At 39.4% G+C, this 121,896-nt stretch overlaps 1 protein-coding gene and 2 long non-coding RNA genes across 8 annotated transcripts; 2 read left to right on the top strand and 1 right to left on the bottom strand.

Annotated features, from left to right (window-relative positions):
- Positions 1–12,745: 12,745 nt before the first annotated feature.
- Positions 12,746–40,275, top strand: LOC138746141 (uncharacterized). The gene is made up of 2 exons (XR_011346722.1): positions 12,746–12,939; positions 40,126–40,275. It is a non-coding gene; the product is annotated as an uncharacterized lncRNA (long non-coding RNA).
- LOC138746140 (uncharacterized) lies at positions 13,651–61,848 on the bottom strand. Its single transcript, XR_011346721.1, has 4 exons — positions 61,761–61,848; positions 35,104–35,164; positions 15,858–15,958; positions 13,651–15,666 (listed from the first exon to the last, which is right to left on the bottom strand). It is a non-coding gene; the product is annotated as an uncharacterized lncRNA (long non-coding RNA).
- slc6a15 (solute carrier family 6 member 15) lies at positions 59,937–102,940 on the top strand. Of its 6 annotated transcripts, none has more exons than XM_069904037.1 (13): positions 59,937–60,011; positions 60,469–60,607; positions 67,601–68,050; positions 69,405–69,562; positions 75,063–75,189; positions 78,910–79,091; positions 91,111–91,221; positions 93,653–93,894; positions 93,992–94,184; positions 94,958–95,150; positions 96,787–96,946; positions 99,129–99,291; positions 100,496–102,940. In XM_069904037.1, the coding sequence occupies exons 3-13, from the start codon at positions 67,759–67,761 to the stop codon at positions 100,862–100,864; spliced, it is 2,190 nt and encodes a 729-aa protein (XP_069760138.1). In that variant the 5' UTR covers positions 59,937–60,011; positions 60,469–60,607; positions 67,601–67,758; the 3' UTR covers positions 100,865–102,940. The 6 variants fall into 6 exon arrangements, with proteins under 6 accessions (XP_069760138.1, XP_069760137.1, XP_069760141.1 ...); XM_069904038.1 differs by lacking the exons at positions 59,937–60,011; positions 60,469–60,607 and adding exons at positions 60,670–61,025; positions 62,330–62,487; XM_069904036.1 differs by lacking the exon at positions 59,937–60,011 and having other exon boundaries at positions 60,402–60,607.
- Positions 102,941–121,896: the final 18,956 nt, after the last annotated feature.

Below are 121,896 nucleotides of genomic sequence, written 5' to 3'. Positions count from 1 at the left end.
TGGGTGACTTATTCATGATCCAATTTCCTTCTGCTCGTTGGCTTTTTTTTAGCTGCCTCATAATCCACAAAACCACAATGGAAACAAATAACCTATTAGCTTGAGCCACTGTCTAAGAAAAGACCCTCCCCCCATTACACCCACCCATCCACCCACCCACCCACCCACCCGCACGCACGCACGCACGCGCACACACACACACACACACACACACACACACACACACACACACACACACACACACACACACACACACACACACACACACACACACACACACACACACACACACACACACACACACACACACTATTAAAATCCCAACTTTTTCTGGAGTTTGAAATATTTCTTCATTTTAGGCAGTGCAAGATCCAACCAAAACACACAGGGAATGTGCAGTTATGTAACAATACTGGAATAAAAGGCAGAGATCTTTCAAGCATAAAATAATGATCAAAATATTGTTTCCCCATTTCATTAAAGTAGGTTCATCATTCTCAATTTTAGTTGTGTTCGTTTCCTAATCTTGCAAAGTTGAAAATTGCCAGACTTGGTTATAGATCAATGCCTTGCTCATTTTCCTGGTAAATGGTCAGCCTATTTTTGGACATCAAATAAGAACTGTTGATATGCATGTCAGGCTATTAACCAGTCAGATTGAAATTGTAGGACCGTATGTATATAAGTCATGCTCCAATCCAAAAGCACCAGTCCAAATTAGAATTCAAAAGCTTCATCAGCACACCGAAGATGCCTTCAGGAGGTTATGATCTGAGTTTTAGCAAATCAGTTCTGACCACAAAATTAGGCCATGCTTTATGCATCCTTTGCTATATTTGATGTCAAATTTTGACCACATTGTGCATAGAGGTTAGATAAAATGATGAATACACAAAATAGTCTTGCAATTTTTAGTCAAATGCTGCACAGGTAAATCACAAACTTTTTGACTGATTTTCTTTTTTGCAAATGTCCTTTCTTAATAACGAATGAGAGAGATGTTTTCATATGGTCAGATCTGCTAAACCACAAGTGCTGAGCTCTTCTGAGGCAGATGGTCAAAGACCATGAGACTGGTAAACTAAGTTACCTTTTCATCTGGAGATGTTTCACATTGCTCCTTATGGTAGGCATTCTTATTGAATGACTAATGGGCATTGAATACATTCACACATTACCTAAATTGGATCTAAAAAAATAAATATCAATACAGACCACAAAGGAATACTATTGTCTTGCATTTTAATTGGTTGGCTCCATTCCACGAGCTGCAACATTCATTGTCTCCACTGCCAGTGCACCACAGCTGCAAAATGTAATATTTACATATGCAGTGACCCAAACTCCTCTAGCAGCATCTCCTATCCCTTTGTTGACCACTTCAAAAGCCCTGCAAGCTCCCTTTGTGATCTCACACATCTTTATTTTTTTTATTTTTCACACTATGAACCATACTAATCAAAATACACACAAATATTTCTCTCTTCAATATACACAGTGTAATTTTCTCCCCTTTTTCCCCCCTCCCTTCCCTCCTTCCTTCGCCCCCCCCTCCCCACCCACTCAACATTCAACCTATATGATACATTAAACCCATTAAACAATGTCATCACACAACGAAAATAAACAAGAAATTTGTGTCTTCTACTTTTACATACTGGGTCAGTTCATTTTCTCTTCTTCTCCTTTTGTCATTTTAGGCAGTGGAGATCCGCGATAGGACTTCTCTGTTGTGTTCCATGTACGGTTCCCAAGTTTGTTCGAATACTGTGATGGTATTTCTTAAATTATATGTTACTTTTTCCAATGGAATAGATTTATTCATTTCTATGTACCATTGCTGTATTCTCAGGCTATCTTGTAATTTCCAGGTTGACATAATACATATTTTTGCTATAGCTAAGGCTATCATTATAAATCTTTTTTGTGCTCCATCCAAATCGAGTCCAAGTTCTTTACTTCTTATATTACTTAGAAGAAAGATCTCTGGATTTTTTTGGTATGTTGCTTTTTGTGATTTTATTTAATACCTGGTTTAGATCTTCCCAAAACCTTTCCACTTTCTCACATGCCCAAATTGCATGTACTGTTGTTCCCGTTTCCCTCTTACAACGAAAACATCTGTCTGATACTGTTGATGAGGAAGATATCACATTTTAGGTCTAAATGAAGAAACTTTTCCAGCAACACAGGGAGTATCTACATTGGAAGGACTGTAGTGGTTTAATTGGTAGCCCACCTTCTCAAGGACAGTTAAATATGTTTTTTTAGAATGCAGACGTGTAATAGCACAATCAAGGAATTTTGCCGCTACATAGGCAGTCTAAAAAGGAATGTGCAGGAATTTTGAGTGAATACCTGAACCACGATTTGTCCTGCTGCAGGACCCTTACAACTTTTTTTTGAGGATACCTGTAGTGTAAATCATATCAGAAAAATTCATTGACGGTCATCCACTCTATTGCACTCAGGTACTTGCAGTTAAAAAGGTGCCCAGTGTGAACACAGGCAGTTATTATGTTATTTTTTTCCCGCAATTTTCCCAACATTGCAGTCTAAAAACTATGAAGGAGTGACCAGTAAATGCTGGTATTGCCAGCAAAGCATATTTGAAAAAAATGCCCTTGAATGATTACAAAGTTATCAGTATGATTACTAAAAAGGAATTAATGACCATTGTTTATCTTTAAGGGGAAGTTCCTTGAATAAAGATGCCATATATAATTATGTAATCAAGTTGATTTTATTGTTATTAAGGAATTATTCAATATTGCGTCATGTTAAATCAACATTCAGAAAAATATTGCCAGATGTGTCTGATGTAGTGATAACTGGGGGATCAGAGGTGGAGAGAATGAGCATTAAGTTCTTTGGAGTCACTACCTCAGAGGATCTTCCCTAGACCTAACACACTAATTGCATCATGAAGAAAGCATGTAGCACCTCCTCTTCTTCAGGAGATTGTGGAGGTTTGATGTGACATCAGAAACCCTGGCAAATTTCTACAGATGTGTGGTAGAAAGTGTGCTGACCAGCTGCATCATGGTCTGGTATGGGGACACCAATACCTCCAAGTGTAAAGCCCTGCAAAAGGTAGTGGACACAGCCCAGAACATCAAAACCCTCCCTACCATTGAGAACATCTAAGGGGAACGATGCTGTTGGATAGCAGCAGCAATCATCAAGGATCAAAAGTGCCCAGGACACACTCTGTTCAGGAAAAAAATACATCATGAAAGTGGTATAGATGTCACAAGACTCGTACCACCAGGTTGAAGAACAGCTGCTACCCCTCCACTATCTGACTCCTCAACAATAAATTCAATCAAGAATTTATTTAAGGACTCTTACTTTTGCACCCTTTTTTGCTGCTCTGTATTGCGCAGACAGTTTCCTTATTTGTTTACATGTGTACATTGTGTACATTTTTTTGTGCGACCAATAAGTGGCAATTTTGCCTTGTCCACAGGAAAAGGAATCTCGGGGTTGTATCTGAAATCTAATCAAATCAAACACATGGTAATGTCTCTTTAACTTGATATGCTTTCTATTTTTAAGGCACAGGGATCAATGTTTTTTTTTAAACTTTGTTCTTTTTAATACTGCCAATTAGCTTGAAATGGAATATAATTTAACAAAAAATTAATAATCAGTGAGTAAAAATTGAGTACAGAGCAAATTAACTCCTTTAGAGTTTTCTAATTATTTCTTCACATGCAATGCTATGGTACAGAAATGTATTTTTCCTGGAATTGATATCCAGAAGGCAAGTATGTGCTTATTCAGATGGCATAAAAAACCATGGGGAATAGTTCCTTGGGCTTCTGTGTAATGAGGTGAATGTGAAAGTGATGCTACCCACACCTTATAGTGATTGCAGTCCTATCTCATGAACAGAAATTGGGATTTAATTCATACATCATAATACCTGTCTGGAACTCTAAATGGGTAACTGCAGTTTCTGGAGATGACTTGCCAGATTTAAGATAAATATATCAGGGGGTGAATAAAGCCATTGAGATTTTCGAGATGAAGCCTTCGTGTCCCTGGTCCAACAAAAACATTACCCCTAACCTTTCCTATCATTCAGTAAAATTCTGAATATTAGAGGCATTTGGGGGCATTCACATTCTTTGACAAGTGGCTACTGAGGAAGTTATGAAGTGGCTGACCTGCCAATCGAAATATTTGCAACAGCTTCACTTGCAATGCTTATTCTGTCAATTACTCGTCAACCTCCAGCCTTACACCATCCTCATCCCACTGATAAATCCCCAACTAATGGGACAACATTTAATTGAACAGGGCCTAAAGTTGCAAAGGCTGAACAAATCAGGATTGGGAATGCATGTGTCATGCTGGAGTTAGTACTTGCTAAGTAAGTCAGTGAAGGGCTAACACATCTTGGGAAGAAATCTTGAGCATTCTATGGAACTGTTAATGCAATATACACCATTTATTGTGAACTCCTCTGGGGTATGTCGGAATACTAAGTAGACAAAGAATTGCTGGAGGAATTCAGCAGGTCAGACAGCATCCATAAAAACCATCTGTTTTTAAATGTCAAAATTAAGTGTTTCATACCTGGTAAGGGTTCACTGCCACAGTGTTTGCATTCCTGACAGGAATTCTAAGCCCTGTCTGGAAAGGAGTTCCATTGTCAACAAACAATCAACCTCCCAGAATAAGGCTGTGTTGAAAAAAGCAAAATGGAAGACCGGCATATAATTTCATTCAATCAACCTCAACTGCAAAATGAGTACATTTAAAATTTAATCCATTGGAATCAAGTACAATTGAATAAACTGAATGAGATGAGGCAACATGTTCAATTTCAAATGTATTACTCTTTTCACTTGATGTATTTTTGAATCAAATATAATTATCCTTATTGCTTAGTAAATTATATCCTTTTAAATTGATAACTATAAAGCTTCATTATCATATAATTAGTTGTTGCAATTCTCCTAATTATTCAAACACTTAAATGTGAGGATATGAGAGACTGCATTTTATAATGGTTCACAATATATTGTAATTAGTTTCATGCATCTTAAGTTAAAATAAAATTGCTTATGTGGCCATTGAAAATTCATATTGAAATATCATTAAGCATTTTGTATTCTTCAATTATTTTGTTATGTTTTTCAAAAAAACAAGTTATCTTTGAGTACTGTGGTAACCTGATTTGTGGCTCTGAGGGCAAACCAGTAAATTAAAGAAAATTGTACAACTAATCAAGAAGTTCCATAAGTAGATAAGAACAATGTAACCACTGAGAAACCATTGCTCTCTTTAATAGATCTTCAAATAGCTTTACAAAATGGTGTAGACATACAGCTCACCTACTTAACTGGAGTTCAAAAATGATTTTCTAATTATTTCCTTTACCTCAAGGAGGGGTGAATAATTCAAATCCCATGTAGCTGTCAAGAAAACAGAAGTTTCCCATGTTACTTGTAATTGTAATTTAGAATTGTATGGCAAAACAAATCAAACACTTATTCCATTTAGCATCAATACAAATCACCAAATGTAATTAATTTTCAGTTCTTTTAAACATATATTTCTTTCCTTCCAGGTTATTTTTCCGATAAGCTTCAAATCTGTGGTCACATAAAAGAATGGACAAAAATCATCTTAACAAAAATAATGTTTGGAAAAGATATTTTATTCTTGGAAATATATTCATCTTAATACAGTTGACCCTTCCCACTAAAGTTAGAGGTAAGTTGATGCATTTTTAAAAAATCTTCCTCAATCTTTATAAGTAATAGTAAATAATTCAATTTGATAAATTTTTCAAATTATTTGTACATATACCTAAGTATATAATAGCCTCTTTCAGCCACTTAAACTGAGTATCTCTTTGACATTGAGTGTAATGGCATAAGTTCACTTTTATTCCAATTTATTTTATAACACACCTTGCCATATTCTTCCAATTGGATGTATAATTTATGTAAAGATGTATGGGCTCAGTCAAGTATATTAAAACATCATTTGCGAATAAACCAATTTTATTTTCTTCTTGACCTACACTAAATCCCTTAATTTCAAAATCACTATGAATTGCTTGAGTAAGTGGTTCTATAGCTAAAATAAACAAAGCTGAAGATAAATGGAATCCTTGTCTACTTGATCTCACTAGTTGAAACGGTGCAGATACTTGTCCGTTAGTCACTACTTTAGCTTTAGGATTATCATTCAATCCCCGAATCCATTTTACAAAATTCAATCCAATCCAAATTTCTCCAATACTTTTGGTACCTATTTTGAAACATCAATTTTTTTTTCAAAAATTGAATAAATATGTAAGGAAATTCCTTTGGAAAGATAAAATGTCAAAAGTTTCTCTAGAGAAGTTAACATGGAAATATAAATTGGGAGGTCTTCAGTTTCCTAATTTTAGAAATTATTATCAAGCAGCTCAAATTAGATTTATTGCTTTTTTTCAAAGTGAAAAATTGGCATGGGTTAATATAGAACTTAATAAAATAGGAGAAAGAAAAGCAGAAGAAATAATATATAAGTTGGAACCGAAATTAATGGTTGCTGATAAGGATGCTCTATTATTGAAATATCTGATTAATATCTGGAATAAAATAAATAATGAGATTGGTGTAAAAGGGTCTATATCACCTAAAATGCCTTTGATTCAAAATCCTCATATATTTTTCAAAGATAAGTCAATTTTTGAATATTTGGTTTCATAAGGGGATTATAAATGTTGAAGATTGTTGTGAAAGGGGTCAATTAATGTCATTTGAGCAACTGAGAGATAAATAAATAATAAACCTATAACACATTTTTTTGCTATTTTCAATTAAAAGCATATTTAAGGGATAAGTTAAGACCAACCATGTTGTTGCCTAGTTGTACGGAAGTAGAACTTCTTATTAGAAGAAGAATTGTTAAAAAAGTTTACTTCTATTATATATTCTTTGTTACAAGAACTCCCAAGTGAGGAGTTCATAAGTTCAGACAGAGGTAGGAAACATATATGAATATTGTAAATTATAAGCAAATAAAGTTTGTGTTGGGATTGTATGACTAATACTATTACTGTAAGGTATAGGTTAGTTCTGTATAATTTTATTTACACCAGTTATCTTACACCACAGAAATTGAACAGATTGAAATCAGATTTATTGGATCAATGCTTTAGATGTGGTGAAGGTGTAGGAACTTTCTTACATTCAACTTGGTCTTATCCTAATGTAAGGCCCTTTTGAGCAGACTTGTGAAAAAAAAATTGGAACAAGTTACAGGAATTGTTTTTTCCCAAAGTCCCGATTTAATTTTATTAGGAAGTATTGAAGAAACAAGACCTAAATTGAAATTATCAATGTACCAATTGGAATTTGTTAAATTTAGTGTTAGCGGTGGGGAAGAAGTTTATTGCAGTCACTTGGAAATCTGATATATCTTTAAGTATGCAAAGATGACATGCAGAAATTCAAAGTTGCATTCCTTTGGGAAAAAAAATACATATAATTTAGAAATAAATGTAATGCTTTTGCAAATTTGGTGCTCAAATACCCAAATATTAAGACTTAATTTGTAATAATGGCCTCTCTATGCCTCTAGATCAGTGGTTCTCAACCCTTTACTTTCCATTCACATACCATTTTAAGTTATCCCTATGCTATCGGTGGTCTGTGATTAGTAAGGGATTTCTTAAGGTGGGATGTGGGTGGAAAGAAAAAGTTGAAAACCACTGTTTTAAATAATTTCTCATTGACTTGTTATGTGCATGGTTTCCGACTTCCAAAGGAAATGGGCCAATGACAATTTTTCTCAAGCTAAGTATTTCAGTAGCAATTGGATCTAGAGCAGTGATTCTCAACCTTCCCTTCCCTCCCCACTCACATCCCACCTTAAGCAATCCCTTACAGAGCTCCGATGGCATAGGGATTACTTAAAGTATTATGTGAGTGGAAAGAAAAAGGTTGAGAAACAACTCTCTAGACCCACAAGATTCTCTTCCGAATTGCAATGAAGAACTCTTATATATGTGTGTTAGACGATATCTCTCTGTGCAATCCTAAACAAAATACTTTTCTTTCTTTGTTTTTTTTTAACCTCTGTTTATATAGCTATATCATATCAAATCAACTATTTTGAGGGAGGTGGGGTTGGGATGCAGGGTATTTTGGGGTAGGGGTGAATACCATGTATGTAATTTCAATTTGTTTGTTTTTCAGAACCTAGATAATTATATTAATTTTGATTACTGCTTGTATGGGGAAAAAAAATATTTAAAAAAAATGATGGACCCACGTTTCTGTTTATTGTAAATCTGCATGCATCAAACAGCATACCTTAGTTAAAAAGAGTACACCTATTCAGGTCTTATTTAAATTTTTTTAATTAATTTTTTAAAAATTTAGACATAGTAACAGGCCCTTCCACCCAATTATACCTAATTGACCTACAACCCCTGGTACATTTTTGAACGGAGAGAGGAAACCGGAATCCCCATGGAAAACCCACACAAACACGGGGAGAACGTACAGACTCCTTACGGACTGCATGGGATTTGAACCCAAGTCTCAATCGCTGGTGCTGTAACAGCACTGGGCTAAACATGCCACCTATATAGGATGTTAAGAGCAAGCTCTTTCAATGTATAGTAGTATAGTGTAATCAAGATTGTTATAGTGTCCATATAAATAATTCTGCAAATTGCAAACATGAGGAACTCTTTCTTACTCATTCATGTTCATTACCTTGTGAAAAAAATACTGTTGGAATAAAGTTTCAATGCAGTACTTTTGGATCAAATTTCCTTTCCCTCATCAATATTTTGTAATTTTTTTTAAAAAGGCACAGTAACAACCTGCTGAGATTTTTTTTTAAACAGCCTAAGATTATCACCTTTATTTACCATTGAGAAGGACAAGGACAATGGGTGTATCTGCAAGATCCAGATCACCTACCACTTTACTTTTACCCCATAGCTTTCTAAGTTGCACACCATTTTCCTTTCCTCATAGCTGGACCCAAACTCTGGAATTCCCTACTTGATAGCTTTGGGGTCACCATTACCACAAATCCTGCAAAAGTGCAAGAAAGTGCAATTTGGGTGGCCATTCCATTCAGGTCTTGACAACAACTTTCATATCATAAACATAAATGAAAGTAAATAAATTAGGGTCTGCTTTCAAAGTGATGAAATACTAAAATTTGCAGAAAAGGAATTAGTAATTTGTAGCTAATGATCTAAAGAAAAGGCTTAACAAAAATAAGTATTGCAATAATCCTTAAACAGCTTTGTAATTATTTCAGTTTTCACAGGGTCTGTTGACTGAATGGAAAATCAGAGAAATGCTGTAATGATGGAGGCACTTTATTAGCGAAAGATGTGAGCAGCTTTGGAGAAGAAATGAACATTGAATACTTTGCAAATGGTGAGAGCTCAACCAACATGGCAAATGGTGAAATGGGCAGACAAAACTGGTTGATGGAGGGATGTAATTCAAGCATTATCTGTCACCAGGAAAGTGAATGGATGAGTAAGTTTTGTAACTCTAGAATCCGAAAACTTCAGTTAAAGTAAAATCCCTGTTAACTGGAATTCAAGCAACCAGCAACCTCAAGCAATCGGGAAAAAAAAATAGCGGTAAGTAAATAGGTAAAAAATATGAAAGTTTAAAATTGGTGCCCCTAGTGATTAGTTCGGAAATTACACAACAGGCAATCTCAAACAACAGGCAAATTCACTTATCCGGCATCTACCAATCCTCATAGCTACCTGATACCAGGTGTTTTACTGTATCTGGCAATATGCATATAAAGGAATGAAAAATGATTGAAATATGTTTAGCAACATGTTAATCTTAACAGAAACAAGATAGGATGATCATTATTTTTATCCTTGAGGTTAAAGACTGGAGGAATAAGTGGAGGAAGTTCTATATGTAAGTTCTCCCATGCTTATACTTAACCAGTGCAGTGCTCTTATTGTTGATTGAACAATATAAATCAAATAAATTCTAGAAGTGGTTTAGCAGCTAATGACTGCTCCCATTCCCAACAACACACAGAACAATGGATTGTAGCTCTGCTCTCTTAGTGAACTGGGTATGTCATGAATTTTTTTCTCTATGACCAAGGACAGGGATGCCAATGTCAATATATAGTCCTGGTGAAAGCAAGAAGAAATTTGATCACAAAGGATAAAGCAGCATTATTGCAAAGCAGCAACAAGGGCTAAGGCCCACTGTTCAAGTAAGAAGACTTAAAATAATATTAAAAGCTTTCCATAAGATACAAATTATATAAAAAAAGAAATCACTAGTCAATAGAAAAATCATTGCTTAGTACAGTAGCTGTGGGAAGCCTAAATCTGGAGTAGTTTGTTACTTAAGAAAGTAAATAAAAGCAATGAGAGAGTGCAGCAAACCAGATTGACTCCTGGGCTGGTGGGACAGTTGTCCCTGGGGAGTTAGATAGACTAGCTTGTATTCACAAGAGTTTTGAAGAAACATACAAAGCTCCGACAGGATTGCGCAGGCTGAGTGCAAGGAGGAGGGTCTCCAACCAAAGGGTGCAGTTTAAGGATACAGGGTAAGACATTCAGGAATGAGATGAAAAGAACACTCTTCACTCAATGCACAGTGAACCTGTGGATATTCTACACCAAGATGAAAAGCACAACCATTCACTGAAGCATCTGGACAATGTATAAAATAGGAAAGTTAATCCTTGGTCATAACCAAGATGAATTGAAATAGCTCAGTGTCAGTGATGAACATCATGGGGAGAAAGTATTGTTTTCTGGATAGATCTTGGAGGATATTGCTACCCTTTTGACAAGCAGTCTGTAGATGAGTGGAAAACGGTCAGCAGTAAACCTTTGAGTGCCAGCCTGAAAGGGAAACAGACCCACATCATCTTGATTCAGTGCTGTGCTGACAGATTACAGTAATTAAAAAGCAAAAGTCAGAATTTAAACTTCAGACGGACAGAGACAGTATCACACTACAATCTGATTATAGCCAAGAAAGACCTGAGTGGTATTGCAACATCACTACTGACATGGTTAAGGGAAAATATAGGTGTGGCACCAGAAAGGGGCGCATTGATCAATGTGTAATATAGATCCGGTCATTGAAGGAATGCTGTTTCAATATAATTAAATCCAAGCTTTCATGATGTTCTCCAAACAGCAGGGATCAGCAGATTGACTATGTGATGATCAATCACAAATTGGGTCATTTCCTGACAAACAGGCAAGTCCAAAGGGGGCCAGATGTTGTCAGCAACCATCACATGTGATAGGTCCCTATGATACTGAAGCTGAGAAATTTGGGTGCACTAAACAAGTGGTGATTGATCAGAATGAGAATTCATTGTTATGAACAAGTTACAAATTGCATTGTTTTGAAGCAGCATTGAAATGCAAATAATTTCATTTAAAAATAAATAAATTAGTGCAAATAAGAGAAAGTGAGGTAGTGTCGGTCATTACGCCTTTTCATGGTCGGCCTCTGCAAGGAGGCTGGCTTAAAAGCTGAATGAAAATATATTTCTTACCTTTTCATGTAGGCCCACAAAAGGATGCTCTGACATCCCCTTTCAGCCTGGAGGCAGCTGGGCTGCTGATGTGGCTTTCAGGAGGTGTGGTTACTGGTGACATGACACCATACATATTTCCCAAGCAATGGCTGACTACGTTACCCATAATCCCAGAGGCAGCTGGAACTGCTCTGCATTTCCAAGAATGGTTCCAGCTGCTTAGGGGATTATGGGTAGGGTAGACAGCCATTTCTCTGCCATGTTTTGAGCCACTGGTGCTGGTGAATGGCCCCAAAGGCCAAAGTGGCCTGGAGAGGTACCGGAGTGACTAAACCCCCTGCCCTCCATTGCCCTGACAGCCCCGCCTGCTGCCCTTAGTGGGCCATGGAGGGAGAGGGATGGGTGAGATGGGTCGCAGGCTGATGATGTCACCACGACATCATCAGCCCACCGCTAGCTAGCCGCTTGCAGCGGTACTACATTCATGCTAGGCGGCAGAGCGCAGCGTTCTGCTGCTGATCCTTCCCCTGCAAGAGGGATTGCAGTCGGCACCTTGAAGCTTGTGCCTTGAAGCCGGCCAGACACATTCATGGAGGTAAGTCTCCTGATGTAAGGGCAGAGGGGAAGATGCCGTCCTCGTGCCACTGGATGTTTCTCTTCAGGCTCCTATTCCTCCTTCCCAATGGTAGCAGTGCGAAGAGGGCATGGCCTGAGCAGTAATGAGGTCCTTGAGGATAGAAGCTGCTTTCTTAAGACACTGCCTCTTGTAGATGTCCTGGATGGACATGATGGTGCTAGCCAAATTCACAGAACTCTGTGGGGTTTTTTTTTTCCCCTATACTGTGGCATTCGCACCTCCATACCAGACAGTGATACAACCAGTCAGAATGCTCTCTATGGTTCACAAGTAAACAAGTAAATCTCCTCAAACTCCTCACAAAGTATAGCTGCTGGCTAGGACAGATCTTCAGAGATGTTGACACTCAGGAATTTGAAGTTCTTAATCCTTTCCACTGCTGACTGGTTTGTGTTCTCCTGATTTCCCCCTCCTAAAGTCTACAATCAACTCCTTAGTTTTGCTTACATTCGGTACAAGGTTATTGTGACACCACTCAACCAGCTGATCTATCCCCCTCCTGTACACTTCCTCTTTGCTGTCTGTGATTCACAATGGTGTTATCAGCATATTTGTAGATGACATTTGAATTGTGCCTTAGCCACACAGTCACGGGTGCAGAGCAAGGAGGGCAGTGGGCAAAGCACACATCCTTGAGGTGCACCTGTGTTGATTTTTCAGTGAGGAGGAGATGTTTCTGATTTGTATTGACTGTAGTCTTCCGATAAGGAAGTCCAGGATCCAGTTGCAGAGCGGGGTGTGGAGGCCCAGGTTTTGGAGCTTGTTGACCAGCACTGAAGGTATGATAATGTTGAAAGCTGAACTGTAGTCGATGAAGAGTATCCTGATGCACATATGATGTGGACTGGTCTGCTAAAATACACCAAAAAAAACTTTAATTCAATGCCTCAGAAACTGGGATATGGCAGTTGTGATTCTTGTTGAAGAGAAGGAAGCAAAAGTGGGATAAAGAGAGGAATGGTACACTGTATATGAATTGCGAGCAGGAGGAGACCACACAATTCCTGTTCCAGCTTCTAACAAGATCACAGCTGATCTCTGCAACCTCAGTTTCACATTGCTAACTACCTCCTATTTATGTAATATCTATCTGACACTGCATTAAAGATATTCAAAAAAATCTCTGACTTCACTGCCCTTTGAGGAGGCAATTTCCAAAGGCTCACGACTTCCTGGGAGAAAAACATTTGCCTCATCTCCATTTTAACTGGTGAGCAGTGAACTTGAATTGTAGATTCTCCATCAAGAAACATTCTCCCCACATCCACCTGTCATGGCCTCTCAGGATTTTAGATGTTGCAGTTGTCATCTCTAATTCTTTCACAAAAATGATACAAGCCTAGCCTGTCAAACATTTGCCCAAAGCTGTGTGAAGTCATTTCTTCAGACCAAAGGTTGTTGTTATCAGAATTATTTCTGTTAGAAAGCTGTTGTGGCAAGAATCATTTACATTTTAAAGCTTTTTTTTAAAACTTTATTTATTCGTTCAAAATACAGATAAGTAACATATATAACAATAAACTAAACATGAATGTTATATTTTATATATATAAAAGAAAAAAAGAGAAAAAAAAGGAAACCCCCCCCACTTTCAGCCAACTCTCCTAAGGAGAGCCATAAAGAGAAAAAAAATTAAAGGAAAATTAAGCATACATATTAAGATCTAATCAATATAAATCAAAATGTAAATATTCTGAATATAACAACCACTTATTAATAAAAAAACTATAGTTATCACACGAAACGTGATTTTTTACCATTATTAAACAATATTTCATCTCATTATGCCATCTATTAATATCAATCATATTCGTATCTTTCCATGTACTATCAATACATTTTTTCACTACTGATAATGCTATATATACAAAAGCAAGTTGAAATTTATCTAATCCCAGACCTTTCAGAGGTTGAAAACTGCCCAATAAAAATACTGTCGGATCTAAAGGTATTTTAATCTTATACAGGTATTCCAGAAACAATTGTACTTTCTTCCAAAAAGATTGACCAAACCGCATGAAAAAATGTTCCAACAGTGTTACCACATCTAAAACACAAATCTGATTCACGAAAACCATATTTTTAAAATTTTTCAGGTGTTAAGTATAATTGATGTAAAAAAATTATAATTAATCATTGCATAACGTGCATTTATCAGTCTAGTTACACTATCATAACAAATATCTGACCAATCATCCTCGGAAAACATAAAACCGATCTACATTTTAAAAGCTTAATTTTTTTTGCTGGAAGAACATGGAAACTATGATAGAAGTAAGATTTAGATCAATCATGATTTGATTAAATTACAGGACAGAAAAGAAGAGCTGAATGGGCTACTCCTCTTCTGAGGTTCCAAATGGCATACATTTATATTGGTATGACCTTGTAGAATCTATTAGGATTATCACCAATTCCTCTTCAAAGCACTGCATAAAACCCTTATTATTACTCTCATAATACTTCTTTCAGTGATAGAAAAACACCATTCTAATTTCCCAAACTTAAAACCCATTTTATTTGAAATCTAGTGAGTGGAGATCATCCATGCCCTCTAACTATGTTGTCTGAGAAGCCTATATATAATCAATACACATTGGTATAGTTTGGTTTGTCAGTATCTTTAAACAAACAAAATATTAATGATTGTTTTCATTAGTTTTGAAGCTTAGAGTATCCCCATCAGTGAACTTTTACTCAAATTACAAAGTCAAAGTCGGCCTCTGCACAGTCAGTGAGAAAGGTACTCCTGTCTATTTAATGTTACCAAGTGCAGACAGTACCCAGACAGCTCAAGTTAGTTGATTTATATAAAGATTATGTTATCTATTGAATGTTCAGCTGGATGAGACATAGGTTTAGATAGAATCCCGCTTCTGCCAATGCCCATTAGACATTTTTCGCCATTGGACATGGGCAAGTCATTTCTGACTGAGAATTGTCTATCTGGAGGGTTGGAGTTGTGTTGTTTTTAGAAGGCACTCACATGGAAAACTTTCCCATTAAAATCCTATTGTTTGGCATTGATTTAATGTGCTCTTTTCTAAGCCCAGAGCTTATTCTTTTCTCTGCAAGCTACTGAGTTTTTAGTATTATGTGCTGAATCGGCTATTTTAACTCCTCTAATGAATGCACATCTGCAGTAGGGAGGATTCTGAAATGGCAGCTATTTTCCTCAATTAAAGCATTTCATCAATATCTTCCAGCAATTCTCCTTTACTATTTATACACTATATGAAATCTATTTTAAAACATAACACTGCAGCATAAACTCAATGCCACAGTTACACAAAATACATTATTCTTCTTCAAAGATCCTTGATTTAAAAACATAGGTTAGTGGAAAATTTGTATTCACACTGACCATAGACTGAAGCCAAATAACATTTTTCACTGCTGCATCTTTCTCTAAAACCATGTGATGATGGTCCAGTAGAAGAAAAGGATCATATACTTTGGTTTAGGTCATTCTTTCTTGGCAGTACGCTATGTACTTTGGAAGTATCCTGCAAAATATATTCCAAGATCAACCATAAATGGAGTAAGGAAGTTCATTCCAACCACACTCTGTTCATACAATTAATTTATTTTGTGGTCATCCTTAGGAAATACAAAACTGGCTTTTACTCAATGATCTGTACTGAAATAGGTGAGGTTTTGGCAAAATATTGCAAATTGTGACCGAGTTTCCTTTTACCAGCCTGTCTCTTGGAATGTGGTACTTGGATCCTCATTCTCTTCCTGTTCAGACCAATCAGCATCCAGCCTGAAACCCACAGGATGGAAATCCCAGTAAGCCTGGAGATAGTGGAGATAGCATTTTGAGGTTAAGCAATGGATACAAAGGATTTAATCACGATTTATTCCCATAGAATACTGCCAGTCAACATGAAGCATTTGTATCCAAAAGCAAAGCCTCTTTCTTCCTGGTCCTCACTGACTATTCTGGGTGATCATTAAAATGAAGTACTACTCTTAAACATTAGCAGAAGGGAAGGGAAGAAAATTTTATTTCTAGGGTATTTTTTTGAAAGATGTCAGCCAGTTGAAGCACAAATAAGAAGGATGGCATTAACGTTTCTTCCATTCTCTTAATAGCAAAGAGATTTTTAGAACATTACAGCACTTTGGCCCCCAATGTTGTGCTGACCTATACATTCCTACCAAAAAAAATGCTAAACCATTCCTACCTCATAACTCTATTTTTCTTTCATCCGTGTGCCTTCCTAAGAGTCTCTTAAATGTCCCTAATGTTTCAGCCTCCACCACTATCTCTGGCAAGGCATTCCAGGCGAGTACAACTCTCTGTGTACGATGTCTCTCCTAAAGTTTACTCCCTTCACTTTGTAGAGATGTCCTCTGGTGTTTGCTAGTCCTACCCTGGGATAAAATGCTCTGCTGTCACCTTATCTATACTCTCAGAATCTTGTAGACTCTATCTAGTCTCCTCTCATCCTTCTTTGCTCCAAAGAGAAAAGTCCCAGCTCTGCTAACTTTGCCTCATAGAACTTATGTTGCAATCCAGGAAACATCCTGGTAGATCTGCTCCGCATCCTCTCCGTAGCTTCCACATCCTTCCTATAATGAGATGACCAGAACTAAACACAATATTGTAAGTGTGGTCTCACCAGAGATTTGTAGAGTTGTATCATAACTTCTCTACTCCTGAACTCAATCCCTCTTTTAATGAAGCCTAGCATCCCGTAGGCCTTCTTAGCTATCCTATCAACCTGTGCGGCAACCTTGAGAGTTGTATGAATTTGGACCCAATGTCCTTCTGTTCCTCCATATTGTTAAGTGTCTGACTATTAACCCTGTATTCAGCCTTCTGGTTTGACCTTCCAAACATGCATCACCTTACACTTATCTGGATTGAAGCCTGTCACTTTTCTACCCAACTCTGCATCCTGTATATATCCTTTTTAACCTATGACATGCTACAGTGCTATCCAAACATTTCCACCTTCATATCATCTGCAAACTTCCTGATCCATCCTTCTTCCTTTTCATTTAGGCAATTTATAAAAGTCACAAAGAGCAGGGGACCTAGAACAGATCCCTGCAGAACTCCACTAGTTACTGACCTCCAGGCAAAATACTTTCTATCTACTACTACTTTCTGCTTTCTACATGCAAGCTAATTTTTAAATCCACATAGCCAACGTTCCGTGGATCCCATGCCTCATGACTTACTGAACGAATCTCTCATTGGAGACCTTGTCAATGCCTTTATATAGACCACATCTACCACCCTACCTTCATCAATTTCTTTTGTTAACTCCTCAAAAAACTCAATTTGGTTTGTGAAACACAACCTTTCCTTTACAAAGCATGCTGACTATCCTTGAGAAGACTGTACTCCGTAAAATGCTCATAAATCCTATCCTTAATAATCCTCTCCTATAGTTTGCACACCACTGATGTAAGACTTACCAGTCTATAATTCCCAGGATTTTCCCTATTTAGCTTTTCTAAACAAGGGGACCATTTGCCATTCTTCAATCCTCCGGCACTTCCCCTGTGGCCAAGGAGAACTCAAAGATCATAATTAATACCCCAGATATCTCTTCCCTCAACAACCTGAGGTTTATTGCATTGGCTTTGGGAACTTATCAATCTTAATATTTTGAAGAAGATCCAACCCTTCCTCTTCCTTCATCTCAACATCATCCACCACACAATCCTGTTCTATTCTGTCCTCATCCTGATCAAAGTCCATTTTCTCTGGTGAATACTGAAGCAAACTATTCACTTAGGATGTCCCCACCCTCCTCTGCCTCCAAGAATATGTTGCCTCCTTTATCATTGTGTGGCCCCATCTACATTCTTGTCATACTTCTGTTCTTTATATACACAGAAGTCCTTGGGGTTCTCCTTAATCCTTCTTCCCAAGGCCTTCTTATGCCCCTTTCAAGCTCTCCTAATCCCTTTCTTAAGTTCCTCCCTGGTTACTATACATTTCATATGAGCCCTTCCTGTTTCCTGCTTCCTAAATATAATGTATGCTTCCTTCTTCCCCTTAACTAGTTGCCTCACCTATTTTGTCAACTACAATTCCTTATTCTTGCCATCTTTTCCTTGTTTCAGAGGACAACCTGTCCTGAACCCTGTGCAAGTAGTCCCGAACATCCTCCACATTACTTCTGTGCTTTCTCCCATGAACATCTGTTCCCAATTTACTCTCCCTAGTTCCTGCCTCATCCCATCATAATTCACCCTTCCCCAATTGAACACTCCCTTTTTGCCTGCTTTTTATCCTTATCCATAGCTATGCTAAAGCTAAGGGAGTTATGGTCACTACCACTGAAATGCTCCCCCACAGTGAGGTCTGCTACCTGACCGGGTTCATTGACCAATACTAGATCCAATATAGCCCCTCTTTAAGACAGCAAGTTCACATACCATGTCAGAAACTTTTCCTGGACACTCCAGACAAATTCTGCCCCATCAATCGCTCTTGCAGTCAAGAGGTGTCAGTCAACATGAGGGAAGTTGACAAAAGCCTGTAATTTCTGCACCCTGCCAAAATCTGTTCCATGGGCTATTTTGGGGCCGATAAACTATGTCCATTACATTGATTGCTGTATATCCTGACCAGTAAAAGTACACCATACCCCCCTCCCCCTCACTGACCTCCCATCCTGTTCCTTTTAAAAGACCAAAGCCCTAGTACCTGCATAAGCCAATACTGCCCTTCCCCTAGCCAAATCTGTATAATGGTCACAACATTGCAATTCCTCATACTGATCCATGCTCTGTTTATCTCCTTTATTCCTAATACTCCTTGCATTGAAATAGACACATTTCAAACCCTCTGACTATGTTTATGCTTCCTCCCCTCTCTGTCCTTCCTCACAAACTCACAACACATTGTATCATGCTTTTCATCTTCTGCCCTATTCTCTACACTCACATTCTGGTTCCCAAACCCACTACAACAACTCTAGCAAACCTACCCACCAGAATATTGGTCCTACTCCAGTTTAGGTGCAGCCCATCCTTTCTGTATAGGTCAGATACATCCTAATGATCCACGAATCTGAACAAAGAAGGTGGAATGGAAGTGGTGGGCTGAAGGATTTTGTTTTTTACTGTACATCTCTGTGAATTGGTGATAATCACAGGAACAATAACAGGAGAGAGAAGCAGGAAGGACTCAAAGATTCTTACCTCGAGTTGATACCAACCAAAGTAAGGGTGAGAGCATAAGACTGTGTGATAAAGCAGGCTGAAAATGGTATAAAAAACATTGTGCAAACTTGCAATGAGCTGGATAGAGGCAAGAAGTGATCCATTAAAAGGTGTAACACAGTTTGTGAGAAGCCATTGTTGGAGTAAATCAAAGGAGTACCAGTATACAATTACTGGTACTTTACTAATCATATTTAGTGAAGTATTTTACTCTTAGTTTATGGGCATCAAAGAAATAACAAATGCTCTTCATAAGTAATCATCTTCATTCAATTCTATTCTGTGGCTTCATGATATTGGGACATTTCATTCACATGCATCTCGACATTGCATATATGGATCTGGAACTGTTCTGTTTGCTGAGGTTCCTGTTTCCTTATGAGATTAATGTGTCTGATAATTTCACACAATGATGGCGAAGATCAGAGTGTGAAGATCACGTCTCTTCACACATCTGGAATTAATGAGAGTAAATTTGACATCCTGGGGTAGTTCAACACTTGACGAGAGGTGAATTTTATTATTCCAACATATTGGCTGCAGGGTGGTGACAGGGTGGGCAAGGCAGTCAGCAGGACACTGGAAACTTTTGTCAACAGCTGTCAGAAACAGTTTAATGCAGCCATGGTATTAACATGTTGTTTGTGGTTTTCTCTACCAATTAGAATAATGGAGTGGGTGGAAAATGTGCACGACTCATTATCAGATGCAGTGTTTAAAGGCACATTACATGCTGACACTAAGCATTGATGGGAAAAAAAATGGTCACTGTTTTGAGCAGAAAATCTTCCTGCTGAGTTCCTATAGAGTATACCTTAGGGTATTTATTCATGTGTCCCATATTCTATGTGCTCAACTTGATTTTAAAGGTGAGCTCTGAAAAACTATCATAAAAATATGATTAACATGCGCTGTGATCTACAACTACATCACCAGATCCAGATCCAACAGTGTCATCGAATTGACAGATGACGCTCAGTAGTTGGCCTCATCAGCAACAATGATGAGCCACACTACAGAGAAGAGGTGGAAAATCTCATGATATAACGTGAGAGTTACAACCTGGACAAGACAAAGGAGATGATCGTGGACTTCAGGAGAATCAGGAACTTTCACCCTCCACAACGCATCAATATTTCTGTACTGCAGAGTGTGGAGAGCACTAAGTTCATTGGAATTCATTTAACTAGTGACCTATGTGGACTCCATTCCTCACTTGTCAAGAAGGTGCAACAGTGACTGCACTTCCTGAGAAGATTGAAGCAGGCTGCCTGCCGCTATCATAACCTTGTACCTCCGTCGAGAGCGTACTAGCCAGATGCATCACAGTGTGGTATGGGTGATGCAGAAATATAAATTGGAGATCAATCCACAAGAGCACACGAGTGGCAGAGAGTATCACTGGGATCTCCCTCGCCTCTCTCTTACACCCCCCCCCCCCCCACTCCCTCCACATTGACATGATTTACCAGAATTGTTGTCTGAAGAGGTCATGCAAAATCATCAAGGACCCCTTCTATCCCACTCACAGCATCTTTTAGCTGCTCCCATTAGAAAAGAGATAGAGAAACAACTTATTCACTCCCTCATCACAAGAAATCCTGATTCTGAGTAAATTCTTGCCAATTTTTTGGTTGAGGTGAAATGCCTGAATGATAAGAAAATTCATCATTTTAATGTTATAGAACGAACATTCTGAATAGGCCCACTGATCAGTGCAAACTTTTAGGTTATGTATTTGGAGTCTTTGTTTCCACCATCATTTTTTTATGTACATCCACTAGACAGGTCTTGTGTTGTGATTTTTTTTTAAAAAGAAATCACCCAATTGTAACTGCTAATTTGCTGAATTATGCATGGCATCTTAACAGTTATGTGACTGGATCTGTCGGTTTGAGTTCTGAATTAAGGATTAGAAATTCAAATTCCCATCATGGCAAAGTAAAGACCAAAACATGTCCAATTGAGTTGGAATTTATTGGTTTACCCAAGTCCAAAGTAAAGAAGTTGACTCAAATAAGGAATCTGTTCTACTCTTACAAAAGAATAGAGGCTAAATGTTAACCTTCAGGAAGATTATTTACTAAATCTGCTGGATGCACATGCCTGTGTTCAGTTTTTACAGAAACGAATAAGAATGGCTTAGAGGAAACCCAATATTGACTATTAACATTAGTCAGTCATGGCTTCATGAATGATGATTTAGGAAGGGGGCTGTCCACGTTTCCTGCAGGCTCTGTGGACAATGTGGGACAGATATGCCCGGCCACAGTGGCAGCAAGGAAAATTATTTTCTGGGTTTGGTGCTGCTGAGTCACAGTACTTCCTCCATCTCCTTTTGTTCTCAAAGCCAGCCCTACGTGCGTTCTCGAAGGAGGAGACAGACTGGTGAATGGTGTGTCACCAGGCTATGCGATCGGAGTCAAGAGCAGACCACTGGCACTAGTTAATGTGACAGGCACCAAGGGATTTCTTCAGAGAGTCCTTGTACCTCTTTTTCGGAGCCCCTCTGTCACGGTGGCCAGTGGAGAGTTCACCATACAGCGCAATCTTGGGCAGAGGAGATCCCCTATCCAAGAGACATGCCCTGCTAGCGTAGCTGCGTCTTTAACAGTATGATCTTAATTCTGGTAACCTCTGCCTGTTCGAGGACTTCAATGTTGGTGACAAAGTCACTCCAGTGGATGTTGAGGATGGTGCGGAGGCACTGGTGGTGGAAGTGCTCAAGGAATTTAACAGCTCTTGATCTGAATTTAGGAGAATAAGGGTGGATCTCATTGAAACATTCAAAATGTTGAAAGGCATGGACAGAGTAGAGGCAGAAAGATTGCTTCCCTTGGTGGGAGAGTTTGAGACAAGAGGCCACAACTTCAGGTTTGAAAGGCATCTGCTTAGAACAAAGATGCAGATGAATTTCTTTCACCAGAGGTGGTAAATTTGTGGCATTTGTTGCCACAGGCAATTGTGGAAGCCAAGTCATTTGTATATTTATGGCAGAGATTGATAACTTCTTGCTTAGTCATGGCATCAAAGGTTATGGGGAGAAGGCTGGGCAGTGGGACTGAGTGGTCAAATGGATCAGCTGCGATTAAATGGTGGGGCAGAGTCAATGGGCTGAATAGCCTATGCCTTATGATCTTATTTTGATTTAAAATTCAACAATGTTATGCTGAAATCAAGTCACTAAATATTTATTGTCATAAAAATCACCAATTGTTTACTTATATTAATCTTATTAAATTAAAATAATATTTTGACCAAGATTTTTGTCATCTTTCCTAATATTTCCTTATGTGGTTTGGTTTTAAATATAATTTCATAATGTTACAGTAAAGTGTTTATCAAATTAGAAACATTATTGAATAATGTTACTGCACAATTCCCACTTAATTGTAAATCCACTGAGAAATACAGATAATGCAGTCATTCAAATTCACCTCTGACATCCAGCACAAAAGTGGAAAAATCTAATTCTGGAGGCATTAATTACTTAACTAGTTCAGAACATGATACCATTTCGTACATGTTGTTTCCTTCCAGGCTATTTAAAACATTATTTTCTGTTCCTTGACTTGTGCAAGACAACCTTACTCCTCCTTAAAGTCTTAATTTAAATCAACTTGTGGAAGTAATGATGAGAATGAGGAAATGAAATGGGATCACATGATACAGTAAAATCCCGTTTATCCTGAATTCATGCAACCTGAAGTAACTGGTTAAAAAAAAAATCACTGAAAATAAATGGTTAAAAATTATGGATTTAAAATTGGCATGCCTCACCATCACTTACAGTCTCAAGCAACAGGAAAACTTGTTTAACCAGCATCTACCTTGTAGATGCAGAATACCATGGTTTTTAACCGTGCTAACAAAATTTCATTTTGTTTGGAGCATAGAAAGTTATCCTTGAGCACATACACTAAATGAAGAATTTAATGCTTATTGTCCACAGCTTTCAAAATTCTGTTCCGTAGAAGCTAATGGCAAGTAATTAATTTGTATGGAGTAATTGATGAAACACAGAAAATTCACATGCAGGTACAGCAGGTGATTTGGAAAGTAATTGTAATGCTGCCATTTATTGCAACATAATTAGAGGATGTTCAGGTACATTTGAACAAGGCTTTTTGCTTTTATGCATCCAACCTGGACTACTGTGTGTAACATGAGGAAGGACATCCCTGGTTCACACAATGAGATATAGATTCACTGCATTTATTCCTACTGGGATGTACTTATCCCATAAGGAATGATTGGGTAAGATTAGCCTTTCCTCACAGGAATTTAGAAGAATGATAATCAATTTTATTGTCAAACATATAATATTCAGATAAGGATTGACTGGCAGAAGGCTATTTCTTTTGGCTCTAAAATATAAGTTCCTCAACATGATTATCCAACTGCACGAAAACCAACAAGGTCGGGTCAGATACAGCAATGAGCTCTCTGAACCCTTCTCCATTAACAATGGCGTGAAGCAAGGCTGTGTTCTCGCACCAACCCTCTTTTCAATCTTCTTCAGCATGATGCTGAACCAAGCCATGAAAGACCTCAACAATGAAGACGCTGTTTACATCCGGTACCGCACGGATGGCAGTCTCTTCAATCTGAGGCGCCTGCAAGCTCACACCAAGACACAAGAGAAACTTCTCCGTGAACTACTCTTTGCAGACGATGCCGCTTTAGTTGCCCATTCAGAGCCAGCTCTTCAGCGCTTGACGTCCTGTTTTGCGGAAACTGCCAAAATGTTTGGCCTGGAAGTCAGCCTGAAGAATACTGAGGTCCTCCATCAGCCAGCTCCCCACCATGACTATCAGCCCCCCCACATCTCCATCGGGCACACAAAACTCAAAACGGTCAACCAGTTTACCTATCTCGGCTGCACCATTTCATCAGATGCAAGGATCGACAACGAGATAGACAACAGACTCGCCAAGGCAAATAGCGCCTTTGGAAGACTACACAAAAGAGTCTGGAAAAACAACCAACTGAAAAACCTCACAAAGATAAGCGTATACAGAGCCGTTGTCATACCCACACTCCTGTTCGGCTCTGAATCATGGGTCCTCTACCGGCATCACCTACGGCTCCTAGAACGCTTCCACCAGCGTTGTCTCCGCTCCATCCTCAACATTCATTGGAGCGCTTTCATCCCTAACGTCGAAGTACTCGAGATGGCAGAGGTCGACAGCATCGAGTCCACGCTGCTGAAGATCCAGCTGCGCTGGGTGGGTCACGTCTCCAGAATGGAGGACCATCGCCTTCCCAAGATCGTGTTATATAGCGAGCTCTCCACTGGCCACCGTGACAGAGGTGCACCAAAGAAAAGGTACAAGGACTGCCTAAAGAAATCTCTTGGTGTCTGCCACATTGACCACCGCCAGTGGGCTGATATCGCCTCAAACCGTGCATCTTGGCGCCTCACAGTTTGGCGGGCAGCAACCTCCTTTGAAGAAGACCGCAGAGCCCACCTCACTGACAAAAGGCAAAGGAGGAAAAACCCAACACCCAACCCCAACCAACCAATTTTCCCCTGCAACCGCTGCAACCGTGTCTGCCTGTCCCGCATCGGACTTGTCAGCCAACAAACGAGCCTGCAGCTGACGTGGACATTTACCCCCTCCATAAATCTTCGTCCGCGAAGCCAAGCCAAAGAAAGAAAATATAAGGCTAGGAAACAGTCTCAAGATTTTTTTAAAAGTTGCCATTTTAAGACTTGGAGATGAGAAGAAATGCATTTTCTCAGAGTGTTGTGAATTCTTAAAATTCTTTAATTCTAGAATGCTGACCTCAACCTCAACTTCTTTATGATTTTTTTTCACCATTGTCCAGTTTAAAGGGTTCAACCATTGAGTTCTTTTGGATACTTTTCAAATTAAAGGGTTTGAGAACTCATCTCGAATGTTATCTGTCTTTTGTAAAATGTTAAAAGATAAGAAGATTAAATTCTCAAAGCTTTCTCTAGTAGCTTGCAGACTTGAGAAAAAATATCATTAATACCAAGCTTGTCATGCAGTTGACAAGTGATGAGCAATTTCTGGGATCTCTTATGTAACTGGAGCTTGCCTATTAAGAATAGTTTTTTTTTAACCTGTGAAAAAAATTGAAAAACCAGAAGATAATTTTAGAATTATGGAATTTCTCCTGTTTTTCCTCCAGCCCATGTGAGTTTGACTCTTCACTGAATTTTTTGAATGCTTTATGAGGGAGTTTTCACTTGTTTAAATGACATTCTTTGTGAACAGCATTAATTGGTTTGAAGCAGGAACCTAATATCCAGATTTTTTTTATGATTGTGAAAATGCTGTGGAATATTTGACCCCCAGCAATGGATGAAATTCAGGAAAGGTTAGCAAATGGATCAAAATTAAGTTACGGCCAGGTGTCTCCCCATTCTTGCAAAATATACAAAGACAATTAATATGCCACCAGTGTCCAAATCCCATTCTTCCATTGCAAAACAAATTATATTCCAACAACTATTGGAATATAGTTGCTGGAATATTATATTATAAAAGATAATATTATCTCAATATTTCTCTATTCTGTCATGATGACTGCTCTCCAATTTCTTACATCATTCCAGGTCATCAAGTGCATAACCAAGACATTTGCCATGTCAGCCTTGCTTGATACTCTCAGTGCTCTCAGATTGTAGGGTTTCTTCAACCACTGTCAAGTCTCTAACCCCTTTTCAAGTGATATTGAATTGTTAATTTTGTAATTAAGCTGCATGCTTCCTGTGGTGTTCTCACAATCCGGAGTCTCTCTTAAGGTAATGCCAGATTCTGACATGCCACCCGAGTACATTATTTCTGGATTCTATGCCATATCTTCCTGGAAATCAAGCCCTGCCTTAAAAAAAATAGATCGGTATTCTAATTATACTATTTGGGAGTGGCTCGTTTCTTTATAAAATGTCCTTCTCAATATGAATGACACAATATTAACTATTTCAACAGTTGCTCTTTAGAAGTCATAGTTCGATACACAAAAGAATAAAAATGGCATTCATTTCCTGCAATTTATTTTTTGCTAGACCTCTCACAAAGAAAGGAAGTTTAAGATATACAGAGAAATGTCAACCTATGGAATGTTTTCTCAAGATGTTTCTTTTCCCAATACAGTACTTGTAAAGGGCTACGCAGAAATAGGTGTCATCTGCACCTCTGTAGTTAAACATAACATTGTTTTACATCATAGACTAGCCAAGAATGCCACAAGAGACCAGCTAACTTCATAACATATATTGAAGAAGAAAGTTTGCACAAGAGCATTTCTTATAACCTTAAAAAAGAGAATGTTCAGCATTCCTTGTGAGAGTAATAAAAAAATCTAATCTCTTGAGATTTGCCAAAAACCTGTGGTTCTTGAGTTAGTGTGATTGATAAGTCACAGATTGTGTCATGAACTGTAATCTGCAGAAGTCACAATGGCGCACGTTCACACCCAATAACATTTCTATATTTTTCCATTTGAATTAGTGTGTTACGAGGCCAGGGGACCGCAAAACCCATCAGCAATAGAGGTTCACCAAGACCAATGGTTACTTAAAGAAAAGTTGATTTTAATTATCTTGAAACATGAAAACAGAATTACACTTTAACTTATCACTATTAACTTAACTAACCTAACTTAACCCCCTTCTAATTCTAAGTGCACGTGTATGTAAAGTATGTGTAAGTTTAGAAAAGTTCTTTGATTCACAGTCCAATCTCACTTCTCATCCCTCCAAGTTCACTAGTTGCAGGCAATTTTTATACTGTGCACAGAATTTAACATTTATAAAGTTCACCAGGCTTTGGTGCTTGAAATGGTTACCACTCAGGAAGGATCTTGTTGGTTTTCAGAGAGATATTTGTTGTATACTGGAGACTCCAGCCATCTCAGTGTCTTGCCGAAGAAACTTGCCCACTTAGGGTTCTCCAGATGATAACCTTTTTTTTCAGGTCCACAAGGGCTTTGACCAGGCTGAACCAAGAACCAAGAACTGAACCAAATGGGGTTTTCACAAGCTTGCCAGCTTGTCCTGTTCCAGTCCCAGCTGGTGCTGCTGACTGTAACACTGTAGAACTGATATCTCTCTCTCACACACACACACACACAAAGCCTGTTTGACTCTCTCTGTTTGCAAAACCACATGACCCTCTTAGAACAGCTCCAGACAATCTGTGGCTCCGACAAGCACTTTCATCTGTTGCCTTTTTGTAAACAACAATCCATGAGTGAAGTCTCTTGGGCTCTCTCCAAAGCTCTTGTAAAGGCTGTGGGGCCAATATGTCTAGCATTAGCAGAGCAGCATTTCAAATAAGCTCTGTTTTAAAGTGTTTGTAGGTGACCTACTCTAACAAACATCCCCAATTTATCTCCCAAAAACATATCTATATACTCTGTCACAAGTGTAAAAACAACATAATAAATAATGCCAGAAAGATTCTCTTAAATTCACATGTTCAGGCAACGTCAGTGTGAAAATGATGTTGAAATAATTAACAAAGTTGAGTATCTCCGTTCTTTAATTATTAGATTGATTGGTGATTAATTCCTATAATTTTAATTACATATTCCTATTTGTCAATATACCATTTAATTTTTTCATTCTAAATACAATAAACCCTTTGTTATCCAGAATTCAAGTAACCGGCAGCCTCAAGCAAACAGCAAAAAAATTGCACAAAATGAACAGGTAGAAAAAATATGGAAGTTTAAAATTGTCCCACCTCATCAATCTATGCACACACAATCTCAAGCAACCAGAAAATTCACTTAACTGGAATCTACCAATTCCCATAGGTGTCTGATACCAGGGGTTTTACTTTATATTCAAAACTGGCTAAGTATAATGTACTAACCAAAACAATGCAAAACAATTAAGTTGGGAATGTTAAATTATTTTTTTATTAATTGAAGGTAAATTGTTAATGGACTGAATGATAACAATAATATTGACGGTTAACCAATTAATAGTTATTGCATTTGTTTTTAAGCATTGTACACTACCTTGTAAATGCAGCATTTATGTATTTCTGGATAAGTATACAGACTAGGAAGATTGAATGAATGTTGCTAAATCTATCACATGAGGACAATCTTAAAGCATGTGATTTATTGATTTTGGTTATAGATCATCATTATAAACAAGGTATCTTAAAAGGTTTATGAGTTGATTTTTTAATGTATTTCATGTTTCTTTTAACTAAATTATAATGCAATTGATTTAATCTTGGTTAAGTATGCTTTGTAGTAGAGTAATCCTCTTTATTTAACTCAGAGCCAGGAAAATGACAAAACAATTGCACACTAAGCACAAACTGTGGTACCTGGTCAAAAATAAAATATTCATGTGAAAATAGTAGCTGGTAGGAAAAAGTAATGGAAATCTGCCAAATAAAGCACTGATATCCTTTCAATTAACCCAGAAAGGATGCTAATCAAGTTTCACTGGATTAGAGTGAATGGATTAAACTCGCAGAATACACAGCAAGAGGAAATGTACAAAAACAACAGACACATGCAGAATCCCGAAGTGATGCCTGAAGAGTTCTAGTAGTTAAGTGTGAAGCTAACAAGCTTGGCCCAGTTATGAGCTGAAGGTAGGGATGTGATACTCAGCATTCAGCCGAGGCATTTGGCTTGACTTTTGTGGGTTTTCACAAAAGTTGCAAAAGTTGACAAATGTGTTTCTGTTTTAAAAGTACCACATTTACAATTTTGTGTTTTAAGAGACATTTAAACTGGATATCACACTTCATCGTTACTTTGATCGCAGCATTGACAAAAGGTCACAGGACTATTGTGTTAGTGATGGAGAGGGAAGAAGCGAGGGCTGGTGAATGATAGATTTCAACGAGCAGGCAGTTCTTAGCCATATAAAATGACCAAAATATCTCTCAGGGTATGACACAAAATGAATTAACTGTTGTAGTACAATCAGGTTTTCTTGTGCATTTGCCTCTTTGGTCAAAATGTTAGTGTCTTACAGCAAATTAGAAGGATGTCTGCATTTTTAATTGATGAGAATGAGTTTTTCCATCTGGATTTTTAAATACTCTCTGTCGGGCAGACATGTGACTCTGTTGTCATGGAGAATGATGCAGGTGGTTCAGGCTGGAGTTGCTCATCATGTGACAAGTTGTATAACAGTTTCAGATGGTTTGGCCTTGAGTGTCCCAAACTGATATGTTCACATGAGAAATAAAAACTGTGTTGTTTTAAATAGGAAATAAACCAGTTGACAACTGATGCTATCTTTCATCAGTAACATTGAATATGTTCTGACTGTTATTAGTGCATTATAAACTAAATATAATACTGCATATATCAATCTTTTACAATTCTCACAAATTTATAACTGAGGATTTTATATGTAACACCGGTTTTCTGATAAATCTGAATGTATTTTCATACTTAATGATGGCTACTTCCTGAAATTACATCTTTCCAGCAATGACAATCCAGAAAAGCACTGATTTTTCTAATTGATTAATGAGTTGTAGGACACTAAGAAGCCCAGATTATTGCCCATGATCTATAACTTTCTTATTTAATATGTTTATTTTTATAGAAATGTGATATAAATGAATAACAATTAAGAAGATGTTCTTTTCAATTGTTAGAACAAGACAAAATCTTTAAAACAATTATTTTAACCTGTTAAAGCTTATTTCAAAATATATAATTATTCTGATGTCACTGGTTATAAAATATTTTCTTTAGTAATCAACAAAACCTGGCAATCCTAGCCTGGTGTGAATAAGGAACACAAGATTCACAACTTGCACAGCTATTTGGAAAGGTGCCACTGACAGAAACACAACCCGACCTGCTGGCAATTTCTCTGTTTTATCTAAAGCATTCTGCAGATCCTCTGTGCACAAGATTTAACTTTTGTTTTTCTCTTCCTCAAAGGATTACAGAGCACAAAGGTGATACATTGAGTTAAAAAAAAAACAATCGTATCGAATTCCTATGTCTACTATTTAAATTGAGACATTTAACAATTATTTTTAAATTGTTTTTCACCTCTGAAAATATGGGCAAAAAAATTTAATCTAGAAATATGGATATATAGATTTTTAAATCCTCACTTCTGCATATGTGTCTGACCCAATTAGTTACATTTGGAAACCATTTGGTAATCTCTTAGAAACTTAATTCATTTTTTGAGAATTTGAAAAGTTTGAACAGGTTAGGGCTTTTTGCTCTTGAAGAGGGAAAGATGAATTCATCTGATTGAGGTCTTAGTTAAAGGTTTTATGGGACAGAATTGGAGTGAATATTTCCAATTATATTTCAAAGTTCAGATTTATTGTCAGAGGAGATACATGACATCACATATATCCCTGAGATTCTTAACTGCGGGCAAGGCAAGTAGTACAAAAACCTTTTCTTCAGAAGATACTTACGCATGTAAACAAATAAATAAATGTAAACAAACTGTGCAAATCAGAGAAAAAAATAAACTGTAAAAGTAAGAAACATTAAATGAGTTTCTGATTGAGTTTGTTCTTCAAGAATCTGATGGTGGTGGGGTAGCAGCTGTTCCTGAACCTATACCTAATTACTGATAGTAGCAGCGAGAATGGAGCATATGCTGGGTGGTGATGATCCTTGTTGATTTCTTCTGCTCTCTGACGACAGCATTCCCTGTAGATATTCTGGACGGTGGGGGGGGGGGGGGGTTTGCCTGTGATGTCTTGGGCTGTGTCCACTACATTTTGCAGGGCTTTAGGCTCAAGAGTGTTGGTGTCCCCATACCAGACCGTGATGCAGCTGGACAGTACACTTTCCACCACACACTTGTAGAAATTTGACAGGCTTTCTGATGTCACACCAAACCTCTGCAAACTCCTGTGGAAGAAGTGGCATTAACGTGCTTTCTTCATGATGACATTAGTGTGTTGGGTCCAGGAAACTTTCTCTTGTGTTGGAGAAATTGTTAAATTTGGGGCATTCGATAAAACAGAAACCATGGACATTTGCAGTTCTGATAGAGTTTGCACCGACTAGGAAAAGGAAAATATGAATAATAATTTTCAAAATGGAGCTTTGTTTTAAATGCAGGTGGAAAGCTCAAGAGTGGTGAGCATTCAGCACCTGAAGGTGAGTTAGAATGAAGCCGCGGAGCTTGGATGGAGCCGCAGAGCTTGGATGCAGCCACAGTTTGGATGAAGTTGCAGAGGTTGGATGGCATCAGTTTAAAATAAAATGTTAGCCCAACAATTCCTGAACAAATTATTTACCTCCACGGCTGTCAGAAACTTCAAGGTTCCTTTGTGTGTACATACAAAATCCCAGACTTTCTCACACGAGATTCTTTCCAATTCAGTTAAAAAGTTCATGGAAGACACCAAATTTCATCCCTGCTGATACATTTGGCAGTTCAGTCTGAAGAGAGTAATATCTTTAAGAGATTGAGTCTGCATTCTCCATAAATTGTTGTAAAGAAGTTAACTGAATTGTGTTTGCAGTAATATGGTCGTGGTGAAGGACACAACAAGGACTGTTAAACAAAGGTCCTATTTGTCCTCAAGTGTAAATGTAAGAAAAAGTTTTAATAAAGACCCGCACTGACGTGTAGGCCAATCTTTATCCTTCAATCAACATCATGGTAAAAGAGAATGTCTAATGTTCTCAGTTGGGTACCTGATCACACACAGGCACTTATCAAAAATCTTTGAAAGATTTTATCTGCTCAACCACTGTAAACACCATTTCAACATAAGTATTCCAGCAAAAACCTCAGACAGTTGTTTGGATTCTTCTCTATTTTTGGATGGCTTTGAAAGGGGAACAGGGAAAATCAAATTCTTATGTATTTATCCTAAAATTGGGATATTCAAAAGACTTTTAGATAGGCATGTGGATGCAAGAAATATAAGGGTTATGAATGTGAGGTAGAGAAGGCTTAATTGTGGAGAAGTTGATTTACTTGTGTCTCTCATCTCTTGCTGAAAAAAATGTTCAGACTCCAAGTTGCCTTTATGAGCAGCTTTCTGCTGGAAACTGAGAAAAAACATGCTGTTCAATTATTTACAGACCTGTCATGAAATCAAGGTGGGGAAACGCTAAAGTCTGCAGATGCTGTGATTGTAGTTAAAACACGTATATATTACTGATGTTTTGGGCCTGAGCATCTGTCTTCCTGTTTTTTGCATGTACCTCTAAGAAGGGCTCAGCCCGAAATGTCGGCAATATATCTTTATCTCCTATGGATGCTGTGAGACCGGCTGAGTTCCTCCAGCATTTCTGTGTGTTTTTACTTGTGCAGAGCCAGTATCAAGAACTCACTCAACCCCTAGTGGGATTTTGGCTGCTGACTACCCCTTTCCCTGTTGAACAATGGGAAATGGCTCAATAAATTACAATTTAATGTCTGGTAATTGTTATTTTATTAAATACATATGCCAAGACATCATGGCTTCTTCAGTCAGTAGCTTTCGTCGATTGCTGGCATTCAGATTTTTGAAATTATATATTCTTGTCCACAAATTACCCTTTGCATTTAACTGTGAAATATACTTTGATTTAATTTGGTATCGGAACCAGAAGGTAAATTACCCAACCAGATAAAACGGAGACATTGTCACATAGCGTTGTTAATAACTAGATTAAAAGTTTTATCTGTTTTGCTAACTTGTAGCAGAAGTAGAGACATGTATTTCTCTTAGTCCTGCCTTTCTATCATAATTGTAAATATATTGACTTACATGAAAACATTGTTATTCCAATAATTTGGTGATTGTTTATGAATGTTAGTTTAACTTTCATTTCCATTACATTTGAGTTTATAATTCAGCTCATTGACTTAAAGCTTTCTAATGTGAACTGAGATCATTATCATTTTCAAACTAGACAAATGACATATGCAATTCAATGATGAGTTTAAAACAAAATGCATTTTCAACCACTGTGTTACGAGTGTAATTTCTGCAGTTAGGAAACAGTATTCACAATTATAAATTGAATACTTTGTTTGAATCGCATGTGCAAATCTATGTAGAGCAGTGGCTGTGGCATTTAAGGAATGTGTATTAGTTTACATAACAGAAAAGAACATGAAAGAGAAGTTTACTGATTTTACACTTGCCTTGCATTTTTCTACAGCTGACAGCAGAAGACAGAATCTAATTATTTGGATTAATTTCTATCAAGGGCCAGTCAACTGGCATTTTGGCCTGAAGATTCTAAATTCAGATAAGGAATCCTTACAATAATCAGTAACATGCTATTCCACACTCTCATGTCTGTCGTGCAATATGACTTCAATCTGACTTTGATTCTGCAAAGCTTTTCGACAGTTCCATTTTTAAAAGCAAACATTTCCCTTACATTGGCATTCTAATGGTTTCCCCAAATAATCCGAAGTGGCTACAAGCAAATGATTGCAAACAATGTCTGGTGACTTTCTTATGCAGATACTGACGTCAATCTTGTCATCTCTATTCACAATGGAACATAAGAAACCTCACATGCTCACCGTCACATGCTAATCATGACAGGAAACTTACCCTCTGAATATGTAATCAACCTACACACTCTCTAATGAAACTGGCACCTGTTAATATTACTACATTGAAGAGAATATATCCTTTGTATACTGTGTGCTGTGACCTCTATATTGTGCAATTTGGGTATTTTTGTTTTTCTCTCTGACCCTGACAATAATGATAAAAGTATCAGTGTGAAGCTTTTTATCGAAACACAAAGCACGTTTTGTTACATGATATCTCAAATACTGAAACCTGAAACATGTAAGTGAACTATTTTCATGGAAAGACAGACAGAGAAGATCAAATGAATTATACATTGAAATTGCAGCCAGTACTGCAAATGTCACAAGGCATGCTTTGCCTGAGATTTTTTTTAAACTTTTTGGGTTTCTGTTAACATCTCTTTGCTGCCTTTATACACTATTGTTAAAATACTAATCATTTTACCACCTAAATTACCTTTCGTCCTATTAGGAACAACATTATTTTATTTAACTTGTTTTGAGTGAATATATTACACTTCGAAGCACTTTTCTGATCATTTGTTTCAGTGGGAAAAACCTTATCAATGTACTTAAATGTACTTGCCATCTACAATTTTCAAGAAGGAAGCAATTTTATCTATTCTTTTTTTTTAAATTGTCTTCTTAAACAAAATTGATGGACTGATTTTCTAAAGTTAATGGCATAGATGCAACAGTTTTCAGTATCGAACTGATAGAGTCCCACATAATTGGAAGTGCTGACTTTTAGATCAGTTATTCATCACATTGGCAACATTATAACAAAATTATATTATTGCTATTTATGCAGGAGGATCAGAAAGGGTGAACTATTTTTGAAATGTAACTTGACAGTGAACTTGGAAAGTGTGTCCTGAAGGATGCCTGAAGAAAGCAATAAGGTGCTAAACAAAGCAAAAAGAATACTTGCCTTTAGTGACCTACAGCAAAGAATATATGACGAGTGAGGTCATTCTGCAACTGTGTAAGATATTGGTATCCGGCTCCTATGGAGACTGTTAGATGCTGGATAAGAATATTTTCAGGTTGCTTGAGACTTACAATGTCTAACTAATACACTACAGCACAGTACAGGCACTTTGACCCTCGATATTGTGCCGGCCCATATATTTCTTTTAAAAAAGTACTAAACTCTCCCTACCCCATAACCCAAGATAAAAATACTTACAGCGAACAAACTTTGCTTGCATGAATATACAATATAAACCTTAAAACATTTAACTTTATGTTTACTCACATTCTTTGAAAGCATTTAACCGTTGCTACATCTGCAGGTTCCTCCCCTCTCCATGAGCCACCTGAAAGATAAACAATAACATCGTAGATAATTAAGTCCCCTCACCCCAAGTTGACAATTAAACCCTTTGACCGGAGTGATTCTTTTTATGTAGGGACAAGGAGACACTTTAAAAGAGTCACCCTAAAGGGGAGCAGCATCAACCATCTTCAGCCTGGGCAACGCCATTGCTGATTTACAAAACTTTATTCAGACAGCTGCTATGAGCAAAGCAAGACCAAGGCCCTCCACTGGCTGAATATTTGTTCCCATCTTCACCAATGGGTATATGTGTTATTTTGAGAACATTTACTTTTACAATTTTAAACTTACATTTTTTTTTAATTATTTTTCTTGATCTTTTTTAATTTTTGTTGTTGATTGAAGCTGCCAGTTGCTTGAATTCTGGATACTAAGGGTTTTATGTATTTTGACCACAAATGAAGTATTGTGCTTAGTTTTATCACATTACAAAGAATATGTGTAGCCATGGAGAGAATGTAGAAGAAGTTTACAAGAATTTTACGGCACCTGGACAATTTCAGATTGTGGGAGACATTCTGAAATGTCTTCTTCCCGTGTCCATCCTTCTATGATATGCATCTCTATATGGATAGGTGCAGCACATAGATTGAGATGGCCCAGCTAAAGCCCTGATCCATACATACATATATACATACACAGTGAATTGCCCAAAATATACTGCATAATTTGCCTCTCCCAACAATCACAATAGCAGCTCTTGACATGGGTGTGGAGATGATCATAGCTTTCCAGCTGGTGGATTTCTCTCTTATCCTCAGGAGGCTCATTTACTGGCATCCCCAGTAACCCCCTGACAAGGTTTGCAGACCATGCCCACCCTCACTTCCCAATGGTGGCTGCAGGGGAACTGCTGTCATGAGGCAACTTCAGTTGTTTTTTTTTTAAGCTGTGTGGGACCTTGCAGTATGATCTGATTTGTTTCTCACTCCTCATGGCTGCAGATCTTGATGGCTGATGGCACTATTCTAGCATGGATGGGTGTAAGACTGTCAGATGATTTTTCAACATGTTTTTGGGTGAACAGTGAGTTATTTCACAGAGCCTAATATTATCTAGTTCTGAAACAGCCAATGGGGTTAGTACGGAGCTCTAATTTTGACTGGCTGTGAACCCCTCTAAATTTTGATGCTTCCAGCACTAACTATATTTCTATTTCTTAAAGTAACTTTTGTAAGGCAGTATGCAGCCCAGGGTTACTTCAAGATAATCTGGGGTTTCCAAGGACTGATATGGGCATTAGTCCAGTTGATATTTGGCATTTTGTTCCAAGCACAACTGTGCAGATGGAAGAAGTGAACTGTGATTTATTTGAGCTTGGTTTAACTCGATTAGCTGCCTAGGAGACAATGCCCAGCTAATGCAGTCACAACAGAAGTGTCCTCATTACAGCCCTGGGTGTCTTCTTGACTGCTAATCCTGACCCCACCAAAATCTTCTCAGTGGTATATATTTCTAAGACTCTATAATTATCTGATATCACTAAATGTAACCATTTTCAGAGCGGAAACAGGCCATGTCAGCCTTTCGAGTCCGCACAGTTCACTAGGACAACTCCACTAGCTCAATCCTCCCGCTCTCCACCAGCAGACCATGTGCCTTCTTAACTACCCTATCTACCTGGGAATCCACTTTCAAGGAACTCTGTACCATAACTCCAAGATCCCTCTGTTCCTCTGCATTCCTCGACGCCCTCCCCTTAACTGGATATGTCCTATTTATATTATTTTTTCTGGAATGCAGCACCTCACACTTGTCAACATTAAATTCCACCTGCATCTTTCAGTCCACTTTTCCAAACAAACCAAATCCTGTAATCCAAGAAAAACTTCTTCACCATCCACCACTCCCCCTATTTTCGTATCGTCTGCATATTTGCTTTCCCAGTTAACCACCCCCTCATCCAAATCATGAATATAAATGATAATCAACAGGGGACCCAGGGGTCCCTGAGGTCTACTGCTCGTCACAGGCTTCCATCCTGACAGACAGTTGTCCACTATGACTGTCTGCTGTCTATCTCCCAGCCACTTCTGAACTCATCTCACTATCTATTAATCCCTAGTGACTGAACCTTCCTAACTAACCTTACATGCAGAACCTTGTATCTCATCAACCGCCCTACCTTGATCCATCTTTCTTGTCATCTCTTCAAAAAACTCAACAAGATTTGTCAAACTTGATTTTCCCTTCACGAACCCATGCTGGGTGCCCCCAATCAATCCCTGCCTATCCAGATATTTGTACATACTATCTCTAAGAATACCCTCCATAACTTTTGCCACCACTGAAGTCAAACTTACTGGCTGATAATTACTTGGCCTAAACCTACTGCCTTTTTTGGACAACAGATGAGTGGCTATATCTTTTCCCTCTATCACAAACATGAGTCATTTTCAAATTCTTCCCTCATCTCTGTTGATCTTTAAAATGGTTTGTCTAATTTACTCCTTTTCAGATCCTGACGATTTTGTACTAATCACTCCGCAGCCTTGCTAGTTGAAAAATCATGAACTCAACCCCAACTACAGTCTCAGCTCTAAGGAATGTAGATGGCTGAGAGGGGATTTGATAGAGGTATTTAAAATTATGAAGGAAATAGATAGAGTATGCGTAAATAGACTCTTTCCCCTGAGGGCAGGGGAGGTTGGAACAAGAGGGCATAAGTTAAGGGTAAAGGGGCAAAACTTTAGGTGAAATATTAAAGGATGCTTTTTCACAGAGAGTGGTGGCAGAATGGAATGATCTTCCAAAAGAGATCGTTGTGGCAGGGTCCCTTCTGTCATTTAAGAGAAGGTTGGATGTGTACACGGATGTGAGGGGTTGGAGGGTTATGGGCAGAGAGTAGGAGGGGGAAGCTAGTGGGGTTGTTCAAGTGAACCGGCGTGGACTTGAAGGGCCGACATGACCTGTTTCCACGCCGTAAACAGTTATATGGTTATAGTTATATGGAATGTAAAGTGCTTTGAAATGTCTGGGAGTTTCTCAGCGGTGATATAAACATATGTTTTTGCCAAATCTGTAAGGTGATGAATTTCATCTCAAGAAGTATAAATAGAACTGATGCTATATTTACTCTTACAAAGCAAATGGCACCCAAAACTATGTTCATGTATTAAGTATTAATAATATATCAGTTTTATTTTAAATAACCGAATATTCCTTGTAATAGTGAAAGGATTAACAATAAGTGGAATATTAAAAATATAGCCTCCATTAAGGGTGACAGGCTGTAATGAGTACAAGATGAAATAATATTTGAGATCCCTTCTGAAAAGAAAAAGTAGTTGAGTGAAAATTAAATTCAAATTAAATTGCAGATTTCTTTACTGTAATAGTTGTTGGATATTTATGATAATGGGATAACTTAGCCTGCAGTTTGAAGAGAACCAATTGCTATTTCGTCCTCATTTGCCAGTGTGTTCTTAAATGTCACGTAAGCTGAGAGGTACAACACACAATGTATTTGGCCGTTGAGCTTTATACCAATCACAGTCAACAGATGTATCATAGCCTCCTTCATTTGAAAGGAGCCAAGCAACCTTCATTAGATAATGAAATGAAGGTTACTTCCTCCTTTTTAAAAAAAAAATTTATATTTACTTTTCATTTATTCATAGTAAACCTTATATGTAGAAATTACATTTTTAAACCTTCACATATAGAAACTACATTTTAAACTCTTATATTTTAAATTAATAAATTAAATTATATTAATTGTGATTAACTATATTAATGAAGTACATTATACAATAAAACAAAGATTGGTAGATGCTGGATAATTGAGTTTTCTGGTTGCTTGAGACTGTGTTGCATGAATGGAGAACTAACAGCAAGGCATACCAATTATAAACTTCCATATTATTTACCCATTTATTTTGCATATTTTGTTTGCCAGTTGCTTTGAGTTGCCGGTTGCTTGAATTCCAGATAACAAGGATTTTACTGTATTAACTGTGTCTGATGATTAGACATTTGGAAACAGTTACAAATAGCATCTAATAAAAGGCCTTCTGATCATTCGGAGACAGGGACTTGTTGCAACTCACAGGATATTCTGCTTTGTTAGATATTGAACCCTTATCCATGGCAGCTAGGGTACTGAGAGCCACAGAAGCACAAAAAATAAGTGCAATGAGTGGGGCGAACTCCAGTGTGCAACTCAAGCCAATGTCATCAAATCGATCAAGGAAAACTTCATCATTGAGAAGTACTCACTGAAGCAACTGAAAACTCTTCTATCATAGGAGAGTGAATTACAGAGAGTGGGACAATAGTGACTTCACATTTAATATAGGAGATAAAAACTCTTCTATTATGGGAGGGTGAATTACAGAGTGTGGGACAATAGTGACTTCACATTTAATATAGGAGCTAAAAACTCTTCTATTATGGGAGGGTGAATTACAGAATGTTGGACAATAGTGACTTCACATTTAATAAAGGAGATAAAAACTCTTCTATTATGGGAGGGTGAATTACAGAGTGTGGGACAATAGTGACTTCACATTTAATATAGGAGATAAAAACTCTTCTATCATAGGAGGGTGAATTACAGAGTGTGGGACAATAGTGGCTTCACTTTTAACATATTTGGTCATTGTCGTCATCAGAGCTATCCCTCGAGATCAAGGATGATGGACTTTGTTCTATTGATCTATTTAGATGCTCTCACATGGCTTATCATATTGCCTGCTCCTGTCACCCTCCGCCTGATCACAAAAAGACATGAGAAAATGACCCACAGGGCGAAAACACGTGCATGTATTGTTCAATGTGTACTTAATGTTGCGCTCCCAGAAGCCATCGATACTTCACAAATCAACCAACTAATTCCAATGACATGAAAACCATGACAATTGGAGCCACCTGTTCCACCATTGAGGTTTTGGTTGGATCATTCTTTGTCAATAACCTTGACCTTACTTGTGGCCCTTCTAGCTGTATAGCTCCAGATGACATCGCTCTCGGGATCGCAGGAACACACAAGCTTTTCCATCACAAGAAGGTGACAATCCACGCAGAAGCATGTTTGATACTACACACCTAAATAGACAACTGAATTAAATAAAATGCACCTTTGAAACGTTATTACATTCCTCGATCTAATTTTTATTTTACAATGTAAGTTGAAATCCATAATTTAAATATTATTTTCCACAGCAGTGAACAATTTAGCATAGTATTTAAGATAGATTTAAAATTAAAAATCTCAAAGCAAGAACAATCCAAAACCATCTTTCATTGTTCACAGTTACAAAAGATAAAATTGTGTATTTATATTTGTGAAAAAATTTTTTGTGGATGATTAGCAGGTGTTTTATAATTGCTAAATCGTAATATATTGGTCGGCAGACTTGAAGCTGGTAGGTGTTTCCTGACAGTAAGATCAGAGCTTTCTGGCAGCTGCTGTTTGAAAACAATAGCTTCCACAGTAAAAATTTTTCATTTCCTGACACTCCTTCTTTAACGAAAGGCATTAAAATATCTATTCAGTCCTCATTTGAGATGGTACCCAAATTTCAAATGGGAGAAACTAAACTACTATTTTTTTTTTCTTTCAATCTTCATGGGATCACTCAGGAAAAAAAAAGGAATAAATGGGCAAAGAAGCCCTGTGAACCATAATTCTGTCAACACAACTTCTCATTTTTATCTAATATGTTCAGCAATGACAATATGTTCTCTCTACTAGATTGTCTCAAAAAAATACATAAATGTGTATTTTGCTTTGACTTCCTCTCTAAGGGTGTTGAACAAAATCCCATCAGTGTTGATGGTCTCATGCGTCTGCTTATTGTAATTGATTGGGTTTTCACGATCTTCTGAAAATACAGTAACATATTTATGGGGAGTATATCCCATAAACATTATAAAGTCACTAATCACTTGGTCACAACTTCTTGCTGACTCTTTCAGGAAGAAGTTAGAGAAATTTGAAGTCCAATTTCACTTGATTCAAGGTTTTTTGTGTACATTGTACTGATTTATCTAACAATAAATTCCTCTCCCCCCTTACACATTCACACTCTCTCTTCTCCCATCTCTCCACCTCTTCCCTTCCTCTCTCTCCATTCCATTCCTCTCTCCCTCTCTTCTCTCTTTCCCACCCTCTTTGGAGACCTGAATGACACATCCACTCACTGAAACGTCTCTTCCCACATTTACAGAGTAATTTTGAGTTCTCTTTTAAACCAAAAATGTAATGATAAGAAGGCTGAGATGTTTCTATAAAGATGTACAGTAATGTCATTAAAATATCCCATCTTTGGGTAAAGAGAAATAGATCACGGACAAAGGCCATTCATCCCTCTGATTCATACTGTCTGGGTTGTTCATGATCAGTGTAAAATCGATTTAAAAAAACACAAATGCTGGAGAAACTCAGCAGGTCAAACAGTGCCTTTATGTAGCAAAGATGAAGATACATTACCAGCACCTCAAGTTCTTGCACCACATTGACCGCTGCTCACTCTGCTTGTATCTTCACCTTTGCTACATAAAGGCACTGTTTGACCTGCTGAGTTTCTCCAGCATTTGTGTGTTTTTTCACTTAACCACGGTGTCAACAGTAACTTGTGTTTTACCAGTGCAAAATCAGTGATCAGTATAAAAAGTATCCCTACCTGAATCGCACTTCATACTCTCCCCATATTCTCATCACCTCAGCCAGATTAACCGGCCAGTTTTCCTGCCAACCCACAGGTTTTTGGCGCATGACAGGAAAGCAGAGGAAACACAGCATGATCACTTAGAGAACATGCATACTCCACACCAACAGCACCCAAGATCAGGAATTAACCCAGGCCTCTGGCCCTGTAAGAGGCTGCATTTCACCCTCTGGATCCAGGTGCTGTTTTACTCTATCACAATGGTAAAAAGTATAAAAATGCCATGTGTCAACTCTACTGAAATTCTGAAAAGTGACCGGCTGGAGAGAGTTCATTGTGTTCACCCGACACCCCCTGATGCAGGATGACTCGTCACTTGCAATACATCCTCTAACCTTCAACTCTGCCAAATATCCAATCACTTGGGAGTTGGTTTTATGTGACCCAAGATCCAATTTTCATAATAACCAAGAACTTAACCAGATCCATCATTTTGACAGCTTGACAAGAAAAGTATGACAAGAAGACTCTGTACATTCTCCCCTTTCCTATGGGTTTCCTTTGGGTGCTGTGGTATCCTCCCACTCTTCAAAATGTACTGGGGGTTGTAGGTCAATTGGGTGCAATTGGGTGGCACGGGCTTGTGGGCTGAAAGGGCCTGTTACTGAGCTGTACGTCTAAATTAAACTTAAATGAAATTACTCAGACTTCTTTCATCCTGGTTCTCAAAAATAAATTATGAACTTGTCTAAACATGAGATTGTGATATCTGGACACAGTAAGTCAGCCTCAATATTTCATTATTACTCAATCTGCAGTCATTCATTCATTATTGTAATTGTTAGTAAAATTAATCTTATTTTATTAGGTATAATGCGAAATAAATTCAAAATGGTTTTTGAAAGCAACCCAGAAACAGGCATCACAATAATCAATTTACCAACAGATGTTTGGGTTTCTGATTAATTGTCAAAGAGAGGTCAGCTTCCTCAGTGCAGTTGGGGCCTTTTTTGTGTGGGCTATGAATGTTTCAGTTACTTTTTCCAGGCTTTAAAGATCCCAAAAGACAGGGCCCAAAATATTGAATAGGTGTTCTTCTGGGCACTCATCTTCCTGATCATGTTCTGATGTCTCAGTTTAACTGTGAGTATTGGAATGAGTTAACAAGTACAGCATAGATATAGGTCCTTTCCTCAACAGGCTTCTGTGCACCACCCAAGTTTGCTTCATCTAACCTTGGCGAGGTTCCTTTCTTCCTTATGTACCTATGACAGCAGATTGATCTTCACTGCAGACTGGGAATGTGACCATTGGAGTTAATCAAATAAGCTCAAATCAACAGCCCCTCTGACATTTGTTCTGATTGATCTCAGGCATTTTCCAATTTCAACTCCTGTGGATCTTTTGCATAATGAATAGTTATTGAATATCCCTAGTCACAGTATAAAATGTTGCTGTAATACTATACACTTTAGCTTTTGTTTTTTTATATATATATTAATGCAGCTGTAGCGTTGAGTGTTTCACATAGTTCTGACTAATATGATGGGAAGAGATGTTGCAGCTTTGAAACATGCATATAAACAAAAACATAGTTTTAGATTATTTAATTGCATATCAAGGTTTGCTTAACTTGTTTGAAAAAACAATTAAAAAAATGTTCCATGATGGCAGATTGTTATTGTTTCTGAGAAACTTCAAGTCATATCAGGCCTAAGCTGCACAAGCCAAGTATTTCTTTTTTCTTTCTTTTTCTTTGGCTTGGCTTCGCGGACGAAGATTTATGGAGGGGTAAATGTCCACGTCAGCTGCAGGCTCGTTTGTGGCTGACAAGTCCGATGTGGGACAGGCAGACACAGTTGCAGCGGTTGCAGGGGAAAATTGGTGGGTTGGGGTTGGGTGTTGCATTTTTCCTCCTTTGTCTTTTGTCAGTGAGGTGGGCTCTGCGGTCTTCTTCAAAGGAGGTTGCTGCCTGCCGAACTGTGAGGCGCCAAGATGCACGATTTGAGGCGATATCAGCCCACTGGCGGTGGTCAATGTGGCAGGCACCAAGAGATTTCTTTAGGCAGTCCTTGTACCTCTTCTTTGGTATCAAGGTAAGGACTTTTATATTAAGTGAGACTCCAGGAAAACCCAGTCAGCTGCAAGCAAATGTAAGGCTGCAGTGATTTGACAATGTTCGTTGCTAGGAAGCAATGTCTATTGGAAGAGACCAAACACCAGACAAACTCTGAAAGTTAAGAAAGACTTCTGTTTATGTTGTCCCCAACAAAAGGTGAAAGTCCATGCAGCATCTTCAACAGTCATCGTTGATAGAGTATTGAAAATACAACAGGCAATTTGCAAGAGTTCTCACAAACATCTGATTCTTCCCAACTCATTCTTAACATTGAATCTCTATCTGAAGGGAGAAAATAGATACCAAATTATGTGACCACCTTCTTCCATAGCTGTCTCAACTCAACTGCACACCCTTCTACCATGTTTCTGGTATATTTCTTTCCATTTTCCTAATCTCTCACATCCCTTCATTCTCCCCACCTGTCTTTGCAACACAAAACATGCTTACTTTTTTTTTCAATTTTCCATTTCCGATGAACATTCGTCCACTAAGGACTCTCCCCTCCCATAGAACCATAGAATATTACAACAAAGAAATAGGCCCTTTGGCCCTTCTAGTCTGTGCCAAACTATTATTCTGCCTTGTACCACTGACCTGCACCCAGTCCATAACCCTCCATAACACTCACTTGTCCAAATTCTTCTTAAATGTTAAAATTGAGCCCATATTCTCCACTTCAGCTGGCACCTCATTCTACACTCCCACCACTCTCTCTGTGAAGAAGTTTCCCCTAATGTTCCCTCTAAGCTTTTCTCCTTTCACACTGAACCCATGTCCTGTATTTGTTTCTCACCTACCCTAAGGGATTCCAGTTGTCTCTGGTTTGGTTAGCTTCCCATGGGTGCCCCTCACACTCACATTTATATTTCTGACCTCAAGATCAATTCCAACTGCTCCATGTAAATAAAGTTCACCTAAAATTGTGGGCATCATCTTCAAGTTGAAACCTGTTTGCTGAAAACACTGTTTTGGAAAAGTTGATACCAGCATGGATGTTGCATATAATCTTCCTCCCAAATTTTCTCATCAACATCCACTGTGTTTTAATTCCTTCTCCCTTAAAATCCACCTCAGCTCTGCAATACCATGTTCCCCATGATTCTTTCACTTAGTGCCCCAAATAAAGTTGTTTGCCAATCTTACATAGCTTTTACGTTAAATTTGTCTGCATCTGAAATAGAGAACTGCCCATTCAAAATAAAATCAGCTTAATAAATTGCAGCCAGAAATTTCAAGGGAATGCTGTGATGAGTTGGTTAACCATTTGGTGCAATAAAGCAAACCTTCGACAATCTCCACACAAAATGGGTAGTTAAAATTTAATCTCTTTCAATCTTGCCTCCAGAACCATCCATTTCAAATGAAACATTTCTGAGATGATGGGTCCCTCTACTCTGCACTACATCAATGCAACACCTTTGAGGTTACTGGTTTTCGATCAACCAGCCATGATTTTCTTGTTAACAATCAGTCATTGGATGAGCTCAACTGAAATTATTGGCATTGTACAAATAGAATTCATGTCAATAGAATCTTAGCTCTGTAGAACACTACAGCAGAGAAACAGGCCCTTTGGCCCTTCTAGTCTGTGCTTGACTATTTTTCTGTGGAACATAAAGTTTGCAGACACTGATTGTAGTAAAAACACAGAAATGCTGGAGGAACACAGTCGGTCTCACAGTGGCCATAGAAAGTTAAGATATATTTACTTTTTGCTTATAACTTGGGGAAGGGCTCAGCCCCAAAACGTCAGTAATATATGGACACTGCAAGACCAGCTGAGTTCCTCCAGCGATTATGTGTTTTTACAAACTATTTTTCCACCCAATCCCACTTATCTGCTCCTGGACCATATCCCTCCATTCCCCTCCCGTCCATGTACCTGTCCAAATTGTTCTTAATTGTCAAAATTGAAACTTAATTTACCAATTCAGCTGGCAGCTCAATCCACACTCCCTCCACTCTCTGTGAGAAGAACTTCCCCTTAATGTTCCCTTTAAACTTTTCCCCTTTCACCCTTAACCCATGTCCTCTAGTTTTTATCTCATCTCAGTCTGTTTTGAATTAATCTATCAATCCCTATCATAATTTTGTATACCTCGATCAAATCTCCCCTTATTCACTGCACTCCAGGGAATAAAGTCTTAAGATGTTTAACCTTTCCCTATAACTCAGTTCTTAAAGACTTGGCAACATTCTTGTAAATATTCTCTGCACTCTTTCAATCATAGTTATATCCTTCCTGTAGTTAGGTGACCAAGTGGTACATGCTAAGTGAATCTGGAAGGCTATCCATTTGTACATGTGCAAATACTGATAAAGGATTGACAACAAAAGATTCAATGTTTAGTAATATATGATCCAAGGTCACAGGAAAGTAACAGTTGCAAACTGCCTGTAACCCAGAAGTTTTGAAGGAGCATTGGACCTATGTATTGGCTGTTATTTTTCTATTCAGGATTAGTTTTCAGGAAGAATGATTCCTTTATTTCTTCATTTCAGTTTCATAATCAGGCACTACCTTGTGCATATGCAAGAATCATGTTAATATTTCACAGAAGGGATTTCAAACTAGTAATTGAGAACATAGAAGATGCCTCCTGGGCACTTTGTGGATTCAGAGCTTATCTACAAACTGACAAAAGTTACAAATGAGTTGTGATGTCTCTGGGATGATTTTGTTTTATGAATATAAACAGAAGAAAGTGGAAAAAGATTTGTAGTTTTAAAAGACAGAACAAAAAATGACTGTGAGAAAGCATATTTTTGAGGGCGGCATGGTTAGTGTAGCGGTTAGCACCACACTATCACAGGATTCAAATCCGGTGCTGTCTGTAAGTAATTTGTCCGTTCTCCGCATATCTGCATGGGCTTCCTCCGGTTGCTCCAGTTTCCACACATCGTTCAAAAACAAAGCAGGGTTAGTTGGTTAATTAGGGTATTGGGTGGCATGGGCTCATAGGCCAGAAGGGCCCATGCTGTATTTGCCAAAATTTAAATTTAAAACTCGCATGAGATTTGGATTTCTTGATGGATGAGCAGCTTTTGCATCAATACCAAGCCACATATAGGAGAAAGTTCAGTCCTTCATAATTAATGAGTTAGAATACAGGATGGAGATCAAGAACCTGGTTGGGTAGTGCCAGATTAATTAAAAAACTAGCTCTCAATGTCAGCAAGGCCAAGGACTAGGAAAGGGAGGCTGATAGATCACACAGCTGCCTTTATTGGCAGGGCACTGGTGGAGTTCCTGGGAATCCACATATCAGTTTTCCTGGAATGTCAAATAAACTGTGAAAAAGGCGCACTTCTACTTTCTGAGAAGATCTGAGGTCATAATACATCCTGCCAAACCTCTCCACGTGTACTGTGAAAAGTATATTGACTGGTTACATCACAATCTGCTTTGATAACTTGACCTCCTAGGAAGGCAGAAGGCTTTAACCAGCCAGTCGCTCAGGGGCACTGACCTCCCATCCAATGAAGACATTTATGTGAAGCACTATGTCAAAGCAGCCAACATCATAAGGAAATCATCACCCTGGTCACAACCTCTTCTCACAGTTAACCTTCAGACAGGAGGTGCGCAAGCCTGAAGACCAGCACCTCTAGGTTCAAGAACAGTTTTTATCCAACATCTATCAGGCTCTTAAACTTCCCCATATTACCCCACCCTGAACCATAAACTTGTCTTGGATCGTCAAAGGATCTGTTTACACAAGTGAAGCATCACTTTTTTCTTCTTGCACTTACTGCACCAACGAATGTTTATCCATCTATTCTTTTATGCGATTATCTCTTTTTTCTGGTACCATATAGTGGTTTGTAATCTGTACTATTGTGCCATTGGTGCATTCATGTATCTGTTTAGCTGCAGCAAGTAAGAATTTCAGTGCATCTGCACATTGTACTTATGTATAGGAGAATAAACTCTCTTTATTCACCTTGGCCAGTGGTTCTTAACACTTTTCTTCCAACTCACAAACTACCTTAAGTAGCATCACAAAATTAGGCATTTGGAAAAGTGCATCAGTACATCCTCACAGCTCATCAGTGACTGCCACTGGATCTGGGCAGTGTTCATAGATTGAAAACGAGTTTGGAGGCAGCTGTGATATCATAGCCATAATTGATCACCATTCACATATAGTCCCTTTGAAGATGACTGGTTTCTTTGGAACCAATTTGTAGCAAAAATCAATATCTGTAGGAGAACAGGAGAAAGGTCATCATATAAAGGACAAAATAAAAATAATATCACATTTCCAAGAAGATGTAAGGAGTCATACTCACAGGGTGACTGGAATTAGGGTCACATTTTGCAAATAATAGTCTTATTAAGTTCCTTTACCTACAATGGGTGGCTGTAAGCCCATTTGAGAAATATTTCTTGGTCACCATATGATGGCCTTGCTGATATTCTGAAATGAAGGTGATGATGGTGGTTTGCTTTGAAACAAAAAAGCGTGGGGTTAGAAATGTTCTTCCAAAGCAATTCTCTTTTTAGAAAGGGTCTGATGACCCCAAATTTGCCAGAGGATGAGTTGGGTGGAACTAAATTATCTTTGGCTGCATTTCTGGCATGAGCACATCTCCTGGCTGAGTTGGAACAATTTCTGCCTGTTATCCCATTTAAATGGAGCCCACCATGACCTGGGAGCACTATCTTGGAAAAGAAAATAGCAACGCAACAGTGGCAGCACAAAGATCCAATGAAAGTCTGAGCAAAATTGTTTCCCCTCATTTCTTTGGTCCCCATGCAACAAGTGAGTGGCAAATTTAAATTTCCAGCAAAACTGGAGGAGTTCTTTAAAGAACCCTAGCAACTTGCTGCAAGCTTGGACTCTGCTAAACCTCACACAGGTTATGGATGGCAGATTACCCAGTGAACATCTTTGAATGTGATCCTGATATATGAAGGTGAGCAGGAAAGGTAGAGGAGACCTGGCATCCATTTATGATACGCCTGTAAAATCATACAGGGTGGTGAAAGTCAAGTAGGATCCTAACATAACTAGGCTCAGCTCCAGATTATGATCACTGGACATTAAAGCTATATTCTCTTGTGAGAGCTGTCCTTGGTGGCTGCCATGTTGTATTTGGTTTTGGCCTCAATAAGTAGTGAGTGAAGGACTGACAGATCAGAGAAGAAGGAGATATGTATCCAATGCCACCACCCCCACCCCTATCAGTTGACGTCACCTGGCCCCCCCAATCCGACACCAACACCACCGTCCTTCCCCCCCAATTCGGCACCACCACCACCTACACTACCCCCCCCCCCCCCATCTGGCACTGTCACCCCACCCCATCCGTGGCCACTGCCGCCAACACCACCCTCTTCCCCCATCTAGTGCTACCATCAACCCAAGGATTCCATGCCTGGGGCCAATGAGGTATCAAGGATTCCATGAAGGGGTCAATGGTCTAAAATGTTTGGGGACTCCTGTCCTAAAGTAACTCTAAGTATTATAGGTGCGATATCTGTGAGCATTCATAGAGTCATGATCCTAGAGTTATGTGGCCTTTTGGCAACATTTCCATACCAGCCATGATGCTTACCCATACTAATCCTACTTCCCTGCATTAACCCCTTAGCTCAGTGCTCTTTTCCTAATCAAGTACCCATCTAAATGCCTTCCAAACGATAATTGCTGAGGTACCTTTTTTCAAAGAATGTGAAAAACTTGCCTCTTGGATCGTCTTAAAACATCTTCCCTCTCAACTTCATTCTTTTTCCTCTAGTTTTGGACTCCCCTACCTTGGAGAAAAAAATTGTGGCCATCCGCAATATCTCTGTCGCTCATGATTTTACAATCTCAGCAAGGTCACCTCACCCCCTTTCACTCCAGCAAAAGCAACCTATTCAGTCACTCCTCCTAACTACTGAAATTGTCCTGCTGCAGATTGAACATTTCAACTCATGCTCACAAAAATTCTGTTATCTGTTCTTCTATTTGATTGAGTTACTCCCTGAAGCATGGATGGAAGAGACCTTGCATCTATTCTCCTGCATAGCTAACCTTTGCCATATCACATGCATCCTTCATCCTCTGCTGTAATTTCCAATGACTCCAGGAACCATCCGTCCCCAGATTTTGTTCTTTTGAATCATGGATTCTTTCATGAGCATACACAACAGTATTAGTTTGCTTGATGAATGTTGATTGTGGTGTCAGTCATTGGAAGAGCTCACAGGGCTGCGAAATGAACACTCCTGCTAGTGAAGATTACATCTGATTCATTATCCATAGCTCCTTCTCCAGTTTTGCTGTTTTTTCATCTCTACTGAACCGAACAGATTATAGATATTTATCCATGAATCTGCCTTGATTTCTTGATAATTCATTTGAATTTTTCCTCATTTCAGCACATTTGGTGTTGGCTTTAAACTATTTACAGTGCCTTGTCACTTCATTACTTCCGATAAGAGACAGTGGAGGAACGCCAGATGATTTAGTCTGTGTGAGGTTGAACACAGGAGTCAAAATATAAACAGAAACATGCTAACCCTATTCAAGGACAAATTGCATTACGTTCAAAGGGATCTGTGATGGAAGCAATCCACATTGTTTTATCTACCCTGAAGTTCACTTCCATCATTACGCTAACACTCAAATTTGAACCATGATACTGGTCATCATTTTTTTTTTCAAAACTTTTGCTTGCTGATTAAAAATAATGGGTATTATGGTAAGATGATTTCAGATTTGTTGTATCACGTAGGAAGTTGGATAAACGTTAAAACAACTTAGTGAATTTAACATGCTTAATTGCAAAAAGTACCTCTGAGCCAAGCTCTCAAATTGACGGCACATGTTGCACAACAAATCTGAGGTCCCCAGGGTTTGTCTTGATCACCAATTTCACAACCAAAGTAGAACTTATGGGCTTTCTTAATAAGTGCAGTCATGCTTTGCCTTTGAGCCTGAAGTGTAAACTCTCCACAAATATAACAGAATGTATTGCAGTTGTTGCAACATTGATGAGACATTTCTGCTGTACTGAATCTTCCTGAAGGCAAGTAATGCTCCAAAGAACACTCACTATACCTTTGCTTGAAAAGAGTGCACATTAATGTGCTTTCAATCTGTATTAAAGTAATGCAGAGGAACTGTATATGAGAGCTGCTTCTATAGCCTGTCTGCATCTATCCTGACTAAGTATGCCAAGGCCTAAGACAATATTTGCATAGCACCTGCACTGGGTGCAGGCCCAGGCCTGCTTGGATTGACCAAAACTGCTTGCTTTGTGGGCAATGTACTAGTCAACTTAAAATATGACAGGAAATCACAAAAATACATGATATCTAAAGAATGGTAGGCATCTTTTAAGGTGATTTTCATGATCAGAAGCCCAAAATCCATAAAATACACTCAAAGGTGTTCAGTAAGCAAACTTTTTGTTGTCCAGTATAACCTAGCAGGGGGTATCACAGTGAACTGTTTACAGATGCCCATGAGTAATAGGTGGATACCAGAGATCAGATATCTGACTCGATATCTTGTAAACCCACAGTTTGCACAATAGATTTCATTGAATGCGTCTTGGTACGTTCCTCAAACCTTTGAGATTGTATTTTGCAACAATAATTTCTTTCACCACAATGTGCTATTATACTTTCCTGTTGAAGTCGTGTTAAATGCAATGTATTTTACATATGCTAATCTATGAGAGAAATTTTATTCAATCATTCTATTTAGAGGAGCAGTTCTTTCAATTACTGGTAGATTCTGCTAAAACTAAAATTGAATTCTAATCAATCGTTAGACAACATTATCACTTAGATAAAAACATTGCCAAATAATCATGTAAAATAATGTACAAGGAAGACCATTTGATTAGAATAGAGTGGTGCTACTTCCCTTCATAATGTATTAGGATTAATCATAAGAAAGAATGAATTAGGGACTTGATTTCAACTTGTATTCATACTGAGTACATATTATTTGTTTCAATATTAAATGACTCTTGGGTGCACATTTTACTAGATGTAATGACATTTAGAATGTGGTAAACATCTCATAATATGCCAGGAAAGGTATTAAGAAACATTAGCATTCATTGAGTCAGAGCATAACATTGTAATTGGCTTTCCAGTGAGAGAATGTGCTGTGCTTAAAAATAAACAGCTGTCATCAAAGTTAATACTTGCAAGAGTGAAAGTATTTTTCATCAACTGCAGGATGAGGTGTTCGTTCAGTCATGGCCTTTGCTCCTGACCTCTCGTGACTTAAGTACCTTGAATTAGGGGAGATTACCTCGTTAATGCAGTTGTGTGGATATTATGTTTACTAACTTCAGCCATATTCTCTTTATTTATAGGTCTGTGCTCAGTAGCCAATTTTATCTCAGTTTCATTGTTCCAGAGGAATGAGAAAATATTACATTTCACTTCTGGAGTATTGCGTGCAGTTCTGGTCACCACGCTGTCAGAAAAACATGATTGCACTAGAGAGAGTGCAGAGAAGATTTAACAGGATGTTGCCTGGATTGGAGCATTTCATGATGAGAAAAGATCAGATGTTTTCCCAGAGTGGAAGAGGCTGAGGAATTTGATGGATGTATATAATATTTTTAGGCACTTAAATAAGGTAGCTAGTAAGAATCTTTTTTTTTTATGGTGGGGCTGATTAAGACAAGAGATAAAGTGTATGAAATGTAAGAGATTCAGGGAGGACCAGGTGGGAAATTATTACACAAAGGATTGTTCGAACCTGGAAACATGAGGAAGTAATGGAAGCAGGTACTCTCACAGGGTTAAAATATGAAATTCTGTAGACCCTGTGGTTGAAGTAAAAACACAAATCTGGAGAAACTCAGCAGGTCAAACAGTGTCCTTTATATAGCAAAGGTAAAAATACATAACTGAAGTTTCAGGTTTGAGCCCTTCATCAAGGTATGGAAAAATGTCGAAAGGCGTCTGAACAAAAGAGTAGGGGGAGGGGTGGTCACAAAGGCAGGAGTTGATGGGTGGAGAAGGGAGGGAGGGGACAGTAGTAATCAAGCGGAGGAGGGATGGCTAGAGGAAGGAAGGGAGGAGAACTAGAAATGAGAAAGGAAGAGGAAAGCAGGTTAGCAGAAACCTGAGAAGTCAAAGTTAATGCCATCTGGCTGGAGAGTGCCCAGTGGGAAAATCAGGTGCAGGTGGTCTTTGTGGAATGGAACACAAGGCCATGGACTGACATTGAGTGTGGGAGTGTGATACAGAACTGAAATGGTTAACTACTGGTGGGGGGGGGGGGGGTCCTCTGTCACTGGTGCAGATAGAGCGAAGGTGTTCAGCAAAGCGATCTCCCAATCAGCACCCAGTCTCTCTGATATAGAGAAGGCCACATCTGAGACTTACACTGGGCCTGTTTATGGCCCTGGAGGAGGTGTGTGGAAATGTGACACCTCCTGCGGCCACAGGGGATGCTGGGGGGGGGGGGGGGGGTGATGCAATTGGTGGGGAGTGATGAATGCAAGAGAGAGTCATAGAGGGAGCTGTCCTTACAGAAGGCAGTGAGGGAAGAAAGGGGAAGATGTGTCTGGTAGTGGGATCCTGTTGTAAGTGCTGGAAATTGCAGAGGATAATATATTGGATGTGGAAGCTGGTGGGGTGGTAGGTGAGGATAAGGGGGATTCTATATTTGTTGCATCTGGGGGTAGAGGGGGCCAGGGCAGATGAGTGGGAAATGGAAGATATGCGGATGGGGGCTGAGTTGATGGTGGTGGAGTGGAAGCCATGTTTGTGGAAGAAGGCAGACAGTCCAGATCTTTTGAAATGTCGGCCATCAGATTCCTAAACCACAGACACTTCCTTTTTATTTGCATTATTTGACATCATGTTTTGCGGAAACTGCCAAAATGTTTGGCCTGGAAGTCAGCCTGAAGAAAACTGAGGTCCTCCATCAGCCAGCTCCCCACCATGACTATCAGCCCCCCCACATCTCCATCGGGCACATAAAACTCAAAACGGTCAACCAGTTTACCTATCTCGGCTGCACCATTTCATCGGATGCAAGGATCGACAATGAAATAGACAACAGACTCGCCAAGGCAAATAGCGCCTTTGGAAGACTACACAAAAGAGTCTGGAAAAACAACCAACTGAAAAACCTCACAAAGATTAGCGTATACAGAGCCGTTGTCATACCCACACTCCTGTTCGGCTCCGAATCATGGGTCCTCTACCGGCATCACCTACGGCTCCTAGAACGCTTCCACCAGCGTTGTCTCCGCTCCATCCTCAACATTCATTGGAGTGACTTCATCACCAATATCGAAGTACTCAAGATGGCAGAGGCCGACCGCATCGAATCCACGCTGCTGAAGATCAAACTGCGCTAGGTAGGTCACGTCTCCAGAATGGAGGACCATCGCCTTCCCAAGATCGTGTTATATGGCGAGCTCTCCACTGGAACCAAGACAGAGGTGCACCAAAGAAAAGGTACAAGGACTGCCTAAAGAAATCTCTTGGTGCCTGCCACATTGACCACCGCCAGTGGACTGATATCGCCTCAAACCGTGCATCTTGGTGCCTCACAGTTCGGCGGGCAGCAACCTCCTTTGAAGAAGACCGCAGAGCCCATCTCACTGACAAAAGACAAAGGAGGAAAAACCCAACACCTAACCCCATCCAACCAACTTTCCCTTGCAACCGCTGCAACCGTGTCTGCCTGTCCCGCATCGGAACGAGCCTGCAGCTGACGTGGACATTACCCCTCCATAAATCTTCATCCGCGAAGCCAAGCCAAAGAAGATTTGTTTAGGTGCTTTATACCAGTGCTTGCACGGCAAAACAACAAATTTTGTAACATGTTCATGACAATAAATTCTGATCCTGATTTTGAATATTTAATGTGCATTTATATAAGCACTCAAATAAACGAAGAAGATTACAATCCAAATGTAGATAAATGGGACCAGATAGATGAGTACAATGGCCATCGTGGTCATGGTGCACTGGAAGTCCTGCTTCTGTGTTCTATGAATCTGTGACTATTCTTGCGACTACATATCGAACAGTTCTTGGGTGAATGAAGGTTCTCCTTCTATAACCAGTCAAATTTTAACCCGCACTCATTTTCAATTTTGCTAATTGCAATTTCAAGATTCAGCTATATATTTTCACATTAATGAGGCCATGGTCAATTATTTCATTAATGAGACTACTGACCTGTGCCAGTATTTTTGTTTTAATTTATACATACAGCACGATATTAGGCCCTTCAGGCCCCCAAATGCATCAATTAACCCACAATCCCCAAACACTTTTGAAGGGTGGGCGGAAACCTGAGAACCTGGATGAAGCCCATGCAGACGCAGGGATAACGCAGAAACTCTTTACAGACAGCAGTTGATTTGAACCTGGTTCAGTAGCCCTAACTGCTAGGCTATCTGTGCCGCCCAATCTTATAAAAATCTCCCTCTTGGCCATCGATTTAATTCCAATGATTCCACGTTTCTGTGTTTTTACAGTTAATTGTCAATTAACTTTCAGTTAAATTGTTATTTTCTTAATCCGTGCTTCAAGCCTTAGGTATTCAAAGCATATATGACATTGTGCACATAAACCATAATTATCCCATTGGTAATGATGTTAGAAGCATTCTTTTCCCTCAAGTCCTTGTGGACACAGGAGGTAATAGGTAAATTGAGTAAAGTGGCCTGGTTAAAAAAAAGTATGCATGAAATTCAGTCTGAAACTGTGACAAATGGCTGCTCTTATTTTCCAATGCACAAATCTGTATTTCGATGAAAGTGAAATGATTTTTATATCCCATTTTTAACTCAAATTATTGATCAGTTCCTCAGTTATAAATAGCATGTTGAAGCTGGAATTTTTCTTTTATTTTCTTCTTTGAATTATTTTTAGGGTAAGGGTAATGTGCCAAAACATCCACTGCAGCGCACTAACATGATGTCTTTCCCTCCTCACCAATAGAAACAACAATGGCACCGAAATGAGTTATTATTTAGTGAAAACTGGTGATTAGTCCAGACTCAAAAACCAAGATCACGCTTCCATTTTTAAAAGTAATATAACATTAAAAAATATGGTAACTGTACTTCATACGTTTTCAAATTAAGTTCAGATTATTTTAGATGAAAGAACATAAAATATAAAAATGAATACCTCACAGAAGGATATTTGTCAGATATATTGCAATATAAAGTCAAATGTATTCTGTTATCCATTTGTTTTCTGATTTTTGTTTGGTGAGCAAATGCCCAGTTCAAAACTTGTGTTAATCTACACAGACTTTAACACATTTTTGGATAAAATATAATTCATTGTTTTATTAGGGAAGCAAGTGAGCTACAGCAATATAATAGCCGGGGGGCTATCCAGCTTGATAAAGAGAAACAGTTGCATTGTCTCGAAGCCTAACTTTTGTTTGCAGACAATTTTTATTGCATTGTACTAATAGTAATCACAACCTCAGTACATTTGACAAGCTCCTTTATTTTATTGATTCTACTCATGTCAAGCAAGTATTAACAGTTCAGTGCAATTTCCTGAGTTCACTATGCTTCTCAACATCTGCCTACAGCCTCCCAAAATTTCTCATTATTGCTATAAATCTATTTCACTCATCCGTGTTCGTTTTGAGCCAAAGGATGAATGGCCTGTGTTAAAAGGAACTTTGGGGTTGAAATTGATTAGTAAATCATTGCTGGTAAGAAGATGAAGATTAGGTTCATGGCATCTATGATAAACTGGAATAAACAAAGACTGGAAAAATAAACTGTATATTGAGAGTATGATCGTAAACAAAAAAATAAACCATTGAATCACTTTTAATGATAAGATAGCTAATGTTACACAGTATATTTAAAAAAAAATGAAGCATAATCCCACCAGAATATGATGAAAAGTGACAAGATATGAAGGAGAAGCCTGACATTCCCCTCAAGAAGCAGGCAGCTGGGCAAACAACAAGATGAGTGTGAATTGAGTGGGAACAATGAAAACCAGAATGGACAAACAAAACCTCAGCAACTTTGAAATAATTTTCAAACAAAATGGAAATAAATTTAGATTAAGGAAATATTAGTAAAATATTATTCATATCTGGGTGATAAAAAGAAACAATATTTTCAACAAATTTTAAAGCATTTGAAGTGCAGTCACATTTGTAATGAACAGAATGGGTACAGCCTACAAGTTCAGCTATATGTATACTGGACTTGCAAATCAAAGGTTAATGATGATTAAATCATAGTTTTATGAAAATATTGCTGATGTTTAGATGCATGTTGGCAATTCCAAAAGATTAAAAATACTAGAGGAGCACAAAAACAGGAGATGCTGGAATCTTGAGTAAACAATGAGCTTCTGGGGCAACTCAATGTGTTAGGCAGTGTCCGTGGGTAGAAATGGTCAGTCAATGTTTTGAGTCAGGAGCCGTTATCAAGACTCTAACATTTTACTGCTGAAATTTCTCCAGCAGGTCATTATTTACTTAGGATTATAAATATTAGCCTGCGAAGATGGGAAACTCAATGGCATTCCTTAGCCATAATATTTATGGATTACCCTGACTGTTATGAGTATGGATGAATGTATCACATGACATCATGTTCCATTTCACACCCTTCTACTTCAATGGAGTCAGTTTTCAGAAGTGGAGTTCAATGCACTTATATTCTTCATTATGTATCCAGTGGACAGATCTCAACTCCGTATTTCATCTGTTACCCAGGCAAGTTCCAAAACATGTTTTTTTTTTCCCTCATGATATCCACCAGTATTGCCTGTGATTGCCTGTGCTTTTGGGATCTAGTGATTGAAACAGCCAAATTTGATGCTAGATGAAGGACAAGCAAATTGCATTGACTCTCAACAACCATTTTGGGATAATAGATCTGACAGTCTCTTGTCTTCAAGAGGTTTCTTGTAAAGAAATTAATAACATATGGAAATTAAAGAATAGGTAAAAATATTTCAACGATAGATTTACTCAGAAACCTCTTATAAGGACACTTCAATAAATAGTTGGACAGATGTATGGATAAGAAAGGTTCATGGGACTAGCCCAGAATGTCAACTTCGACTTGGCCAAACAATGGGTCCTATCCTGTAAGACTATGATTATAAAATTCATATAGTAGCTGACATAATTGAAAAATTTCAAACACAATCAAACTAATGGACCAAATTCTCCCTTCAGAAGTTGTAAAAGACATGATAACTGAAGAACAGCAATTTGCTGTCAGTTCCAAAACTGGTATCACTGGCAACCATGCTTTTCACTCTTTGCTTTGAACATCTCCAAGACATCAACCGAAGTATAGATAATGTACTTATGGAATAGAGATGGTAAAGTCGGCTAATGACATAATTAAACAGCAGCAGGAGTACACATCATCAGTGTCTGTAGGATTAAACGATGATGACCTCAGTGTTTTTACTGGAAAGGGAATGATGTTAAAAAAATCAGAAATATGTTTTTAATGATCTTTCCCAAGATTGCATTTAATTGGGATAAGAGCAGAATCCCATCCAATACTATCTGAGAGAAGTTCAACTCTTTGCTTCGAAACAGAGAAAGTGTGATATTTGTGGACATATGCAAAGTTCAGCGGAAAGTAAAGAGAGCAAACTTAACACAGCAAAATATCCCAAGGCACCTCTCAAGGATGTATCAAATGAAATTTTGCACCAAGCCATATGAGGAGATATTAGTGAATATTCTGACCTCCTTATATGTGTGCAGTTTGCATGCTCTCTCTCTCTGTGACTACATGGTTGTCTTCTAACTGCTCTGGTTTCCTCCCTCATTCCAAAGATTGATCGGTTAAATAGTCAAGGTAATTTTCCCCTAGTGTCAGAATCTGGAGGGAGTTGAATGAAATAGAACCATAGAAAGCTACAGCACAGAAAACAGGCCATTTACCCCCCCCCCCACTAGTCCCACTGACCTGCTCCCATTCCATAACTCTTAGTCCCCTCCCATATATGTGTCTATCCAATTTATTCTTAAAACTAAAGATTGAGCCCACATTCACCACATTCAATGGCAACTCATTCCACACTTCCCACCACTTCTTCCTAATGTTCCCCCTTGCATTAAATACCACTTCTAAAAATTGACTCCATTGAAGTAGGAGTGTGTGCAGTAGAACATGATGTTATGTGATGTATTCATCCACACTCATAGCAGTAAGGGTAATCCATAAATATTGTGGCTATAGATTACCATTGAGTTGCCTACTTTGCAGGCAAGTATTTATAATCCAAAGTAAATAACCTTTCCCCTTTCATCTTAAAACTATGACCTCTCGTATTTATCTCTTCCAATCTAAGTTGGAAAAGCCTACATGCATCCACTCTGTCTATATCTTTTATAATCTTGTAAACCTCTATCAAATTTTGTTTCATTCTTCTTTGCTTCAGGGAATAAAGTCCTATCCTGTTAATTTTTTCCCTGTATCTCAACTCCTGAAGACCTGGCAACATCCTACTAAATCTTCTCTGAATGTGGGACTATATAATTAAATCAGTGAAAGATTAGTATGAATGGGTATTGAATGATTGGCATGGATTTGTTGACCAAAAGGGTATCCATGTGGTATGATTCTATGATCACCAAAACTTAATTGAAAGAAGTAAGCTTTAATAACCAAAAAGAATGAATGAGCATGAAGTGAACAGTTTATATAGGGAATTTATGGATGGACCCCATGAATAATTGCTTGGCTTAAGAAAAGACATCAAATGTTTTTGTCATTGAGACTTTGGGTGCTGGAGAAGAGAAAGTGCACTGGCAACGGTAAAGAAATTATGCATCCATCCGCACATATGACTATTTTTTTAAAATAAAGAAAAAAAATATAAAAATTACATGATAATGGTGAAAATCAGACCTGCCTATGGAAAATAAGGTTGGCAGTGGTGGCCAATCTCTTGCGAGAGCTGCCCTTGGTGAGAACCATGTGGTTTTTGACAAACTATTAAAGGGATATAGGGTAATTCTGATATACGCCCATTCCGAGATATGACTGATTGGCCAGAATGGATTACGGATATATGTCAGGAAGTATTTGTATTTGGAGCAGAGGTATATTGAAGATTGAGTTGTAGGGTTGAAATGCTGATGGAGGAGGTAAGGTCATGAAGGGATTTGAATTTTTTAAAAAATGAAGTAATGATGTTTAGTAACTGCTAAACAAACTTTTCTGATGTTGGAAAATGTAAATAAGAACAGAAAATACTGCAAATAATAATATATCTTTATAAATGGTCTATGTATATTTTAGGGTTTGCTTTATGAACCTCTGCAAACAATATCTCACAACCCTGTGGAGTTTGGTAATGCTGACAAACATGGTGACCTTTTCCGTTTTCTTTTGGAAATCAGGACAGCTCAATGTGTTGGGGGGGGGGGGGGGTGGAAAGAGAGAGTGTGAGTATTGGCTTATCAGAGAATGTTTCAAGTTGACTGACCTTGTGAAAATCTCCTGGGACATTAAACTTTACAGTAATGGAGACTTCGCTGCCATAGTGAAATCTGTGATGCGATGGACTTATATTGCAGTTACAAACTATCTTTATCGTTGTAGGGCACTGATATGAACAGAAAGTGCTGCTGGGGCGGTTGACGGAAAGTGCAGCTCTAACCTGTAAATCCTGCCGGATGGGCTGTCTTGGACGGATTTAAACTGACAACTGACAACTCCCTAATTTCTAAATCATCTTTCGGTATGAGACCAGTTTAAAAATTGCCAATAGTAAATAGATGTTTTGGGGGGAGTGTGGGATAACAGCTAAAGCTGATATTCTATTCAAAGTTGGAAGTTGCTACTATCCAGTCTCCTAACAGGACAGTGCAATCTAGGGATGGGAGGAATTGCAGAAGCAACTGTGAAAGCTGTTTGAAAGAATTGCGGGAGGAGAGGGCTCGGTCATTTTCAAGGCATTCCCCTTTAAGTGAACGAATGGCTAGTGTTGATGGCTGTCGTCACTCTGGAGGGTTGGAGTTCAGTGAAGGTGTGGTCCTCTCTCCGAGAAACACTCGAGCCTCTCATCAGGTGAAAGCTGCTTCTTCCGTTCCTGAGCTCCGTCACCCAGAAACGTCCTTCATTCCTATTTGAGTAATATTTTTTCTTTCCAAGAGAAGGTAATGAGCAGATTTGCATTGTTGTAAAAATATTCTTTGGCAAAATTCGTGTTGTGGTTTGTACAGTGAATCAATAAGTGGGTTACATTCCAATTTCGTGAGGGCTGAGTCCATTCATTTGCCTGGATGTGCGCATTTGAGAAGGACCGTGGGGAGACTGTTCGGCTGTCAGTGCGCGGAAGCGCCCGCTCGCATGAAGCCAACGTACTGCAGTATTTCGAGCTCTTGGGGGGGGGGGGGGGGGAAGGTGGAGAGGACGTTTGGTGAACCCCGGCGGGTGAAATCTTGATTGGATTGGTTTTTTTTTTGGTTAATGCAGTAGTTCGCAAAACTGTGTCCTTTGGGTGTTGCATGCACTTTTCTGGTGGGGCTCCTGCCTGCGAAACCCCGTCTCCTCAACTGCATGGGCACTCAGGACGTCCCCACCCCTTCGGATGCGCGCACCTAAATTGCTACACAGATGAGACTATCCGACTCATTCATCCTCGCAGATGTAGAATAGAAACGTACAGTATAATAGCGCTGCGACGTATGCACGCCCCCTCTAACCCTTCTCCAGTAACACACCACGAGCAAAATGGATACACAAAGGCACAAGGATACATACACCGGCAGTAGGCACGAGGATGTATGGAGGCATTTTATTTGGCCATCGCGTGATCTCGTTCTGAAGTGGATTGGCTCTGCGCAGGGTGTATTCACCTAATTACCACCCAAGGTGACTCCGGTGCCTACCTGCCTGCGATCAGCACAAACCACAACTGCCCGCTTCCCTCTGGCTGCCCCGATGCTTGTCCCAGGTGGCTGCTGTTCACACTCTCTGCGGGAGACCATCCCATCTGGCTTCAAGCACCCCCCCCCCCCCCTCCCTCCATCACTGCAAGGCGCGTCGCCACCTCCGATTATCCGACTGGCGGGCCCCAATCAACCGGATTTCGGAGTGTCTGCTCAGGGGATCGCGTGCGCGGAGACTGGGCTCGGGACTCCGTGTCATCCCCTCCCAATTCTATTGCGGCACTTTCAGTGTGGATTCTCCGGAGCAGCCTGATGCCGGCGGACCCTTTCCGCGCACTGCGGTAACGGGCTGTGCGTTTCCACGCAGGACCGCGCCGGCCGAGCGGCTGCTTTGTTGGTGCGTTGAGACGCTCTGGAATTGCAGCCAATGCAAAATAAAAACGTTGCAAGGGGGAGGGGGGGCAAAGTGGAGGGTTCACGTCCTTGCCATTATGGACATTGATTTTTGGCTGAGGATGCAAAATGTGATTTTCTTCCCCCCCCCCCCCCCCCCTCTCTCTGTTTTCAAGTCGCAACCCGCTATTTAAATGAGACTTTTGCAAAGTTCGGCTCAGTTCTTAAAATGCCAGTCCGGTCCTGGTGATTCAGCAAATTCCAGACGGGAGAGGGTGAACCCCGATTTATCCATCCTTCCGAGTGCATGGAGATGAAAGCATCTGTTTCATTGGTAAAGCAAACAATTGGTAACCATATGACAGATCGAAATGACCAGGTTGTCTTAAAAAAAACTATTGGAATATTGCTGCTTAGTAGAATTCCTGCTTGAGGAACAGTACTGCAGAAATAAGGTCAGTTTCCTAGAGCTACTAAGCCCAGGAGGTCAGTCAGGTAACTGTCTCACCCTTTGAAGGAGGCAGCTACCTAGTCCAATTCTCTTTTTGCTTCTCCATCGTCCAATATTTTCTCTGTTTTAAATGTACAATTGACTACGGCATTTGCTCTCCTCTCCAGCCCATGCTGGATCATAACTAATTTATTTTTTTGCATGTAAAGTTCTCACAAATTCCTGCTCAAATTTTTTTTTGAATATTTAATTTTTGATTTTCAGACTCTCGCACAAATTGAAACCAGCAATACAATCTCTCTCAACAAAAGTATATGACATTCAGGGTCTGTTTTTTACCTTGCCCCCCCCATACCCAAATACCAACAGAAAAAGATTATACGAATTAAAGAAACACAACAAAAAATTATCAGTAAGATCATGGATCCTTAAAGGAACTTAAAAAAAAACCCCTAAATAAAAAAGATAAGGAACAAAATACAAGAGCACGTCATCTGCGCCACAACCCACTTTATTGATCTCAGTCATTTCACTACTGGCACGGATTATTACCCTTTTATTCAGAAGGAGTGTCTGCGTATCAATGTGTTGCCGATAGGGTTGCCACACTTTAACAAATGTGTCATATTTCCTCCTTAAACTGTAAGTGATTTCTCCAGAGGAGTGCAACTCTGCATTTCCATATTCCATCATGTAATATTTAATTGGGAGTCAGGCTTCCACATGACTGCTATACATTTCTTGGCTACCATCACAAACTGAATTTGGTACTTGGACATTTTAAAATATGGGTCCATAATATTTCCCAGAAAGGGCAATTGCTCAATTTCTTTTTCATTTCTCTTAAATCTGTGTCCCTTGACTACCAACCCTCCTGTCAACAGAAACAATTTCCATTCTTATCAAAAGCATTATTCCAAGCATGTTTGTGAACCTTCATCTAACCTTTTCTGTTTATTTCTCTGTGGAGACATCTCTTCTACCATTGTGGAAGATTTATGCTGAGGTCTAATCAATGCTTTATGTTGGTTTATCATAACCACTACTTTTGTCAGTCCATAACTCGAGCTATAAAGCTAAATTTACCGATATTTTCCATTGCAATCTAATCTCCATCCCCAAGCAATTCTGTACCTGAACCACATTTATAAGAGTACCATTTGGAAATTCGTCAATTGGCGCAAATTTTATGGATTTGCAAAGGTCATCAGAGTTTTTGTTCCATGAAAAACTCTCCCCTATTGGTGGACCTAGTCTACTTCTATTGACTTGACTGAATGTTATAAGATCATGTCTAACCAGTTAGAATCGTGAATGAGAATATTATAGTAAGAATAAAAGTTTTATGCACTGAAATATTTCAACTTCTGCTTATTAGGTATACCCTGCTTTACGAAAATCGAGAATTCCTATGGAAACTTTCGTAAGCCAAAATGGCATAAAACAAAAAAAAATTACCATTAATTTCTATAGGAAATTTTTTTGAGCATTCCTAGACCCAAAAAATAACCCACCAAATCATACTTAAAAAGTACACGAAGTCTAAACTAACACTAACATATAATAAATGCAGGAATTAAATAATAAATACATAGCCTATAAAAAGTAGAAATAATGTATGTACAGTGTAGTTTCACTTACCAGAATCGGGAAGTCAGCGAGTTTTGACAGCCCGCCGGCGCCCCTCTGACCGTCCTGCCGGCCATATGCTTACAACCCTGATGGCCATGCACTGACAGCCCCACTGGCCACCCTGTGACCGCCCCACTGGTTGCCATGTGACCACCCCACCGGCTGCCCTGTGACAACTCCACTGACCGCTTTTCCGAAAAAGCAAAAATTCTTTCATAAAACCAAATATAAGTTTCTTCGTAAAAGCACATTTGTGTAAGGTAAGTATTCTTAAAGCGGGGCATACCTGTACTTGGAATTGAGTTCAGATTGACTGCAGAGATATCATTACTTGAGATCATATTTTATTTCTTAATTTATTTTCAGGTGGAACTAACATTAGATATTCAACATTAAGCATGCTGAGACAAATGTGATTCAACATCTGCTGATGTTTTTTTCAGTGTAACTTATTTTAATTCTCTTACCATGAGTAAAATTTAAAAAAAAAGAAAAATTAGCCTAGATTGTGTTTCTAATTCTGTAAGTCATGTTCTGATATCCTGCTGCATGAATAAAAATCTTCTAACATTTGGTAACAAAACACTTCCCATTCACCACAAAGGGGGTTTGTCCATTATCCTGATCAAAATTTCCATTTAGTATGAACCTCCATCAGATCATCCCTTCACCATATACTATAAGTTCATTCTCACCCTGTGAGCAAGAAATTTCCCTTTTGTTGATGGCACTAAATACATACTATTAATATGCATTTCCCTACGTTCAGCCACAGAGGCTTCAGTGAATCGAAACGTGGAGATGGGAGTACAACCAACAGCCAGTAATCTCTCATCGGTTGAGAACTAGTGACAGAAAAATGCTTAAATGTTTTGAACCTGAAGGTGCAGAGAGTGCTAATCTTCATGCAAACGCATGACTAACTTGTTTGTTTGTGCGTTTGAATTGGATTGATGGCATTGCATCATTAAAATACGTATCATTGATTTCAGATTTATTGTCAGAGCACACCCTTGGCATTAGGTACAAGATTCTGTTATCTGCAGGCAAGGCAGAATTGCCACTTTCTGGTAGTGCAAAAACAAACTACTCAATGTAGACAAATAAAGAAATGTAAACCAATGTAAGTACCGAAAGCAAAATCAATATCGTGCAAAAGTAAGAGTCCTTAAATAGGTTTCTGATTGAGTTTGTTGTTGAGTCTGATGGTGCAGGGGTAGCAGCTGTTCCTGAACCTGGTGGTGCAAGTCTTGTGGCACCTAGACCTCATTCCTAATGGTAGCAGTGAGAACAGTGTGTGAGCTGGGTGATGTAGATCCTTGATGATTGCTACTGAACATTGGTTGCAAATGTTTGTGTAAGGTCACAATCTATTCCCTCAATCTCTTTCTGTAAACTCTGTTAAAATCAAATCTTTTTCTTCCACGTATATCCTGTAAATGCAAGTAATAAATTTCAACTAAGTGAAATGTAGGAGCAAAGGAGCACCATGACAACACTGGATACATGGATCTCAATAAATCATTTTGTTGGCCAATGTAGTTCCTTATTTTAAAATCACAATTCTAAGGATGGTGTGGTTGGCGTAGTGTTTAGCACAATGCATTTGCAGTGCCATCGATCGAGACTGTCTGAGAGAATTTTATATGTTCTCCCCTTATCTTCATTGAATTATTTTAATTCAACAGTACAGTTTACCCTAAAAACATCAGCAGATGTTCAAACACATTTCTTCGAGCAAGTACCACCTGAAAACAAATTAAGAAATCAAAGATGATCTCAAGTGATGATATTCTTATGCAATCCATCTGAAGTCAATTCCAGTACCTTATAATTTTGAATAGGCAAGTTATGTTTCAGTACAAAAATGTTCACAATAGGAGAGAGTATTTTAATAAGTGCAAACCAATCCATCCCAACACTGTTATATTTTTAACCAACTTAAACATATTTTCTATAAACTCTAGAATGCTGGCTGGCTAAGTAAACATAATAACTAGATTAGGCAGATAGGGAAACAGATTTATATTAAAATAAAAACACAATTCACAAGCGTAAGACATTTATGAACTGGCTGGGTAAAGTTTTGTCATCAACAATATTGGTTAATTTTACGTGGTAGCATTTTTAAAAAATTACAATGTTGGAAAATTTATATCTGTTTCAAGACTTATTTTCATTACCTTGGTGGGGGGGGTGTATATATCTCCAAATGCACCTAAATTGCTCAGATCATACCTTGTTATTTTACTATATAGGTTATTAGTAACTTGGAAATAGAAGCCTTCATTATTTTACCCCTTTGATGGAATTTTTGAAATGTCATTCTCATACAAAACTTGAAAAAAGGAAGTCCCCTGCAGTGAACTGTTCAAATCATGTAGTTCATTGATTTAACGAGCTTTTATTTGTATTGTAACTTTGACCTAATTTTCCCAGAACTTTTTGTACTCTCCCTGCTGTTTCTGTTAATATAGCCATTTTATGTATCTTTTGTCAACTTTGTTGACGGCAACTTGCTCTGATGACTTTCTTTTCACACAGCCCCTAAATCAGAAATTTTAGAAAAATTATCCTCATTTTATTTTGGCAATTATATTGTATTCCCCAAAACCACAGTTATGCTATCTTCTTGCAGTAGCTAAACAGACACAACATCCTGAAGTTGGTGGGGGGGGGGGGGAATACACTGTAGCTCTGATATACCTGTTCTAATTTATTTATTTCAGAGGGCACACAGATTGGTGGTTTCCTTAATACATTCAGTATTCATTAACTGAATGGTAACTTTTTTCCCCCATGAAATATGCAATTGACACTTTCTCACCCTTGTGTATCAGAATTAAAAATTTCAAATGTGCCCTTATAAGCAGCCTTTGATAATTTAACAAGTGCTACTAAACTCAAATTGTGTCGATGTTATTCACATCCACCTGTGACAAACTCAGCTGTCCTTAAATGTTGAAAAAAAAACATGACTCAAAATGAGCAAGGCCTTCCAACCATGTGACCCAATGTGCATTTTCCACTTCTTTGCCTCTTTTGCCCCGGACTTTCACGTAGAATGTAGCAGTTTTTTTTTCCAGGTCTCATGCCAAATTATACCCTGCACATTTTTTAAACATTCCCATAATTTATTTTCCATTCCCCTTTGCCCCAGCTTAGCTCAATGTTAATGTTTTTTTTTTCAAACTTCCTTGAATATCTGAAACAAAATGCTTTGCTGTTTTTGTTTTCAGCCAGATTTCATGAATAATTATAAAAAATTAACTGAAATAATGCCAAACATTTCAAATATTTGCTCAATATCTTGTTGAAAGAGTGCTGCACTGGTGACCAACATGTAAATATTCTTTTCCAACAGATTTGAAGGACAGAATATTTTTTCAGTTTTCCCACAAATTTACCTCAGGTGCTCAGTCATTTGTTTTTTGGGGTCTGCCCTTACCTGCCTGACATTGAGTTACTCTTGACTGAAAGACTTTTGCAGAGTGTAACAGAATTTGTGGTCTAATTTTTCCAATGCCTAAAAATAGCAAAGTGGCGAAGAGAGAACTAGATGAAGATGTCACAGAGTCTGTCAAAGATCTTCTTTCCAATGAGGATACGAATGATAACCAATTTAAGAAGAGCACATTATATGTAGATGATTCGCAGACTGACAAAGTTGTGGACATTGAAGAAGGGTCTGATTCCGAGGATGAAAGGCCTGCCTGGAATAACAAACTCCAGTACATTCTAGCACAGGTTGGATTCTCTGTTGGTTTAGGCAATGTATGGAGATTCCCATACTTGTGTCAAAAAAATGGTGGAGGTAAGTGCTCTGGCTCAATTTTAACATTTAAGAAGAATTTGGACAGGTACATGGATGGGAGGGGTATGGAGGGCTATGGACTGGGTTGCCGGTTAGTGGGACTGGGCACACACTACAAGAGTTGAAGGACCTGTTTCTGTGCTATAATATTCTATGGTTCTATGAGACATATTTGTTTTATAGCTAATAGATAGAAAGGAAAGAAAATTGTGCTCTGTTAAAAGGAGAAAAGATTTGATTGAGAAAAAATAATTATAATTTCTCAGATCATCATGTGTTTTCAAATTAGAATACTTGGTTTATCTTTTAATTAAGTTCAGTTTGTTTCTTAATGAATTGGAGTACCCATATCTCTGTATCAAGCTCATAGTAATTTGTAGCCTGATCAGATGAAAGACATGCACTTCATCATGACTTGATTTTGCTGCTTTACACTCAGAGTCATTTAGGAATTAGGATGAACATAATCAAACAGGAGAAAAATGAATGAATGCGTGGCCAATTATATTTAATACTGGAAGAAGCCCATTTGTGAAACAAAATTTCAGTCAATTTGAACAGAGCATCTGAAATTTAATAATTCAAATTTGATATACATTAATCGGCCCCTACGGGAATTGGTACATGCTGGATATGTGAATTTTCTGGATGCTTGAGACTCACTCTTATAATGCTTAACTAATAACCTGCATTAAGAATAAACAGCTTCAAAAATGTAGTGGAAAAAATTAGTATTGTAGTCCTTAATTATGTAAAATTCACTTTAATCATGTAATTCCTGTAATTTACAAAATTTAAATTAAAACCCTGGTCACTGACACGGTTACAGCATTGTGCTAACTGCTACGCTAACCATGTCGCCATCATAATTAACCCCCCTCCCCCCAAGTTTCCAGATAATGCCTTATAATATACCAATAGAGATAAAGACACTGACTACACAGGGATAAGGAAACATTTTGGGAGAGTTGCCTGAGCGACGAGCAGCATCTGCCAGCTCTTCATCCTGAGCGCCGCCATTTTATTCAAACACATCTTTATTGAAACTTTAATCAAATGGCGGCTGCAGGTAAGACACACCCACATGCTGAATCCATTTCTTCAAGGATTTGATTGTTGCTTTGGAGAACATATACAATTTTAAATTTTATTTATTCTTAATTATTTTAATCTACTTATTTCATTATTTCCTTAATTTTCTTTTGCTGGTGGCTTGAATTCCTGATAATGGGAATTTTACTGTTAGCTCATAAAGTTTTCCATCGTTCCTTGGGAGTTGTAAAGTGTCAGTTAAAGCTGAATTGCACTAAAGATATCAGTGACAGGTTTTCACCCCACGTTGTCTTTCCTGCAGGTGCCTACCTCGTGCCATATTTAATTTTGCTGTTGATTATTGGAATCCCACTCTTTTTTCTGGAACTTGCCGTCGGTCAGAGAATCAGACGAGGCAGTATCGGTGTATGGAATTACATCAGCCCGAGACTGGGTGGAATTGGATTTTCAAGCTGCATTGTACGTTTTTTGTTTAAAATGCTGTTTCGTTGCTGTGCATATTCTTGAAGCATGTGCTGACAATGCCTGAGGAAATACATCTAGCCCCCATTTCTTCTGCAAACAGACAGAAGTTCTTTCTTCAAGATCAAATCATGTGAGCATTCACAAATGAAAGGAGTGATTCATGCTGTGGTGCTTTAAGACATTCTAGCATATACTGAAGTATTCAGCAGTACGTGGAAGTCAGCCGCAGCATCTTTCTTTCATGGCCTGTCCCCTCTGAGCTTGTTAGATGGAACAATATTGTTTGGTGACTCATAATGACAGAACATTCAAAACCATAATTGAAGCTGACTGTGTGTTAGATTTGCATGTTTGTTAACTTTTGTAGCTAGTTCCTTGTACAAAGGTGGCAAGAAATTATTGCTTTTGGTTAATTATAATCTGGATTATAATTACTGGGGAAAAAAATAGATTACAGTCTGAGTGCAATTTTGACCTCTACATATAGTAAAACAATCCTCACAAGTTGCTATAATGATATTGTTCCAAGAAACAAACTTTTTGAGTTTTGCACTTCAAGAAATGAAATAAAGTGCAAAACTTGAATGCACTGATGAAAGAACTCCGATGCAAAAATCACGGTTTGAATGTCCAAGTCTCCTTCAGCAATTTTGTCTTCAAGAACTTTCTTGCTCTAAGAATGTCTGGTGGGTGAATCAGGTTAACTATATCCAGTTTGTCAAAAAAAAACATAATTCTCTGAAAGTTAGTTTCAAAAATTCACATTCTACTTTGTGAATTTATTTTGGGAAGGAGAGGAACTCTTTCCACACTGTCAAACACAAAAAAATGTTTTTATTTGAAAAAAATCTTATTTGGTCCAACAAGTGCAATGACGATTTCAGTTAGAGCTTCATCTATAATGTTATATATCAGGCAGAGGGTATTTATTGGCATCTGTTAATGTAATACTAACTGTTAAGATGTAAACAATAAAAACCACATCTCTTTCCCCAGAATCCTTCAGCTACTATTGTAGATTTCAGATTTATTGTCAGAGTACACAGGTAACATCGCATAAAAACCTGAGATTCTTTTTCCTGCAGGCGAAGCAGAATCACACTTACTAGTATTGCAACAAAAAAACTGGACACCACATACACATGTAAACAAAGAAAGAAATGTAAATAAATTGACTGAACAATATAGAGAGGAAAAATAAACAATAAAGTAAGAGTCCTTAAATAAGTCCCTGATAGAGTTTATTGTTGATGAGTCTGATGGTTGAGGGGTAGGATCTGTTCCTGAATCTGGTAGTGTTAATCTTGGGGCACCTATACAGGTACCCTGGTTCACTTTTATGAAAGGATTTCTACTTTTATGAAAGGAGTTAGCCATTTTAGAGGCTGCTCTCATACCCTGAGCAGCTCCTTCCCCGGGAAATACGATGAGATGTCAATAGATAGATGACCCTCTTCCCCTCTCTCCTGTACCTCCCACCCAGTGGTATCACTAGGGTTGGTGTCAACCAGTGTGGTAACTCATGGTGGCACCCCTTGAGCACGGTGGTGGTGGGAGGGGGGGGAGATTGGAGCACATTAGAAGGTTCAAAAAGTAAATTTCTACTTTATAGGTTATGTCTTTATCATATAATTCCAGTTTTTAATCAATGTTAGGGTTTGTTTTGGGTTTTATGTGTTATTTGGTATGGATTTGTAGGTTATTATTTGGTCCTGAACGCTCAAAAATTTTTCCCATAGAAATCAATGGTAATCAGTTCTTTACTTTTCTCCATTTTAGCTTATGAAAGGTTCTGTAGAGCACTCTAGTTTCATAAACTGGGGAATGCGCACCTCTTTCCTAATGGTAGCAGCGATAACGGAGTGTGTGCTGAGTGGTCCTTGATGATTGCTGTTGCTCTCTGGCAATAGCGTTCCCTGTAGATGTTCTTAATAGTGGGAAGGGGTTTTTCTATGATGTCCTGGGCTGTGTCCCTTACCTTTAGCAGGATATTATTGTCAGGGGTATTGGTGTCCTCGTACTGGGCCATGATGCAGCCGGTCAGCACACTTTCCACCACACATCTGTGGTATTTTCCCAGGGTTTTCTCTCTTATACCAAACCTCCACAGACTCCTGAGGCCCTGACATCCTTTCTTTTTTTTTTAATTTTTTTTATTTTTCACACCATAAATCACATTAGCCATGATATACACTTTTTCTTTTTCACACATTTACAGTGACCTTTTCTCCCCCCCCCCTCCCTCCTCCCAAGCCACCCCCCCACCCCCCCCCCCCCCCTCATCCATTTTAGGTATACAATCTAGGTTGCATTAATTCAGTCAGACAATGTTGTCATTCAACAAAAATACACCAGAAATTCTACAGAGTCCATTCTTTTCTTTCCTTCTCCTTCCATCAACTTAGGTAATGTTTGTCCCCGGTAGGTTTTCGCTATTGTATTTAATGTAAGGCTCCCATACTTGTTCGAATATTTCAATATTATTTCTTAAACTATATGTTATTTTTTCTAATGGAATACATTTATTCATTTCTATATACCATTGTTGTATTTTCAAATTATCTTCCAATTTCCAGGTGTGTTTGGTCCAGGAAAGATCCCTTGAGATAGTGATTCACAAGAACTTAAATTTGCTTACACTCTCCACCTCTGATTTCCCAATGATCACTGGATCATAAACCTCTGGTTTGCCCTTCCTGAAGACAACAACCAGCTCCTTAATTTTGGTGTCAGTGAGGGTGAGGTTGTTGTTGGTGCACTATTCAGCCAAGTTTTCAATTTCCCTCCTGTGTGCTGACTCCTCGCCCCTTTTTATACAACCAACTACCACGCTATCGCCAGTGAATTTGTAGATGGTGTGGTTGTTCTATGCTACTTGTGTACTTGATTTCACTCTTTAAATCTTTAGGAGCCCTAACGTGACTTCCCATTCTTCAGTTTAATCAGAATTATTACACAAGATCATAAACATCTTAGCTTGCTATTAATCAGTGATTTTGTTCTATAGACAAACTGTTAATGCCCACTTCTCTCCATTGAGTCCTATCTATACATCCCACTGCCTCTGTAAAGCAGCCAGCATATTAAGGAACTCATCCCACCCTTGCCAAACTCTCTTCACCGTCCTCCCATCAGGAAAAAGATTAATGAGTGTAAGATCACGCACAAGCAGATTCAAGGACAGTTTGTTCCTCACTGTTATCACACTCCTGAGATTATCACATACAACCCTGAGATTCTTCTTCCCGCAGGCGAGTCAGAATCACCACTTACTGGTATTCCAACAAAAAAAAATGGACACAACATACAAAGAAAGAAATGTAAACAAATTGACTGAGCAATATAGAGAGGAAAAATAAACAACATCATTAAAATAATGTTGCCTTGCTCTGATGTTCTCTCTCTGGAACCCAGATCTTTGTACTGGACTTTTATTGCTGTAGTATGCAAGGGTTGAATAGCTGCATGGCATACAAACTTAGCCTTCTCACTGCAACTGATTATAAGTGACAACAAACTTAAAGTAAGCTTGAATTTTAGGTAATTTTATTGCTCCATTACAAAAAAAATCCATTATTGCCTGTTTGGAGTCCACCAAATATAGTGCAGGAATTAAATACATAGCAATAACTCTCATGCAGTCTTGCTTAAAATTCCTATTTTTAGCTGTATTTCTTTATGGAATTATTCTTCCCATTTGATTTACTTGCACACCAATTCCCCAAGCTGCCAATTTGCAGCTTCAAACTGCAGATTGCACTCTTCAACGATCTATTTGCCCAAGGCCTTCCCATCTCCCTCTGCAGCTGGCTAGAACCTCATTTCCATTCCCAATTTGCAATCCATGCTGAGAACTGATCTATTTCTCTACTTCTCAGATGGGCCACCTTATGACCGGTAGCTCCATCTCCTTGCATTTTTTTTTAAATTTCCAACGAGGAGCAGATTGGAAGGCAGTTGCAGTTAATTTAGACCTTAAAATGTCTTCATTATTTAACGAACTTCCAGCTGGTATCTAGGTCACATCTCGGAATATGGTAATAGGGCTAAGCAGGGGCAAGTTACAACAGGTTGTTTTGTTGGCATTTAATTGAAAGCTTATTGTACTAGTTCTTCTTCTTGTGCATTCCCTTGTGATCATGGATCATTTAATCAACGTTGATTCTGTGAGACCGAAGTCCGTCCTTTAGCCCGTCACAAGTGGGTGGTTACACAGATTCCGTGTTTGACGACTTGATCCCAGGAAATGTTCCATCTTGTACCTTGCATTGGCATCATATCATTATATATTTCCCATTCACCCATGCACTAATGAGACTTGCAACCATCCAAGTGCTCCAAGTACCACTTTCTGAGACCCTGGGAAAGAGAGGACACTAAACGCCCTTCAGAAATGAACTGCTTTTTAAACATTTCAAAGCTTATTAAGGAAGTCTGCTGGTCTTCTGAAATAAACCTAATTCTGAAGATGAACTCGTGGATCCAGCCTCTTGTGTCTTTTGACTGCTTGGATTCCCAAGGTCAAGAATTGAGTGGCCCTTTAAGGGAAAAGTATCATTAGAAATTTAATTGCTAATTAGGGACTGAAAGGAAATTGCATCTTTTGAAATCAATTAGAAAATAGTTTTTTTTGTTGGTGGGAAAGATTTCAGAAATGAATTTTAAGAGTGAAAGAGAAATTTGGTTTGTAATGATGAATTTGTCTCAGAACTGATAAAATGTTTTAAAAAAAGAAAGCACCTTGCTGTTAAAGTTGTGTGTGTATTTATGTCTATCATATATATCTGTTTCCTTGACACAATCGCTTTCTCTATTAACCCTTTTGCTTGATTAAATTGCTGTATTTTAAATTGTTGCACAAATTTTTTTTTTGCTCCCAGAACAGTTCCAAGTAAAATTGATATCTCCCTTTTACGACTAATCATTAAGTAAATAATGTAATTACTTTGATACCAAGATGGTGGTAAATTTATATGGTAGGAACTTAGGAGACGTTTTTTACAGTCAAAAGTGATTATGTGTTGTTGGAATCAGGCAGACTGCAGAATTTTTAAGCTCAGGAAAAATGAAGAATCACAAATTAACAAGGAAGAACAGCGCAATGCCTTTACAGAGCTAGCGATGGGCACCAGAACTGGGTTCAAATCTCATGCTGTCTGTAAGGAGTTTGGACGTTCTCCCTGCATCTGCATGGGTTTTCTCAGGGGGGGGGGTGGTCCCGGTTCGCTCCCACCCTTCTAAAACGTACTGGGGTGTAGGTTAATGGGATGGAATTTGTGTGGCGTGGACTCATAGGGCCAAAATGGCCTGTTATAGTTTTGAATGACTAATTTTTTTAAAAAGGGAATATGATGTGCATACATTGGACACTTACAAACTAATGTATAGCATAATTTCAATTTTAAAGCATTATTAGTAAGAGGCTTAGAGTATGGCACCTCATATTTGACTAAAAGAAAGAAATGTAAAATACATCTTGGTGTTTTTATTTTAGGTGTGCTTCTTTGTAGCTCTTTACTACAATGTCATTATTGGTTGGAGCTTATTTTACTTCTCCAAGTCCTTTCAGCACCCACTGCCCTGGGATCAGTGCCCCTTGGAAAAAAATGGGACCCAGACCTGTGAGTACATTCCGTTTATGTAAAATAAAAACAGAAATGTTAAAAATATTAAGAAACAGAGTCAACTTTTCAGGTTAGAGACTTGTCAGAACTGAAAAGGGCACAAAAGAAGCTTTCAAAGCTGAAGGGAGGGTGGGGAAAGTGGGTGTTTCTGACAGGTGGATTTGCTGTAAACAAGATTATCTGGTCAATGGATGAATGGGGCCAGTTAGAGAGCGAAAACAAAGACAAAGAATCTAGATAGAAGAATATGGGGGTTGGAAAATGCAGAGGTGGTGGAAAAGCATAGCAAGCTGATGATGCACTCTGCTCCTGGAGAGAGAGGGAGGGAGAGAAAAACAAGGAAGGAAAAAAAAATCAAGCAAATCTGATAGAAAAGATGCATGACTGATATGTATTGAGAAATCAAGTCATCTAAAGTTGTAGAATTGAATATCGAGTCCAGGAAACTGCAATGTGCTCAGATGGAAGATTAGATGTTAGTCCTCAAGGTTGCATTGGGTCTCATAGAGACAGTAGAGGCCATGGACCTATTGCGTGTAAGGGTGATAAGGTAATAAAGTGATGGGCACCAGGAAGTTCAGTGTTGCCCCCACAAATTGAGTGCAGGCATTTTGGAAAACAATCATCCAATCTGCATTTAGTCTCTCCAATGTAGAGGGGAGCAGATATTGTGAGCATTAAATGCAGTCAACTAGACTGAAAGAGTTCATGTGAACTGCTGTGTCACCTGGACAGACTATTCGGGTCCCTAGATGGAGGCAAGGGAACAGGTGAAAGGACAAGTGGTTTAAGAATAGGGTTGTTAGTAGGAACAGAAGAGGGGATCAGGGAGTTATGAAGAGAATAAATTCTGTGAAATGCTGAAAGGGGGTGGAAGGAGGCAGATATTACAAAAAATTATCTGTTGAATGCAAAGGTTCTGGGGTGGAAGGTGAGCTGAAGGGAGCTTATTCTTTCTGAGAGGAGAAGGCATGAGTTCAAAGACCTGGGAAATGAATGATAATGAGTTTATTGTCAAATACATTGTACAATGTACATATGCACTGCAATTCTTATTTATTGCAACTGAACAGGTACTTAAATTAAAAAGAGATGAATTATTCACAAGTTAGTTAGTGAATAAATATTCATTTAATCATAGTGCGAGAAAGTGTAATTTCAATTGTCCTGACTGTCCTTTAGTGATGTTGGAACAGTCTCTGATTAGTGTAACAAAGGGAGATTCAAGAGTCTGATGGCAGTTAGAAAGGATCTATTGTTGACCCTAAAGATGATGGTCTTCAGGCTTCTGTAACATCTTCCCGGATGAGGTGCAATCAAGGACTTTCAGTCACATCCGTATGAGAAATCACATGATGGGAGCAAATATGATTGAGACGGCACTACTGAGAGAATGGAGGGGAGTCCTTAAAGGAAGCAGGGTGTGGTAGAGAGTGGCTGAGATAACTGTGGGAGTCAGGAGGTTTGTTACAGATGATCATGGCTGGTCTACAGAGCTGGAGATAGAGACACTAAGAAGAAGGAAGGGTCAGTGAATGAATGCAATGCAGATATTGGCAGCAAAAGTAATAAAACTGTTGTGTTCTACATGAGCTAGGAGGGATCACCAATGCAGTTGTTGATGTACTGGGAAAAGAGCTGAAAGCATGGGTCCAGGTGGGTCTGAAACGGTTGGGTCCATTTATCCCACGAAAAGGCAGACATAGCTTGGGCCCATGTGACTGCCCATAGCTACACCTTTCATCTGGAGGAAGTTTGCAGGGCAGAAGGAGAAATTGTTCAGTGTGGGAATGTTCAGCCTGGCGAATGAGTGTGTTGATAAAGGGGAATAGGTAGGGTTTCATTTCAAGGAAGAAGCAGTGGGGTATCCAGACCATCTTGACATGGGCTGGAGATAAACAGTGATTATGTCTCCGAGTTGGTTGGGACCATGGAAAATACTGAAGGTTATTAAAGTTGTTATAGTGAGGACATTGGAGGATATAAGTGGGAATGGGGCAGATTAAAGGAGAAAGGATAGAGTCAAGAAAGGATAAAGTAAGTTCAGTGGGGCAAGAACAGGCTGAAACAAGGGTCGACAGCGATGGTGAAAACACGGCAGGGAGTGGGACTGAGGTAAGAGATGTGGTTTGAGGAAAGTGATGAGGAGAACTTGAAAGTTATTAAAATTGAGAGCTGTTTAGTTATGTTTTTATTTGATTTTGCCACATAACTGCATGTGGTGGGACACTTGTCTCCCCTTGCCACCATCCAGTGACATAACCTGTCTGCCCAAGGTGGGTAGTGATTCACTTCCAATTTCATGTACTGTATTTGGTGTTCACAAAGTGGTCTCCTCTGTAAACCAAACACTGAACCAATTGGGAGATCACTGGTGAACAACTTCATTCAGACTGCAGGGCAACCGCGAGCTTCCTGTTATCTTCTGCGCTAATTCCTCAACCCTTTTCTACGAAGACCTATTGGACCATGACCTCCTGTCCTGTCACAGTGAGTGCCAAGACAAATTTGACAAACAGCACCCAATTTTATGTCTGAGTTCTTTGCAGCCTTCTTGGCTCAATATTAAACTATAGCTATGTGTTACTTTATTTTTCTCAGTATCTGTCATCCATCTGTATTAGTTCAGCCTTTTCCCCTTTTGTTTACCTTTGTTTTCTCTCTCTGTGTGTGCTGGTCTTGTTCTCTAGCTCTGCATTTCACAACTCTTATTCTTTAGACTAGGTTTTATCTCAGAGTCATAGAGCTTCAAAGCTGGAAATAAGCTCTTTGACCCAATTTGTTAATGCTATCCAAGCTGGTCCCATTTGCCTGTGCTTGGTCAACATTCCTCTAAACCAGGGGATTCCAACCTTTTTGTTCTTCTGTACCCCTTAGGCATTTTATAGGTTCCCGTGTACCCCTAAAAAGTAAGGATTTAAAAACAAATGACTGTGCAATCTGACTGCAGATTACAACACCATGTATTGTACAGTAGTGGTTATTCTCTCAATCCCAATGTACCCCTTGAAAAGTGCAAATGTACCATGGGGGGGGGGGGTACATGTACCCCAGGTTGGGAACCTCTGTTCTAAACCTTTCCTAACTTTCTAAATGTAAGCAAATGGGATTTGCTTGGGAGGAGAATATTCCAGGTTATCTAGCCTTTGTATAATTCAAACCTAGCAGTTCCAATAACTTACTCATGAATCAATGTCTATTTTCTTACCCTCCAAGTTTTTTATTTAACTCATTGACTAGATAACCTTGTTAACAAATTATCCTCAGTTTTACCCTCTCAAAGCCATTCCTTTCTTCGTCATTCTGAAGCTTTTGAAATTAAATTTTAAATTTTAACATACTGCATGTTAACAGGCCCTTCCAGCCCACAAGCCCGTGCCACTACAACCCCCATAAGTTTTTGAAACGTGAGAAGAAATCAGAGCACCTGGAGGAAATTGAAACAGACACAGTGAGAATGTCTTACAGACATAGCCGGATTCGAACCTGGGTCGCTGGCACTGTAAAAACGTGCTAACTTCTCATGTGCCCTTTTCAGTTTCTCAAGGGTAACTGTCTTTCTCCTCCCATAGTTTACAGCCTGACCTGCTGTCAGCATTTTGTGTTTTTGTTTCAGATTTCTCATATCTGCAATATTTCTGATTTACATCATGCTTAAGAGTAATTATTATTGTGTTATGTGATGAAAACAATGTGATTTCCTCCTGTTTGTTTTAGTTGTTGTACCTGAATGTGAAAAGAGCTCAGCCACGACCTATTTTTGGTACAGAGAAGCCCTGGATATATCAGACTCCATTTCAGAGAGTGGGGGTCTAAACTGGAAAATGACTATCTGCCTGTTCATAGCCTGGTTCATGGTGTGTCTTGCCATGATTAAAGGCATTCAATCTTCTGGAAAGGTTAGTGGTTTTGTTATCTCTGCTAAACATCAATCACTTTTTTAAGATTGTTATCTTTGCAGTATGAGGACTCTTTCAACAGTGATCAATTCAAAATATTACACACAGATTACTCTTTATCAAGGCTATTTTTAATGGAAGATTTAGTTCAGAGATTGAGAGAATATAATCCTTAACAGTGCTTAATTTCAGATCTAAATGTGAGTATATTCAAAATTGATGGTCAAGGTGGTTAAATTTGTTAGTTTAGGGAATTGGCCCGCCACTTGTCTTAACTGCTTCTTAGTCTGAAAATAATCACCAAGAAATGTATCTACTTTTAATATCAATAAACTTATCATAAAATAGAACTGATACATTCTATCATGCCTGAGCTTCATTTCATGAAGTCAGTGGAATAAAGTTCAGAGATAGAGTATGTTACCCTAACATTGCCATACCACATGTTAGCAAAACTGACCTAAGGTGAATTTCTGGGCAAAAATATATCCAAAAGTACTGTTTCCCGTTTGAGATGAAGTAATCTTGGCTTGGGTAAACTATGGGAAAGCTCTGTTGGATTTATGTTATGCTCCTGATTTGAATGTGAGAAACTAGTGTCAAATAATGCAATCTGTGCCAACCATATTTCCAACTTAAATTAATTGCACTTGCCTGCATGTGGTCTATTATCTTACCATCCTTGACATGTTTATATGCATGCTTAAATGCCCTTAAATGTTGCTATCATATTTCCTCGCCTCACAAACCGTGACGATTGGTAAGAACATCTCCTCCACAATCTCCATCAGCTGCGTTCTTAGCCCCCTGCCCTACTTACTTTACACCTTTGACTGTGTGGCTCAGTAGGACAACACCACCATCTGAATATTCATTAGTAGGTTGTGTGTGAAAAAAAAAAAAAAAAAGAAAAAAAAGGGGGGGGGCAATGAGTCAGCATGCAGGAGGGAAATTGAAAACATGGCCGAATGGTGCACTGACAGACTTTGCACTCACTGTCACCAAAACGAAGGAGCTAGAGGAAGGGAAAACCAAAGGAGTTTGACCAAAACGAAGGAGCTGATTATTGACTAGAGGAAGGGAAAACCAAAGGAGCTTGAAGCAGTGATCATTGGGGAAATCAGAGGTGGAGAGGGTGAGCAAATTTAATTTCTAGGGAGTCACTACCTCGGACGATCTTTCCTGGACCCATCATACCAATGGCATCATTAAGAAACCACATCAGGGCCTCTACTTCCTCAGGTGTTTGCAGAGGTTTAGTATGAAGTCAGAAGCCCTGGCAAATTTCTACTTGTGTATGGTAGAAAATGTGCTGACCAGCTACATCAGGGTCTGATATGGTGACATTAATACCCTTGAGCATAAAGCCCTGCAAAATATAGTGGATACCATCCAGGATATCATAGGCAAAACCCTCCCCACCATCGAGAACATCAACAGAGAACCCGGCCTTCGGAGTGCTGCAGCAATCATCAAGGATCCACACCACCCAGCACACACTATGTTTTCGCTGCTACTTTCAAGAAAGAGGTCTAGGTGCTGCAAGACTTGCACCACCAGGTTCAGGAACAGCTGCTACCCCTCCACCATCAGACTCCTCAACAATAATCTCCATCAGGGACTTATTTAAGGACTTGATTGATTACTTTTCTATCTCTGCATTGCATAGTCAGTTTGATTACATTTCTTTATTTACATATGCACATTAAGTCAGTTTTTTTTTTGCACTGCCATCTGATGTGGTGAATGCAGGCTCGATCTTAAATTTTTAGATTAAATTGGATTGTTACATGGATGGGAGTTCTGGAGGGTTAAGGAATGAGAGCTGGTCAATGGGACTAGCAGAATAATGGTGGGCACAGATGAGGGGCTGAATGGCGTGTTTTCTGTGCTGTAGCGTTCTATGGTTGTAAGTGGTAATTCTGCCTGGCCCGCAGGAAAAGAATCTCAGGGTGGTATGTGATGTCATGTATGTACTTTGACAATAAATCTGAAATCGGAATCTGAAAATCTGTTTCTGGCATTTGCTCTGCAGCGTGTTCCAGGCACCTATCATTCTTTGTGTGAAAAACATGTCTCACACACTTTCTTTAAACTTTCCCTTTCTCAACTGAAATCTATTCTCTATGTTTGACAATACTATCTTTGGAAAAAGGTCTGACTTAATTTTCACTAATTTTATCAGGTTATCACTGAGCATCTGTGCTTCAGAGAAAACAATTCAAACCTCTCATTCAAGCAATATTCTGGCAAACCTCTTGCACACTCTCAAAAGCTTCTCACCCCTCCTGTAATGTAGCACACAAAACTCCTAAGGTAGTTTAACTAAAATTTGAAATAGCTTGCTCAACTTCTCTATAGCATTTGATGTCATTCCCCACCAAAGATTACTTAAGAAGCTCGACTACTACGGTGTTCACTCCAACACAAAAAAAGATGGATTTCTAATTTCTTGATGAAAGTGGGTGTGCTTGAATGGTAAAAAGCTCTGAATGATGTCCAGTGAATGGGGTACACCCAGGGCTCAGTGTTAGGCCCATTTTTGTTTTTACTCGACATCAATGACATTCACGAAAAAGACACAAGCAGCACTAGACTATTTGTGGACGACTGTTTGGTGTACCGTCCAATTAAGTTAGCTGATAATGAGGATGGTCTACAAAAAGATCTTGATAGAATGGTAAAATGGCCAAAAAAAAATGGGGCATGCTGTTCAATCCTTCCAAATGCAAAACCAGGCAAAACAAAATCCTGGGTGTCACCCTTAATGAAACAAAACAGACCAAATCCCTTGGGATCAAAATCCAGAATGACCTGCATTGGAAAGATCAGATGTATCATACAACAGTGAAGGCAACAAGAGTCCTAAATTTTCTGAGATGCAACTTACATCATCGTTCAACTTCAGTCAAGGAGAAATTGTACCTCACCCTTGACAGATCACATTTGGAATACGGAGTAGCAGCCCATTAACAAACAAAAACACGACCACCACCGAATGAGTCCAGAGACGGGCAGTCCGATTTGTCACAAGTGCATGTGGAAGAGAAGCAAGTGTTACAAAGCTCTAGGATTCGTTAAGGTTGAGCTCTCTTCAAGACAGACGTGAAGCACACCGCCTGACCTGCTTTTACAAAATGCTAAGCTGCCAGCTCAATATAGACTATCAATTCTACACTGAACCCAAGCTTTCGAGGAGTAGACATCCTTGTAGTGCCATCTTCCAAGACAGATGGTGTACAGCAATTCATTCTTCCCCCGTACAATTAAAGCATGGAATAATCTTTACCTGATCACACTCACACAAACAGACCCAATTAAATTTAAAACCTCTTCTTCAAAAATCACCTCAAAATCAACTCAGATCCAGTTAAAATTCCATATGGAATATTTTGAGGATCAAGAACCAAGAAAAACATGATTTCCTAGCTATTATACTCAATACATTGACCGAAAAAGGCAAATACATTGTGCACATTCTCTAGTACCCTACATACTTGTGATTCTACTTTCAGGGAGTTCGAGATTACCCCAAGGTCCCTCTGGACATCAATGCTCTAAAGAATCCTGCCACTTACTATATACATTACATTCCTATAACATTTCATCTCCCAAAATAACACACCTCACACTTGTCCAGATAAAACTGGCCACATGTGTTTCCATCTGATCTATATGCTTTGAGTAGCATAGTGTATGGACCCATCTTACATTTACTTTCTTGCTGTCACCATCTACTTGGTGATTCATATATCTTTTAGACTGAGAGCAGGATAAATGATGCATGCAAAACTGACCATTAACTCATTGTTTCAGCCTTTAACAAGTGATCAGTTTATTTTATTTTTTATCCTAGCTTCAGTTTTGATTCTGAATTTAAAAAAAAAACATAATTTTATTTAAACATCTCTGCAACCTTTATCCTCTTGTTCCTCCAAGAAAAGTTCTCTCACCTTGAACTCTATTCGTCTCCCAAAATTACCTTCTCACACCCAATGAAGTTTGAGCACCTTTATACCTCCTGATGCCAACAGTACGTATTTTGCCCCAATCTGGTCCCTAAAATGTGAAGCAGCTTGAGCCTCCATGGCCACAATTTAGAGCTGTAGGTTTAAATGGAATCTGACAGAAGAATAATGAAAACATTGAGCCAAAGCCAACTAAGTGCTAGTATTATGTCAAGAACATACAGTCCATTGGAGATACAAGTCAGGAGGATAGCATCATAGAATGGGCTCACAGAATGCTTAGCTCCATCAGGAACACCTGGAAAAGTTCTAATTCACATTTACCTTGGTATCATTTAAATATTGAGCTTCAGGGGCTTCCATACACCCAGATGCCTGCTGCTGGTAAAAACTGCTACAATTGAAATCTGCTGCTTTATTTAACTCTCACCACTTTTTACCTGTTTTTGTCACCTCCTTGTTGAGTATTTGCCTTGGTAGGTTTCCTGATTAAAGGTTGCCTTTTTGCAGTTCATCATTTGTCATTTCAAATCAAATCAAGTCAAGTTTATTGTCACCTAATTACACAAGTACAATCTGACGAAACAAGTGTTCTCCGGTCCTTGGTTCAAAACATGCAGTCACAAACCAGACATAACACACATACAGATAACAATGCATGCGTAGGATAAGTATTCATATATATACAAATAAATACATGACTATGAGAGTTTTGGATAAGCAGTTCCTTTGGTCGTTCAGCATTCTCTCTGCCCCTGGAAAGAAGCTGTTTCTCAATCTGGTGGTGCTGGCTCTCATACCCCTGTATCTCTTTCCTGATGGGAGCAGCTGAAAGATGTGCATATGGTGGAAGGAGTCCTCAATGATTTTGCATGGCCTCATCAGACAGCAATCCTGGTAGAATGTGCACAATGAGAGGGAGGGAGACTCCAGTGATCCTCTCATCCGCTCTTATGGTCCTGTGGATTGACCTCTGGTCCATTTGTCTGTGGTAACCAGGACAACATTGTAATGCAGCCTGCCAGGATGCTTTCCAAAGAACTCCTGTAGAATGATTGTTTGCTGGTAGCCTTGCCTGCATCAGTCTTCTCAGGAAGTCCAGTCACTGTTGTGTCTACCTGACAAGTGAGGAAATGTGTGTCCATGATAGAACCATAGAACATTACAGCACAGAAACAGGTCCCCTTGGCTCTTCTAATCTTTATCGAACCATTTTTTGTTTGCATAGCCCCCTACCTCTCCCAACCATGTATCTTCCCAAATTAGTCTTAAATGTTAAAATTGAGCCCACATTTACCACTACAGCAGGAAGTTCATTCCACACTCGCACCACTCTCAGTGTGAAGAAACTCCCCCCCCCCCATATACTCCCTAATCCTTTGCCCTTTCACCCTTAACCCATGTCCTCTGGTTTATATCTGACCTACCCTCAATGGGAAAAAGACTATCTACATTTCCTATTCCTATCCTCATAATTTTAAATGCCTCTATCAAATCTCCCCTCATTCCTCTACACTCCAGGGGAAAAAAAAGTCCTAACCTATTTATACCTCAGTTCCTGAAGTCCAGGCAACATCCTAGTAAATCTTCTCTGCACTATTTCTCTCTTATTGATATATTTCCTGTAGTTAGGTGACCAAAACTGCACACCACAATACTCCAAATTTAGTCTCACCAATGTCTTAAACAAATTTACCCTAAAATCCCAACTCCTATATTCAATATTTTGATTTATGAAGGCCAATATGCCAAAGCTCTCTTTACAACCCTATCCATCAGTGATGCCACTTTCAAGGAATTATGTATCTGTATTCCCAGATCCCTCTGTTCGTTTGTGTCCTTTCTTGGTTTGTCCTTCCAAAATGCAACACCTCACACTTGTCTGTATTAAATTCCCTCTGCCATTTTACACTGCATGTTTCCAGCTGAATCAGATCCACAACTATGCTGGCTGTTTAGTTCTTTAGTGCTTTCTTTATTATTTCCATGGTCATCTAGCTTCCATGGATCTATCTCCTTCCTTTAGCACAATTGGACAATTTTTAAAAATTTCCATTACCCGAACAGTAGGCATAGGATTAAAGTCAGAAATATTTTGGAATTGGCCGGGGTTGAATCCTTCCAAATGATCACCTGGAGGAAGAGGATAAAAATTTACTCCTTTGTGTCTGTTCCTCACTTCACCAGCTCCCTGTAAGTAGCATCCCAAGTAGGGAGGGCAGTAGACAACGTGCACAATGTTCAGGTACTTGTGTTTATCGGTCAATGCATTCCTAATAATAGTTGGGATGTCACGTTACACTTCATAAAACTTTGGTTAAACTACCTTAGGAGTTTTGTGTGCAGTTATCGTTGCCACATTACGGAAAGGATGGCACGAAAGAGGTTTTCTTGGATATTGCCTGAATTGGAGTACTAGCCATGAGGAGTGGTTGGGATTGTTGGAATGTATTGTTTTCTTGAGAAATTAAATCCAAGGCATAAGAGTTGGAGTAAGAATCCCCAAACGTAGGTCTCCTTGGGTCTGTATACATGAGGAAGCATGCTATGAAGTAGCTGGTGCAGCTTTACTATAAACATGCACATGTTGATGTTGTTGACTCAGAACTTTGAACATAAGGAATTTCCCTGCAACTGAAAGTTGCAGTTTCATAAAGGGACAAATGAAGCTGAGTTCTCTTTAGAATTTATGTGAATATTTAGTTAAAGCAGAAGGATGTCTGATTGTCACACCTAAAGTTTCAGATACTTATCAGCTAGAAAATGTGAAGTCAGGTGGAGCAATTTTGGGCAACTTAATGGATGACTAGCAACAGCTGTATACGGACAGTTGGTCCCAAGAGGAAGAGCTAACTTGAATGAGAGATCTAACCGTCATTTCATAGGTGATGATCTGAACTTACCTGACAAGAAATATACCAGAATAAGCTTGTGGTTTGTGTTGGGATATTTTACCATAATTCCTACAGATGTACGAGAAGGAATAATAAAGAAATAAATTTGGAGCTGACTAGATCATTCTAAGATTGGTAATTGTGTATTTAGCAAAAAATCTACATATATTTAGCAGAGGCGTTGATGGGCTGTTTGGTGCCTGAACAATACTGTCTTTTTTAGAAAAAAAGACCATTTGTTGTATCCATGTACATTGAAAATCCAGTTTTAAAATCAAAAACACATATTTGTGCTGAAATTCTTTGCCTGGTTTATTAAAAACAAAATCATTAAACGGCTTATGTAAAACAGATTAAACATATTAAAGTGAATATTATGAAAACATTTATTCCCACAACTTAATTTTGAAAATAACGAATCTTTAGGCAAATGTTTATTCACGTTGCAGTTCCCATTCTTTTGTTCTCAAGAGTTGGGTCTTAATACTGCCAGCTTTTTACCCCATGGAAGCACAAGTCCTGATTGTGACCATTTGTTGCTATTAGTAGCAAGAAAGTTCCTCAGCCATCCCTCTGATAAAGCACTGACAGTGAAGCAGGATGGATGTAAATAAGGTTGGCTCAGAAGTGTAGTTGTGCGATCACTGGCTGCTCAGAGCTCAGAATTTTAATGATGTGCCATCTGGCCAGTGCACATGAACCACACCAGTGATGCTCAATTAATCCAAGTTCATCTACATAAAGGAGTTTATGAACACCTTGATGAATAAAGACAATTATTGTATTCAATATTTGTTCTATCCCCAGCCTTTCCTCTCCCTCCACCAAACCTTGTACAACCAATCTCATTCCACATATTAATCAAGAGACATTTTAAAGAATAAGTATCAGAGTCCTGGGAGTCCTTGAGGATAGAGGCTACTTTCTTAAAACTCCACCTCATAGATAGCGTTGATGGAGTGAAGACAGGTGCCTGTGATGTCGCAGGCAGAGTTAACAATCCTCTGGAGAATTTTATCGTTCTGAGCATCGGCACCTCCGTAACCAGACAGTGATGCAGCCAGCCAGAAATTTTTGAGAGTCTTCGGTGACGTACTGAATCTCCTCGAAGTATAGCTGCTGGCGAGCCTTCTTCGTGACACCATCAACATAAATGCTCCACCTTTACTCTTTTGTGCACAGCTCTTAGAATTTCTGGAATTTTCTTTCATGTGTGCTCTGTATGTTCTTTGACTGCTTTCATTAATCTCTGGCCAAAATTTTATTTGAATGCAGTATAGAAACGCCTCACTTCGAGGAGGCATGCGTTAACCATACTATGAGACAGAGGAATCTTGAAGCTTAAAGCACCTTGGATTTGGTAGCACAGTTAGTGTATTGATTGGTGCAATTCAACATACCATGTTTGAATCTGACACTGTCTGTAAGGAGTTTGTATATTCTCTCCCGGATGCTTGGCTTTCCTTTCCCCCCCCCTTCCAAAAATGTATGGAATTAGTGATTAATTGGGTATACTTGGGCAACAATGGTTTCAATGGCTGGAATTGGCTTCTGCCATGTTGTAAATAAATTTAAGTTTTCTTGAGGTATTCCAGAATGTCATATTCACATGGCTCGGTAATAGAACAGATGGAGAAGGGGAACAAATAAGTAGAGAAGGAAAGCAGAAGGCCACGGCGAGAGGCAATGGGAGAAGACGTAGCCAAGTGTGCTGGCAGTTAACACAGCCCCAAACCACTGCAGTTCATTGCTTTGTAGTAGAAATAGTTTATTTATATAGTGCATTTAACACAACCTACGTTGATCCAAAGCACCGAACGTACAATTAGGAATAAATTGGTTTTCTCTAAGCGATGACAGGCAGCCAAAATACACCAGTGAACCCACCTTTTCACATAGACAATCCATCTTAAAACATGAATTATTTAAACCCTAACTCATTCCTCCCGATTGCAGCAATGAACAACTTCCCAATTTCAAATGAACAGCGGTGCCACAAACACCAGACTTCAAAGAACAAGCAGTGAACACAAATAAGGCTGGTCACATATCCGTATGGATGTTACAGAAAAGTCCAACTGGAGCCATCTTAGGCCTGGTGTCAACAGGACTTAGATGTTAAAGTCTGCCAGCTTCAAAAGGGAAACTACCAACCAAGTCACAGTTTCTCGAGGCGGCAGAGCAACAATTTGCCTCAAAGCCCCTCCCCCGACCTCCAATGATCCAAACGCCTTGAGGCCTTGTGCCTCAGGTCGATATTGACCCCGACCAACATGTCCTTTGGGATTTCTCAGGGCTAATACTGCTCCACTGTTCCGCTTGCATCGGGACATCACCTCCATCCCCACCACTTTGCACCATTTCCACGACCATTGAAGCAGACACCAGTGGAAGGCCGAGGCCACATCGCACGCTACCCCACAGCTCAGTCTCTTCTATAGGCCTCACTCCACGACCGTCGAGCTTTGGTCTCAGCGCCCCGGTCGTTGTTTAGCAACCCAGGTTGTAGTTCCTGACTCACTGCATTTCGCCAAAAACTCTTGTCGAATCCAGGTTTGTTCATGCCTACTTGCTAGTTACAGCAGTCCTGGAATCCAGGGCGGCTGCGGCTGCTTTGGCAGAATGTGCTGTTGACGCAAAGTAAACTTCTTACTCGAGATGATGCAGCTAAGTGCTATTTGATGTTGGCTGCTTATTTTTAAATTCAGAAATGAAATGGTCAGAATGAAATCAAGATAAAAATATGAATTCCATAACCTAAAAATATGCAATTAAATATGTCACTTGCTTAGTTGTTTTCTGTCAGACAGGATATTTCCTCATTAACCCCATAGCTGAAGGAAGTTTAAATTCACATTTTGATATTAGTTATACTTATCTCCAATGGAGGCAAAAAAAATGTGTTAAATTTTGTGAAATTTATCCACTTGCTCATTTTTGTCTTCATTATAATTTTTGATATTTTCACTAAATATTTTGTTAAGCATTCCCTGCACCTCCAAATGTTTTGGCAGAACCAGTAGCGAATTGTAATTGTATTTAAAAGTCTGTGTTTGGATTTATTTAGTGCTAAAACAAACCTCTATGTTCATTGTGCTAATCTTATAATCACTGCATGTGATCAAGTTCATCAATCACTCCACTCTCCAAATTTTGTTACATTGGTATCGATACGATCAAATTGCAGAACAAGGTTGCTACTGCACCATATCTGCGACAGAGGGGAAATTTCTAGCTGGAAGCCTTCCACGGCATCAGAGTATTGACACATTTTGTTTTGCAAGATATGCAATAGTTCATTGACATTAATGAGCTGTGAGCAGTTCGTTCAGTTTTAATGATATAAAGTAAAACCCCTGTTATCCAGAATTCAAGCAACCGGCAAAAAAAAAGAGGAAAATAAACATGTTCTCTGAAATAATACATAAACCTTTGGTGAAGGTGGGAGCAAATATTTAGATTGTGAAGTGCTTTGGTTGTGCTTTGCTCATACAGTGTAGCAGCTGTTTGGATAAACTTGAGTTTGAATAAAATGGCGTCGCCCAGGATGAAGAGCTGGTTGATGCTGCTCGCCGTTGGGGTGACTCTCTTAAACTGTCTCCTTATCCCTGCTTAGTAAGAGTCTTTATTGGTATGTTATTATGTTAGTAAGGCTTTATCTGTAAACTTGGGGGAGGGGGATGTTAATTATGATGTGATCATCTTTCGGGCGGCTCCGTGGATGGGGAGGAACCTGCTGATGAAGCAATGGTTAAATGTTTTCAAAGAATGTGACTGAAAATAAAGTAAAATCTCTTTAATTCTACATTTGTGCAACTGATATTTGTTCAGTGTAGGTACAGTATCGTATTTTTGTCTGTTAAAATGTTTATTCTTAATGTTGGTGTATTAGTTAGTGATTCTCAACCCGAAAACTAGCTTATCCGGCATCTACCAATCCCCGTAGGACCCATAAGGGTTTTATTGTAGATAGGATTGATGGACCAAACACCACAAGAGGACCCACTAGCCCCTTTTCCACTGGAATCCCAGTTAAATGGCTGTGTAGTGTCCCGGGATAAGAAGCCCTTTGTGCCGATTCCACTGGGCCACCCTTATCTGAGACACAACTCATCCTCGGGGATTAGAGTGTTCTACCTTCAACTGTAAACGGGTGTCTTTCTGCTGCCCTTTTTCCACTGGCTTTATCAGCACGCTGACATCAGATAACGCCAGGGATAGGAGTAAAGGTCAAGGTGGTTAATCCCCTGGCGTGAAATAACATCATGTGCTGACAGTTTTCTTTTTCCACTGGTCCCTGACCCAGTTAATTCCTAGGACAAGGTGCCAGTGGAAAAGGGGCTAATGTGTTCTCAGAGTTTTATTGGAGAAAAGCTATAGATGGGAACTGATGAGATTGCTCCTGTTACTAATCAAAGTGAATCCTATTTTAGTTTTGCATTAAAAACCACAGTGTAACTGCAAGATGATTAGTCCAGTACCATTGAATTTTAAAAAAAAATGTAGTGTATATTGGAAATAGCTCCTTTTTAAGATGCGTGATAAGCCCATCAGTCAGAAATCAGTGAGCTGATGCAATTTGAACGATTGAAATTTTCCATTTAGTAAGATGACTAAAATAGGTTCATTTAATGTGCATTGAACTGGCTGTTCTAAGAATTTTTTTTTTGGTTATTTGCCTTCAGAAAAGTTCAAAAGTAATATTTAGCCATTGATTATAAGAACCTATTGATTATAATTGTGGTCTCTCTCCTTCTCTATCTATTTACTGTCAAGAAATGTCTCTCCCGACAAAGGATCATTGACCGGAAACATTATTTCTGTTACTCTCTCAGAGCTGCTGTGTTTCTTCAGCATTTCTGTTTTAATTTCAGATTTCCAGCATCTGAGTATTTTTTTCCCCTCCTCATTTACTCCCCTATATTTGGCTTTGCCTTCCAATCCTAATTATGAAACACCCTCCATAAATGCTGGTGATTAAATAAACTGTACTCTCCAGTGTTGTTCTTGCCTGCTATATTAAAGACAGAATGGCAGCAGATCCTCAGTATTGCTGCAAAGTAGGAAAACTTGGTTAAACTATACACATCAAACCATTCGCCCTCGCACATCTTTAGGCTTTGCTGTAATAACATTTCTCAATTTATTTTCTTCCAGGTGATGTACTTTAGCTCTCTATTTCCCTACGTTGTTCTCTTCTGCTTTCTGGTTCGAGTTCTTCTTCTGAAAGGTTCATTTGAGGGCATCCGTTACATGTTTACCCCCAAGGTATGTACTGATGCATCTTATTCTTAACTTGTAGCATGTTGGGAGAGGCCCAGCTTTATTAAAGGACACATTCATTCGGACGGGAAAGCTCTGCCTTGTTTTTAGCCCACTCTATATTTTCTCCAGTGTGAGCCTGAGAGTCTGCCTTACAGCCATTAGCACCACCTGGTGGTAGGTCTTCAGTTAAACAGTTACGACTGTTCTATTGCCCATGACCTGGGGTCGAATACATGCATTCCTGAAAAGCTGTTCATGTAAATGTAGGAAGATCACACCATGTAGTCGATCTTCAAATAAAAACATTTTGTGTGTTTTTTTCCTCCAAATTAAATCTCATGCTACTACAAGCAAAAAGATTTCAAGCAAGCCTCATAATGGAAAAAATATACACTGTATTGTATGGATCAGTCATAGATGTAATATTATGTAGATGTGTATAGATAAATGCTTATAAACCTAATGCCAGTTTATATTTGGAAGAGGCCGAAGAAACCTAGATCAGCAGAAGAGCCTTTATTGCACTTTGGACTATGGATGCTTCACAATTAAAAGATGCATGGAATCATGTGCTAGTAATAAGTTTAGGAGTGAAGTTAAGAGAAAAGTATTTACCCAGGAAGTAGTTAGAATGTAAAACTTGTTACTGTCAGGAGTAATTGAAGTAAGTAACACCAACACCTTTAATAAAAGGCTGGATAACATAGTTGAGAGCTGATTTATCTAGAGCGCAGACGCGACATCAGCTGATCCAAATGCCCTATTTCTGTGCTCTAAATTATATCAAATGGAATTCTAATGGCCATCATTTAGATTGTATTGTAATTATGTCACAAGCCCAGTATAATTAAACATACTGCAGTACATGACTGCAGAATGTCTGCAAGTTTTTTTAAAAAATGGTGTCAACCATTTGTTATTTAATTGTTTTTTTTTATAAAATGAAACTAATTCATTTTATAAAAATTCTACAAAGAATTTTGTACTAGAAAAACTGGAGATTGCAGCCAAGTTATGAACTTATGCAGTATTTCCTCTTCATAAGTCGTAAAAAAAAAATCAACAAATACACCCAATAAAGAGTGGCCTTAAATAATAGAAATTCTCCACTGGTGTTTTACACAAAGTATTTCTCTTTAGATTGTTCTCCAGTTGGAATATACAGGTTGGCCAGAATGAGTTGTGCACAGTTCTCTGGATATATTTTTTTTCCCAAAGTACTTTATAATGTACATTAAATGCAATCAGGACAATATCTAAATCAATTTAACCAAGCAATTCAATGCATTCCCTGACAATGACAAGGCAGGATCATACTGAGCTTCAGTGTGTCTCTCAGGATGTATTTGTCACCTTGGAAAGTGCCAGTTAGTCTACTCCTTACACTGGAAGACCCACAAGTTCATGTCTCTGAGAATAGCTCATGGACTACAGTATCCTTGTTAAACAGTTGCCCATGGAGAACCTCAACAAGGACCACTGAATCTCTTTCCAGACCTCTGGGCAAACACACAGAATACACCTCGATGGACAATTGTCTAATCAGCCATGACGTGGGCAGCGTGGATTAGGAGTGAGATGTTGGCTGTGCAGGGGGATCTGATGGAGAGGGTGTCTGTCCCTGCCAGCCATATGAGGTCGAGGTACTTGTTTGAGAGTTCTGATTATGTGGCATTGTTTCAAACCGCTTTGCAGTCCACTCTGACAACCATCATGCCCTTTCTCAGCAGGGAACACAGAAAGGCTGATTGTTGGATTTGTGATCATACGTTTGTCTGCAGAAACACTTTTTAAATGAGGGAAAAATGAAGGTAAAATAGAGCAGCAAAGTCCAACTGATAAAGACCAGGCCTGCCCTTCACTTTACCAAGGACAAGTTGAACCTGAGCTCTTAGTGATACATATTCTACCTATATGCATGGCTTGATACATCCTCACCCAAAGGTGGCCCATCAGGATGAGGGCCACATTGGGTACATTTCCCTCCCACCTTTGCGAGGAGAACCATTTTCCCTTTTCTGAACTATCCCTTCCTATTTTAGCAGAGGCCACACAGCTGATGCTTGATAAATGTGGCTCCTGTGGCCTGTAAACCTGCAAGGAACTCACGGAAATAATTCCAATTATGTATTCTGTGGGAAGCTACTAAGTTCAGTCAATGGAATAATATTGAGTGTAACTGGAAGATAAATCAGCAAGTATATACAACTCTTAGGAGTGTCCACTAGCAATATTCATCGTCGGGCGAGAAAGCTCCGTTCAACAGAAGTTGAAGCAAACTACTGCTTATTTAAAATTTATATAAAAAGTGTGTGCATTTGTGTAATTTTAAATCAGGATTTTCCATTAGATTCAGATCATTTTGTTGAGTTACTTTGCAGTGAGGACTGAATATAAACAGCAGCTGCTCACACCCTCTTTGCACATTTCCCAGCTGGAAATTATGCTGGACCCTCAGGTCTGGAGAGGAGCCGCAACTCAAGTGTTCTTTGCTCTCGGCCTTGGATTCGGAGGTGTCATTGCTTTCTCCAGCTACAACAAACGAAACAACAACTGCCATTTTGACGCTGTCCTTGTGTCCCTCATCAATTTCTTCACATCTATCTTAGCGACACTTGTTGTATTTGCTGTCCTGGGCTTCAAAGCAACGATGGTAAATGAGAAATGCATCTCTAGGTGGGTCTTGACTCTCTATTCTATATCAATTACCATGTTTTGCCCAGTTTTAAGTCTTCGTGCTCATACTTATTTAGCTCTGTCGGTTATACTGTAGAAATTCAGACAAGATCCTGGAAATGTTAAATGAAGGAGTTATCAGTCATGATCTCATCCCTCACCACGTTAATCTCTCAGATGTTTCAGCAACTGATTACCATCAGATGTATACCATATTAAATGAAGTGAAAGAAGAAGAATTTCTGAAGTTGGGCTTGGATTCGTGTCAACTGGAGGATGAACTTAACCAGGTCAGAGTACAATAAAACAGAATAAGGGCAACATGCAGGAATTGTTTCAGCTTTTGGGCAGAAAAGAGCACACTGTCTTGGCAGAGGGATGAAGTTAAAAAAGGGTTCTCATGGCCTTGTTAGATATCAGTGCATTAGACCTAGCCGTGGATGGACAGCGGAAACAAAGGGGCAGCACAGTTAGCGAAGATACAGTGCCAGCGACTCATATTTGAATCTGGCACTTTCTGTAAGGAGTTTGTACTTCTTCCCTGTGTCTGCATTGGGTTTACTCTAGGTTCTCCTCCCTTTGTTCAAAAACATACCAAGGTCCTAGGATAATTGGGAGGAATGGGGCCGTGGGACAGAAGGACCTGTTAGCTTGCTGTATGTCTAAGTTTTCAAAAATATATTTAAAAAAAAAACAGCCTAATGATTAGATAATAATGAGAAGATACCATCTATCCAGAAATTTTCTGCAATTAAGAAATTGTTAGTCAGGAATACAAATGATGAAGGCAAAATTGGCTGAAGTGATTGGCATCTGTCACTGCTTTTTAATTTGGACATCAGAGCTGCAACTTGCCTGTGTCTTGAATGAACATCCAAACTGCAAGGTTATAATCTCGTGATCCACTGAAGGCATTCCACTCAGGGGTAGCAAAGCATCAAATGTAACCGTGTTCCAAGATGCCCTGAGAGAATGATGGGGGTAAACCTGCTCTTGTGCTGCAGTGCTTTAAAGGGCTACTGTCTCCAGCGTAATATTCTTTTACTTGCTGTGTGTCTTGCAGGCTGTACAAGGAACTGGCTTAGCTTTTATTGCCTTCACTGAGGCCATGACTCACTTTCCAGCATCCCCTTTTTGGTCAGTGTTGTTTTTCCTGATGTTGGTAAACCTAGGCTTGGGCAGCATGTTTGGTACCATTGAAGGAATACTCACGCCACTCGTGGATACATTCAAAATACGCAAGGAAATTCTGACCAGTAAGTAGCATGGTCACCCGGTGACACTTTCCCTTTGATTCCAAAATTATAATCTTTTATAAATATCGCATGCGATCAGAAAATTAATCTTGGGATAAAACTGAATGTGAGTGAATAGGAAGAGAAATTAAGAAGAGAATTGAGAATTTTAGATTGCTGCGTGTTTAGGTTTGTATTTGACTAGGTATAATTAAATGGAAATACAATGATGTCAAGTACTATCATATTTATGTAGAAAACTAATATACTGGCCCTTTTATTTGGGAAGACTGGTCCACGTGTAAACATGTTGTGAATGTATCTTGCCAATACAGTAAAAGTCCAAATGTCCAGATGCCTGTAATCCCGACCACCCGAGAATCCGGACTCTCAAGCCTTTTTAAATTTCTTCTTTGGCTTGGCTTCGCGGACGAAGATTTATGGAGGGGGTAAAAGTCCACGTCAGCTGCAGGCTCGTTTGTGGCTGACAAGTCCGATGCGGGACAGGCAGACACGGTTGCAGGGGAAAATTGGTGGGTTGGGGATGGGTGTTGGGTTTTTCCTCCTTTGCCTTTTGTCAGTGAGGTGGGCTCTGCGGTCTTCTTTAGCATCTTTAGCAGGCTTTTATAAGCATGCCCATGTGTAAGCGCTACAGATGCACAGCAGCAATAAGCGACTACGCTTAACAACAGGTAAGCTTCTCACAGGGAAATTCATTTGTATTCTGTATTTTTCTTTAAAACTGCTCATTTTGATAATTGAAGCATATTGCATTTGCTACTTAATAAACTATCAACATTTACCTGTTCATCTCTTCTTTATTCCTCGTTAAATTTGAATTTTGAGTCTCTGGAAAATACAAAAATACTGACCAGCTCAATCCTTGAGCAGTCCGGATTATAGGACTTTTATTATACCTCCCATCTTACTATTGACTCCAGACTGCACCTAAAGCAGCCTCCAACATCCAGAAAGGGCATTTTACACCTCCTTATGTTTTATTCATGGCCCATGGCTCAGTGTTTCCAGAGACTGAAGCTGAGCTCGACAGGACTCAGCAGTACCCTGATGGAACCTCTCAAATACCAATCCCTCATTCAGGCTCACGTGCAGTCGGCGGATTGCTCACAACACTCTCAAAAATGTTGGTAAATCCAATCGGATCTTTCTCCTTCTATTGATATAAAAAATATCTTATTGTTTGCAGAGTCTGGCTGACTTAGCTGTAAGTTTGCTTACGCAGTATACCTTTGTTGATCTGGTGGTTCAATCTTCCATGGGAATTGTATTAAAGTTTCAGCATTCCATTGTTTAGCTTTGACTTGAGGGCTATTCTCTTCAAATTCAAAATCAGTCAACAAGTGAGCTCTCTGTCCCCATCTCTGTACGTGAATGAAATACCTATCGAAACTCTCACAGTGGACAATGTATAAATTTTATTTTCAATTTAGAGCCATGAAAGGATTTGGACAAGACACACTGGTGCCTTTATTCAACAAACACTGTGCGGAAAAGGCTTGCGATCTTTAAATTCTGCCCCCTTTTCAGGCTGGCTCTGCGAGCAATTACAGGATTATAGTCAGCTTATTTGTGGCTGATTTGCAATGTACTTTGGCCATCTGTCAGGTCCATAATATATATATTTTCTTTCCTTTAGTTGGCTGTTGTCTCTTGGCTTTCAGTATTGGCCTCCTCTTTGTACAGCACTCTGGAAACTACTTTGTCACCATGTTTGATGATTACTCAGCTACCCTGCCCCTCCTCGTTGTGGTTATCCTGGAGAATGTGGCTGTTGCTTGGGTTTATGGCACAGATAAGTATGTATCCCTCTTCACCATGATTCATCAAACTTGCTTTATTTTGTAAAATGCATAACGGAGGGAAAAAAAAGATTGGGAATATTTTTGTCGCTCGTATTCTGTCTCCTTAATTTGCCTTCTATCTTCATTGTACAATCCCTTTTCAGTAGTAGAGGCGCAAGTCATCCTTTGTAGCCACAGTAGGTCTCCGTTGTAACTTTTCATTGCTCCATTGTGTGACCTCATTGAGAATCGGAAACAGTTACTCTCAGTGGATGAGCCAGAACTTGTTTGAAAGCACAGACAGTTTCACACTGAAGTTTGTGACATCAGTGCAAATGTGGAAGTTCCGCACTTGCTGCACACTCTACCCGCAGGTTTTAGCAACTGCTACCCATATTGATATCAGAGGTGGAACTCCAATGTACTGCAGTTGCCCTGGAGTTACACTGGGAAATCTGCTCAGTGAATCTGTGTCAGCTGAAGATGCACAGGAACAGTGAGCTCACCCATTTTAATGGAGAGAATTGGTTATGAGAAAGTTTGGTAAGCCTTAGATCATTTACATTTAATTCATTTCACTTGATTTTAATAAATGTTTTGAATTGTATTTAAATAAGTTAGTATTTTAACTTTTTTTCATATTTTCAATGTATAATTCATTCATGTCTCTTCATAGTTCTTGCTGATGTGAAGACATTAAATTACAGCACAGAACACAGGCCCTTTGGTCCTTCTAGTTTGTGCCCAATTATTATTCCGCCTACTCTAGTGGTTCTCAACCATTTTTTTCCCCCACTCACATACCACTTTCCATAATCCTTACACACCACTAGGCCGTACAGTTTCTTATCGTTAAAATTGAGCCCGCAGTCACCACTTCAGCTGGCAGCTCATTCCACACTCTCTGTGTGAAGAAGCTCCCCCTAATGTTCCCCAGCAAAGACAATTCAAAAAGTTTCATGGCTTTTGTCAGGCATTGTGATTGGCAGGGTCTTGCCCTGTATGGATCAGAATGGCTTTGGGCAATCAGTCAACAGGTTGCTTCCTGCTGGCTTTAAGTTCTGGCCCAGGAACCTGAGCTAATCTAACATTTGCATTTGGCATCTCTCAACCCTCTTAGTTGAAGTTCAGTGAAATATCACAGGGTAACCTGAGGGAATCTGCTTATAAGTTCATTGTTGCTCTCCCATGCTTCCATTCCATGGAAATGGATTTGTCTTCTCACTGACCATTGCATTTTAAAGACCTCTGTTAGGAATTGTGCAAAAACTTCTCAAGGTGCTCAAATTTCTGTGAAGTCAGAAAGTTTTATCTGAACAGATCAAATTAAATGGCATAGAACTTCACAACACCTTACAGACCCTTTGGCCCACAAAATTCTGCTGATCTATATAAACCTCAACAAACTAAACCTTCCCTACCTCACACAAATAACCTTCTATTTTCCTTGCATCCATATGTCTGTCTAAGAGTCTTTTCATTTTTAACTTTAGACATACAGCACAGCAACAAGCCCTTTCACTAGCCAGTGCTACCCAATTAAACTGAATTGACCTACACCCCCGGTATGTTATTGAATGGTGGGAAGAAACCAGAGCACCTGGAAGAAACCCACGCAGACACTGGGAGAACGTATAAACACCTGACAGAGGGTTGGATTTGAACCCAGGCCGCTGGTGCTGTTACAGCATTGTGCTAACCATCCCTATTGTACCAGCCTCCATCTCCACTCCTCGCAATCCATTCCAGGCACCCATTGCTCTCTTTAAAAAAAACCTTACCCCTTACATCTCCCCTAAACTTTTCTCCCTTCACCTTGTACAGATGTCCCCTGGTGTTTGCTAGTCTTGTCCTGGGATCATGCTCATTGAAAACTAGATGGAAAAAAAGGCTCCACCTTGGCAAGTTGGTGTGTTATATATTTTTAAAAAAATTTAGACATTCAGCACAGTAACGGGTCATTTCAGCCCACGAGACTGTGCCACCCAATACACTCCCAATTGACCTACACCACCAATGTGTTTTGAATGGTGGGAGGAAACTGGAACTCCCCAGGAAAACCCACACCGACATGGGGAGAGCGTATAAGCTCCCTACAGGTAGTGCGGAATTCGGACCCTGGTCCTGATCACTGGTGTTGAAGAAGTATTGCGCCAATCGTGCCACCCATGTACCCAATTGTGTTTTACTTTCATAGGTTCATGGAGGACTTGAAGGACATGCTTGGTTTCACTCCATTCCGATATTACTATTACACGTGGAAATACATTTCTCCACTAATTCTGATTGCTCTATTTGTGGCAAGCATTGTCCAGATGTGTGTAAGTGCACCAGGCTACCATGCTTGGATTAGTGAATTGGTGAGTGTCATTTAAATCATATAGTAATGTCTTTTTGTTCTATGAATTTGCCAATGAATTCAAAATGTGTTTGTATACCCAGGTGAATTTAGTCCTGTGTACATCTGCCTGTACATTACACGTATAAATTTTTTATTAGATACAGTAGAGAATTTCCTAGGCAACAAGTCTGTACTTCAGAACTTTTTTTTCTGTCTCAGCACTTCAGAAGTAATTAATGCAGAAAGGAAACCTTGGTTTGAACTTCATGCATGCAATCCTAGAGGACCAAAACCACAGCATTATCAGGTTATTCCAACGAGATGGTAACCTGCTTTGTATTCTATGTGAAAATATCGGGTGTGTGCTCAGAATCCTGTCATTTTAACCTTCCTGGAATTGGGCACAAGAATGCAATCCAACCAACAGCCCCGGGATTTTGTCAAGACACCATTTCAGACCACGCACCAATCAAGAATAATGCATGAAATTATTATGAAGAGGTCGTTCAACAAATTATTTGAGACTGAACATCATTCTTCACCCAAATTTAGATGAATTTTTGAGAAATATTCATGACTGATTTAAAAAAAAACCAATTAAAAATCCAGAAAAGTCAAGTTTATTGTCACCCCGTCCTTGGTGCAAAACACACAGACACGCAAGCAGTCATAACTCACATACAGACAAACAGTACAGATGCAGGACAAGTGTTTCATCCATATTATGTAATATTATTAAATAAATTACTATAAAAATAAATAAACCAGAACTCTAGCCCTTTTAGGAGAGAGAATACAACGGTGAGTTGTGTGTGAAAGTGCAGTAGCAGTTGGCAATCTGTCCCCACACCATCTTCACCTCCACAATCTTAGCTCCTAGGCCTCATTTTAATCTCCAGCATGGATGTCTCAGTATCTTCTGACTGAAGCTTTATCGGTCAGTTTGGACTGAGGCTATCTGAACAGAAAAGTTGCTGAAGATGTGGTTGGAAACTGTAAATTGGAGTTTAACTCATTTTTTTGAGGGAAGAGAATGAGATTTCACTTTACATTGTGGCTGAATTGGCTCCCATGGATATGTAAACAGTTGTGTCTCGTTGCCACGGGTCATTTCTAATTCTGGAATCTTCCTAAATTGAAAGCATCCATGTTTTAGCTGAAGTATAATGGAAGCAAATTACGGATTATTCAATTAACTTGAATTGTTCTATCCATTTTCTCAGGGTGGTGAAAAGTTTCTGAGTTTCCCAATGTGGGGTATGGCTGTCTGCATCTGCCTCATCCTTGTGGCAGTTCTCCCTGTCCCTCTTGTCTTCATCACCCGCTATTTGAACCTCATCGATGATGGTTCCAACTCCCTCGCCTCGGTCTCCTACAAGAAAGGACGGATTCTGCAACAGAATTCTAACCTGGAGGAAGATGATGCCAGTCTCCTGCACAGCAAAACCCCAAATGAGATGCCCTCCCCCATGGTTGGCAACAGTATTTATCGTAAACAAAACGGATCCCCTACTCCGGAAGCAGATACAGCTCCAAATGGCCGCTACGGCATTGGCTATTTAATGGCAGACATGCCTGAATCAGACTTGTAGTTCCTGATTGAGCTCTGCCTGGCTATATGTATGTTGCTACATGGAGTAAAATTGCCTCTCAGAAGCACGCAGAGTCCTAATGTGGCATATGCACCATGTATATCCTGTAGATAGACTATATTTTTCCATATTAGTGATACTGAAATACTGTTGCCTGCCAGTAGCTATGAGTTTCTACTTCTGAAAAATCTTATTCAGTGATCCCTCAAAGGAAAAGAAAATTATTACCTTTCTTGAAAACCTGTTTGTTTCCCAGCCGCAGATTAGCCTTTCCCAATACATCATAGAAAAGAGCAAATGTATGAGATTTTAATTTCTAAACTTTACACGATGTTTAGAAAGAATTTCAACAATGAAATGCATATACAAACTCATGTAATCACAAATTATTTACTTAGTCAAGAATCTGCAGTGCATGTTTTGATTTTTAAAAATTGAGGCTTTTGGAGGGAAAACTCTCTTTCTGACACCTGCACTCTTAACCACAAGCTGAGGGAGGTGAGACCGAGGTGTTCCAATTCTCTGACCAACCTACCCAGGAACAAGAAGAACACACGACCATAATCGGAGCAGGAGTCGTCCACCTTTCCTGTCGAGACTTTTCTGCCATTCAATAAGGTCACGCTTGACTCATCTCTACCTACCTGCCTTTCCCCCATAATTCTTAATTCCCCTACTGTGGAAAAAATCTATCTAACTAAAGCCTAAAATATATTTAATAAAGTTATCTCTGCTGCTTCCTTTGGCAGAGAATTCCACAGTCACCACCTTCGGGGAAAACCAGTTCCTCATCATCTCTGTCCTAAATCTACTCCAATTAATTGTGAGGCCACTTGCCCTAGTCTTAGTCTCACCCAACCAGTGGAAAGAACTTTCTTCATTGTATCCATTCCTTTCATTATTTTAGAGACCTTTGTAGCTCCTATCTGTGTCTGCAAAAAGTTGGATGCCTACTTGAGGTCAGCCTTCTGACATTGCTGAGCTAGTCAATAATATTGTGGTCTTGACTTGGGAAAATTAGTCTATAACAATGACCATTATTAAACTGACGAGATTGTGAAGGTAGGAGTGCTCTTTGTAACTGGCTGTATCCAACTCTTTCTCTCTTTTTTTTCATTAGTGCCTATGCATAAAGTTAATTCTGCTTGATCTCTGGAATTCTGAACCCAATATGGACTGTGTTTCAGATTCTGTTGCTTATCTCATCCACATTTCTCAACGCACCAGACACAACTGCTGCCCCCCAGTTCTTAAACTGAGTTCCGCTTACCTGCCTTGCCCCCTTTCACACCTGATCTTTGGACCAGCTCACCACGAACTGCGTCTTATTTCTTCACCACAGTCCAATACCCTAAGAGGTCAAGTTTCAGGCTCAAAGTCAACCAGAATGGAATTTTCCTCATTCTGCTTTTGAATTAATTACCTTGGACAATCATGATTTCTGTACTTGTATTGGCTAACACGATGCAGTACAACCAATTATTTCAGGTGGTGAAAAGCAAGCATTCCCTCCTTTATTTTTCTGAAGAGATAATGGCACGTCCCTTTGCAGTTGTATTGTGAAACAGAGATCAATGTGTTTTTCTGCTGCAGACAAACAACATATGAGTGGCCAGCATGAGCTTTGGATAGCTGGAAGGAGCAGTAATTTTAAAATCAGCTGTATATTTTGTGTAAAGTGTTTGCTATTATTAATTTGAAAAAGTAAAGTACTATTTTCACGAGTCCAAACGGATTCTTATTATCCAATATGGTTAATTTTGTGGCCTAATTATTTTAGATATTTATTGTGATTTAGAATATTTAGTGAACAGGCTGTATATTTATATTGCATATTGTAAAATGTACATATGTATATTTTGTCTGGATTTGTTTGAACATTTTGATGCAAAGAAAAGGCTTTTTTTCATCATTAATAGACCCTGATGAAATTCTTTATTAATTTTGTTACCTTTGCTAAATTGCTTTCCTTCTAGTAAAGGTATGGCTGTACTCTTACTTTAGGTTCTTTATTTTGTCTGGAAATCTCCAGCCCCTTTGTTATATTCAACGTGAAATTAAACACTTAATGACAAACATAGGACTACACTTGTGCTTTTATTCCCTTTTCAAAGGGATTTTCAGTTGAACCTAACACAAAGCAAATTTACTTCATCAGAGGAGAACTAGAAACAATTTTGTTCTTGTTTTAATTTCCGCAATAGTTTCTCTTCAGGCGAGGATACCTTTCTATTTGGATATGGCCTTTCTATGGGAGTACTTGGAATTTTATCTTTCACCCCCTTGAACTATTTTGGTTTCTTCTCTTGTCAAATCACTGGACAACATTTTCAAAATTTTTGTTTGCTGAAAAAAAATGGGGATTATAATGGACAACTTCAAGCTTAATACAAAGATAATTTCAGATCTACTGTATCACGAAGGAAGTTGGAGAAGCATTAAATTAATTCTTATTGAATTTAACATGTTTAATCACATAATGATGCTGACACATCGCGTTAGTTCAACTGATCATAAAATGTTTTGCCACTGATTTTCATTTGTACTCAGCATCTGATGCCTCGCTTATCAATGTCCAACAATAGTCGGTTGGCACTTGCCCTGATAGCGCTTTTCCACGGTCGCAATGTCCTGGTGAAACCTTTCACCGTGTTCGTCACTGACTGCACCAAGATCAGCAGGGAAGACGTCCAAGGGCAAATGCAGAAAATGAATTTTCAATGACAGGCTGCCCTTCATGGTTTTTTTTTGTATTCTTGAAACATGAAATCAATTGCAAAAATAAGTTACGTCTTTAAAAAAAAAGTACGTGATAGAAAATTTTAAGGTGATCAGCAGCCCAAAATGTGTCCAAGAAGCAAAATCTTCATTGTCCAGTGATATCAATGACTTTACTCATGCACTAATGCTCTTTGCTGTGGAGTCATGGGATAAAAAGAATTAGAATGACTTGAGGCAGTAGAGGACTAAACAAACCGTTAATAGTATCTGGGCTTGGATGACAAAGTCAATATCTATTTTCCATCCTAAATGATACTAAATGGTGTTGACTTAGCATATTACGGTAGTTTAACTTATTGCAGTTGGTATATCCTAGTGTAGTTGGAGCAGGGGTGTAACTGTACTTGTGTTCCAAACAATAACCTATTATCATTATCACCTAATGTGGGAGAGAAATGTCAATTACATTGGGAGAGACACATGTAGGTTAGACTAGATTTCTTTCCTTGCAAGTTATTTGCAGACAAGCTTGATACCTATATGCAGCACGGTAGCAGGCCCTTTGGCTGACGAACCCATGCCACCCAAATACCAAACTATCGTATGTCTTTGGAAGGTGAGAAGAAACTGGAGCACCTGGAGGAAACCCACGTGGTCACGGGGAAAACATACAAAGTCCTTACAGGCAGTGCCAGATTCAAACCTACGTCACTGGTGCTGTAATATCATGGCTCTAACTACTATGTTAACCGTGGCACGTGTGCTTTGGAGATAGGTATTTTTGTTTTAAAATAAAAGTTATATTTATTGACTTTTACCTACACAGCAGACCTGGGAGGGTTCAAGTTCTCCTCTGGATCAATGGTCCTTCGCTACTCCTCCACTAGGTTAGCATTTATACCACTGTACCCAATGTCAGGCTCTATGCTCATGGATAGATGCATTAAATAAAATGAGCACAATGCTGGGCTTTATATCCTCTGGCATGGGATAGATCCATGCTGCAAGGGCTTAAAATAACTCATTGATGCACGTCTAGTGTTTTGTGTGTCGTTCTGGGCATCATTCCTTCTGAAAGAATTACTAACATGAAGGGTATTCTATGTACCTCATTGATTCTGGATTCCTTACGAAGGGTGGCACAAAACACATTATTACTGCATGGAGCGACAGTGCACCACCAGATGCATATTCCCCTTTCCTTCCCTCTCTGCCTTCCACAGGGACCACTCCCTCTGTGACTCCCTTGTCCACCTTTCCCTCCCTATCAATGGTCCCCTTGGCACCTACCCCTGTGACTTCAGGAGTTGCTCCACTTGCGCTCACACATCCTCCCTCAGGGCCCCAAACGATCCATCCAAGTGAAGCAACATATATGTATCTCCAGGGGTCATCTACTGCATTAGATGCTCCTGTTATGGTCTCCTCTACATCGGAGAGACTGGGCATGCACTAAGTGATCGCTTTGTTGAGCACCTTGGCTCTGTCAATGGCATAGATCTCGCAGTTGCTGTCCATTTCATTCCCCATCCCATTCCCTTGCTGTCTGTCCATGGTTTAATGCACGGCCAGACTGAGACCATCTGCAAATTTGTGGAACAACATCTCATCTTCCATCAGGACACCCTGCAAATGAATGGCATTAACTTTGACTTCTCTGGTTTTTGTTAACCCCCACCCCACTTCTGCCCCCAACGCATGCACTCTCTCTCTCTCTCTCCCCTTTTCTGTCTGCCTTCTTTCACAAAGCCAAAATCAATTTTTTTCCTCTTATCATATCCAATTATAGCCTTCTATTGGTCTGGTCTCCTCCTCCTCTCATTCTTCCCCCTTTCTCCAGTCTTTAATCAGACGTCTTCCTGTTTTTTTTTTTGCTTATGTAATGTCAGTAGTATATCTTTACCTATAATGGATGTGAGAAGACCAGCTGAGTTCTTCCAGCATTTCTGTGTGTTTTTATTACTGCAAGGAATTCATTTGGTCAACAGCTATCAAGTGAAATTTTAAAGATGATGGGTATTACAGAAATACTAAATTGTCTTTAAATTAAGGCCTGGCCTTAGAAAGTGAAACTGGGAAACAAATCTGTAGGTTGGCAAAAAGTTTGGAGCTTTATGACATGAAACCAATTTTAAATCTGGGATCACAGATTTTATAAAGCAGAAAGGAGGATACATGAGGTGGCTACACAGTCCAAGGCTTACAGGACCATCCCATATGTGTTAAGTTTTGATGGGGTCAGCTCAGGTCAGATCAGGCTCTTTAAAAAGAAATCTCCTTGGACCTTATAAATAAACACATTCTCACACCAGTGAGGCCCATTGGGCCTTTGCAATGCTTGTTGATTACGTGAGTGCCTTGTGCTGTGCTTGGGAAGCATTGTGCCTGGCCATTTAATTACAAGGGTCCTCTACTTTCATTATCAATGGTGAAATAGATTCCACCAATCAAAATGGACTTTTATGTTGATTTAAAAGGATGGCAGGCACATTTCCCAGCACACTTGGCTCCTCTCTCAACCAGCGCACAAAGGAAATGGAGGTGCGCACAAAAGGTTAGCAGCCGAAAATAATGCAGTAATTAATAATTGTACTTTGTAGGATGTTATTAAAACCTACCAATACCATTTTATTAGCCACGAGAGATAGGCTGTGCCAAAATGATTTTGAAACAATTTCAAGTTTAAATTTGCACAAGCCTTCAGCGCCCACCTACTGCTGTCACATGAGGAAAAAAAAAATTGCACCACCTAAGATTTTTGCGCACACTGACAACTAAAACGCAGAGGGAACATTGGTTGCAGGTCACATGGCAGAAGGAGGCAATTCCACTCATCCTGTTAGTGCCATCCCATTGTTAAGCCAGTGTGCATATGTACAACTACTAATTTCTATATTTCTAATAAAAGGAATAAAGACAAATTCATGGAACAGCTTTCATGTTCCTTATTCATCCTAAATGTGGGGATGCTATTCCTTAATTTTTCCATTAACATAACTCGCAGATACATAACAAAAAGGTGTTCATACAAACCTTGGGTTGGGCCACCTTTCTAACAAAGTGTGAGAACTGAAAAGAGTTAAATTTTAACAGTTATTCCTGCAGTAAGAGGAAATGCTATGATTCCAAAATGATTGAGTTAAACTTCTCAGCACATGTACATTTGCAACAAAAATAATTTCTTCTTTAACTTGGAATAACATTTTTATTAAAATACGCTACATATCCTAAGTGTTTCCTTCTGTGAGGAAGGACATGGTGTTGAGTAGAGGTGCAAGGAAAAAGAACATAGCAGAGGACAAAATTAAATCTCTGAGGTTAATTTATTGCCACAAAGGTTTTGCATGGAAAAACAATGATAAAGTAAATGCACATAGATTTAAATTTGGGAATAATGGGAAAGAGCCAATCTTATTAATCAAAGATTCTATGAGATCCAGAAAACATATTGAATCCAGTTAACTCTGAATGCACTATTTGAATTTGTAACTTTCTGTTCAATTTTAATTCCTAGCTGGGTATTGGTAAAGTGAGTGGAATGTCAGAGGCAGGCCGGGCCATGTTTAACAGCTGGGGTTCATTAGCTTGTCACTCGGTGACCAAAACTGCTGGGTAGTTGATGAAAAAAGGATGTCAGGTCATTGAAATGTGGCAAGTGGATTGGACTGGGGAAAAGGAGTCTGACCACCTGTGAATATTAATGGTGAGTTTATGCTCTCAGGCTGCGGTCTCCAAGTTGGTGCAGGGAGTGAGTTGATTAGATGTATAACAATGGCATGCGCACACACACACACACACACACACACACACACACACACACACACACACACACACACACACACACACACACAAGCTTGCCTGTATACAAGCAGCACTGAGGCAGATCTTTGTTTGACATTAACACTAAATTTGTTCCATATCTTGGAATCCAAGTAATTGCCAAGAGGATTCATTGGCAAATCTGGAGAGAGCATGTAAGTGCATTTCCAAACAAGTGACGAAGTGGGAAGGCACTTCAGATGAGTAGAGATCTCAGGGAGCATTCCTGTGGCCATCTCACCTGTAAAAGGATTTCAAATTTCAAATTCGTTTGCATAATTTTCCATGAGTTTGCATTGTTAACTCTTCTCTGACTCTGGTTGTCCTTCCTCGCAGGTGATCCTTCATTCAACATCACAGTTTCAGCCCGGGTTTGAATCCAGCACTGTCTTTAAGGAGTTTGTATGTTCTCCCCGTGTCTGTGTGGGTTTCCTCCAGGTGCTCTGGTATCCTCCCACCCTTCAAAACATACAGGGGTTTTAGGTTAATTTGGGTGACACAGTCGCATGACCTAGAAGGGCCTGAACATCTAAACTTACATGGTCAAACATGGTTTAAATATCTACTTAGATGTTACTTTCAGATCTGTAGCAAACGACACCAGTATTGTCATTAAACTTTCTGAACAATACTGGAACATTCTTCTAGACAGTAAGTTGAAAATAAAAAGTCCAACACTTGAACACACACACACACACACACACACACACACACACACACACACACACACACACACACACATACAAACACACACGCAAACAAACACACATACAAACACATACACGTATACAAACACACACACAAACACACATACAAACACACACACACACATACATACAAACACACACACATACAAACACACACATATACACACACAAACACACACACAGACAAACCAGCACACACATACAAACACACACACATACACACACATACAAACACACACACATACAAACACACACACATATACAAACACACACACACAAACAAATATATACATACAAACACACACACACAAACAAATATATACATACAAACCACACACACAAACATACAAACACACACACACACAAACAAATATATACATACAAACATACAAACAAACACACAGATATATACACAAACACACACACACATTTATTCACACATATATACACACACACACACACTTAATTTATAGAGATTTAAAATAAGAATTTAAAAATAAATGTGAGATTAAAGTATAAAATAAAAATTACATATACAATTTTAGGAAAGTTAAAAAATCATGTAAAGGCACTTGTATGAACATGAGGGAACAACATAGTTCATTGTTATATGCCTTTATACAATGTAAAGATTATAAATTACTTCAAACGTACTGTACTAGATGATGGTCGGGAAATACTACTTATAATTGTATTACAAACCTGGACAATGAATGAAGAGAACTAAACTCAAAATGAAAAGTTTCATCACTTCCCTTGAGCAGACTTGTAATTTTGATCACAGACCAGGGGTCATTTTTGGTCATTCTTAGTCCTAAGTTGACAGAAGTGACGATGGCCACAATGAGTCATCCTTTTGGCACACTATGATTGCACAATTAAATAGAAAGCTCTGTGCTTGCATTGCCAAATAACCACATGACAACTGAGAGGATGTGAAAACAGTATCTTCATATTCTCACATATTGAGAATAGTTGATGAACTTCCATTTGCAGCAATGGGAATAGATGCAGAGATACAAAAGGATATAATTCTCACATGAGCTGATGGGAAAAAAAATAAAAGGACAAACTGAATTTAATAAATAAGTAGGCATAGACATGGAACTGGACCACAATTGACAATATGAATAATTGATGATATCAAAAAGTTGTGATAATTAAGGACACAAGGATAGTTAGATTTTAGAAAGTCTTCACAATGAACATTCTTGAGTTGTGAGCAGGAAGCAATGCCCAGAAGTTTTGTCTAATGGCCTGGTTTAGATAGAGATCATGAAGTATTAGGAGTAAAGTAAATCATCTATCAAAGTTGCGGAGCCAAGCTGAGGAAAACTGCTTTACAGAATTGGGAACTGGCCTGCCGACCTTTCCAAAATTCTTAGTATTCATTGACCTTCACTTTTAATGGATGGGAGTGGAACATGTTGGGTCTTGTACTTCAGCACAGTAAACTACAGAAGAATTAAAATTCATTTTCTTGTGTCATGGTTACCAGGAGAGCTAGTCTTGGATAATGGCTCTTCAGTTTTGTCCATTTCTATTTGAGTCGTCCCTGAAACAACATGGAATTAAACACACAGACTATCACATCACTCAGCATCAAGCAAGTGCAGCAGAGAGATTAATGAGAATGATCTGAAGGAGCAGGTATCGTAGGCATGCTCAATTTTAATAATGACATGCTCATAAACAAACTACTTGCTGAACGACAACACACATTCTGCAGCACATTACTTTCATGCTCAGAAGAGTTAGAATGCACCTGACTTTAATTCGACCTAATCTTGAGGGGGGTGTGGAAAAGATGCAACTGAGACAGAAAGAACGGTATTATTCAAGTACGGAGCAAAACAATGTGAACAGCATAAACATTTCTGGGTTAATATCACTGAACTTTGTTAAGAGCTATCTCGCGAAGGTAGGAGGTATAAGAAATAATTGGCACGCAAATCAATTAATTCCTGCCAGGGATATGCATGAAATGCGTAGGAGTTATGTGATGGTGATTGTATTCCGGAAGTGGATTGAATAAAAACTGTGAAGGAAGGGTCTGAATTGTGGAAAGAAGTGGATACAATGCCAACAACACAATTTCCTCGGAGAAAATCGGAGTCAGAAAACCAGTTGATGAGTTCAATGATTTATTCAATTTCTAGTACTGCACCCAAAGGTTTTCATGATTTATATGATCAAATGTTTCCACCTGCAATAGGGGAAGCTGTTTAGTTCTGTGGGAAGGGACATGGGGAAAAACTATATATATTTTTTCCACTGTTTTTTTTTCCTCTCTCTGGGCCTTGCCAGAAGTTAGTCAGTATAGCATAGAATATAGGAGCTGGGAGGTGATGTTGAGACTGTTCAGGGCATGGGTGAGGCCAAGTTTGGAATATTGTGTGCAGTCTGGTCTCCAAATTATAGGAAGAATATCGATAAGGTAGAGAGGGTGCAGAAAAAAATTTACTAACATGTTGCCTGGATTGCAGTATCTAGAATATGAAGAAAGATTGAGTAGACTGGGTCTTTATTCATTGGAGCGTAGAAGATTGAGGGGATATTTGATAGAGGTATTTAAAATTATGAGGGGAATAGATAGAGTAGATGTGAATAGGCTCTTCCCCTTGTGGGTAGGTGAGATTGCAATGTGGGGTCAAAGTTAAGGGTTAGAGGGCAAAACTTTAGAAGTAACATCAGGGGAAGCTTCTTCACTCAGAGAGTGGTGGCTGAGTGGAATGACCTTCCGGAAGAGGTGGTTGCAGAAGGGTCAATTTTGTCATTTAAGAGGAGGTTCTGGATGAGTACATGGATGTGAGGGGGTTGGAGGGTTATGGGTAGGTGGAACTTGTGAAGTTTCACTTAAATCGGTGTGAAGGGCTGACATGGCCTGTTTCCATACTGTAATTATTATATGGTTATATGATCGTCTGCCACTGGCCATACATTCATTCTCATTGTGCCTTGAGATCATTCTGTTGGAGCCTGTCCAGTAAAAACTGAATGGATTGTTACTTAGAATCAGACTGCTGGAAACTTTGCAAAGGCACTGCAGAACATTTAAGATTAATTTATTGTCATGTAATAAAACAGAAAATGTGATATTACACAAAATTTTATTTAGTCTACTGTCAGGCAGACAAAGATTTGCCATCACCATACATTGCCCAGTGCCTTTAATACCAGAGAAAGAGAAGCAAAAGATAGTTCTCCCCATCCCTAACCCCCTCTCCCACCGAGTCATTGAGTGTCCGAGGATTTGCCTCCAACAGCCTCCGCAGCCACACACACACTCCAGACTAAACCATTACCAACCCGAGCTCCAAATGCCAACTTCTGACATGATCAGGAGGCCTTCAATGCCCCTCGCACCCTCTCATGTCCCAGTCTGGTACCTGGCAGCCCTTCAGCCAGTCTCAAGCCAGTCTACACCCATCCTCAGCTTGGTGCGAGTCCCTTGTCTACTGTCGCCAGTAGCCCACAGCCTGGGTTCGTTCCTCATGATGCATCACCATCAGCTAGCCTCGTGTATTCTTCAGCCTCAGATCTTCTCGCTGGTCCGCTGCCATGGTCACCACCCAGTGGGTTTTTTCCTCTGCTTCTTTTTATTTTCAATATATTTTTATTAATTTAAAAGAGAGTAATATTACGGCATATGTTGAACAGAAAATAGTCATCAATCTTTTCTATTTATTTACTTAATATTTCACTGTGAACTACTACAATAACACTATATACATTCATCATTAAAATATACACAGAGATATCTGCTTCTTCTCAAATTTGGGGTGGTGTGGTGGGGGGGGGGGTTGGTCTCCCAGTTTTCTGGTGCCCTGATTCCCTGCAACCCTTTGAGGCTGCTACTGAACACTGGTATAATGATCTTGGGCCCAGAACCACCCACACAGGATTTTACAATAAACCAGGGTCGGCTCCTTTAACAGGCCATTTAAAGTCTCTACGGAGCCGTTAAAAGAGCCATATGCCTAGGTTTGGAGGCAAATAGTCTTGGGATAGGAGAGGAGGATGGAAGATCCTCACTGGGGCAGCAGGAAGTTCAGGTATCAGGATCAACATCAATAAAAATGAGATCCCTTTTATATACAGCTATGGTACGTGCTGTAAGTCAGGACCACAAGTGTGTATCCACACTGGTGATTTATCTCAAAACAGAGTTGTCAACAGTGGCTTGGTTGTGAATGTACATCACAGGTATTTCTGCCTTCAATGGCCAAGACTCACATTCCTACCATTATTCAGCCAAAACGATGAACTGCTATCCAGTGCAATTTGGAGAGAGAACAGACTCAACTGACCTCTGCCTATATTATTCCTTGCTCTCAGTAATTCAGACCATCAAACCATAGAATATGACAACACAGAAACAGGCCCATTGGACCTTCTAATCTGTGCCGAACTATTTTTCTGTCAAGTCCCACTGACCTGCAGCCAGTCCTTAGCCGTCCATACCCATCCCATCAATGTACCTGTCCAAATTCTTCTTAAATATTAAAACTCAGCCCACATTCACCACTTTAGCTGGTGGCCTGTTCCACAATCCCACCACTCTATTTGAAGAGGTTCCCCAAAACTTTTCCTCTTTCACCCTTAACCCATGTCCTCTGGTTTGTATTTCAGTGGAAAAAGCCTACCTACATTTACACTGCCTGTACCCTTCAAAATGTTAAATGCCTCTATGAAATCTCCCCTCATTCTTCCACTGAGCATTTCCAATGGTTATTATCACCAATAGTGTTCTAAGAGAATGAAAAGGAAAACAAAATAAGCCTTAGTCTTTTATTTTAACCCAGTGTTTCTTGAGATTCCAGGAGAGCTGATTATCCTACTTTATAATAGTGGGAAAAACTTCACCTTTATTGAGACAATTCAGACAAGTAGCCCATGACAGAATGATCAATCTTCCCTGACGACACTTCCTTAACACTGATTTCACTATCCTCAGAACTTGTGATAAGCTGGTGTCTGGGCCAATGGTTCTCAACCCTTTTTTTCCCACTCACACACCACATTAAGTAATCCCTTACTAACCACAGAGCACCTGTGGCATAAGGTCCTTCGACCATGGGGTCTGGGCCCAAAATGGTGACACCTGTCAGTGGCCACGAGCGTTTGCAGACTAAGGGGAGCAGCGGACTGGCACAGGGCACCAGTAACTGGGAGAACTACCTCTGATCAGAAGGAGAAGCAGAGGAGACTGAACCTAATGATGGTGACCATAGTGGTGGATCAGATAGGTGCTCTGCAGCTGAAGGGCACACACACGTGGTGAGCTGTTGGCAATTGGCAGGTGAGGAACCCACAAAGGCTGTGGGCTGCTGGCGACAAGGTCAAAGGACTCACACCAGGCAGCGTGGGGAGGGAGATTGGTTCACTGGAGCCAGGAGTTGGAGCTGGAATTCGAGAGGATGCTGAGGCCAAGAAGGTTCCTTCATCTTGTCAGAGGTTTAGATCTGGGCTCGGGTTGCCAATGGTTTGAACTGAACTGTATGGAAACAGTGGCTGCAGGAGCACTGGAGGTTAATCCACAGACACTCAATGACTCTAGGGGAGACTCTGTTTTGCTTCTCTTTATCTGACTGTAAGGGTCCCCAGGCAACGTTAATGCTAAAGGTGAATCTTTGTCTACCTTGTGTAATATTACATTTCTGTTTATTACATGACTGTAAAAAGTATCTGTATTCTGTATCAATAGAATTGGTGATCTGATTGAAAACTGACATACCAAAATCAAAAAGTCACTTCCCTAAATTTCTGTGCAATAGAATCCTTCTAGGAAAGACTGAATGATTTGTATCACATTAGTGTTCAGCTGTTCACCAAGAAGGTCGTCCAGAGTCAATTTGTAACTGTGACATAAATTACACTTTGTCAGCATCTGTTTGAAGCAAGTATTATGTTCCTTGCAAGATGCATCTCATGTCTTTGTTTATATTAATTTCTGCAAAGGGTCATGAGCAGAAAGCAATGGATTTCATGGATGCTACTAGCAGGACCTAAAAACACAAGCTTCCACAATACTTGAGTAGAAAGATTGCTGGTCTGTTTACATGTAAGTCATGTTGAAACATAAAAACAAAATTATCGTGTACCTCACCCAGATATTTGCAATTTTACTCCACGTGTCATTTGTCATGATCTTATTCTCATCTTCTCAGCCTGTGTGATAACATTTCTTGTCACACCTTCCAATGTCTGGTGTAACTGCTTGTGTGACATGAAGGTGACAGACAGAATGGCCTCCCAAAACTTCCTGTCCTTTATCACAGAGGTCTTATATGACTGCAAAGCGAGAGAGTCTGGATCACCCATTTATCCTGGGGGAGTTGACAGACCATTTTTGGGTCAAGTAAAACTCCAGGAAGTGACGGCTTACCAGCCAAGTTGTACTCAACTCTATGGGACTGGGTGGGGCCAGACCTGCTGGAAGTATACAATGCTATGCTGCTGGCAGTCAGTATGTTAGACTCCATGAGGAAGGGCATCATCACCCTTGTCTTTAAACAGAAGAATGAGTTCAGGAATTGGAGACCATATCATTGTTAAACATTGACAACAAAACCCTGTCCAAGGGCATCACCAATTGAGTTTTAAGTCTGCCCTGGGGCAGGTGATCCACCCAGACCCAACCTGCAGAGATCCGGGCAGGAAAATCTCTGACAGCCTCATGCTGCTCAGAGATGGTATCACTACGTGAAGACCTGCCTGGTTAGCTTAGACCAGGAGAAGGCTTTCCAGCAGATATTGACACGTACATGATGGACATGCTTTCCAAAATTACCTTTGGAGAGCAAATCCGGAGTTCCATTAAACTGCTCTACATGGACTTCTGCAGCCCAGTCCAAATCAATGGGTTTACGGGAAGCACACAGAGTCAGACATCCAAAACGGCTGGAAGACCATCAACTCAATGAAAGACGTACATTGATCTGCCCAAAACCTGTTGGTCTTCCAAAACATGGAAGTGTAGATGTGAGAATGCTGCCGATTGGCACATTCCAGGTTGAAGGAGCATGTGCTGAACCAAGCATTATGGCTTGGTGTTGGCAACGTGAGGGCACTGTGGGGAAAGATCACAGTCCAGAGTTTTCCCATTGCCTGGCATTGAGCAACTGAGACTGAGGGGAAGCCCCTCAACCAACAGAGGGGGGAGAAACGACAGTGGTGGCAATTAAGTTAATATAAATTATTCTAACAATGTGCAGAGATGGAAATGTATGGAAGAGATTTTGTTTCTCTTTTGTTTATAATTGATTGTGAATTAAGACTATTTTTGATTTAAAAAAAACAACCTGTTTGTCTTATGACTGGGTGTTTCAGCCTATCAAAACTGGTAAAGGATTTTACCTTTCCTCAGCCAACAGCTCAGATTGCATCTAATCATACATTTCCATCACTGTTCATTAATTTCTATTTATACTATTATCACCACTGTGGCACCTTGTTGCTTCTCCCCATTCTGTTGGTTGAGGGGTTAGCCGGGGGCTCAGCCCCTAAATGCCCGGTAATGGAAGACTGTAGATTGTGATCCTACCCTGCAGTGCCTTTGCGTTGGCTGCACCAAGCCTCAGGGAATTGTGACAGAGTATATAGTGTACATAGATATGTTTTTGGGAGATAAATTAGGAAACGTTTGTTAGAGTAGGTCACATTCAAACACTTTAAAACATATCTTATTTGAAATATTGGTGTTCTGCTAATGCTAGACATATCAGGGCCTTGAGGAGTGCTCAAGTGACTTCACTAATGGATTGTTGTTTACAAAAGGCAACAGATGAAAGAGCTTGTTGGAGCCGCATATTGTCTAAAGGGGGTCTTGCTGTTGTAAGAGGGTCATGTGGTTTTGCAAGCAGAGTCAAACAGTTTTTCTCTTAGAGAGAGAGATATCAGTTCAACAGTGTTACAGCCAGCAGACAGCAGCTGGGACATGAACAGGACAAGCTGGCAAGCCCATTTGGAAGATATCCTGGTCAAAGCCCTTGTGGTTCATGCAAGAGGAGAGGACTGGCTGTCTAATGTTTCTCTTGGAATAAGAGAAACAAAAAGGAACTCTGTGGTGACCTGAAAGAAAGAGGTTATCATCTAGAGAACCCTGATGGGGCACGTTTCGTCAGCAAGACACTGATGTGACTGATGGAAGTATATCAGTTGTGGATGCCCTGGAACAACAAATCTCTCTGAAAACCGACAATAACCTTCCTGAGCAGTAACCATTTATCTTGCAAGCACCAAAGCCTGATGAACTTTATGAATGTTAAATTCTGTGCACAGTATAAGAATTGCCTGCAACCAGTGAACTTGGAGGAATGAGAAGTGAGATTGGACTGTGATCCAAATAATTTTTTTGAACTTACACACACACATCACACACACATGCGCTTAGAATTAGAAGGGTGTTAAGTTAGATTAAGTAAGTTAATAGAGTCAAGTTAAAGTTTGATTCCATTTTCATGTTTAAAGATAATTAAAAACCACTTTTGTTTAAGTAACCATTTGTCTTGGTGAATATCTGTTGATATTTTGGGGTCCTCTGGGCTCGTAACAGCATCACTCAGCACATACTCCTGCATCCTGGAATGTGCCAGTCGGGAGCATTCCCAGACCAACCTCTTACCAAGCTCAGATCTCTCTGCCATCACAATCATCTTGAGTGCAGTATCAAAGTCAACCCCAGTGATTGGAAGGTATGAAACACAGTATGGGGAATTCTTTAAGGAGTCTTCTTCACTGAATTTCCTCTGCTGAGAAGGACCCTGAGTCATGACAGCAGTGAACATGTGGACCATAGTAGAATACAATGTTATAAATGAAAATTGAAGGTGTAAAGCTTTAGAAATATTTTCCCAGGTGTTACAACCAATGAGTAGACAACCATTTTGTGTTAGTTGCTGACCTTTCCTTCCCTTCCCTTGTGAGTCTGCATGGTACATTAGCAATACTTTAATTGTAGCAGACTTTAAAGCCAGCTACTCTTTTCTGAAATTATGTGTTGTAATGTATATATGATTACTTCACCAATAAAAATCTGCCATCCATGATTTGTTCAACATTGCCTGCTCTACCATTCAGTCAGAGAATGATTCATGATATACAAGTATCTTGGGAGGGCTGGATAGGGAAAGAAATCAGATGTCAGCAAGATTAATGGTAGGGGATTTCAAAAGCCCATAAAATTGAATACACAAAAGTGTTAGAGAAACTCATCTGCAGATTTTCTTGTTTACCTCCATAAAATGGAATTTTCCAAATAAAGAAAACCAGATGAAAATCTCTCAGCTCCTGCCATCTCGCCAGCTGCTTTTTCTTTTCTTGCACCTTTTATCCTTGTTGGCAGTCTAAATCACCTCAAGCATGCAGGCAAGAAATATTCACTCCACATAGTCCTTCAAAATCTTTCTGTTCAATATGTCTCGGAGACCCTCACTAATGGCTATTTCCCAGACGAAGCTATGATAGATTCTATGCCGTGACTGGAAGATAAGAGACCTACTTGAAGTGGTAAAAACAAATATGCCCTGGTCTTTATGTCACTTTCTACATCAGGATCATGTGATTCCACTCAGAAATAGCCCAAAATTACCAGTGTTTCGGAGAAATTGAAACGCAGAATTGGCTTCTCAGATTCTGCACCAGAGTATTGTTTGTGATGTTTGTGCTTAACCAAAAGGACATGCCATCAGTAGCGAGGCAGTCTGTGCTCTGATAACATCCAGCAATTTCAACCAACTGCACGAAAATATCAGCACACAGAAAAGAAAATCAAGGTTCAGAAGAGAGTTACCAGGATGTTGCCTGGATTAAAGGACATGAGTAACAGGGAGAAATGGGACAAATTTAGGTTGTTTTTTCTGGAGCAAAGGAAGCTGAGGGGAGACCTGATAGAAGTCTCTAAAATTGTGAGGTGCATAGACAGTCAGAATCGTTACCCGAGGTTAAATGCATCTCATATGAGTAGAAATGCATTTAAGGTGGAGCAGAGAGGCAGAGAGGGGAAGGAAACTGAAGGGAGATGTGCAGGGTAATTTTTTTTTTACGCAGAGAATGGTGGGTACCTAGAATGGCTGCCAGGGTAGTGGCGGAAGCGGATTGGATGATATTATTTAAGAGACTTTTCGATAAAACGTAGAGCATGCTTAGCAGTTAGTGCAACGCTGTTTCAGCACCAATGACTTGGGTTTATATCCGGTACTGTCTATAAGGAGTTTACATTCCCCCCATGTCGAAACGTACGGGGGTTGTAGATTAATTGGGTGTAATTGGGCAGCACGGACTTGTGGGCCAGAAGGGCCTGTTACTGTGCGTTATGTCTAAACTTAAAATGTGAAATTTTAGATTTAAATTAAAAAAAAATAGTCACATGAATTTGAAGGGAATGGAGGGAAATCAAATGACATAGAAGTAACCAAAGTTTCAGTTTGATTTGGACATCATCTTTTGCACAGTCATGTGGGCTGAAGGACCTGCCCTGTCCTGCACTATTCTATGTTCTATGCTCAGCCGGGGCACATTCCAGACTTCTGCAAAATATTATTGTGAAATTGGTTCTGCTTTTCTTTCCACATTAATACAATCTGATTAGCTGGTCACACTTCACACCCCTTCCTTTTGCAGCACATTGTCTGTATTTTCAGCCTTTAACCCATTTGACTGGACGACTCAAAACATATTTTCATGGCAACCCTTGCCTCAGCCTTTCAGAGATATTTGTTTATTCACATTATCTTTCAGATAAGATCAGACGCTATTTATTGTCAAATTATAAAAGAGAAATGTAATTTTACACAAAATTGCCTTTAGCTTTCCATAAGGCAGACATTAGCATTGCCAGTTGCTGATTTCAGGCACTCAGACATAGATAATGCGCCGGCAGACGCAGCTGGGACGTTCAGGTGGCCATGGAGAAGACACCTTTCTGTCACCTGAACGCACCGGCTGAAGGAGAGCCGCGTCCGAGCGAACGCCGGCTCCTGTGGACTGTGGCCGTAGTCCCACTGCTGCTTTCAGGTACAACGGGGGATTCTCTGAGCCAGAGAATATGCCAACAGGAGGAGGGTGAGGTAAGTGCTCCTCCTGGCCGGGTCCTCCGCTTTCAGGTGGCCACTCGACAGCTGCATTGGGGTAGAATAGGCGGCTATATAGTCGGGTATTCTGGCCAACTGAAAGCGGCTAATGAAAGGGAACGAAAGGAGAGTCCAGTCGGAGTCACTGAGTGTCCATGGATTTGTCACCATGGATTTGTCAGCATGGATTTGTCACCATGGATTCGTCACCATGGATTTGTCAGCATGGATTCATCACCATGGATCCGTCACCATGGATTCGTCACTATGGATTTGTCACCATGGATTCGTCACCATGGATTCTGTCACCATGGATTCGTCACAATGGATTCGTCACCATGGATCCTGTAGCCTTTCAGATTCACAAGATTCCAGTTCAATTGAAACCATCAGTAAACTGTACCCAGATCCAAACCATCGAGATGATGAGAAACCTTTGGTGCCCAGGGCCCTTTGGGACCCCTTCTTGCCCTCAGCGCCCTCTTGTATCACGGTTCCATTACCTGGTTCACATAATCGAGTCTCAAGCAGTCCACAGCCTGGTGTGAGTCCTCTGACCTCGTCACCAGCCTGTGTGGTTTCCTTGTCCGCAAATTGCCAACAGCTTTGCTGCCTGTACATGTCCTTCGGCCTTAGTGCCCCCTTGTTGGTCCGCCACCATGGTCACTGTCCTTAACATCATCTCCTCTGATTCTCCTTCTGTTCTCCCCTTTACGCATGCTCTGCACCCGTCCACTGCTCCCCCAGAATCGTCAACCCCTTGTGGCCTCTGACGAACACAGATTGCTGCCATCTTGTGCCCAGACCCCATGATCGCAGGATTTTAAATAAACCACTGTCAGCTCCTTTAACAGGCCACTTAAAGCTCTTGGGACTAGGACTGGGTGGTAGGACCTGCAAGGTCCACACCAGGAGCAAACCAGGAGCAACACTCGCATTACCAGCAGAGTCAACCACACCACCATTTTTTGTGATCCACTTTCTTTATCTCTGTCACAGTTATAATGAGGATCTTAAGTTGTTAACTTTGTTTCCATTTCCTTGAATGCTGCCTGACCTATTGAGAGTTTCCAGTATTTCCTACTTTTTTTCAGATTTCCAAGACTTTTATTTACATTGTTTATTCATAATCTTAAACATTTTTAAGATCCACTAAATCAACTCTGGTCAAATGATCGCTAATGTGTCAAGAAGATGTTGACATGATTTTATCATAAATACCTGAACCCAACTTGGAAATCTATAGCTGAATTCACTTAAGCCACTATTTGGTCAAACGTGCAACAAGCCTTTCGTTCTAAGACTTTCCACTGGTTCATTTTTTAAAAATGTTCTTTCATTAAAAAAATATTGTGTCTCTTGAATTTCTATTCAAGAAATCAAGTTTAAAGGTGCCTTTGAGAGAGAGAGAGAGAGAGAGAGAGACAGAGACAGAGAGAGAGAGAGACAGAGAGAGAGAGAGAGACAGAGAGAGAGAGACAGAGAGAGAGAGAGACAGAGAGAGAGAGAGAGACAGAGAGAGAGAGAGACAGAGAGACAGAGAGACAGAGAGACCGCGAGAGAGAGAGAGAGAGAGAGAGAGAGAGAGAGAGAGAGAGGAAATTCAAAAATACTGAACAGACTAACCGTTCCCTTGTCTTTTTTGTCAATTCTCAATTAATCTTATTTGGTAGATGAAAGCTAGATGGGAATTGTCAAAGGGCAAGGGGTTGCTCAGTCTGAAGCAGCAGATGGGAATTGTGGAAATGAATCAAGTATAAGATGTGCAGCTGATGTTGATAAAATACTTCAGATGAAATAAAAAATGGTTGAAGCAAGTCCTTCAGAAATAAGTTAAACAAGAAAATCTGCAGAAGCTGTGAATGTAGTTTACACAAAAACGCTGGCGAAACTCAACAAGTTATGCAGTGTTCTTTTTGAAGCAAAGACAAATATACTGTACATAATCAACATTTTAGGCCTGATCCCTTCATCAAGGTATGCTTCTTAAATAATCCTGCAATAGTTATGAGTGGATCTGAATGGCATATGAGAATATTAGTTAAATCTGAGCTTTAATGTATCCCCAGTAGTGGTGGAGCCTTGCTCAATAAGAAACTTCAAAGCTGAACTATATAACAAAACTATTAGAATGATCACTGAAGGAAACCATAACCTAATTGTATAGAATTTGGTTAATTGCTACTTAGTATTTGTCTCAGTAGTAGTTAACAGGAACAAAAGAATATTCTGACTGAAAACACCAGGAGTCTGAATCATATTATTAGAGGATTATGTTACTGGCAAAGCCTTGAGAAACTAGGGGTAACCATTTGTGCAAAACAAGGATAAGAATTTGAACTATTGCAGCAACTTGCATCACCTAAAACATCTCAAGGTGGATTTCAGCCAACTAACTGCCCTTTGTTTTGTTACTGGGGTAATGCAGGTAACCCACAAAAACAAAGGAAAATCCATATAATGGAGTTATTAAATAACCAGATCATCTGTTTTCACTGGTGTTGGTTGGGAGGTTGCTGAAGAACTGTTCTGCTCTTCATTGAACATCATTCACCTGAGTAGGGAAATGGAAGTTGGCTTTAAGTGGACATAGATCTGTTGTGTACAGTAAATCACAGGTGCTCATCATGCAATGATAAGAGAAACTGCCCCAATCTTGTTTGCTAGCTGCCTGTGGGAAGTTACCCCATCAGTCACAGGGTCCTCTACAAAT

The sequence above is a fragment of the Narcine bancroftii genome, chromosome 11, assembly GCF_036971445.1.
Source record: "Narcine bancroftii isolate sNarBan1 chromosome 11, sNarBan1.hap1, whole genome shotgun sequence".
Lineage (NCBI taxonomy): Eukaryota > Metazoa > Chordata > Chondrichthyes > Torpediniformes > Narcinidae > Narcine > Narcine bancroftii.
This window is presented reverse-complemented; position numbering and strand designations above follow the sequence as displayed.

What these genes read in the sequence shown, in the direction of transcription:
- slc6a15 (XM_069904037.1), top strand. Translation starts at nt 67,759, where the DNA reads ATGCCTAAAAATAGCAAAGTGGCGAAGAGAGAACTAGATGAAGATGTC. An exon ending in TGGAGGATGAACTTAACCAG is followed by an intron (nt 94,185 to 94,957) that starts GTCAGAGTACAA and finishes TGTGTCTTGCAG; the next exon opens with GCTGTACAAGGAACTGGCTT. An exon ending in ACGCAAGGAAATTCTGACCA is followed by an intron (nt 95,151 to 96,786) that starts GTAAGTAGCATG and finishes TCTTTCCTTTAG; the next exon opens with TTGGCTGTTGTCTCTTGGCT.